We start from the raw sequence: 135054 nt of genomic DNA, 5'->3' as shown, positions 1-135054 counted from the left end.
CCCCCTTTTCAGCTTCCATACAGAACCTTGTACTAGATGTGGTTATAAAAAGAGAACTGTTGAATCACTTTTCTTTCATTGTATGACAACATATCAGAGAGATGTGATGGGAGAAGTAGAAGATACAACATACTGAGCTATCCTGTTGGCTAACAGGAATGTAACAAAAATTAGATGCATTTTCTCTTGGGGAAAGGTGTGAATAGAAGTGAAAGTGTTTAATTCATAAAATCAGAGTCATAGGGTTGGGACTTTGGAAGTCTTATAGTTCACCCCACTACCAAGACAGGAGTCCTCATACATCTTATACAAATTGTCCAATCTTTTCTTGAAAACCTCCAGCGATGAAGCACCCACAATTCTGAGAGACAAGCTGTTTCACTGCTTAAAATTTCTCTCTGGCAGGAAATTTCTCATTTCCAGGTTGGATTGCCTTCTGATAAGCTTCCACCCATTGCCTTTTCTCCTATTCTCAGGTACTATTCTCAGGTACAATCCCCATCCCAGACACACCAACAGCCAAGCCTCTTACAACTGACCCCATCCCATTGGTCCCACTACCTCTGGTGATTACAGAAAATGAGGTGCAAGGTCTATTTCACAGACAAAAGCCAGGAAAAGCACCAGGCCCTGACAAAATAACTCCGTCTTGCTTAAAAGCTTGTGCTGATCAACTGGCCCCCATCTTCACCTGCATCTTTAATAAATCATAGAGATGTGCTATTTTCCTTCTTGCTTCTAATGTTCTACTATCATCCCAGTACCAAAGAAACCCTCTATCAAGGAACTGAATGACTTCACATTGGTTGCGCTAACATCTGTAGTTATGAAAACCTTTGAAAGGCTAGTGCTGGCCCACCTGAAAACCATCATGGATCCACTGTTAGACTCCTTGCAATTTGCCTAACAAGCAAATAGATCGACAGATTCTGTTAATATGGCTCTGCACTACATCCTATAACACCTTGAATCTCCAAAGACCTATGCAAGGGTCCTCTTTCTAGACTTCAGCATTCAATACCATCATTCCAGATATTTTTCTAAATCAACTAGCTGAACCTGACCACACTTGTAAATGGATCATAAGCTTTCTAACAGACAGGAAGCAGCAGGTGAAGCAAGGCAAAATCAAATCAGATACCTGTACAATTAGCACAGCCCATGCTCTCTCCACTTTTCTCTATGTACCAATGATTGCCTCTCAAAAGATCCCTCTATTAAAGTACTGAAGTTTGCAGATGATACAACAGTGATTGGTCGAGACAACAACGAATTTGCATACAGACGGGAGGTTGAACAACTAGCCTTGCGACCGGAACAATCTTGAACTAAATGCACTCAAAACTGTAGAAATAGTAGTAGATTTTAGGAGAAACCCTCCTATACTACCACCTCTTACAATACTAGACAACACAGTATCAACAATAGAGGCCTTCACGTTTCTAGGTTTTATCATGTCTCAAGGCTTAAAATTGACACCTAACATCAAAAACATCAAAAAAGTACAACAAAGAATGTTCTTTCTGTGCCAACTGAGAAAGCTCAAGCTGCCCAAGGAGCTGCTGATTCAGTTCTATAGAGGAATTATTGAGTCTGTCATCTGCACCTCTACAACTGTCAGGTTTGGCTCTGTAACCAAACAAGACAGAAACAGACTTCAATGGATAATTAGAACTGCAGAAAAAACAATTGCTACCAACCTGCCTTCTATTGAGGACCTATATACTGCATGAGTCAACAAGAGGGCTGTGAAAGTATCTACAGACCCCTCACATCCTGGACATAAATTGTTTCAACTTCTACCCTCAAAACAATGCTATAGGGCACTGCACACCAGAACAATAGACACAAAGACAGTTTTCCCTGAATCCCATCACTCTGCTAAGCAACTAATTCCCACAATCACTGTCAAACTATTTATTAAGACTGTATTACTATTATTATTCTCATCCTTTCTGTTACCTATCTCCTCCCACTTATGACTATAACCTTGTTGCTTGGATCTTTACGATTTATATTGTTTTATTTAGTTTTATTTAGTTTCCTCAGTTGCCAGTTCTACTCCAGTAGAAAGTTGATGCTGCAGTGAAGCTTGGATCGATTCCTCCTTGGGAGGCAGTGGCAGCAGCCCAAGCTGACCCCGGGGCACAGATGATGGTGACCTGATCCAAAGTGAGGGCGGAGAAAATGGAGCAGTTGCTGGTGCCTGAGGAAGGGGTTGTGGCCAGATCTATTTCCCTTGACCCAAAGACACGATGACTGAGCCGAGTGGGGAAGGCAACTGAGTTAGGTGTCTATGGAGATTCTCAGTCATCCAGGTCATGGTTGTCACAAAGGTGCTTTTCTAAAGAGGCAACTGGACGTTCTGGTTTTTCTTTGAAGATGTTTCGCTTCTCATCCAAGAAGCTTCTTCATCTCTGACTGGATGGTTGGGAATGGAAAGATTATACTCCTTGCAGGCAGCTGGATACTTGCATTCTTTTAGCAGGTCATTAAGGTCACCTGGAGATTTATCTGTGTCATCAGGGTCACCTGAGTGGTGCAAATGGGTGTGGAGCCTTCTTGGAACTGTTGAAAAGACTGTCGTATCCCTCCCCCTCTGTTGAGAGAGGGCTGTTCAATTTTGACATAGACGGCCTCTTTAAACCCCTCTTTCAAACTACTGATCCAATCTGTCTAAAATATGGACTTTGTTATCTTCAAAAGAGTGGCCTGTGTCTTTTAAATGCAGATGGACTGCTGAATCTAGTCCTAATGTGTTTGTTCTCCTATGTTGTGCTCTGCATTTATGAAGTAGTTGTTTTGTTTCCCCAACATACAGATCTGCACATGGCTCACTGCATTGTACTGCATATGCCACATTGTTCAGTTTCTGTCTGGGTGTTTTATCCTTGGGGTAGACAAGCTTCTGCCTTAAGTGTATTCTTGGGTTTGAAATGCGCATGTATGTTATGTTGGCTGAAGATCCTCCTGAGCTTTTCCAATATGCCTGTAACATACGGAATGACAAAATTGCTTTATTTATTGTTCCCATCATTGTCTGTTACAGAGGAGCTCCTTTAGAGTCTTTTCTGAGATTTGATAACGACCCACTAGGGATAGCGGCATGTTCTGAGGGCTTCCTTGATGTGTTTATGTTCCTTTTCTTTCCCATTTTTGCTGGTAGACAGGCCTTCAGCTGGTGATGTAAGGTTCTGATGATTCCCATTTTATGCTCCAGTGGGCGGTAGGGATCAAAATGTAAATATTGATCTGTGTGAGTGAGTTTTCTTAAACTTCAGTGTTAAGGCTTCTGTCTTCCTTAATGTGTGCTGCACAGTCCAGGAAAGCTAGACTATTTTCCTTAACATCTTCCTGTGTGAATTTGATGTATTTGTCCACAGAGTTGATATATTTGGTGAATGCTTCCAATTCCTGTGTTTTGATCTTGACCCAAGTATTGTCCACATACCATGTTTCTCCAACAATACGCCCCCCCCAATAGGAAGACCCAGCATGTTTTTTAGGCATAAAATGAAATTAAGCCCCTCCCCCCAAATTTAGGTCTATTTTAAAACATGCGAAATGGAGCGCTGCTTCCGCATTTGTAGCACCGCCGTCATTTGGAGCACGTTTGGAGTGCCGCTGCAGTTTGGAGCGCTGCTTCTGCATTTGGAGCGCCAGTGCCATTTGGAGCATGTTTGGAGTGGTGGCGGCGCTCCAAATGGCAGCAGCTCCAAATGCCGCGGTGGCACTCCAAATGCGGAAGCGGCCGCTCTAAACGTGGCAGCAGCATGGACAAAGGGAAAGCAACGGCAGTGGAGAAAGCAGCAGCGGCAGGCACTGATGGTCTCAGGTCTGCAGCAAAGGTGCTTGGCGGGAGTAGGGAGCTCTCCATGCTCCACCATGATCGCCCATTAGGAGCGGCTGGTGGCGAGGCATGGCTGCCCGCAGGGCGCTCTAGGCAAGGATGCGAGTGGGGGGGATTAAGTCACCTCTGAAAAGACAGCCTAGCCATTTTTTCGGGGCTCAAAAATAAATAAGACCCGGCCTTTTTTTATGAGAAACATGGTACCTATACCAGTGAGTGGGTGGAATTCATGTGAATTCTAGGGCTTTGGTTTCTACCTCTTCCTTGTAAATATTGGCTACAATGGGGGACACTGGTGAACCATGGTGCAACCATTTTTTTTGTCTATAGAAACCTTCATTGTTTTTAAAATATGTAGTGGTCAAGCAGAGGTCCAGCATGGCACATATGTATTCTGGGCTGAGGTTGGTCCTGTCACCTAAGGTACTGTCTTATAGCAGTTGTTTCACTACCATAACTTCGGTAATTGGAATGCATGTGAAGAGAGAAGTCACATCATAGGAAAACATGGTCTCATCTGGGTCCAGTTTTAATTTCCAAAACTTGCTGGCAAAGTCCTGTGAATTGTTGTGTCATCATTCCAAATGAACTCAGGGAAGTCGGGACTCTGACACTTCATTCAGGTTCAAGTAACCCTTCCATTGAACTAAGTACAACACCACGCCCATCAACCACACCCACAGAACTGGTAGTAAAAATTTTTGAATCCCACCACTGCTTCTGGTGCTTTGGAAAATAGGTTGATCCCTCAAATATTGGGACACTGTTATCATGTCACTCCTAATCCTTCATTTCACTAGACACACCCAATTCCTGCAACCATTCTTTATATATTTTGGCCTCCAGCCCCCTTATCATCTTTGTTCTTTTTCTCTATATTCTTTCCAGAGTCTCAAAAAAAATTATATTGTAGTGACCAAAACTGGATGCAATATTTCAAGTGTGGTCTTACCAATGGATTATAAAGCGGTACTAGAACTTCATGCGATCTGGATTCTATCCCTCTATTAATGCAACCTAGGATTGCACTGGCTTTTTTGGCAGCTGCAGCTGCCATTGCAATATTGCATTTGTGCTACAGTGACCCCTGTTACATGAAATACTCCCCACTGTAAGTAACTCCTATAAGTTGTTTCTTCAGACATAACTGGTGACAGTTGCAATTTGTTCTTCCACCAAGCCAGTGTGGAATGAGAAAAGAAAGGAGTTGCATTTAGCAGGAATTTATTTTCTATCTGTGCATATTTCTCCCCTCATTTACTATTATTAGTGACTATTTTGTCAGGATTTTTATAGCACCTCAAGATGTACTTGTTAAAGTCTGAAATAAGGTCTTGGGAAGTAATTCCAGTGTTGTTTATGTGAAGTGTGTTGCTTTGTAACAGTACTATCATAGACAGTAATTCAAAAGTATTTGTGACTACATCAGAACTGACAAATATGAGATGAGAATGAAGCAAAGATTTAAACACTGTACACTTAAAGTGATATAAAAGTTAATATTTCTGAATGAGAGAGATACTCAGTTCATACAGTAATGTTTCTTTCAAGCAGCAAAATTGGGATCCAGATAGGAGAGTGATTTGCAATAGATAAACAGGAATTTCTCACTCTGTCTTGTTTATTTAAATAAATACACTGCAACTGATTTTCAAGGCAGATTTTCAAAAGAACCAGTAAAACAATTCTGCTGCTGCTCTCTATCATCATACCTTCATCCTCTTCCTACCCCCCAAATAATAGAATCATAAGGCTGGAAGAGACCTAGGAGGATTTCTAGTACAAACCTCTGGCAAGGCAGAAGTCCTTGCACCATCCCCAATCAATGGTTACCCAATATTTTATTTTTTAATACATAAAATCAAAATACAAACTCAAAGGGGGGAAATGAAAATTTTACAAAAACAAAACAACTAAAAGAGAATTGTTATCAGAGATGGATAAAACCTTTTGGGTTCATACAGGCTATATAAGGAGGAATAGACTCCCCAGAGAAGTACACATTAGGTTCCTGAAAAAAACAACCAGAATGGAAATACTTCAAAAAGCTAAAGAAAAGCCAATGGTGTATAAAGAAAAAAATGATTCTAAAACAGATACCTAGAAGAGTATGAGACATAAGAAGAGAATACCAATTCTTTGCAAGAAAACTGATCATATATGATGTACATTTTAGGTGGCTGATACCTAAAGGCCTACTGGTGACTTGGTATGAAAAAATGATATAGGTTAGATTCAATAGATAAGTTGATTGATGAACAACACTTTGGCATGGAGGAAGAGAATGAGAAAAGAGAGAAAACAGATGATAAGAGGCAAGAAGTATCAGTCAAAGAAGAACCATTATAGTTAAAAGGGAATGAAAGAGATCAAAAAAGAAAGAGCAGAATGGGAAGAAGCTAGAGCAAAAAAACAGAGAAATAAGAACCACTAGAACTACTAGATCGATCTACAAGTAAAAAGATGGAAGAAGAAATTACTTTAATGTCAGTCAATGTTAACGGATTGAACTCTGCAGTGAAAAGGAATTTTTTTTTTAATAAATTTTAAAAAATGAATTTAGATTTGATCTGTCTCCAGGAAGTACATATAAAAAGGACCACTATAAACTATTGGAAAACTCTAAAATAGGGAAACAATATACTTCATTAGCACAGCAGAAAAAAAGAGGGGTGGCCCTCTTCATCAAAGAATTCATAGAATCAAATCAAAACAAATTTATAAAGAAGGACAGGGGAGAATTTTGATAGTGGAAGTAATGATGAATTATAAACGGACACTATTAACAGTAATATATGCACCAAATACTAACCAAAAAGTTTTTAATGAACAATTACATTAAAAAATTACAGAAACAGAATATGATAACATCTGTGTTGTGGGAGACTTTAATGAAAAAGTTGATGTAAAATTAGACTATAAAAGTAGCAAAACAATTAAAAAAGCTAGGAGAACTTTACCAAAGACCTTTTTAAAAAAATGATGGAGGAATTAGGAATTAAAGATGCTTGGAGGGAATTCAAATAAGAGAAAAAAACAATGTACTTTCTATGCAAATCTGCATAAATCATAGTCAAGAATTGATATGTCATGGATGTCACTGGAATTGCAAGAGAATATACAAGAAGTAAATGTAGAGTGAAGTATTTGGGCAGACCATAACCCAATAAAAGTTAAATAGAAAGGATAAACAAGAAAACCAATATGGACATTAAAGCAGTCAGCATTGGAAGATAAAGAGTTTATACAAAGAATGGAAAAGGAAATGAAGTTCTTTTTAAAAAAGAATAAACACTTAGAACAAGTTGATGGGTCACTAATTTGGGGAGCCCCTGCCACCTTTATCACCTAGCTCATGTGGGTCATAACTGGGAGCTCATCCAGTTCGTGGTAGCATCAAAAATAAATGAGACAATCATACTGGGTTTGGCCTGGTTGGACAAATGGAGGCCCACCATCTCCTGGGAAGATGGCTACCAGAAAATAAAACTGGCACTAAGCTCCCTCCCCGCCCCACAGGGAGAGGACCAACCAATGAGCCAGAGGACCAAAGAGTAGTGGCCACCTCAGAGCCACGGCCAGGAAGCCCCCAAATTCCCAGAAAGTACCAGGATTTGGCAGAGGCCTTTTAGTGAAGAGGAAAGTAATGCTCTACCACCTTACCATCCCACAGACTGTGCCATGGAGTTCATGCCAGGAGCCAAACTGACCAAGGCAAAAATGTACTCCATGACCCCAAGAGAGATGACAGAATTAAAGGACTACATTGACACTAACAGCTCGAGGATCCATACAAGTGGCTAAATCCAGAGTAGTCGCCCCAGTCCTCTTCAAAGAGAAAAAAGATGGGTTGACGAGATTAAGCATTGATTTTGGAGGAATTAATGTAGTATGGATAGAACACCTACCCAGTGCCCCTGATGGACATGTGAGCCCACCTAGTAAAGGGGAAGGTTTTCATCAAACTAGACTTGTCAGAGGCATACTACTGAGTGAGAATAAAAGAGGGTGATGTGGAGAACTGCCTTTAATTGTCCTTTAGGCAGCTCTCAATTCAAAGTGATGCCTTTTGGGTTACAGGGGGACCCAACAGTCTTCATGCAATTAATAAACAAGGTGCTACATGAGCACCTGTACAAAAAGGTCCTTGTGTACCTGAATGATATTCTCATTTTCACTGAGACCCTAAAAGAACATATTAAACTGGTGTGCCACATTCTGAAAAAAACTCGTGGCTAAGCTATATGCAAAACTGTCAAAATGCTAATTCCACAAGACCAGCCTAGATTAGCTGGGCTACTGAGTGTCAAATGAGGGGATAGAAATGGATCCTGCTAAAGTTAAAATTGTCTTAGACCAGTAACCCCCTCCCGTGTGAAAACAACTTCAGAGCTTCTTGAGGTTTGCTAACTTCTACAGGTAATTCATCCCCTTCTTTGCCAAGATTGCCTTGCCTATCACTGAGCTATTAAAAACAGAAGTGGGGGGGGGGCGTCTGCAGTGGCCATGCCCTAGCCAACCTCTAAACTGGACTTTAGAATATCAACAGGCTTTCGAGGCAATGAAAGCCTTGTTTGCCAAAGAACCAGTTCTCTGACACCCTGATCCAGAAAAACCCTTTGTTGTCTAAGCAGACACCAGCAATGTGGCCATCGCAGCAGTTCTCCTTCAAAAAAACCTGATGGGAACTTGCAGTCCTGCACTTACACCTTCCAAAAATTGATGGAGACCGAAAGGAGGTAGGCCATCTGGGAGAAGGAAGCCTACACTATTCGGTGGGCCCTATTGAACTGGGGACACTTCCTTGAGAGCAGTCAGATCCCGTTTGAGGTGTGGATCGGCCAAAAGAACCTAGAAGCACTCAAGATCCCACAAGGGTTTCCTCAAAGCAAGTTTACTGGGCACAGTATTTCAAATGGTTCAACTTCGAACTAAAGTACATCCCTGGGGGTGAAAAGCTCCCTGCAGATATCCTGTCATGGAAGCTACAACATGACAGCAAACATGAGTAAGTGGTCCATGCCATGATTCCACCCTCCCAGTCTGCCGTGCAAGCCACAACTCAAAGGCAAGCTAGATGGCAGGGAGCTACAATTTTAAAAAGTGGCTTCATGCAAGCCCTGCGAGAGTAATTTAAGGACCCCATGGTAACCAGGCATGCAGAAGCTTGCATCCATTCCCTGAAGCGACCAGTGTCAGAGTAGATCTCTATCACCTGGCCAGTAACTTGGGAGTGCTATGCAATCTGCAGGCATGATACTGTGTGGTCACTGAGGTAGAAATTGATCTGATGGAGTTCCACAAGCACATGGGGCAAGAGGATCATTCCCGACACCCAGCAGAGAAGTGAATGGCTTCTAGAGAAGGAAAGGGGGCTGCACCTCCAACCAGGAGGGAGAGATCTTGCCTGAACCTTGGTGGTTGCTTATCCTGTGGAAAGGGGCCATCTGTCAGGGTAGTGATGCCATGATGCAATGATGTAATGATGGTGATGAGTCAGTGTTGAGGTATTCCCTGTTAGGAGAATGAGTGCACTCGAAAACATTCTGAGAGTGGTGATGAATAACACACAACCAGCATACAGATACACTGAATACAGTGATGGCATTCGACCTGTTCTGCCCAGTTCTGGAGAGCCGGTAGTGGCAACGAGCAGCAGAGACTGAACCAGTTCTCTCCGCTGCTCTGTGTTTGGCCCACCCGCCTGCCTGGCCTCCCATACTCTTATGGCCAGAATTCAAAGTGCAGCTGCTTTGCGCGACGCAGAATAGAGCCACGTGGCAGCTGCTGCAGCGACCGGCATTGTGCAGGCTTGCAGGAGGTGAGTTAGAATGCCTCTGTGCCTGCGCAAAGTGCACATTTGGCATGCATGTGCACGCAAAGTGTGTGCAAAGTGCACCCACCAAGCCACGCCTACTGAAGCAGTAGCAACTCTATTTGAATACCACCACTGACTGAATAGTAAAATGTAAGTTTTACTTCCTGTAAACAGGTAAACAAAGTCCAACAAACAGTCCAAATCATACGCAGTTAAAGCAGTTAGTATTCAAAATAATCAGTCCAGGGATAATCCAAAAACAAAGTCCTTTTCTTTACCAGTATCATAAACAATGTTCAGTAAATGGAGTTTGTGAAGAGTTGCAAGACTCACAGCAATTCAAGCAGAATGATGATCAGGCAAAAGGAAATCAAAGGAAATACAAAAAAGTACAAACCAGGTTTCTGGCTCCATCTTATAGCCACTGGAGGAAACTCAGCCAATCACCATTACAACATTCTCTTAAAGATACAACAGTATTAAATGACTATCCTGGTTTATATATTGCCAACCCAACTGTTAGGTGACTATCATTCCTAATATTCTTCCCTTTGGGTACGACAATATATAAAACCTTACAGTTTAAGTTCATATTCTTCACAGCAAGCCTTATGCTTTACAGTGCCTTGGGCTTTCGTAAAATGATCTGCAATGTTATTCTCTGACATGCAGTACTCCAGTTTAATCATTTTATTTTGAACACATTGTCTCACATTCAGATATCTTAGATTGGTGTTTTGATCTTGTCTTTACAGCGAGATTGGAAGCCATCTGAATTGCTGATTGGTTTTCTTCATATACAACAATAGGTTCCTTTACATTACTTCCCATGTCTATCATTAGTTGTTTATAACATACTAAGTCCATACATAATAGAGTCAAACATGAGAATTCAGCCTCCATTGTTGATAAGCTTAGATATTTTTGTTGAATAGACCGCCATCCAATTAACACCTTTCCTAATAACACTACAGTACCTGACGTTGATTTACATGTAGGTATGTCTGTAGTGAAACTTACATCTGCATATGCAGTTAAACTTAGTTCATCCTTAGGCTCCAAATATAATGCATAATGCATTGTTTGTTTAAGATATCTCAACACACTCTAAGCAGCTTGCCAGTGCCTTTTAATAGGCTCAGTGTTAAACCTGGCTAATTGGTTGACACTATATGCTATATCTGGCCTAGACCAATTACTAAGATAGGATAAACTACCAGTTAATGATTGATAAATGTCTTTATCAAAAATAGGGCTTGGCACATCACTGTGGCTAAACTCCTGGCTCGTTGGTGTCTTAGCCAGTTTACAAAGTTCCATTCATAGCCTGATTGCTTCAAGCCATAAAGACTCTTTTTTAATCTCCAGCAATCAGTTTTGTTATCAGTTTTTATCCCCAAAGGCTTCTTTAAATATATAGTATGTTGCAATGATGCATGTAGATATGCTGTCTCAACATCTAAATAGTTTATTGTGTATTTTTTCTTAGCTGCCCACACTAATGCTGCTCGTAATGTGGTAGCCTTCAGATTGTTAGAAGAGGCAAGAAGAAGGCAGGATAGAGACCAACTGAGAGAGAAACAACCACAACTACCTATACTGTTAGGAAATGTTTTTCTTGTGGGGCTAGGGGACATATGAGGTAGATCCTTGTGGAATTATTGGCTATTAGATGTTATTTTTTCAAGACACTGTAGGAAGAAAAATCCATCTGGTTCAATTCCAAGCCTGGGAGACAGGCACTAGAAATAAAATGGAGGCTGGTTGGAAAGAATGATTGTTTATTGATGAGCAGAACCACAGTATGCAGTTCTGGGACAGCTGACAAATTAGCTTGATAAATACAAGGATTTTTATACAGTTTGCAGCATTTTATTATTTTGAGGTTTGCTTTGTGTGCTTTTATTATTTGATTTGTTTTACTTGTTTCATAAAGGCTCATGATGGGTCTTAATTATCAGTTTCCTTGGTCCTAATCCTGTCAGGCATGTGTAATTGATTTAGTCCCGTTATCTATTGCCTCTACCTGCCTTTCTTAATGGACTGGAATTGTTTCCACTTTTCTCAATGAATGGGGTTAAGGTCATATCCTGTTCTTAGAATTTGGGTGGCGGATGTAAAGTTTAATCCTATCGCTGGAGGTGAAGGTATTTTTATTTGTGAATAGGCTGGCCCAGTCTTTCTTAATGGGCACAAGATATCCATCTCTAAAGACTTCAGGCATCTGCTGGAGGCTATTAAGAAAGATTGCTTTCTGCCTCTAAGAACATGCTTCTCCATTTCTCTTTTGGGGAAATATAATATTCTACCTTTTTTAATATTCCCAAAAATATTTCATTATTACCTGGGGGGGCGGGGCTTCCCACAATAATTTTTTTGGTTTGTATTTTTTGTATTGTTTTCTTCTATATGATGCCCAGAATCATGGCTTACAAATATAATAAATATATATATTTAAATTAGCATATTCACATATTTAAATTTGGAAATTTAAACAATCACATTCAATCAAGATCCAAACAAATGCCTAACTCTTTGGTGGACTCAAAGGTATCAGCTACAGGCCTGCTAGTCAACATAAATGGGATCTTACCATCATAACAATGTTCAGAATTCTATTGGGCTTTTATTTGTATTAGTCATTCCTAATATTCAAGTTTTTAGAATACTTTATTGGCCAAGTGTGATTGGACACACAAGGAATTTGTCTTGGTGTAAATATTCTCAGTATACATAAAAAAAAGATACATTCATCAAGAGTTGAGAATCATAAGGTACGACACTTAATGATAGTCATAGCGTATAATAAGCAATCAAATCATACAAGGAATCAGTCAATATAAACCGTAAGGATATAAGTGACCAAGTTACAGTCATACAGTCACAATTGGGAGGGGATGGGTGATAAGGAGCGATGAGAAGATTCACAGTAATAGTAGTGCAGACTTTGTAATAGTCGAACAGAATTGGGGGAATTATTTAAGAAACAGAAAATATTTCTAATATTTATCATAACTTTGTAGGATGTGTGTTGTTAACATGTAGAATGATCTGTAAGAACATATTGCAAATATAGCTCAACAAATGGTTCTGTAAAAACATTATCATTGCAAGCAGAGGGAAAAGGGGAAAAATAAATGTTTCACCAAACCACCCAAGGGTTAATATTAAAAGATGGGTTGCTAAGCAACCAGGTAGTCTTTCTGAATTGCCTTTGTGGTAATTATAAGCAGAAAATAAAATGTTTATCTGATTGTTTAGGGTTTTTTGGAGGCGGAGTAAAAACTGTCCAGGATGAATGTAATGCCCTGGAAAATATGAAAATTATTAATTCTTACATTGCATATCAATATACACAGGTGCAGGCCATTAGATTTGAGTCAAGGAGCAACTGAAATTGGACTCTTTAGCTATAATTCTATAAATGGCAACATTTTGGTGAGCTTTTAGATACTATTAGGGAGGATATGTTTCAAAATTATTTTGAGGACTTTGGATCTTGTATAAGTAAAGTAGATGTCTGTTATTTTCTAAGCAGAACTTGAAGAAATGCAATTGTTTTAAGAGTAATATAAAGATTTTCTGTTTTAATTACTCCCTTAAAAAAGCAGCATTTTCAAAACCTTGCAAGAGCCTGAAAAATGGCAGCTTCCTTAAGAAAAGACATGACATTTGAAACAATAACCATTTCAAACAATGCATTGTCTCTTTCTCCTGTAGGAAGAAAAATCTAGTCCGATTCCAATCCAGAAGAAAGGTGCTAGAAATAAAATGGAGGCTGACCGGCTGCAAGGAAAGGTTTATTTGGTTTCCAGAAACTTCAGTCACAGAAGCAAATGTTTCTGGGATGGCTGACCAAAATAGCTGAGTAAGTCGATGGATCTTTATAGAGTTCTGATTGAGATGCTCCATGCGTTTGTGCAATATAGTGAGACTTGTGCTTTTTGCGATTTTAATGGTGGTGGGTTAAACCTATTACGTCTTAGAGGTTCTGTCTTGAGAATTTGGGTGGAAAATATAGATTTTAGGGGTCTTTGATTTTCTATTTCTGGAGGAGCTGGGGTGAAGGTGTGTTTATTAGGAATAGGCTAGTCTGGATTTTTTAATGGACACAAAATATCCATCACTAAAATCTTCAGGCATCTCCAGAAGCTGGAGGCTTTTTCCTATAGCAAGAAGGCTGGGACTGCTTTCTGTCTTTAAGACCATGTTTCTCCATTTCTCCTTTGGGGAAGTATAGCAATAGCAATAACACTTAGACTTATATACCACTTCACAGTGCTTTAGGTCTGTGCCACTTTAGCTTGCGCTTTCTTGATGTTTTCCCATGCCGCCTTTATTGCTGACAGCCAATCAGTCAAACTGACTGAGGAGGGGGTTCCCTTGGGTATTCTGGTTTGGGTGAGGGGAATGATAGTGTCTACTACCACCTTCTACCCACATTTGTATTGGAGCATGCAGGAGAGGGCACCAGCTAGGAAATTCCTCCTCCCTGGGATGTGTTTTAGCACAAAGTTGAATCTGTTGAAGTACTGAGCCCAGTGGACTTCTTTGGGCAATAGTTTCCATGGGGTCCTAAGGGCCTCCAGATTCTTTTAGTCAGTCCAGACTTCAAACTGTTTCTCCTCCCTTCCAAAAGGTGGCACCAAGTTAGTAGTGCCCATCTTACTGTGAAAGCCTCCTTTTCCCACACTGCCTGTCATCTTTCCGTGTCAGTAAGTTTACGAGAGGTATAGGCACAAGGTTGTACCGTGTTTCTCCAACAATACGCCTTCCAATAGGAAGACCCAGCATGTTTTCTAGGCATAAAATGAAATTAAGCCCCACCCCCCAAATTTAGACCTAGTTTAAAACATGCGAAATTGGGGGGGGGGAAGGCGGGGGGGGAACTTGCCATTAGGAGTGCCCCGCGGGCAGCTACACCTCACCATCAGCCGCTCCTAACAGCCAATCATGGTGGAGCACAGAGGGCTCCCTTACCTCTCCCTTACCCAGGTCAGCAGGCGGGCGGCATCTGCGTGGATGTCTGGCAGTGTTTCAGTCACTTCTCAGGCCTCTGTAGCTTCCATGGTTCCCACTGGTGCTGGCGCCTCTCACCGATGCTGTTGTTGGAGACGGCACTAGTGCGTGGGGGGGAAAGAAATTAATTCACCCCCGAAAAAACATCCTAGCCATTTTTGCGGGGCTCAAAAAAAAAAAAGGCCCGGCCTTATTATGTGAGAAAGTTTTCCCTGGCATCTGCTTGGATGACAAAGGGGAGTTCGGGGTCGGGATGTTTCAGTATAGTTCAGTGATGGATAGCCTTTTTGTCATCATGTGCTGAAAGGGTGCCTGCGCCTGCACCCATAATGCATGTGTGACCCCACCACTCCTGCACATGCGTGTGATCCCATGTGCACCCCATGTGCCTCTGCCCATGTGTGTGTGACCCCCCTCCCCCCTGCACATGCACACGTGACCCTGTGTGTACCCCTCTCCCTGTGCATGCATGCATGTCTCCCACGTGCACATCTCCCCCCATGCATGTGTGGCAGATACCCAACAATCAACTGGCTGGCCGGGCGCAGGTGTGCATATGCAGTGATGTCTTGAGTACCAGCAGAAATGGCTCTGCATGCCACTTCCAGCATGCAGCCATAGGTTCACCATCACAGGTATAAGTTCTTTTGCAAAGAGCTTTTTTAGTGTTTCAAGTGCTTCTTGGCAAGTTAGGTCCCACTGTAGGGGTTGCCCCAGGCGGGGCTTCATCCCTGGGCTCCCTGTTTTAGAAGGTCTGTCATGGGTTTGGCAATTTTCTCAAAGGAGGGAATGAACTGCCTGTAAAAATTTGTGAATCCCAAGAAACTTTGGGGGTACCATATTTATCTGCATAAATAGCTTAGGTCTAAATCGAGATTATATTTGTATATATATATATTTGTTTTCTTATGTTTTTGCAGGTATTTATATGTATGGTATTTAGGTTTATTCGGGTATTTTCCCATGTCTTAATATTTGTGCTTTTATTATAGCGACGTTTCGGCAGAATCTCATCTGCCATCCTCAGGCAGATTGGGTTCTTTTTATTTTATACATACATACATACATACATACATACATACATACATACATACATAGTATGTATGCATATATTGGAATTCTTTAATCTGAGCTTCCAAAATTATTATCTTCAATAATAATGAAGATATTAACTTCAACTTCACGTAGAGAATTTGTGCTCCGTAACATCCACTCTATCTTTCACCTGCTTCATATCTCCATTCAAATGTTGGACTTCCTCCTGGAGTTCCCTTGCTAGGGCATCGAACTTGGCTTCAAGCTTTATTCCAATGGATTGAATTAACTCATGTATTTTAGCAGTATATTCATCCATAAGGGGCCTTAGAAGTTCTATATTTCCTGATAATCTTTCCAGCTTTTCTGTTTTCTTGCAGGTGGCCATCTGGGTAGGGTATTACTGAAGTTTAAGTTTTTAGATTTAAGATTTAAAATTTTGAAGTTAAAAGTTTTAGAGTTTTAGATTTGTAGCATAAACTCCACTGGGTTTAGTAATACTAGTGAAACATTAGGGAGAATTAGCAGTACTACAGTTATTTGGCTGCCTCTTGTGGTAAATCAACATAATTTCATAAAAAAAGCCAAAAAACTTAGGCTCTGCCTCCTTTACACCCCTAATCCAGTCAGAAGCAGTTAAATAAAACTGTTTCACCCCTCCTCACAAGCACTAAACACCATTCAGACAGTTTTTAATTTAAACTCAAAGATAACCTTCTGTAGAGTTGGGTAATAAAAAAAAACCTCTGGAGAATTTAAGGCAAAAAATTTTAAAAATAGGAATAGTTTCCACAATGCTTTAGTTTCTAGTAGTTTCCAGCTTCTTTATTTTGGCTCTGATAGCCTGGTTCTCCCTCCTCACCATCTTAAAGTCATGAAGTCTCAAAAATGATGATAGTTCTACAAAAAAGGAAATGGCAGACTGCAACTAGAGAAAGCCACTTTCAGCATGTAATGTAAATATGTAGAAAAAAGTAGTGCCTTATTGTCTGTTAGAAATGGCTGATTCTTCCACAGGGGCTCATCAATTTCTCTTTCTTCCTCCTTTCCTCTTCTTCCTCCCCCCCTTCCTCTTCCCAGCTGCCTAAGGAAGCAAAGGGGCTGATTTCCAAAGCCTCATCTACAACTGTAGAGGGTCTGTAGTGGTCTAAAAGTCTGCTACATTCAAGGGTGGGAGGTTCCACCAGTAGTGGAGTTTCCTAAAATCAGTTCTTTTAAAGTTTAAGATAGTGCTTAAATTATATTCTATTGCTTGTGTTTGCATTATATTGAATGCCATATGATCATTTTTACCCAAGATTCCAGCAAATTCAACTTCCTCTATCATGTCTTCTATATTAGTAAGAATTAGGTCCAGTATAGTTTTCCTTCTAGTTCCCTCCTCTAATTTTTGGATGGCAAAGATATCAGCTAGGTTGGTTAGGAATCTGTTTGGTCTTCCACTTGCTGTAGAGTTTGATGATGATATCAGTTCTCTGTTGATATCAGAGTAGTTAAAGTCACCCATTACTACTGTGATATGCTTCCTACATACATTTGTTAACTGGTTGGCAAAAGTTCTATTTTTTCTGATTGGTTGGGTGGCCTGTAATACACACCTATGGCAATGTCACTCTTTTTTCCACTTATATTGACCCATATACATTCTAGAGGGTTTTTATCTTTGATCATGTGCATTTCTATAGATATGTAGTGATCTCTTTAATATAGTGCAACTCCACCTTCTCTCTTTGTACACCTGTAGAACATTTGTATCCATCCATCAGTACATTCCAGTCGTGGATTTCATCTCACTAGGTTTCTGTAATTGGGAACTACTGTATGTCATACCTACCCTCATGTACTATTGCTTCTAATTCACCCTGTTTGTTCCCCAAGTCTTGAGCATTTGTATATAAACATTTAAGACTTTTATGCCTGTCCATGGGTATATTTCCTGCATCTCCTAGTTGTTATTTTTTTTTTCTTTTCTTTTCATCACTCTGCACTTCATTGTTTGATTTGTTTTCTTGGGATTTATGATTGGTTTTATGTTCTAGAGATTGGTCACCCTCCCCCTCAATTTTAGCTTAAAGCCCTTCTGATGAGTTGGGCCAGTGTTTTCCAAGTACATTTTTCCATTTTTGTGAGGTGCAGCACATCCCTTGCCAAGAGTCCTTTTTGTAGGTAATGCAGCCCATGGTCCAGGAAAACAAAGCTTTCTTGGCGACACCAACCCTTTAATCAGTGGTTTATTTCTAGCTAAGTTTTATTAATGAGATACTTTTGTATCTATTGAAAAAACTGAAGTATTCCATTCAGTATCCATTTACAGAAATCCAGACCAGTTATTCATAAACAAAGTGCCTTCAGCCACAGCTCCCGCAGGCTGGAGCTGATGGGATTTTTTAAAAAGTAGAAAAACAAGACTCCCAAAATCTACATTCCCCACACAACTCTAAGGACAGGATGTGACCTTTTAGACATAATAGGATTAACCTAACACCATTGAAATAGTAAACACAAGGCTCACAACCCTCTGGAGCATCTCAATCACAAAACCCCAGAACCCTATAAAAATCCATCCACCCACCCAGCCAATTGGTCAGCCACCCCATAAACATGCTGCTGTCACTGAAGTTTCTGGAAACCGAATAAACCAAGGCCTTCTTTCCTTGTAGCCGCCCTCCATTTTATTTCCAGCATTTTTCTCCTGGTTTGGAACCAGACTGGATTTTGCTTCCCATACTCTGTTGCTGGCTGCCTCTGACTCAGCATGCAGCTGTTCATTCGCTGCACCGCTGTTTTGCTGTTTTACTCCTTACCCCAAATTTCTTCTTTTCCTTTTTCCTTTCTATTTTCCTCATCTAACTCCCTGTTCTTTTTCTCCCGTTTCTCCCCTTATACCTTCCTACTTTAGTAATTTCATTCCCTGCAACCCAATTGACTTCCTCCACTGCCGCCATCTTGGACTCATTTTTATATACAGTTTTCCTATTAAGGTAGGTATTTCCTCTTACAGTAATTTTGCAATTTGTACTCTTCCATTTCCCACTCTGAAGACCCAGCTAATTTTTGCCTACATGTGTTATCTTACATCCTCCCTTTATGCTATCATTTCCACTGTAGCTTCTTTGGCAGGCTTGTTTTTCTATTCAGTAAGTTTCCACTGCATGGGCAGATTCCCTTCGGTCTGTGCCTGAAAATTCATCATATTGGTGCCTTATCAATCTACATTAGCAGCTCATTTGCATGAGTAATTCTCCTTTCAATTTGTGGGAAGCACCCCCCCCCCCAAAGAAGAATGAAATGTTTTGGGAAATATTAAAAAAGGCAGAATATTATATTTCGCTAAAGGAGAAATGGAGAAACATGTGTTTAGAATCAGGTAGCAGCCCCCAAGTCTTTCTTAATAAGAGCACAGCAGAAGCCAGCACTTAAGAGAGAAAGAGCTTATTGAAAGAGGAAGTCAACCATCCAGATAGCTCTATTCATAAGCAAACACGGCAGGCAGAAATCTATTCAAGACAGGGTATTTTGAAACTGCTTGCAGCAAAGTTTGACAGCTAACAAAAGCAGAGTGATAGGATTAGAAGCAGCCCCTCATCCAAGATCCAACACAGGATGAAAGCCATTAGTCACAATAGGAATTTCCCAACACTCTTTCAGAACACAAGCCCCCTTCATTGTGCCACCCCCAGTACAGTCCAAACTTCAAAGTCACACAGAACCTTTAAAAATCCATCCACTCATTCAACCGGTTGGTCAGCCCAGAACTGTCTTTGTGGTTCTATTCAATAAACCATCTTTGCAATCAGCCTCCATGTTGTTTCCAGTGCCTTTCTCCAGTCTTGGGATTGAACCAGATGGATTTTCCTTCAATAAATGTTTCTCTTCCCGTGCAGGTAAATTGGCTGAAAATATTAGTGAGTTTGGAAGGCTGGGTGAGGATCAGACTCGTTAGCCTTGGAGAAACTGAGGGTGGATGTGAGCCGACCAAAAACATCCAGACAGTATGGGAGCTGGAGAAAATGTCTATCTTACAGGAACGAGGCAGCCTAAGTGTTTTTGGGCCCTCCTGCTTCAGAGACCCACGATGGTATCTTTTACAATCAGACCAAGGAAACGTCATGCACTCACCTATAAATCATCGCCCTTTCCGGCGCCTAAAGCAGTGAGTGTACTGTTTCCGATCAGATTGTACATGGGATTTCATACTCCTGTTTGTTCTTTTGAACACACTGGTATTTTACAGGCAGAATTGTATTTCTATATACGATATGGAATATTAGAAAATATGACTTCCCCCGTAGTCAAAAATGGTACGGTCCAGACGCAGGCGACCCCTTTCCAAACAAAACCAAGCAATGATTTTCGTTGAATTTGGCACCTGGTAAAGAAGTTATCCAAAGACCAATTTACCAAAGACCAAATTAAAGGAAGCAGTGATTGATCGAGCGATCGATTGATCGAGGGGTGGAAAAACAAGGGCGGGGGACTCGAAAAAAGAACGTTTCTCCCTTCCCCCCTATGGTACACCATAGCCCTTTTAAAGCTCCTCCCTTCCTCCTCCTCTGCTCGCTTCTCAGGGCTTTGATGGATTGAGCTGCAGTTGCTACGTTGGAAGCTTTTGGGGGAGGTCCTATTGGGGCTTCCTCCCAGGCAGATCGTAGGGAAAGGCGGGGGGGGGTCTCTCTCGCCAGAAGGTGGGCCTAAGAGGAGGGCGCCACTTCCTGCCTGAAAATGAATGAGTCCGCGGGGAAGGAGGCAGTTCCCCTCTTGATCAATTCGTCTGAATAGTTGATCCAGGAGAAAACCCAGCTCTTTTTCTAGCCAGGCGAAAAATATCAACGATTTGCACGGAGAACCACCTTTGTTCTGCGGTTCTGAACAATCTGCCACACCTTTGCTGCTCGGTCCTCATTCCAGGCGGCGCGATCACGGCGATCGTGGGCTGCTTTGAGCCGATCTCCATTGCTTCCCCACCCCCTCCTCTGCCTCGCGCTTTCTGTCTTGCAAGATCCGGATTGTTGCTGATCTCCACGGCATATCTGGAATGGTTTCGGTGGGTGAGTGTGCATTTTAAAATCGCAACCTAATCAGGATCTAATACCGACTAACAAGGAAAAAGGGCTTAAACGGACTCAGCAAAGATTTTTCTGCTGCTGAGTCACCCATCGACACCATGGGAAACATTTCATCCAATATTTCTGCCTTTCAGTCTCTGCACATTGTGATGCTGGGTCTGGATTCTGCAGGCAAAACCACGGTCCTCTACAGGCTTAAATTCAACGAATTTGTCAACACGGTGCCTACCATTGGCTTCAACACTGAAAAAATCAAGCTAAGCAATGGAACTGCAAAGGGCATCAGCTGCCATTTTTGGGATGTAGGTGGGCAAGAGAAACTGAGGCCCCTGTGGAAATCCTATAGTCGTTGTACTGATGGTATCATTTATGTAGTGGACTCTGTTGATGTGGACAGGCTAGAAGAAGCCAAAACAGAGCTGCACAAAGTTACCAAGTTTGCAGAGAATCAAGGCACTCCCTTGTTAGTGATTGCCAACAAGCAAGACCTGCCAAAATCTTTGCCTGTGGCAGAAATAGAAAAACAGTTGGCTCTGCATGAGCTAACTCCATCCACCACTTACCATATACAACCAGCCTGTGCGATCATTGGTGAGGGGCTCACAGAAGGTATGGACAAACTCTACGAGATGATTCTCAAGCGTAGAAAATCCTTAAAGCAGAAAAGGAAACGATAAGACAAGAAGGAACTGAATTCCATTAGACCATGGAGTCAAGTTAGTCTGACTTGCTAGCTTGAAGTATTAGTTAAAAGTAGCAGTCAGATGCCGTTTTTTGTATTATTTTCCATAGTATCTCAGAATCCTTCAAATATGCTGATTTTTTTACAAGTTCAGATGATAACATTGTGCTGACTACCATTTGGGATGCTGGTCAGATCTATGCATGGCAGCCTATCAATTCCATCCTGCTCTCAGGCCTCATAAGCCAGTGGGAGAAGAGAAGGCCTCTTCATAATATTCTAGCAGGACTAGAAGGCAGGCAAGCAGAAACTTGCCCTATCGGTTGCTTCTGACCTTGTGAACTACAAATATGCAAGAGGCTTCCCTCATTCTTTGGACAATTCCTGGTTTTTTTTTTAAAATATATATATATAACAGAAACTACACTGGGAGAGAAAAATCATAAAGCTTGATATGTCAGGGCAGGTCCCTGTTCCATTCAGATTAAGATTTGTGCTGCCATCTCAGGATGTTACAACATGGTGATGTGTGTGCATGAAGATCTAGACATTGCTCGATGGGAAAAATGCTGTGATTAAGGGGAAATGTGCATTAAAATACAGCTTTGATATATATTGCTTATGGATGGCTCTTTGAACCACTTGTGGAAATTATTTCTCAGACTTACAACAAACTTACCAAGGTGTTTATGATCTGTTGTTGTGTGTGGCTATTACCAAGATCAGCAAATATGTAATTGCTGAACCAATGAGACTGGGCTACTTCCTGGAGTAATTTTTATGTGTTTAGAGGGAAGTAACCTGTGTTCCCTGTCATTCAGTTGAGTGTAAGGATATACATAGTGGGTGGACTGTTCTTTTTCTTTTTTTTCCTGTATTGTCTTTTGGATGGGTTCTTAAAATTGGGTAAAGAGGGCTATGTGTTATCATGTATTCCTATATTGAAAAACTAAGTTGGTGGTGTGCACTTGAATTAAAAACAGTGAGCAGCTTGGATCATTTGTGACCAGTAGCTGCCTCTTGGTGCTGCTTTATAAGCATTACATTAGAAAATGTTATCTTTTCATAAGTCTACACACTGTAGCAATAACCACTAAATAACTTTTTTTTAAAATACCATGTCCTTGTAATGTTGAACTGTGGCCATATTGTGTTTCCAATATTTAATCAGACAATCTGACCCATAATTCAATTTATTACTTTATAATAAGGTGGCTTTCATAATGCAAAGGATTGCAACTGTGAAAAGCAGTGATTCAGATTTGGCTTATTTGGTATAGAAAATCAAAGATGATGTAGGACCAAAAGGACAATCTGAACTTTCTGCTGAGAAAAATCTAACAAATTAACCTTCCTTCTTGTTTGAATCCATGGTTCACTGTTGTGGTTGTCAAGAATATAATAAGAGGCAGACATTAACACAACACGTTAATATTATTTTTAAAAGTACAGGAAAATTGGCATTTTTTATGAATGCTTGCAGTAATAATGCAATCTGTACAAGTCTACCCAGTTGAATTATATCCAACTACTTATGTATATTGGGAATTAACCTTTTATATAGTAAAAGCAAACCTCATTTATAGTATTTGTGAATAAGGATACATAGATCAAGCTCTAAGGCTAAAGTCTTACGTGGGCTTATTTGGGAGCAAGACCTATTGGACTTAGTTTTAATTGAGTCAATAATAATGACCTCCTTGGAAGAAAACCCATATCTAAATCAAGGATATAGAATTGTACAGAGATATGATATCCCAAAAGTTAAAAAAAAAGAGCTTGACAATTTCCATTCTTCTGCTAATTTTAAAGTCTTTTGTGACAGAAAGGTTCAATCTTTTATTTTAGAGTTATATCCATGATTCAGTTTCTAGGACATGGATTAAGCCACTTTCTGATGAAATCATGTGAGTTCTAGAAAGAGCAACAGAAAAATGTAAGCTTACATTTGACAACAAATTCCAATTAGTTGATTTTTTTTTCATTAGCAGGGGAGATTTTCTATTAGTTCTTTTAGGCAACCCCTTTTTAAGAATGCAAGGACCTCTCTCTTCCAGCTGTATTATTCCAGATTATTATCAAACCAGAGCTGCTGCTACTTTTTTCTCTGCATTTTTATGTTTAAGAGAGCTTTACTTATTGAATATTTGTCATGCAGCTGTGAAAAGTACAGGAGTCCTGCCATGATACTGGCATCTGCTGCAATTCAATTCCTTTACATGCTTGAGGAATTTATTTACATGAATGGAGACTTGTTCACTAATCCCCAGAGTGGGCTGGTCCCATTGTTTAAAGCATTGCTTTTAAAATGGCTATTTTCTTCCACTTACAACTCTCTTGGGCATGTTTGTTACCTCATACCTGAAAAAGAAAAAGAATATATTTAATCCAATTTTAAAGCCAAATGCTGTCATTTTTACAATATGGTTTAGGAATTAATTGCTGTTCATAATCAAATTGTATCAGAAGGCAGATTTTGGATTCTTTTTCATTCACAAAATGTATTTCTTGCAAATATTAAAAAACTAAATTTATTCTGCTTTGTCAGATCAAGTTGTACATGTGTTAAATTACTGCAGTTAGGCCTTGCCAGCCATACTAGGTATTAAATATGCCAGTCTCTTTAATGGATTAATTTTGGTAGCACAGAAATATTGATCACTTTGAGTTACACACAGTTAGAAACACTGCCATGCATATTATTTTTAAAGTCAGACTTACTTGTACTGTTCAAAAATAATCCTGGCTTGTATCTTTATGAATTATCTGAGCAAAAGAGAATATCTGAAGATATATGATGGTTTTTAAAATGTTGATTTTAAGGTATTGCATAAGCCTCACTTCTGAGGCAGTTTTGTCCTAGTTTAAATATTTTGTTCTCTTCAATAATATTTGTGGAGAATATTATCAAATACTACAAGACACTAGTCTCATTTTCTTCATGATACACCAATTAAAGTATTCTAGCAAAAAAATCTGGATAGTGTTTTCATTCCACTGTATTTTGTCTGGTCTTATGATCTTGTTTTTTTAACGCATACAAGAATCTGCAAACCCCAAATAATTTAATGAACTAAAACCATTGAGCTATAACAGAGAAAGATTTTTTTAACATGAATAGCTTTTTGGTCTAGCCTTGTCCCTCCCTCAAGGTTTCTGAAGATAAACCTCAGTTCTGGGGTTTGTATACAAAGCTAAGCCAAATCAAACCACACTCGTATGCAGTGTGAATACTGTCAAAGAAAAATATTCACTGTGAATTATTTATGAAATGTTTTGACTATTCAGCTTTTGAAATCCTGAAACACTGTTTCAGGACTTTTACACAAAACTAACTACATTTCAGTTGCCCAAGCATTAATTTAAAATGACTAGTATTGAAGATTTAATAACACTTTCCATATGAATAATGTTATTTTCAAAGAAGGAACGGGTATTTTGAATAGTTAGGAAATAGAACTTAGTTTTACTCTTTTTCAAATTATATCACCAAATAGTTCAAAATACTTGCTTCCTACATTTATATTTTACAGATACAACTATTTACTGGGACTGATTTTTGATTTCCTAGTCTAATTTGCAATCTTGGGATTTCCTGCTGCATCCTATTCAAATAATATCCCAGTCTTGAGTTTAACCAAGATTGGTTTTCCCTTCTGATGCATAAGTGTATCGTCTAGTACAAGAATCTTCAAACTTGGCAAGTTTAAGACTTGTGGGCCAACTCCCAGAATTCCTGAGCTAACATGACTGGAGGAGGAATTCTGGGAATTGAAGTCCACAAGTCAAAGCTGTCAAGATTGAAGACCTCTGATCTAGTATCTAGATTCCTATAGGGAAATTTGCACAGATGCAGTCTGCAGATTCATGCACATACATGTACAGGTGTATATATATTGGGTCCTTCAAGCTCTTTGAGCTTGTTTTCTTGCAGATATTTCATTATCGAACTAGGTAATCAGTGCTAGAAGGGTATGGGATTTGCTCTTAATTTATATACTTGTGGTTTGCCTTATTAGTGTTGGTAGGAGTGTTCTTTGTGGTTCCTTGATTAGGCTGCTGTTTACTGTCAGCTTGTTTGGCTGAGTTGATAGTTCTTTGGGGTATTGTTTACTATGTGATTATTGGTATAGAATTAATCTTGATGTTAATCTACTCATCTGGTTCTTGATTGCTGGTAAAATAGTCTTCTGGTCTTTTTGGGTTTTTTGACTTTTTTTTTCTCTTTCTTGAGTGATATATAGATGCTTTTTATCTCTATGTGCCTGTTGATGGCTCATTTATGTGACTGCTAGGCTTCTTCTACTGTTTTTGGATTTAGCATTCTTCTAATGCTAGGAGTTATTTAGTGTTTTTAGATTTGCCTTGATCAAAAATACTCAGTTTCTCAGTTGACTGAGAATTCCTGGAAGCCTGGCTTGATGTTATCTTGTTGGGTAATGAAATGTCTGCAAGAAAACATCCAAACTCAGGAGAGCACAAGGAGCCCAAATGCCCCTAATCTACAAACAATATCTTCCATTGGGGGTGTGTGTGTGTGTTTTGTGTGTGTGTGTGTGTGTGTGTGTGTGTGTGTGTGTGTCTCAACGGATGCCTATTTCTGCATACAGTACATTGTTCTAACATAGAATTTTAGACAAATATAATTAGAAATAAAATTCATGTTAGAACTAATTTAATTTATAATTATTTTATTAGATAATACATTTTCTTACCAATTACTTTCTATTGCAGCAATAAACCAGATTCAACATACTTTAAGAATTTTGCCCATCCTAATTTCAGATGTTTTTAATGTTATATAACTCCTTCAGGCCATATATTTATTTTTGAAATGAATTCAAGAGAAAAGTAAATATTGAAATTTGTATTTGTGATCAATGTTCTTTATCAATATATTTTACTGCTAGAAAGAATTCTTCCAAGCCAGGAATAAAACAACACAGGTAGTTGCTTGAATCAACTGGGTGAAGTTTATTCTGAGAGCATAATATATATGAGTTGTCAAAGGTGGCCATGATTTGAATTTCTCTCAATAGTCCCTCATACCGTATAATAATGTAATGCCTTTGCTCCATGAAAGTATACCCTCTAGGAATTTTGAGAAAACTTACTTAGGTAGTTTTCCAGGAAGTGGTAAGTTCGCATTCTGTACTCTACTGAGCTATGGTTCCTGCTTGTTTATAGTTGTTGTTTAGAAATGGTGAACTCTTCAAGTGAAAAATATTTTTTCTTATTTGATCAAAGAGATCTCAAAATAGGTCTCAGGCAGGTAAGAATGTTCACCTGATTACATTTTAGCAGTTTCCTGTTGTACTTTGCCTAAAGTCTATTTTAATTTATGATTTTAAAGATTTTATCTTTTTATTTTGTTGGAAAAGAGGTGTAGTGCTTTCTGCAGTATCCTCATAGGAGTCTTGGGATTCTTCCTATTCTTGCCCATAGGAAGAAACATACATCTGCGAACTTTTCTCAACTGCGGGTACTTTTATATTGACAAAACCACTTTTGTTGAGTCAGCAGTGGTTCAGAAGACAAAGACTTCAAGGTCCGAGATAAGCTTGGATTAATAATGGAAATGAGCAATTAAATGATTATAAAATAACTTCCATAGGAGTGGAGAACAGGTTTAAGCTTTTATTTTTCAATTGAGAATATTATGCATCTCGCTCTTCCTTAAGAAAAATTTAGGGGAACTTAGTTCTTAGGCCAAAATCTGCTGTGCTTTGGTAATAGACTGGGATGATAGTTAACATCCTGTTTCCTAGAAGTTCCTTAGGCTCTATTGCTATGTTTATGTTAATATATTCCACTTTTCACTTCTCCTTTTCTCCTAGTTAAACCATACTAACCTGCTCCTCAAAATTAACAGGATTTAGTATTTTTGATGCCGAATTTCAGCTTCTTCCTTTGAAAATGGAAAAAGGAAAACTGAGCCCCGATCTGTAAAAGTACTTTGCCATGCTCCCATTCTACTCCAGAGCTAGGAAGAAATCATGCCTCATTACACTTGCTTATTCACACCCCACCCTTAACTCATTTCTAACAGGTACTTCTTTTTTTCAAAATTTTTATTGATTTTTAAAAAACAAACATAAACAAAACACAAAACATGAAAACATAAAACATATTTTTTGAAAGCACCTTGATCCCGGGTTACATCTCTTCGTACAGACATAAATTCAAGTTCATGCTCACTTTTATATTCCATTCCATATCTTATTACCATTCTACATTTTCTATATAGCTTCTCCCCTCTTTTAACTCTCTTAATTCTATTTTATTTATTTCATCTCAATTTAAATCATTATACTTATATCCTTTGTCTGTCCTGTTTCAACTGTCTATTATCTTTTCTCATTAACACCAAATTTCTCCTGTAATCACTGATTGGAGTATGACGCCTTTATATCTTTCCCCTAAATTTATAGCACTTAATATAATATATAACTTTCATTTGAATTCTGCTTGGTACATTCTAAAGCTACACACTATATTTTAAGAAAAGAAGAAATTATAAATATATAATATAATTAAAACAACAATCCATACCAATTGAACTCTTATTGTTAAAATTAATATTCATTTAAATCTTAAACATTTTACACATTACTTTTCAAATAGGTATCATGCTTCTATGGGAACACTTATAAATTTTGCATAGTAACTTCCCTCCCATTTCACTTTATATTTTAAAACATTGTGTAATTAAAATGTTCCCATTCTTTCCTAATTCAATTCTCTCATTTATTTCATTTCATTTATTTTACTCAAAAAAGTTTCACTGGATTACACTGAGTATTTTTTCCCATTTTATAATCATATGTTGTTCCAATTTTCTAACATTATTTCTAATACAAGTATAACAATACAATCTTATGTACCTTTGCAGAATCTCTTTTTCAGTTATATTTTTACCCATTATCTCTAAATAAGTCCTGTTTCTTTACATCTTGTTCCAAAACTTTGTAGCTTCTCTTCCCTTCCTTCCTCCCTTGCTTCTTCGCTCTGCCCTTTTTACCCCCTTGTCTCTTCACCTCTATTTCCCTCTTCTGTGTTCCCTTTTTCTGTTGCTTTCTGACATTATATCCACTTTTCACCTTATTTTTCGGTTGTTTTTTTAGGTCTTAAATTCTCCATTCTCTTTCCCCCTTTTCTTCCCCAAATAAAGTTACTTGTTCATTAAAGATGGCTTCTTCTTTGTCCCAGTCTTCTTGTTGTGCAGTTTCTTGTAGCTTCTCATAGGTACAGATCGCCATTTGTAAGAAATGAAAAACGGAGCCAAAAGAGCCCTTCCCTTCCTGTTCCTCTTCTTTATATTTTTTAAATTCCATTTTCAGTTCATCCACAAGTGATGCCATTGTAAAAAAAAATTTAAACAACCACCCAAGTGTTTTTAATCATTCAAATATAATTTCCAAAAGTCCCAAAGTCATCAAGTAATCCAAATATACATAAGCTGTTCACTTTCTTCTTTTTTCGCTTTCTCTTCCTGGGGTTACAGTTTAGTAACAAAGTTCCAGTTAGAATGTATCTTTTAGAAGTCTTGTTACAATTTAACTTTTGATTCTTTCAAATTCCAAGCAGCCTCCTCCAGCCAAATCTTGCTCTTATTCTTTTCCTCTCCCTTCGCACTTACAGCAAAAAAAAAGTTTTTTAGGTGTTCAGAAATCTTTATTGTCCCCTTGGCATTTAAATTTCCAGTTTAACTACCTGCTGCTGCCAAAGCGGGTTTTTCCGATTTCTCATTCATCTGCTGTCAATGTAAGGAAGGAGAGTGAGAAAAAAAAAACTTTCTCTTTTCACTTTCATTCGCTGCTTCCGAATCTTCTTTTGGAGCAATGTATCTTTTTTAAAGTTTAAATTCCAGGATACCTTAGTTGTTGCTTCTTATCCCGGTCAGCCAAAACTTTCACTTCTTAACTTCCTCCTGCACTTTCTTTTCCGGATGAGTGCTTCTTTGAGGTGGCCATTTCTGACCGCCGCTCTTACCGCCTTTGCAAAAGGGAGTTTAGCCAGCTGAGGAGGAGAGGTGCAGCTGCCCTCGACCCTGCCGGGATCTCCCCTATCTTCACCACCTCTATGGGGTGGCTTAGCCCCGAAGCCGGCTGGCTCGGGGCACTCCAGTGGCGAGCCCAGGCAAAAACCGCACATGATCGCGGCTGGCTCGGGGCACTCCAGTGGCAAGCCCAGGCAAAAACCGCACATGATCGCGGATTCCTGCCTGCCGCCGAAGCGCTGCAAACCGGAACTCCCTAACAGGTACTTCTGACGTACAGTTTTAAGGGGCAACATTCTAGAGGTTGTTACTGACGGTGTCTTTGGCTGAAATTCTAGTATCCAATATCAACAAATACATGAAAAACCACCTCCAACTTGCAAGCACAACATTGATTACAGGTAGTCCTTGACTTACAACCGCAATTGAACCAAAATTTCTGTTCCTAAGCAAGGCAGTTAAGTGAGTTTTGCCCCATTTATGACCTTTCTTACCATAGTTGCTAAGTCATTGCAGTTGTTAGATTAGTAACATGGTTGTTAATCTGAATCTGGTTTCCCCACTGACTTTGCTTGCCAGATGGTCACAAAAGGTGATCACATATCCCCACGATACTGCATATCATAGATACATGGCATTTGCCAAGCACCCAAATTTTGATTATGGGGATGCTACAACAGTTGTGAGTGTGAAAAGAGGACATGTCCTTTTTTTAGTGCTGTTGTAATTTTGAAATGGTTAAACAGTTGTAAATCAAGAACTATCTGTACTCAATGTGATATAGGTTTTTTCTATGTATACTATTGATATTATTTCCATAGGGCTTCTTGATTCCATCAGTTTTTACAATTTTTCCCATTTCATGGCAAGTATGGCACATTTGTCCAGTCCAAATTCCATTGCAATATCTTGGCTATTTATATGGACAGTTTTGAGCAGCGATTCTATTTTGGATGGTGTTTTTCCATATAGCTTTAGTCATCCATGTAAAGGAGGTGGGATACAGTGGTAGATTTTTTGATGTTTGACAGCCATGGCCTAAATTATTCAGTATTGTTAACAGAGGAGTCAGTGGGATGACATACTGTAGCCGCAGCTAGCATTAAAAAGGGCCATTGAGGTCTTCCTACTGATTCTAAGAACTATCGCTATGGCCAAAATTACACCAGGCAAGAAAACTATAAAATGTATTCTCAATCAACAGCCATACCTAGCATTAAAAAGGTAATTGAAGCCGCCTTTCTGGTTTTAAGAACCATCTCCATTGCCAAAATTATGCCAGGCAAGAAAACTATAAACTCGTTTCTCAATCAACAGCCACACCTAGCATTAAAAACGGCCATTGGGTTTTTTCTGGTTCTAGGAACTATTGCCATAACCAAAATTATGCCAGGCCAGAACACTATAAAATATATTAGAAACCAGTAACCACACCTAGCATTAAAATGGTCTGTTGAGGTTTTCTCTCTGGTTCTAAGAACCATTGCCATTGCTAAAATTAACCTGGTATAATTCTGGCATGGTGATGTTTCTTAGAACGAGAAAGAAACCCTCAAACCATAGGTTTTTCGTGTTCCCTAAGATATGACATCCAACCCTAGGAGTTTCTCTTATTTCCAAGAACAGGAACGCATCAGGCCCTGAGCATTTACTTTCCTGCAATAATGTCAGGTCAGCTCCTGGACCTGAAGCAATTTGAATTATTTTTTGTCTTTAGTTCCTTGAAATAACTAGTCCTCTACATGATTTACTTCTTTTAAGGACTTGAGCCTTGGCTAGAATTACCTCAGGTCTGAAGAATTGACTTTATTCCTGAGAGCAAGATCAGCTACTGGACTTGAAATAATTGTAGCTAACTTTTGCCTTAGCTGAAGTAACCAGGCCTCTACATGTTTTGCTTCTTTACTTTAGAGAGGAGTAGACAATTTAAGGTTAGGGGAGTAGAGTAGAATAGGGAGAGGGAGAGAGTGAATAGAAGAGTGGAGTGGAATAGAATAGTAGAATAAGTACAGAGTAGAGTAAAATAGCTTTATTTGGCCAAGGAATTTAAGGACTTGAGCCTTGGCTAAAATTACCTTAGATCACAAGAATTTGCTTTATTCCTGAGAGCAAGTTAGCCCCTGAGATAATTTTACCTTTACCTTTAAGCTATTTTTATTTCTGACTCACATGTGGAAACTGCTGAGATTACCTCAGGTTTCACCAGAATTTTTAAGAAATTAAGCTTTGGCTAAAATTACCTCAGGCCTCAAGAACTGACTTTATTTCAAGAAAGTAAGGTCAAATCCTGGAACTGAAGTTATTTTAGTTAACTTTTGCCTTTACATCTGGCGATGGTGGCCCCGGTGACCGACCCAGATTGGAAACCCTAATCTTTTGGAAATTGCACTACTATAGACTTCAGTACTCCTTGCCAGTGGATATGTTGGCAGGGTCCTGATCCAGCAACATCTGGAAGCACAGCCTGTTCCTGTACATGATGAAATGTTACATGTAAGTATTTTTTTCTCCTTCTTAATTTCATAATTCCTCTGGTGCTGCATAAAAGGGGTCTCACAATCTGATAACCCTAGTAAAACCTTCCTTCAGGTTCTGGACATCATTTTCTGGTTTGCTTGTTTTTGCAGAAAAAAATAGAATACCTAGAAAATAACTTGGAACAGATGAACAAGGAGATAGAAGACTTGCAAAACAAACAGTCTGATTTGCTAGACAAAACAGTCTTGCCCCTCCTTTTATTGTGCACACCCCAAACTTCTCTTGCACTTGTTTTTCCTTGCACTGTGAAGTTCTTTGCAAAATTGCTGGGGGTGGGGGGGGTGGGGTAGAGGCAGAAAGCTGCCTTGAAAATAAGAGGTGAAGGATGAGGTGGTGTGTCTCCATCCCAGCTGAGGGTAGATATACCCTCTTCCAATCCTGATATCACCCATTTTTTTTCCTCCTTGCCCCCCCACTGATGAGTTGCCCCCAGGTCAGCAAAACTTCCCAAGATAAGCATGAAAATCTGAATGCATCATTATGTAAAGAAACAGCAAAGGCATCCAGAAGGAGACCCATAGATCTTGGGAAGATGCACGCAGAGCATTTCCATGATCATTTGACACTGCCCTGGTGGAAGAAGAAGAAAAAGGAAAATGTTTTTGAGAAGTCATCTGCAAATTTCTATCTAAATTATTTATGATGATATTGGAGAGCACTCAGCCTGAGACAGACTCAGCCTGAACAGAATCGTTGCTTACTTCCCTCCATGTAGATATAGTTCCATTAAGGACTACACATTGAATGTGATCTGTCAGCCAGTTATGAAACCATGTAGTGGTGATGCTATTTAACCCATATTTTTCCAAATGTCTATGGAGATTTTCAGTCATCCAGGTCATGGCTGTCACAAAGGTAGACTTTGCAGCAATGAAATCCCTTGCTTCAAGCCTCCCATCAGCTTGCAAACACCATTCACACTGTTGCAGTCCTGGCGCAAAGAATGGTTGCAAGTCCATGAGACTTTGGGGCAGCGAAATCGTCTTGCTTGAAACCTCCCACTGGCTTGTAAATGCTTCGTGCTCAGACAGGAATAGTGTAAAGGCATTTTCAAGCGAATGGGAGACTTCAGGTAAGGCGATTAGGTTGCCCTAAAATATCTCTGTCTTGCAAACGCTCTTCAGCTGGATCTGGTACAAGCCTCAGTTCGCAGAGAAGAGAGGCCTAAATTACTGTAGTGCAAGATCTCGCTACTGATCTTTTGTGATCTTGCACAACAGTACTGCATGAACTGCAGGGCATTGGTGCTTATGAATGGCTGAGGGTGCGGGGGGGGTGGGGGTTGAACAGTACTGCACAAACTGCAATGGGAGTGGGTGGGATGAAAATGGGAAGCCGCCATGGACAATGGGCAGGCAGCATTGGGCAGTGGCTTCCCATTTTGTCCTCTCCCCTCTCCCATTGCCTCTGCACCTGGACTCCAGCCTACAACTGAACAGGCAGTGCAGCTGCCCCCTCACTGTGCCCCAACATTATTTGACTCCCTAGGCATTCTCACCAGCTGTGCGCAAGCACCGATGCTCAGCTGTCCCGCCAGGCTTTGGTGCTCACCCTGGATCACCCTTCCTAGCCTTGTCTGGCCCATCACAGGTGCTGCTCGATGTGAGCAATGTTGAGTTGGTCATACCAACCCAATCATTTCACTACCCAGCGATACCCACCTGGCCTTTTGAGATAATGTTGATCCAGCCCTCAATGAAATTGAGTTTGACACCCCTGATATACTGTAACAAAATAACCATAAGGAATATTGAGATAATATTTCTCACAATAAAGAAGGATGGAAAAAAAGAAAATATCTGTGCAGTTAAAACCCAGGTGTGCTTAAGGAAAAAAACAAACTGCTGAGGGGAAAGATAAGAGACCCGACTCTCTGACCATTCCCACCAGGAATTGCTATCCTTGAGATTCCTCTTCCCAGGAGGATCCACAGTCATCTTGGATTGTTCCTAACTGTCCCCATTCAGATCTAGGGAGCTGGCTGCCAAAGAATCCACTGTGGTGGCAAAATCCACTGTTCATCAGCAAGAGAAGCAGAGTATCCTGCCACTCAGCACACCATCATGGGGGAAGTGGGAATGGGAGTTTTGACTGATAAAGTTTCTTGGGTTTCTACATTAAACCCAATTTTCTTGACGCTAATTTAAATCTAATAAGACCTTTCATCCATCCATCTTTCTGGGTTGTATTCTTCTGTTACAGGCTAACTAACCAATGAATTAATTTCCAACTTTTCCTTGCAAAGTCAAACATCTTAAACATTGTTGATCTTATCATTTTATTAATGTGGAACTCTCTTTTCAACTAGTGGTTAGTTAGAATGGTTCAAAATTTAATGTCTTCATTAATCCAGTTACTTATAGTAATGACAAAAAGCTGTTGTTAATTCCGATCTATCTTATTATTTTTTAAATATACATAACAGTTGCAACTATCAAGCAAACAAATTGATAAAACATCTTTACAGACACACAACATTGGAAGTGATATTTACATACATTTGAGGATATTTTTTAAGCAAATGGTTTATATCCCACCTTTCAGGAGCCTCAGTATTACATAGTAGGGTTCCTATTTATTATATTTATTTTAGTACAATTTATATGCTAAGACTTTATTATGTCCCATGATTAACAAACACAGAAAAATTAAAGCTTTCAAGAATGAATCAAGTCATAATTAAATCTGAATTATAATATAGTAAATTAAAAACAATATGTATGTCTGTTCTGTCTGTCTGTCTGTCTGTCTGATATGGAAACATCAATAAAGAATTTCCAGGATTATCATGAAAGCATGAGATATAAATAACGATAAGCTTGCTCAGATATCAGAAGGCAACATCAACAGCCAAGTTTAGAAAATATTAGTATTCCCACATTACATGATACTGAAAGATTGTACTAAAATATAAAATAGCGAATTACCTTAAAAACAATTTTCTTACAAAATAAATACAAGAGTGTAAAGAAGTGTCAGATTTAAGCCATGAGCTCTTGTTTCATCTTGTTTCCTCTTGGATGCAATTTTCATCTTAATTTGCTAGCAATATCTTTCAGAAGAAACTTCAAATCATTCATCTTAAAAAAATAATTTTGTAAGAATGCAAGAAATTAATTGGAAATTACATTATTACATTTCAGAAACAAGACTAATCTTAACTATTATACTGAATCATAGAACATTTAATCCTTAAGCAAATCCATTAACAATTCAGTTCTAAATGCGTTTACTCAAAGGCAAAGCTCAAAAAGTTCAACTGAATTTATTCACAAGGAAGGGTATATTATTTTGTAGTATTAATCAAAATCTTATATATTTCAGTTGCTCTCCACAGCTTGTAATTAAATTAACCAATATTTGCTGGTTGTGAATTTTGAATGCGTCTAAATTTAGCTTTAGCTTCTATAAACTGTCTTCAAAATTCAAAAAATGAAAAATAAGCATAAAAAGAATAGGAGATTGCCAAAGATCCAGCATGATTCTTGTAAAACGTTTTAATAACTCTTAAGTATCTAAGTATCTTATACTAACAAAGATTATAATTATATATTTATAATAATTACAATAAGCAATTTATAAAGTCAAAACAACAGACTATGTTATATTGTAATTATTCACTGAAATAACTTAGGAACGGATTTTTTCCATGAATGAATTATAAAAGCACCTATCATAAATCAAAAAGAAATTTTATTACACAAATCTAATAAAAAAGTAAATTATATGATAAAATAAATGAAAGAAGGCCTAAGTAAGTTTTTACAAGATATTGTTTATTTTTGTATATTTTAAAAGTACACTGAGGCCACAAGTTACAAGTTGTGCATGCTAAAATGATAAATTAATCCAGGAGCATAAAAATTGTCGTAACCAGAAAATATAAAATGTAATTAAGATAATAAATTCTTAAATGCAATGCTCCAGAGATGGGTGCCACTAAATGTAAATACTGTACATTTTTTCTTAAAAGAATATTTATTCCAATTATATAACTGGAGTAAAACTTCCTGATTCTTTGAAGCAGATTCAAGTTTTTTAACAAATCTTAAATAATTACATTTCTCTGGATTAATCAGAGTTCATTCTTAAAATATCCAATTAGAAGAATATTGAATATTATATATTATGCTAAATATATCAAAACCTAGCTATCTTAAATGTTTTAAAAAAGAATTTATCACTGAATGTAATGCATCTTTTTTGTTGTGCCAGTGGTAGGATTTTGCTTTGGCTGAAAAATTATTGAAACAAGGGTTTTGAAAATTTAATATGACAATGTTATGCTTCATTTAGCAATTATATTAATGGTTTTTCTGATAAAGTTTTCCATGCTTCCACAAATGTGAGAACAATCAACCAATGGAACAGATTGCCCTCGGAAGTTGTGGGAGCATCATCATTGGAAACTTTCAAGAAGAGATTGGATTGCCATTTGTCAGAAATGGTGTAGGGTCTCCCACTTGGGTGGGGGGGGGTTGGACTAGATGACCTACAAGGTCCCTTCCAACTCTGATTATCTGTTATCTGTTATATCATTTTGGATAGAAACCAGCAGACCATGACATTTACTTAAGCATGAAAGCTGGCTGGGTAACTTTGGCCAGTCACTCACTCTCAGCCCAGTTCACCTCACAAGGTTATTGTTGTGGGAACAATAGATGGAGGAAGGAGTATGCACTGAGTTATTTATAAAATAATAGAGGCAGGATAAAAAAAACCCTCCTCAACATCACATATATTCCCAATTAGGTTTCCCTCTATATTTTTGTGGTTGTGTCTTGAGTTACTTTTCATTTTTATATACTCTCAATATAGCCACTCAATGTACCCCACAGTGAGTTGGATGGTATATACAGAGAAATAAAAATATATAGAATAGAATAGAATTCTTTATTGGCCAAGTGTAATTGGACACACAAGGAATTTGTCTTGGTGCCAATACTCTCAGTATATTTAACATTTATTCAAATTACACAGTAATGATTTTTAAATCAAAACATAAAATGAATAATAAAATATTCAAATGTAATATAAATTTAAAAATTTAAAAATATGTCACTATTCATTTCAGCAATAAGCACTCAATAAAAACTACATTTACTCATAAAGGAATAAATCTGAAAGCAAAAATATTCTGATATTTTTTATTGTTGTGTTCTTGGAAATACTTTTGCAGTGCTTATGAGTATTTCAAAATTCAAGTATAAACAGTGTTTCTGCCTACCCAACTCCCCAAAACATACCTTAGTTTCCAGTTGTCTAAATTGTTGCGCCATTCTGCAGAAAGAAATAAAGCATTGATGAAGGTAATTTTGATTTTAATTCTGAGCACAAAGTGATTTCTAAAAATAAGCATAACTGGAGATTAATAAAGATCTTTCTATTTAGCACAGTCATCAGATTACAGTAGGTAGCTTCTCTAAATGCAATACTTTGGAAAACAGAATTCATACAATTATGGGAACTAAATAGTAATGCTATTAATTCATTGGAATCATAAGTGAATTTGATGTACTTTTATGTAGATCATAAACTACTGAAAAGTTTTACATTCTCATCCAAAAAGCTTCTTCAGTTCTGACCTAATGGTGGAGAATGGAAGGATTTATACTCTTTGCGGACAGCTGGTCATTTACATTCTTTTTAGAGAGTCATTGAGGCCACTTGGAGGTTTATCTGTGTCCTCAGGATCACTTGAGTAGTGCAAATGGGTGTGGAATTGCTGAAAGGACTGTGTTGTAGACTGGAGATAGATGATATTGTATCTCTCCCCCTCTGTTGAGAGAGGGCCGTTTAATTTTGACATAGATAGCCTCTTTGACCCCTCTTTCAAATCAGTAGTCCTCTCTGTCCAAAATGTGGACTTTGCTGTGTTCAAAAAAGTGGCCTTTGTTTTTTAAATGCAGATGGACTGCTGAATCTTGTCCTGATGGGCTTGTTCTCCTATGTTGTGTCATTCATAAATGCACGGATAAACCTCCCAATGGCCTCAATGACTCTCTAAAAGAATGCAAATGACTAGCTGTTTGCAAGGAGTATAATCCCTTTCATTCCCACTATCCAATCAGAGCTGAAGAAAATTCTTGGATGAGAAATGAAAACATCTTCATCGAAAAACAACAAAGTCCAATTGCCTCTTGAAAAAGCACCTTTGGGACAACCACCTTATTCTTAAGTGACTCTGGACAGCTTACAATACTGAGAAATTTTAAATTTCATTTAGAGAAACAATTGTTGGCATTTATAGTAATGAACCTTATTTATTTATTTAATTCGTATGCCACCCATCTCACTATCAAGTGACTTTGGATAGCTTACAGTCAGGGGTGGGATTCTACCAGTTCACACCTATTTGGTAGAACCGGTTGTTAACATTCTAAGCAGTTCGGAGAACTGGTTGTTAGAAGAAATTACTGGCCTAATCCTGTAAGGAAGGCAGGAAGGAAACATTCTGGTGTTGCTTACAGAAACTGCCTCTCTGTTAACCCTTATTACGTTCTTGGCAGGACTAGAGTTCCTGTCTCTGGAACTTCTCTGGAGTTTTTTTTCTCCTCCTTTGCTGGTACTTTGCTTGTATGGAGTGACCATTCAAAGTTACAATGGCACTGAAAAAAGTGACTTATGACCATTTTTCACACTTAGACTGTTGCAGCATCCCTACAGTCATGAGAGGCCAGGCGAGGAGATGCGTGCCTCGATGTGAGTGATATTGAGTTGGCCACGCCCAGCCAATAACATGACCACCAAGCCATGCCCACCAACTAAGCCACACCCACAGAACCGGTTGTTTAAAAATTTGAATCCCACCCCTGCTTACAATGCTGTAAAAACAAGTACAAAATATTAATCAATAAAATACTAAATATTCAAATAAACAGAGATTACATGTTAAAAAAACAAAATACAATAGGTTGGGATGGGATTCTTTCTATTCCACCACTAGCATGGAATACCCCATCAGGGCTTCAGGCCAAATGGCAGAGTCAGGTTTTGAGGGCTTTTTGGAAGGTCAAGAGGATGGGGCAGATCTCACCTTGAGGGGTGCAATGTTCCAGAGCGTGGGAGCCACAATAGAAAAGGCTTTTCTCCTGGACCCCACCAGCTGAAATTCCTTGGACAATGGGATCTGCAGCATGCCCCTTCTGGAATCTGGGTCAGGCAAATGCCATTGGGGTGAGATAGCCTGGATCAGATAGCCTGAACTCATGCCATAAATGGGTTTAAAGGTCTTAATCAACACCTAGGACCAAGAAGCACACTAGCAACCAGTGCAGCTCATGTAACAAGGGTGTTACATGGGCCATCTTAGGCTGTTAGGCATGGTTCTATTCTGTACCAGCTGTAACCTGGATATTTTTCAACGATAGACTACATTGCAGAAATCCAGATGTGAGATGACTATGGTACAGTATTAGTGACTGAGTGCAGGGTCTCACAATTCAGGAAAAAGTGCAACTGGTGTACAACAAAGGCTCTTAGAGCAGGAGTTGTGTCTCCAGGAGAACCACAAGTTGTGCCTAGGATTTGTCTGGGGTGGTGCAATCCCATCCAGAAGAGTGGTGGGATTCAATTTTTTTTACTACCGGTTCTGTGGGCGTGGCTTGGTGGGCATGGCAGAGGAAGGATACTGCAAAATCTCCAGTCAGAGGTAGTATTTGCCAGTTTTCCAAACTACTCAAAATTTCTGCTACTGGTTCTCCAGAACTGGTCAGAACCTGCTGAATACCACCTTTGATCCAGAACTAATAAAAACTTTGCACAAAACGTAATTACTGAACCGGTAGTAACACTGGTTGAATCCCACCTCTGCACGTGACCCTGAACAGCGTCATCAGGTGACACTCTGTGAACACAATAAGAGTGAAGAAACTGTTTCGTCACCCTTAACCAATACAAGGTAGGCCATCATAGCAGCTCTGACTCATGACTGGTCAGATTCATCTCTTGTTTTCCTCCAGCAGCAGCCTGTGTCTCTTGGCCCTTTTCAACACCCTCAACTCCTCCATAAAACACAGGGAGCTGAGTCAAGAGATGCCACACAGGTGCAATCCTGTCCAAAGCCTTAAATGCCCTCTTGATTACAGATTGTGGTCAGAGAGTTGGCAGGACCATGCAGGAAAAACTGCAGGATATTCCTTAGTTCCCTTTGAAACCCACTCAGGTCCATCAGTTGCTGGGGGCGGATTACCTAAGTGGATCCAGTCTCTCTGCAAAGGGAGGCAGCATAAAAGAACTTCAAGGACACCAGGGGGTGAACTGACCATTACGGGTTATAAGAATAGATTCCCCATCATATCACATTGCCATTGCTCCAAGAAGAATATCATGTGTGGGGTGTGAGTACTGTATTGAGTCAGGCTGTGAACTGCCAAGATGCTTCTCAAGCTAACTGTCAGGTCCCATAGTTCTCTATAGGGACACTGTCATTCCGGGGAGGCTTTAGGGGGATTCTTTGCATGGGGTTTCTTTGCCTTCATTTGCTTTGCTTTGCTGTACCTTGTGGGAAATAGGGAGGGGGGAAGGAATGTTCTTTGAGCCGTCTGCTTTATCTCACCACTGGAGAAAGCGAAACCGAAGCACCTGGGAGGTGACAGTTATCATTTTCTCTGCCCAAGGTTCTCAAAACATCTTTGCACCTTGGGATTGGCTCAATGTTGAACTGGACTTTGGAAGGGGCTTTGCTTGCAGTGGTTTAACCTAATGCTTTGAGTGGGAAACCTCAGATCCTGCCTTCATTTCCTTTGCTGTCACTTTCTTTCAATAAAAGTTCCTTTTGAAATGAGACTTGTTTCAAGAGTTCTGCTTTCTTGAGAAGACTGGTGAAACAGGACCTTAGGAATGGCAAGTTGAAGTCTGGGGAACTTCATCACCAATCCTGAGATGGCCTCCAGCAGCTCAGGCAGGTAGGTTGCTACAGAGCAAGAAGACTGTAGGGTATCAACAGTCCCAGCTGATCCCATGAAGCTAGCTTCAGGAAGAGGGTCTCACAACAAGAAACCTGCGAAGCATAGTTACTGAAGGCCAGAAGAAATTCCCAGATAACAACTGCTACCCCTTCCCTACCCTGGGGTTTTGTCTGGTGCCAAACTTTAAACCAGCTGGATACATCTCCAAGAGGAGGATTCTCCCTTCCAAGAGTCAGCCTGATCTCTTTGATGCATGCCAAATAGGTAATCTTGTCATGTTGTTACTCTTCAATCCCATGAAAAAAGTTCAAGAGAATACAGATTTTTAAAGGAGAGGATGTCTTTTCTTTCTATAATTATTTTTAGTGTTAAACAAAAGTCTTGCAGTTGTCCTGAATTCCAGGGATGTAAAGATTCAGCAGGAGTCTTCATTTACTACAGTAGTTTCTATAAGTCCCATTCCACAGACCCACTGCATATGTACTAGTGAATCATAAAGAAAGGGCTCAGATGCAAAGCTTTTGTCATCATTTATTGGCTTCTTTAATTTCCCTTTTATGCTTACACTGCTAGATCACAAATGGCACTTTTTAAAACATCAGGTAGAAATCCAGCAGGGGTATGTGCAATAATGTATGAATAAAAAGCATGATCATCATCTTCATATTTAGATTCTCTTCGTTCCACTGTTGTTAAGTAAAATTAATCATTTTTTTTACTAAGCTGCCCAGAGTCACTGAGAGTGAGTGGGTGGCCATATAAATTTAAATTTATAAATTTATATAAATTTTCTAAATAAATATTATTTTTTAAAATGTTTAAACATTCAAGATAGCATTTTGGCATACAAGGCTTAAAAAAATTCCCATGTATTACCCTACAAGATTATCCATCATTCTTCAAAGCAGAATCAATAAATGGCATTTTAATCAACTGATTTATGTTTTTATAACGATTACAATCTATCAATAAACACACTATATATTCTTAACTTTTGATTTCAAAGCAAACTGGAAACTGAATAGACAAACAGAAAAGAAAGTTGACATACTCTTCAGATGAAGAGTCACTGGGCTTGGTTTTGATTTTCACAAGGTAATTTTCTTTCATGACAGCTTCCCATGCCAAAGTTTCATTATCTTCATTTCTTGAACCTTCAACATACAAAATCCATACCACAATGTATAGTAGTATTTTACTGACAAAAGGAACACAGATGGTAGAGAGACAATCTAAAAGGGTAATCCAGATTTGTTTCAGATTTGTACATATGTGCACACACACATACCGTGTTTCTCATATAATAAGGCCGGGTCTTATTTTTTTTTGAGCCCCCCCAAAATGGCTAGGCTGTCTTTTCGGGGGTGACTTAATTCCCCCCCCCTTGCATCTTTGGGCAGTGATGGCTTTGATGTTGACCTCAGCGTTGGTGGGGCACTTCGGGATCAATGCAGGCAGCACCTTATCCAGATGTGCAACAAAAGTACTTCCTAATGGCAAGCCCCCCCCCCACCACCACCCCCATTTCACATGTTTTAATATAGGCCTTAATTTGGGGGGAGGGGCTTAATTTCATTTCATGCCTACAAAACATGCTGGGACTTCCTATTGGGGGAAGCCGTATTGTTGGAGAAACAGGGTACATACAGCTATGCATGTTTATTCAACATTTCTAAATATCCAAAAGTAAACACAGCTTTACCCACATACAAATACAGCCCTCCCCATACAGCTCCTTTATATTTTTCTGTTTTCATTATGGACAGTACGCTAGATACACTGAGATATCGATAACTTTTGTTAATCTTAAATTTTCATATTCCTGTTTCTTTAATGATACAATCCATTTTGTTTAGCCAAACTTCAATTTGTAAAAAAAATGATTATTTTACATTTTTCATTAGCACACATATTTTCATTGGCTAGCTTCCATCTGTTCCAGTTTTGAAAAAACATTTTCCATAAATAAATAGTAGGTGTGGCTATTTCTTTTTTGAAATTGTGTAATTCAGTGGGTGTGATTGTATGATTGCACTGTTGCTGAGCTTCCATTAGTCTTACTGTTTTGCTGACTAGTAGTTCAGATTATAATCCATGAATTTTAAATATAATATGCATGGTAAACATGAAAAAGCATGGCAAACCACCTCTATAAAATTGTCATGAAAACTGTATGGTCATGTATACAAGTCATACTCAATTTGATGGCATCTTTACATTTTACATTCAGGAAAATAAGCATATGCATAAGGAGCCCTGTGGCACAGTAGTTAGAATGCAGTATTGCAGGCAAACTCTACCACAGCCTGGAGTTTGATCCTGATGGGGCTCAAGGTTGATTAGCAATAGCAATAGCACTTAGACTTATATACAGCTTTATAGTATTTACAGCCCTCTCTAAGGGCTGTATATTAGTTGTATAATAGAGTCAGCATATTGCCCCCAACAATTTGGGTCCTCATTTTACCCACCTCGGAAGGATGGAAAGTGGAGTCAACCTTGAGCCTGGTGGGATTTGAATTGCCAAATTGCAGGCAGCTGATAGCCAGCAGAAGTGTCCTGCAGTATAGCACTCTAACCACTGCACCACCGAAGTTGATTTCAGTCTTCCATCCTTTCAAGGTCAGTAAAATGAAGACCCAGATTGTTGAGGTCAATATGCTGACATTGTAAGGCCCAGAGACTGTGGGCTTCTGTAAGCCTGATGACGGCAGATGAGATTCTGCCGAAACGTTGCTACAACTTTAAAAGCACAACTACAATGACGTGGGAAAATACCCGAACAAAGCTGAATGCCATATATGTAAGTACCTGTGAAAACTTTAGGATATATATATATATATATATATATATATATATATATATATATATATATACACACATACATATACATATACATATACATATATATAAATAATATTGTTTTCAAATGTATTATAACAAAAGTATAGCAACATAGCAACAACCATCTGAGAAATCTTTTTCTTTTTCTTTAATAAAATAAATCTTATTTTGCTTGCCCTTCTACCATTAAGTATCTGATGAAAATAACTTACAGCAAATGGATGATTCTCTATATTCATTTTTACAACAGAATTTAAAAAGTTTCCTCATCACCATGTAGATATAGGCAAAGATGACAAATGGAAATGGTATAGCTAAACGGCTGCAGTACTCTTGAACCAAGAAGTAGCGCTGGAATTTCCATACTTGGTCATTATTCTCCTGAACTGATCCAACAGTATATCTAAAGGAAAGATTAACACACGAGATTAGACCCATAATCCTTTTTTTAAATTACTGCTTTAATGTTCTAATTTTCACCTAGGTCTTTGGCAAAGGCAAATGAGACCACTTGCCATACTTTGTTGATATTATTTAATTTCTTTGTTTGATATGAGTCACTCAGAGTTATTGGGAGTTGGGCAGCATACAAGTTTAATAAATTATTGTTTTAGTAATAAAAATAGAAATAAGAAAATATTTCATGTATTTTATATACAATTCATATCAAAACCCCTTTTCCATATATTTTATTGTATTAGTATAGATATATATTGTAGTTCACATTTAATTTGCATAGAAATACTCCACTTACTAACAATACATTTTCTATTATATCAAATGTGAGCATTAATAATATTTCATCAGGACTGTAATATTTCCTTGCATTTGTTCCAGTAATATTGTTCTTTCCAGGGAAACATCAAAAGCTAAAAGTAAGTTGTCCTGATTATATTAACTTTCTAGGACTTTTAAAAATGTAATTATATTATGTTTCTTCTTTAATTTGGTACTTCTGTGAAAAGTGCAGAAGAGATGCAACTAAATACTGTATTTTAAAGTGGAGTGAGATTTATTTTGAAATTTGATACTTTTGATACTTTACTAATTAAAATTACCGTATAGCTCTTGATCCATTTATGTATTACTAAGCAGCAAAAAGATGAATATAATAACATGATTTGAAATTATGCTTCCCATATCAGCCAAAACTTGCAGCTGATTAGAATGAATCTAGTTTATTCACTTACAAATAAACAAACAAATAAATAAAAGAGCAATGGAACTCAGTTTGAGGAAGTCTTTAAAAGCCAGCAATGCTGCCTTTTGGAAGTGGAAAGCACTCCAACTTGATACATACCCAAACATAGCTATTAATAAATTAACTAAGAGGATATTGGTGGACAGCATATAGATGCACACTAATGGAATAGTAATCCACTCAGGGAAACGGGGGAGGTTATTGGAATCCACTTCTACACACAGAGGCTTCGATTCATTTCCAAGAAAGGTACAGCTATCAAAATCGTATGTGGTACCTATTATAAAAGGAAGAAATAGAAAATAATATTAAATTATCAGAAGAACTGATATATTTTGCTACAAAGTTATTAATGTGTTGGTGTGGTACATGTCTTTAGTATCAGCAACAGCAATAATAATAATTTTATATTAAATTTGTATTGTACCAAATCATTCTGATTCCTGAGGGTTACAACAAAATGCAATGCTATTAAAAACATACAGGAAAAACTGCAAATATAATAAAACAATCAAGATAAGAAAAGTGAAAAAAATAAACAATTAAGAATTTAATTCAGAAACCAGGAGACAATGAATTCTAAGACTGCCTTGCGCATGAAAGTTGGCTGGTGGCTGGCATGAAAGAGCCAGTCACTTTCTCTTAACTCAATCCACTTCACAGAGTTGCTGTTTTGAGGAAAATAAGAGGGAGGGAGAAACATTAGGCATGTTCACTGACTTGAGTTACTTCTAAAGTAATAAAGGCAAGATTAAAATATAATAAATAAATCTCCATATGCAACAGCATCTGTAAGGGTGGTTAAAAGAGTTAGCATGCTACCAGCCCTTTTGTACACGAACACCACTTTCAAAAGAAATGGAGTTTGCAGCAAAGTGGTATAACAGTTTATGTTGGGATCCTTATTTCTGCAAGAAACTGTCAGATTTGTCATCTTTGGCTGGCAACTTGCTGGCATCCTGCCATCAAAGGCTACGGAGGGGGGGATTGGGGTGAACAAATGGACAATAAACATTTATGGTGATGCGATGAGAAGTAGGGAAGGGGGGTGACAGTGTGATGAAGATCAGAGATGCATGGAATTGGTTTGTGCCTTCACTCAAGACCATACACCCTGAGAGTGGAATGCGAACAACTCCAAATATTTCAGTGCTTCTCAAAACACTTATGTGGCACTTCATTGGCTGAAGATGATGGGAAGAGAGCTGGGATGAGGGGAACAATTTGTAACTTCTTCATGTGGGAAAACTTAGTTCTAGACTGACTTGGCTGCAACTAGTATCCTTTAGTAAAATAACATATCATTCAACCAAATGGATTTGAGGGTCTTTCTTTCCTAAGGGACCTACCTGGGGTAGGTCTAACAGAAACATTATCACTCAGAAGAGAATTTGGGTTTTTTGGATAAATTTTATTTATCCTCTACCTTAACCACTATTACGTTAATCTCTTGTTAATTTTCCAAGAAGAAAATTATGGAGTACCTGCCAACATAGCTCTTTCTTAATCATGTCTATACTAACTAGGTATAAGCTTTAGGAAACCAAGATCAAGGGTCCACGCCCTTGCAGGTGTTCTGGTTTAGAGGTGTTTCAGCTGCTGTCATCAGAGGGGAAGGCAGAAGACGATGAAACTCCTTTGTGCAGAGTATCCTTTTCTCAATCCTGTATCATTTGCAGTTCCATGATCTAGTCTAGGTCCAAGATTATTCTCCAGCATTCCTTTTCCCTCTTGAGCACATCTGTCACAACCATCTGAGCAACTTTGCTTTGGCTACTCCATAGTTTTCCTATGGTGGAAATGACAAGGTAGCTGAATCTCTTCACTCAGAACAAAGAAAAGTATTTGTGCAGGACAAAAACAGAACAGCAGCATTCTGAGCACTAACTTGGCATGGAGAATTTTTCCTTCCTCTTTCTATTTCACTATGTAGCAGAGTATTTATTTATTTTTTATTTTATTTATTTTATTTGGTTTGTCAATTGCTTACGAGATAATAGGTATAAGTAAAAACATAGTTATGAATACATGGATACATACAAGAAAAATAAAAGAAACAATAGGACAGGGACTGTAGGCACGTTGGTGCACTTATGTACGCCCCCTACAGACCTCTTAGGAAAGGGGTGAGGTCAAAAGTCTAAGGTTAAAGTTTTTGGAGTTTGGGGAAGAAACCACAGAGTCAGGTAGAGTATTTCAGATATTGACTACTCTGTTGCTGAAATCGTATTTCCTGCAATCAAGTTTGGTGCGATTAACCTTGAGTTTGTATCTATTGTTTGCTCTTGTATTGTTATGGTTGAAGCTGAAGTATTCATTGACAATATAGAAGAGGAGCAACACATTCATTAGCAACAATAGATATACTGACCATAAGTTAAAAAAACTTTTTTTCAGTCAAAAAGAATAAAAATTGAGTAGAAGTCCTAATGTCCCATAAAAAGGAAAGACAAACAGTCCAATAGTGTCATTTGGCATTTTTTCTGTCAGTAACACAAGCATATAAATCCATCATATAAAGCCTTTCTGAATTATACATTTATTAACATCATTTTCATTCTAGCTTTCCATAATTCAAAACAAACACCAAACATAATTAGAATTTTTCAGAGAGAAATAAAATGAACCTTCAGTTCTATCCTTCCCCCATCAAGCAAACCACAATCACAAAAGGAAATATATATGTATCTGTTTCCCAACTACACCAATCCCTTACTGATTAGTACTATATTTCAATAGATACCATCAATATCAGAAGGATAATGGCCAAACATTGCAAGGTAAGGCTCATAGATGACTGATCGGAATATCCATTCCCAACGCTGTTCATTTTTTCGTAGGATCCCTTGTCTGGCTACACCAAAAGCCACCATCCACACCGCAAAGAGGAACAAGAAGAAAAAGACATCTATCAGCTGCAAAAGGAAATATTTAAAATATAAACAGAAATATCATCAGGTCTTTGCTAAAAGTCTCAAAATTGTTTTTAGGCTAAGGGATAAAGTATCAAAAGCGGACAAGAACATTATTGTTTACAAAGTCAATATTTATACTCTGGAATCAATTTTGAAATGGACTAGTCCTTGACTTATGACCACAATTGGAACCAGAACTTTTCTCACTAAGTGATGTGGTTATTGGATGAGCTATGCCCAATTTTATGATCTTTTTGCTGCAGTTGTTAAGCAAATCATATATTCATTATGCAAATCTGGCTTCCCCCATTGACTTTACTTGTTGGAAGCCCCCTGAAGCAGTGGTGGGATTCAAATTTTTTTACTACCAGTTCTATGGGCATGGCTTGGTGGGCGTGGCAGGGGAAGGATATTGTAAAATCTCCAATTAGAGGTGGTATTTGCCAATCCTCCGAACTACTCAAGATTTTCACTACTGGTTCTCCAGAACTGGTAAGAACCTGCTGAATACCGCCTCCGCCCTGAAGGTTGCAAATGCAATCAAATGACCCTGAAATGCTGCAAAAATCAGGAAAAAAAGGTAGTTGCAGTACCCAATTTTGATCATGTGGCCATGGGGATACTATGATGGTAAGTGCAAGAACCAGTCATAAACCACTTTTTTTCAGTACCGTCATTAACTGAACAATGAACTGAACAATTGTTAAACTAAAGGTTCAAAGTTGGGGACTACCTATCAGCTATATAACAAGAATGTGTTTTAAAATAATTTGAACTTTCTAATCGACACAATGTAGAGCATTTTTGATAAGACAAGATGTTTCAGATTTATGCAATTTATTAGCAGCCAGGCCTTCTCCCAAGAAGGTTATTACTTCTCTCAAGAAGAATACCACAGACTTCACATTAAAATTGGGTCAAATTTAGTAAGATCCATTCTTACATTTCTGGAAGATGAAGAAAAGTTGTTATGGGAAGGCATAATGCAAAATGATCTGAAACTTGAAATTTTATTCAGAATGTATAAATACCGAAACCAGAACACATCAGAAAAATTCCCTATAACTTTCTTTTAGACAAGATGGGATAGATGGTTCTAATTTCCCCTGCTCTCGATTCAAAATCCTTCAGGAACTCTATTTTTCATACATATAATTAGAAATATCATTTTCAATTAGTGGATATAATTGTCTTATTTTCTTCTATGCCGATAAGACCTACACTTGAATATTGCATCTCCTTCTGGTACAACATTTAAAGAAAGACTCAGAAAACATGAAGCATGATCTGAAGAGCACAACCTAAAATGGGAATGTTTAGTTTTGAGAAAAGACCAAAGAGGGAATATCAAGCACTCTTCAAAAAGGAGGTTAAAAGAAAAAAATTCTCCATCATTCACTGACTGCACAAAGTCATGATTATGATTAATGATTAATTAAATATTAATGAAGATTTTCTAACAGTAAGAAAATGGAACCAAGCATCTAGAGAAGGGTGTCAAACTCGCGGCTCATGGGCCAGATGCCAAGCCCACCCCCATTTTAGCGAAGGGAAAAGTCACGATAAATCATGTGACAAAATGTGATGCTGCAAGTTTGACAACCCTGATCTAGAGGGATGGTGATGTGAATAAATTGGATGTATTTAAAATGGGAGGTTGGGATGTTTTAATTTGCATTCATGCACTGAGCAGGACTCAAATTAGCTTAAATTATTACCTCCAACTCTATTATTTGCTGCATATTAATATCAACACTGAAAACATTCAAATATTTTTTCTTATTGTTCTTATAGAAAGAACACTCTACAATAGACAGAGAAAAGAGGTGGAGTGCTCTGCCTTCAAATGAAATAATACCATTATTATACAGTGCATTCAGAAAGTATTCAGACACTTCACTTTTGTCAATTTTTTTTTATGCTGCAGCCTGTTTCTACAGTTGTGGAAAGTAACTTTTTCTCATTAATCTACACTCAGTATCCCATAATAACAAAGTAAAAACAGATATTTTAGAAATATCTGTAAATTTATTAAAAAGAAAAAACTGGAATACTGTATCATATTGGCATAAGTATTCAGATCCTTCACACAGTACTTTGTTGAAGCACTTTTGACAGCAATTACAGCCTTGAGCCATTTTGGGTTATGACACTTGGATTGGAGGATTTTCTGCCATTCTTTGCACTCTAGGACATTCACAGAGTTGTCCTTAAGCCACTCCTATGTTGTCTTGGCGGTGTGCTTAGGATCATTGTCATATTGGAAAATGAATCTTCAGCCCAGTCTGAGGTCCTGAGCAAGGGTGGGATTCAAAAATCCCAGCAAACAGTTTGTTGCCCAGTTGCTGGGTGGGCATGGTGGCCATGGCCTACTTGTACTTCTGGGAGGGCCATTATTCGCCTTCCCAAGGGTCCAGAGGCTTCCCTCAGGCCTCTGGGAGGGCGAAAATGACCTCCGCAGGCTCTGGAGGCACTCCAGAAGCCAGAAATAGGCCTGTTTCGTGACGTCCGGTACTTCTGGTAGGGCTGTTTTTCGCCTTTCCAAGGGTCCAGTGGCTTCCCTTGGGCCTCTGGGAGGGTGAAAACAGCCTCCCCCGGGCTCTGGAGGCCCTCCAGAAGCCGGAAATTGGTCAGTTTCATGACTTCCAGTAGGGCTGTTTTTTTCCTTCCCAAGGGCCCGGAGGCCCCTCCCAGGGATAACATCAGAACTCTGTCCAAAGGAGTACAGTGCTAGGAACAGTTAGGATACTGTGCAGAACCTTCAAAATCCTAGACCTCTGGTTGAAGACCCAAGTTTGACGCACAAGTGAGAAAGGATTTTTTTTTAATGGTTTAACTAGCATCACATGCTACATATATATAGTATGTGCCTGGTAAAAGGACTGAACCTTAACTGTGTTTCTAAAGGCCTGTAGGATTTAGATGTTTCTTAAACATATTGAATTTGTTTGAGTTACACACACGCACACCCCCCATCTTGAATAAAACGTATGCCTTACCATCCTCTGAAGCATAATTATCTTGGGGCCAAGGTTTCTGCTTACTGTGAAAATATGGATTAATCTTAGAGTAAAAATAATGTAATCCAGACAAAAAATTACTCTGCCAGAATACCAAGATGTTTCATTTGAAGAATGCAGCCTGTAAAAAGAACAGATACACATTAGTAGAAAACTCTTATTTTCAAACTACCAAGTTACCACAGTTCTCTTTCAAACACTATATTTATAGTTACTGTCGCTAAATAGCCCAGATCCTCAAATTGTAAATATTTTTATTCTCACGATAGGTTAAATTGTGAGATAAAATAGTCTCATAGTGCTTCCATACGTTACATTTTCAATTATTCATTATCAATTTTATTTGGTATTGTCTATATTTCCATGATCGTTTTCTTTGTACAAAGATTGTAGTTTTATTCTGGGCACCATCATTTTTAGCATTGTAATTATACTCTGTAAAAGAAGACTGAGCAGTTTGAAGACAGATAACTTAATTTTTGAAGAGAGATTTACAAATAATGGAGTGCTTCAAATTGAATGAGAATGCAATACAAACTAGGGACAGAGGGCATTATTTTGTCCTCAGGTTTTGAGAATTGAATTTTTGTTTTTTAGTTACATTAATTTGATTTTAGGACTTACTTTAGTAAGTAATAATAATACTTTATTTGTGGTCGTAGATCAAAACACAAGTACAATAAAAGAAGAACATGGGAAAATTAATCATGAACAATTGGTCACCAAAAACTTGACTAAGGGGAATTACAGCATTCTCCTCTGATGGTTACACCTCTTAAAATTTTTTTGGAAACCTGAGAAGTGATGTATGAGGAGCCATCCCCTAGACAATATAAGAACAAATTATTAACATTGGGTCTAGAAGGGTCTGTTTCAAGGAGAGATAGTAACTTAGATCTGCCTGCGTTATACACAGGACAATATAAAAGGACATGCTCCACAGTTTCAACCTCAGTTCTGTCACAGGGGCATAGCCACTCATTAATCGGGAGCCTCTTAAATCGCCCATCCAGTAGTGCTGAGGTCAAGACATTAAAGTGAGCTAGGGAGAAAGGGGACTTACTTTATATATTCATGCATTTCTCCCCCATAATGGTGAAAAATAGTGCTTTGGATGTATTAGAGGACTGGAGCTCCAAAAAAAGCTGTTAGGGGAGTACAAATTGCTCACTATTCCTTCAAAAATCATTGTTTACAAGAATCTGTCTTCCAATTTGTCAAAATATTTGTTTCTTATTTTATCAGATTTAAATGGTGTTCATTCTTGGTGTGCCTAGATAAACATGGATCCCATAGAAAGCTACTCTCAGACATTTAAGAAGAGCCAGGGAATGCCTTAGAAATCAGTGGTGGCTAAGAGCCAGAGTTCAAGGCTGTCAAGATCCTTTTGCTTCTTTTATTTTTCTTATATGTATCCATGTATTCATAACTATGTTTATACTTATACCTATTATCTTGTAAGCAATTGACAAATCAAATAAAATTAATAAAAAAAATAAAAAATAGATCAATTTAACCATTACTGTTTTATCTTCCTTGCTGTTGAAATAATATGTATTTCTATTTGCACATATAAATGTTGATAGTTTATAAAGATTATTATTAACATAATTCATTGTATTCTTTCAGATTCTTTAACCTTAAAGGGAAAATATGTTTTCATACATTTTAAAACAATAAGCTTTTCTGTAAAATCATTTCTTAAATCAAAACATTATAATGCTGGACTGCCATCTGTCAGAGATGGCATAGAGCAGGGGTGTCAAACTTGCGGCCTGCAGTCCAGATACATCAGGCACTGGCCAACCCCAACCCCAATTTATTCAAGGGGACAATATAACGTAGTTACTGTATAAGTTTCTCTTTTTCTCAAGGATTTCTCAATGAGGAAAAAGTCACAAACTTGTCCTTTTAAAAGTTGCAAATTTTCTTGGAGCTCTTCTTTCAATTGTGTTGCGTGGCTTCTATTTAAACCATTATAATAAAAATTAGTGCCAGGTTTATATTCCAAAATTAGAATTGACTCCTCTGAATCAGCAGCTCCTTGTGAAGTTACCTCAGTGGTTTGGTAACTTTCTACACATATTTCCATCTCTGAAGTAGTTTGGAGCTATCCTTGGAACATAGCTGTTCTATAAACTGATGGATTTTATTGAAAGATTTTCCAAATACATATCTAATAATTTGCTCCTCCATCTTCTTAACTTACTCTTTAGTCAAAGAGTAGCTGTTTTGTAAGTCTCTTAAGAATTGCTGACCAACCAGGAATCTTAAAAATCAGAAAGTTTTACTTTTAGCCACCCACAGCAAAGCAGACCAAGTTACAAATTATGAAAAATAATAAACTAGAACTACAACTTTCTGCCCTTATATTTCACCATCAATTTGCCTACTTTAAGAATTACCTAAGCATTATACATGTATCTGTATATGTATGTACACAGTATATATAAAATATATTTTCAAATATTGGATTAAGCCTTTCTTTCAGTTACACATATCAAACAAAAAAGATTCATCCTAATTCCAGTTAACTGAGTTTAAGTCACTCCTTCCAGCTTATCTTCATGGAATAAAATATTTTTCTTCACTGGAAATTTTATCAAGCAATTATAAACATCTCTTTTTATCACAAAATCCTCAACCTTGTTAATATTCTTAAAGAAAAAGTCCCAACTTTGTCTAAATTTCTTGACACTCTTCTTTTAGTTGTGTTAAGAGATTTATATTTAAACCATAATAGTGAAAGTTAGTTCAGGTAACATTCTCCACATGTTTGCATCTCAAAAGTAATTTGAGAGGATTTTTTTATACCATCCTTGGAGGATAGCTGATCAATATACTGGCGTATTTTATTTAGAGACCTTTCAAATATATATATCTCTAATATTTTGCTACACCATCTTGGCTTCCTCTTTTGATCAGGATCAGAAATTTTTAGCCACCCACAGCAAAGAAGACCAAGCTACGAGTTACTACAATAATAAACTAAAATCACAACTATCAGTCTTTATATTTCTCCATCAGCTTTCTTTTTCTCCACACTTCCTTATTTGGCTTGTCTTAGCAACCTTTACCTTGTTATTTAAAAAAAAAGAATCCCTAAAATGGTGCAAGTCTTCAAAAAGGTGTAGCAAGCTGTGACTAAATAGAGCCTCTTTTTGACTTAGAAAGATTGATAATTAAGAAGAGAAAGGCACAACTCTGTTTGAAAGGTGAATTTCAAAATGGCAACTTCTGGAACCCCAAACTGATTGCAGCCCTTCCCCCAGCTTTTGGCACGCAGATAGCTTCGGAGTCAAGCTCCAGAAGACCCTTGCCAGCTTTCAGCTGTATTTAGAAGGTTCTGAAGGGAAGTTCTTCAACTCACCCTGATTGGGTGGGTGATAAAAACTGAAGGAACATCAGTCCCTTCAGTTGAAAGCTGGAGAGCTACAACCCAGGATCTCTCCCCAGCTATGTAGTTGGCCATCTTCCCAGAAATGCTGTAATTTACTATTTCTGAGACTGTGGTAGCTTTGAATTATTGCTAAACTAACAGTCGTAAGTCAAGGACTACCTGCATTTTGCATGCAGATAAAAAATGTTGTTCTCTGTTATATTTCTTTCTATCACTCTGTTGTGATGTAAATATCTTGATGTTTGAATCTGAAAAATCTTTTGTAAGAAATACTCCTGAGGTATCTTTCCAGGGTATCTAATTAAAAGAATCACAGAGTTGGAAGGGACTTTGGAGGTTTTCTAATCCAACCCCCCTCAAGCAGGAGAAAATGGGTGAAACTGAAATGAAAATAAAATGAGACAAATGGCCGTCCAATCATTTCTTAAAAACCTCCAGTGATGGAACATCACAACTTCTAAAGGCAAGCCCTTCCACTGGTTTATTGTTCTGTCAGGATTTTTTTCCTTAGTTCTAGGTTGCGTCTCTCCTTAATTTGTTTCCATCCATTGCTTCTTGTCCTGCCTCCTGGTGCTTTGGAAAATAGGTCCCCCCCCGCGGTCTTCTTTGTGGCAGCGGCTTAAATATTGGTACACTTATCATGTCACCCTTAGTCCTTTCTTTTCACTAGACTAGACTAGATATACCCAATTTCTGCAACAATTCTTCATATGATTTAGCCTCCAGCCCTCCAGACAAGTACTAGCACTTCATGTGGTCTTGATTCTATCCCTCTATTAATGCAACTAGGAATAAGCATAAAAAATAGAAAGAGTGACACATAATTAATGCAGAATACCAGCATATAGCCTGAATCTGCAAATATGAAGTTAGGAAAGTTAAGGCTTGAAATGAATTAAGATCTGAATAATAATTTTTAAAACTTTCAATGTGAAAAAAAGTCAAGAAAATGGTTCATCCACTAATGGGAGAAGAAGGCAAGGAAGTGACGAGCAGCAGAGAGAAATCAGAGCTGCTTAATTCAGGGCTATGGTGGTGCAGTGGTTAGAATGCAGTACTGAAGAATGACTCTGCTCACTGCTGGGAGCTTAATCCTGACTGGTTTAAGATTGATTCAGCCTTCCATCTTTCCAAGGTGAGATTAAGCCCAGATTATTGGGGGCAATGTGTTGACTCTGCACATTGCCCCCAACAATGTGCTATGAAGAGAGTGCTATGAAGCTGCTATGAGAGTGCTATGAGAGAGAGTGCTATGAAGCACTATGAAGTATTATATAATTATAAGAATTGCAATTGCTATGCTTTGCATCTGTCATTATGGAAAATAAATAAATAGCCCAACCTACCAAAAACAGACAGTAAAAGACAGACTAGGAATACAAATTAAAACAGGCAAAGAAAATGGTAAAAGAACACCTGTCCACCCTAAACAAGTTCAAATCACCATGACCAGGTGCTTTACATCCTAGATTTCTGAAGGAGGTAGCATATGTGATCTTGGTATAAAGTGAACAATATCTTTCAAACATCTTGGGGCACCAGGGAGCTACTAGAGGACTGGAAAAGAGCTGACATAGTTTCCATCTTTTAAAAAAGGGAAAAAACAGATCCAGGAAACTGCAGACCAATCACCTTGACATCAATACCTGAGAAATCTTATTTCATTCTTTGACATAGTGATTAAATCAGTGGACCAGCATAAGCTGAGGATGTAGTATACTTGGATTTCAGTAAGGCATTTGGCAAAGTAGACCAAAAACTAACTTAGTAAGTTAGAAAAATAGGAATAGGCAGCATCACCACCAGATGTAACTGGCTGACAAATCACACTCAATGTATAGTCCTCAATGGGACTACATCTACATGGAAGGAAGGAAGCAGTGAGGTACCCCAAGGTTCTGTTTTAGGCCCAGTATTCTTCAATACCTTCATAAACAATGTAGATGAGGGGTGTAAATGGGAGATCGAACAGGTTCCTAACCAACTTAGCTGACAACTATGTCATTGAAAAGGTAGAGGAGGGAACTAGAGGAAAAGCTATACTGAACCCAATTCTTACTAAGAGAGAAGTGAGAGAGGGAGATGAAATTGCCAAAACCTTGGGCGAGAGGGACCACATCATATTGGAATTCAATATAATGCAAATACAAACAATAGAATATAATCTAACCAGTGTCTTAATCTTTAAAAGAGTTGATTTTAACAAACTCAGAGAGAGCCTAAGCAAAATTTAATGGATAAAAATCCTAAAGGGGAAAACAAGAAATGTGGGAAACACTGAAAAAAAGATCATAAAAGCCCAGTCCAGCTCAATACCACTGAAAAAGAAAAAAGACATCCAAGAAGAAGAAGAAACCAGCATGGTTACACAAAGATCTATCTGATAGTGAAAGACAAAAAGGATAAGTATAAAAAATGAAAAGAAGGACACTTAACTAAGGCAGAACATCAGCAGATAGCCCAAATCTGCAAAGATGAAGTCAGGAAAGCAAAGGCTCAGAATGAACAAAGACTTACAACAAAAGTCAAAGATAATTTTTAAAAAGTTTCTTTCAACATATAAGTAATAAGAAAAAAATCAAAGAAATAGTCAGTCCATTAAAGAGAGAAGATGGCAAAGAAGCTACCTTGAAGGGAATAAACCTGGTGCTGCTATGCACTGAATATATGACTTCTGCAAATGGTAAAAGGTCAGTCCAATTATCTTGTTAATAATTAATATAGCATTTGATGTTCTAGTACTGAGTTTGTGCTTTCACACACCCCATTAATTTGGGGGTGATGTGAGGAGCTTGAGCCTTGGGTGGTCCCCATGAGTTTAAAAAAAATGTGTCAAAAGTACAAAGTAACTTGCACCTTTCTGTCTGAGATAATTTGATCATGAATGACATGAAGCCTGAAAATATGTTGTACAAATAGCTTAGCCAAAGTGCAGGATGATGGAATTTTTGAACATGGAATAAAGTGGAGTTGTTTTGAGAACAAGTTAGCGATCAGCCAAATTATTCTCAGCACTTTCAGGCAGCTCCACTATGAAGTTCATAGAACTTTCTTTCCAAGGGGTTAGGGACTTGCTACTGCTTGCAGTTGTCCCTTGGGCTTCCCTGATCATCTTTTGGCTGATGCACACACTGGATAGCTGAACATATAGCTTTCAATGTCCTTTTTGAGAGACGACCACCAGAATTGTCATTTGACCAGATGGTTTTACAAAACCAAAGTGCCCTGCAGCTTTTGAGTCATGGCAAATTTGTAAAACCAGTTGTTGCAAGGGGGGCAGGAACATATAATTTTGCTTCTGCTCAGGCCAGTCCATCCCTAAAAGTGCATTGTTCTTTATGGGCCATTTATCATCTTTTAAAGCAGCTTTTAGTTTATTTAGCACTTTGCAGGTAATGTCTGGTTTGACTTTTTCTTGGCTCCTTGTGGTTACTACTGCCACTAATTGGCTAGAGGGGATGACTGGTTCAATGATTTTGGGTCTAGCACTGTTGTATTGTAGCAGTTGGGATAGGGCCATGATGGTGAATCTATGGCACGCATGCCGGAAGTGGCACACAGAGCCATTTCTGCCAACATGCGAGCTGTTGCCCCAGATCAGGTACACTGCGCATGCGCTCACGCCTCCCACCAGCCAGCTGATTGTTGGGTATCTGCCACGCATGCACAGGGATGGGGGTGCATGGGAGATCCATGCGCACATGCAGAGATGCATGGCACATGTGAGGGGGCTGCGCATGCATGCGCAGGGCAATGGGGGGATCGCGTATGCATTGCATTATGGGTGCATGCATGTGTACAGGTGCACACACATGCACACGCACACTTTAGGCACGCGAGGATGAAAAGGTTAGCCATCACTGGGATAGGGCATTCACTAGGAAGTTTTTGCCCCCGGGATGTAGCACAAAATAAAGTTGAAGCAATTGAAATATTGTACCCAATGGGCTTGTTTGGGGGATAGCTTCCATTGGGGTCTTTTACAGCTTCTAGGTTTTTATGATCTTCACGCTTCAAATGGGTGTTTAGATCCTTTCAGGAAGTTCCACCAAGTTAACAATGCCCATTGAACCACATAGGCTTCCTTTTCCCAGACACCTCCATTCTGTGTCCATTAATTTTTTGGATTGTAAACACAGGTTTGAAGGATTCTCTGGGGGTTTCCTTGTAGCAGTACAGCCCCTATGGCCACATTGCTAGCATCAGCCTAGATTACAAAGAGGGCATCTGGGACTTCTTAGCCCATACAGCAAAGATGGGGGCAGGGTGATACGATCTCTGGACCAGTCCTCCAAGCAGCAGGCAGAGGAAGAGATACGGGGGGGGGACGACATGTGATTCAGCCCACCGGACACAACTTTCAGCCACCTAATAAAATACCAGTATCCCATGCCCATGTATTTCTCCCATATATTCTTTCCCTTGGAAATGAATTTCAAAAGCATTAACTTTTTTATCTGATTTAAAATTAATGAGAAAAACTGCAGAATTTTCAGTGCGTCACTTGTTTTTTACATAATTATTATAGCATATTTTTGTTCCTCTAGCTCAGAAATCTCAAACTTGGCAACTTTAAGACTTTTGGACTGCAACTTCCAGAATTCTACAGCCATCTGGGAGTTGAAGACCACAAGTCAAAGTTGCCAATTTGGGGACCCCTGCTCTAGCTCTAAATTCAAGGCAATAGAAGTATCACTGTTGGTCAACTGAAACATACCTGAACGCAATTCCTGATATGAAGTAGAAAATTCCAAGGGTGTCCATAACATTCCATAAATCAGAAAAGTATTTACTCCCATTCATATACCACTAATAAAAAACAGAAACAGAGAATTATATACTCAATAAAGATAAGTAAACAATACCTTGAATTCAAACATTTATGTGTACCTAAGAGGAAACTAATATATTTACTATTTATCAAGCTATTTAACTTAAGGAAGTTGGCAAGACTCAAAGAAAAAAAACATGAGATAAGGACAGTTTGACTTATTGGGTGTTTTGCTATGGGATCTACACAGTGGTGGGATTCAGCCAGTTCGTACCAGTTTGGGAGAACCGGTTGCTAACTTTTTGAGTTTGGTGAACTGGTTGCTGGAAGAAATCATTAGGGCAGAGAACCGGTTATTAAGTTATTTGACTCCCACCACTGGGTCTACACTCTTGTGTATCACTGATTTCATTAATTTTGATGGATGAGGGAAAGTGGAAAATTTGAAATTGCTCTTGGCTTTCTTGCCTACTAGGACAAAGATACATCATTGTGGCATTATAGCTTCAAATGTGCTATAAATGATTGCATTTTCTTTTAATTATGTCTTTAAATGTTAAACCATGTTATTACAAAAGCCTAATCAAAGAAGCACTTTGTTTATAGAATGTATACTTGTCCAATTAATCCTGTACAATTCTCTAATCAACTGCCATGTTAAAGTTTTCAGATTCAATAGCTCTTTTAATTTAATCTTAGTCAGATTTTTATCTTATTCCCCATATTATTTTACATCTATATAAAAATATTGCAAGACATTAACAGAAAATTTCGAGTACACCCATGTAATTTATGGTTAGATACTTTCTTCAAGATCAAAGGAAACAATGATTTGAATAGTCTGGGACTGCAATGGATTATGTAAAAACTACTAATTGAAGATTCAATGAAGACAAAAATAAAAGTTAAAACTTAGGCCATAAAAACTGCCTTTTTATAAGGTTTTTACAAACCCAAAGTGTCCCGCTGGCTTCATGTAGTGACTCCTTTGTAGGATCAGAGTTCTCTGGCTGACTAGGACATATTTATTCCCCTCCCATATTAAATCTTGCTTTAGCATTAAGCCGTCTTTATGCTTTTGAAACCACTCATCCCCCCACAGGGTTTCTTTCAGTTGCTGAGTCAATGTGTCTTCTCCTGACCAAGGAGGCTCTTTTTGGGGTTGCCACACGTGCTCTGGCGCTGCATGTTGTTTGGATAGAATTAACTATCTCTTCTCTTGGGCTTTTATATTGAGGCAGATGCAAGAGAGCATCTGCTAGGAAATCCCTTCCCCACCTCCCAGTAAATAGCACATGGTGAAATTGAACTTGCTAAAGTACTGAGCCCACCAGAGCTGCTTAGGGGACAGTTTCTTGGTTTTTAAAGTGCGTCTAGATTTTTGTGATTGGTCCAAACTTTGAAGGGGATTTTGCTGCCTTCTAAGAACTGCCTCCAGATGAGGAAAGTCTAGTGGACAGCACAAGCCTCCTTCTCCAGATTGCCCATCATCACTTGGGCTCCTTTTGTTTCTCTGCAATAAAACCACCTCCATGGCCAGTCACTAGCATCTGCCTAAATCACAAATGGCTTCTCTGGGTTTAGATGTTTCAAGATTGGCTCAGCAGCCAAAAGTCTCTTTAGTGTTTTGAAAGCTGCTTGACACTTGACCATCCAATTCAAGGCTTGACTTGGTCTAGGCTTCACCCCCTTTCCTCTATTTTAACAGGTTCATGATGGGCAGTGTTATTTGTGCAACTATAGGAATGAATTGTCTGTAGAAGTTTGCAAAACCTAAGAAACTCTGCAGTTGTCTCCTGCCTCTTGGGGCTTTCCATTCTAGGATTATTTTCACCTTCCCGAGGTCCATCTCTTCCCCCTCTCTGGAAATGCAGTGCCCTAGGTAGTCTAAGCTGGCCTTGTGGAAGTTACACTTGGACACCTTCATATATAGGTGGACTTTTAGCAGCTTTCTTAGCACAGTTCTCACTAGCTTTGCATGCTCTTCCATGATCTTGGTATAGTAAAATATCATCTAGCTACACCAGCATAGGTGCTCATGTAGGATTTCATTTATCAGCTATATAAATATGTCTGATACCTCCTGTAATCCAGATGGCATCATCTGGAATTGATGGCATCCCAAGGGGCAGTTGAACACATTCTTCCATTCATCTCCTTCCCTGATCCTCACTCAGTAGTACACTTCTCTTAAGTCCAGCTTGGTAAAGATCCTCCCGTTTGACTGGTATCCCAACATGTCTTTCATCAGGGGGAGGAAGTGCACGTCCTCCATGCAAATATCCCCCTATAATCCATGCACGTTCTCAGGGACCCATCTTTGTTTTCTTTGACAAGCATGGGAGCTGCCACCCTTGATTTGGCCAGCTGGATGAAGCCCCTGGTTAGGCTCTTGTCTATAAAGTTCCTAAGTTCTTCCATCTTCCTGGGTGTCATGGAATACATCTTTGGCTTTGGTAGGTTTTCCCCCAGCATAATCTCAATAGCAGTCCATAGGATGGTGGAGTGGCAAGCACATCTGACCCCTTCTCACTAAATACTACAGTGAGACCGCAGTACTCCTTTGGAATAAGCAGCTGTGACACTTTGCCCTCTGTCAGGATCTTAACCAGCTCTGTTTTGCTTTTCCACCTGCCGTCTCATGGCTGGTATTTGGCATTGTCCCTGGTTCCTGCTGCTTAGCTATTTTCTTTCTCATGCATCACTTCCAGTGCACTGCCAGTCTCCACTTCTTTAACCAGGCTAGCCTTAGGATCATGGTCTCAGTCATTCCAGGGCCCACAATAAAGCAGATTGTCTCTATGTGGTTCCTGAGACTTAGGCATACTGGCTCTGTCAGGTTGCTGGCATAACCCCCCCACCCCACCTCAAAAAAGGAAACCATCTAGCTATTCAAATCCCACAGGCTGCCTTAGTTTGCTAAGACTTAGTCCCAACTTCTCCATTGTTTGCAAGCTGATCAGGCACTGGGTGCAACCCAAGTGTAGTAGAGCCATGATGGTGCCCTTTGCTCCTGAATAGGGCCCCAGTATCTCTACCCTGGCAGTCATTGGGATGATGGTGCCACTTACCATCAGGTCATCTTTCCCCTTGCTGTCGCTCTCATAGAAGACTTCATCAGGCTTGTTGGGGGTCAGGATTCCCTCCCCTTTGCTGGAGTGGGGAGAGACCTCCATGACCTGTTGTGCAGCCCATGTGTTCTCCTTAGGTTTTGCCAGCAGCTTTTTTGTCTTCAGCCTGTTCAGGCTGGGCTTCAGGCCAGGATCATGACACAGATGCTGAATATGGGGCAGGGAACTAGTCTGTTTGGTGGTATTCCTTCCCACATCTGAAGCAGACTCCTGAGGCTTCTCCTTGGGGGCCTGGGAAACAATTCCTTTCTCTTGTGGGTTCTGGGGTGTCTCTTGGTAGCCCGGAAGGGGTGACCTTCATGCACAGTGTGCTGCTGGTAGTCCATCAGGTATAGCTCCACATTGGTTGCCAGTTGGTACCAAGCCTGAAGGTTGTTGGGCAGCCCTCAGGGCAAGCAGTATAGTTCTCTGTTCAGACCATTCCAGAACTGGTAGATCAGCAGTTGCCGCCAGGCTCTGTGGTAGTACACCAAGATCAAGAGCCTCCCCCTTGAAGGCAACATTTGATGGCCAGCTCAAAAATCTAGCATATTTCCTTATGCAGGTGTGGAATTATTTGAAGCAGTACAGAGAGATGCACCCTAATGAGCCCTCCTGTGTAAATGCTGTCAATTGACCCTGGAAGGGGACACTGCAGTGTGACTGGAGTCACTTCACTATGAGAATGCCTCAGAGCTGATGAACATGAACAGCCTCATGCAAGAGATATGGTACAGATTTGAGGACTCCATGGAAACCTAGCAGGCAGAGGCCAGGATCTGCTCCATCCAACAAGGGAAGTGATTGATTGAAAATACATATAAGAATTTCATAGCTTTGTGGCCCACCTGAGAGGGTGGCTTTAGCCCCTGCTGGTCTACCAGTTCTGGGATGGTCTGAACCAAGAACTGTACCATAATGGTGGGGCTGCCTGTGTGAGGGGGTGGCTGGGCTTGCTCCAGACCTGTTGGAGGAGGGGCTGCCACTGTTCCTTGCTGCCCAGTTCCCATCACTCCAGATAAGTTCAACATTGCTGGCTACAATGGAGGGGAGGATGAGGTAACTCATAGCTTGGCCGTTCCCATCCCAACTTTCATCACCACCAACCTGGAGGTGGAGCCCTGGCTCTCCAGCCTGTCAAATTTCTCTGAACTCTTCCATTGACAGGCTATGGGTCATGGTCAAGAATCTCCATTCCGTCAGCTCTTCCCACTCAGCAAGTCTCCTGGCTTTTCACTTGCTTCTTCGGTTCATCATAACTCCAGGAGGGACGAGTAGATATTATGCCTCCGCTGCCTTCCCCACACCACCAGCCGCACAGTGCCTTTTTCTTAGGGTAGAGAGCTTCTGAAGCTGCCTGTCCTCCATGAACAGGTGACTGCTCCAGCTTTTCAGGTTCCTGTTTAGGGCACAACCTGATCATTTGGCCCCAACCCCCCTTGGGCTGCTGTCAGTGCCTCCCAGAGGGGGGCTTCTCCCAATTTCATCTCACCATCCATCTTCATGTTGGTTGCCAACATCTCAGTATCACAGCTCTCCTGGAAGAGTAAGCTGCAAATAGATTGCAGAGCTGGGTTAATGTCAGCTGTCCAGCTAGTGAATCCAAAAAGAGAACTCCTGAGACATTTTCCTTGATTATCTTTTCCAAGATCTTCCCAGGTATTGATGTTAGACTGATTGGTCTGTAGTTTTCTGGGTCGGTCCCCCCCCCACTTTATTTTTTGAAGATGGGATTCACATTATTTTTTTCCAGTCTTCTGATAGTTCCCTAGTGCTCCAAGATTTTTTAAAAGATATGATACAATGGTTCTTATATAACATCTGTCAGCTCCTGACACTTCCGGCTTGTCGGCTTCGGTGACAGCAGGGATTCGCCTTCTGCGATCCCTGCTGTGCTAGTCGCTTGGTGCCTCCGATCCTGACGGATTTGAGGCTAAGGCTGCCCTGTTGGGGCAGCTGAAGAAAGGGGATCCGGACGGGGTGAGGGGGCGCAACCCCCAGCCGGCAATAACCCCTTCTTTCAAGACGGTGCAGCGGTGGTCTTTTATGTCCACCATAAAGAAGCTGGCAACTGGATAAAGAATGCGCAGGAGGAGGAAGGAGTTTTTTTTTTAAAGAAAGTTTTTTCTTGGTCGAACTGGGACCTTAAGGACATATTTAACACCTGGGAAAGTAATGACTTGGAAGCTATAATGTTCCCGATTGATGTTTTCAGCTGCGAAGAAAAGTGACGAAAAGGGGAAGTCACTCTCCCTCCCTTATGGAATTAACAAATGGACAAGGGAAACTAGCCTTTTGGTAGAAGGTAAAACCTAAACTCCTTTGTTATAAGTGGGAAGGGAGAGGCTTGGGAAAACAAATCTTTACTCTAAGATTTTGCTGGAGGAGATGCCTTGAAGATAAAGAGAATAGAAATTAATTCTAAGAAAGATTTAAAGCACAGATTGGACGTTTCTTCTTTCCCTAATTTGACTTCACTCCTAGAAGAGAAACTGTAAAAAAGAAGAAGCTTGTACTCTGCCTGGACTGTTTGATGACTGTGGGACTTTGGGACTTTTGGGTTTTAAGTTTGGAAATAATTGATTGGCTTAATAATAAGAAGAGGATACAGAAAGAGAAGAAGAAACAGTTCAAAATGGCTCTATCTCTTGATGAATTAAAAAACAATATTTAAAAATAAAGAAAGAGGGCAAAGATGTTATGGGAGAAGCCCTTTGTTTTCTAGATATGGCGCTTGTCATGTGTCAGCAAATTAAACAACAGCTGGAAGAAGCCGAGGAAGAAGCCATTTTTAATGAACTAAACGGTGTGACTAAGAAAGAAAGGAGAAAGAGAGGAGCGAAAAGGAAGGACTTAAGAAATAAAAAAATGTTTATGAAAGAGAAAAAGAAGATGCAAAAACAACAGAATGCTAGAAAGCAAAAGGAAAGAGGAATGCAACAGAAAGGGAAATCAAAAGGCAGAGGTTTGGAGAGGAGGGGGTAAAAAGTTTAGGCGGGCTAAGAAGGAAAGGGAAAAGGGGGAAAAAGTTACAAAGACATAAGACAAGATGGAGAAAAGGAAATTTTTTTAGGGATAATGGGTAATATATGGGATTTTTTTTTAAAAAAAGGAGGATTCTGCAAAGTACACATGAGTATTGTAATAGTGGTATTTGTATTATAAGTAGATAATCAGAACTTTTAAGATCTAATAAAAGACTAAAATATCAAGACATAACTTTAAAAGGTTTAATAATGAATGATAATAAGTTTTAATAAAATACTAAAGGGAATGTTTAAAATATTAGTTTGAATATAGAGTTTAATGGATTAATGTGTTGATTGTTATGGATTTATTATTGTAGTATTGGTTTCTGAAATAGTAGAATGTACTAAGCAGAATCTGATTGGGATTTAGGTGTTATTTTAAATTTTAATTTAGGGGAATGATAGAAAGGCATCATACTCTGATTAGTGATTCCAGGGGAAACTATTCTTTCTTATATTGGAAATGAGACAGATGTAAATGGAGAAATGGACAAAAGATATAAAAATATTTTTCTTTAAAGCAAGATTAAATATATAAAACAGAATTAAGATGAGGCAAAAGTGGAGAGGAGTTACATAATAGATATAGAATGGTAAATAAGATGGGTAATGGTATATAAGAAGAGCATGAATTCAATTGAAGTCCATACAAAAAGAGGTAACCTGGGGCCAAGTTACTTTCTAGAAGAAAGTTTTATGTTTTTATGTCTATGTCTTATGTGTGTGTGTTTAATTAAGAATTAAATAATAAAATCTCGGAGGAAGACTAGATGAGAATAATTATAAACAAGCCAGAGGAAAATATAAATTTGATGACTGAATAGCAGATAAAACAGAAAGGAAATATGATTGAGTAATGATTAAAGAGAAACAATGTGGAATTTGGTAAAGGGAATTTACATGTTTATATGGAAATGGGATAAATTATAAGTACGTGATATAAAGCAATATGTTACCTGCTTTGTAAAGATCTACAATGGAAAGAGGTTTTATGTTTTTAATGTTTAATGATGTTTTGTTTTGTTTGTTTGTTTGTAAAATCAATAAAACTTGTTTAAAAAAAAACATCTGTCAGCTCCTTTAGAGCTCTGGAATGTAATCCATCAGGTCCCACTGATTTATATTCATCAAGGTCAGACAGGTGTTCCCTTACCATTTTCTTGCTTATTTTAATTTTTATTTCTAATCTGTCTTTTATAATTATGTTTTTAGTAGGTTGGGCTATAGTTTCTTTTTGCGTGAAGACTGATGGAAAAAATGCATGGAAAAGCAGCTGTGATTTCTCTTGCTGCCTGTAACTTCCTTGCCATCTTCTCTCTTTAGTGGACCATTTCCTTGACTTTTTTCTTGTTTTTTATATGTTGAAAGAAACTTTTCTTTTACTATCTTTGACTTTGTTGAAAGTGTTTGTTCATTCTGAGCCTTTGCTTTCCTGACTTCATCTTTGCAGATTCGGGCTATCTTCTGATATTCTGCCTTAGTTATGTGTCCCTCTTTTATTTTATTTTTAACTTATTCTTTTTGTCTCTGCTGGTCCCTTCTTTGATTTTTTTTTTCTTTTTCAGCAATATTGAGCTGCACCAGAATTTTCTGATCAAAATTTTCAGTGTTTCTCACAATTCTATTTTTGTTTTCCCTTTTAGGACTTTTATCCATGATATTTTGCTTAGTTTCTCTCTGAGTTAGTTAAAATAATTTCTTTTAAAGTTTAAGATACTGATTAGATTACATTCTATTGCTTGTGTTTGCGATATATTGAATTCCAGTATGACATGGTCACTCTTACCTAAGGTTCCGGCAACTTCAATTTGTTAGTTGGAAAAAATTCTACCATAAACTGATGGGGAAAAATGGAATTTTGTTTACTATACATATTGATGGCAGCAAGAATCATATGCTCAAAAAAGGAATGAAACTCCCACAATGGAAGAATGGACTGGAAAGATAATGGAATTGGCAGACGTAGCAAAGTTAACTGCATTAATTGGGGTAAAGAATGTAAATAGTTTTTTGTTTCTATTTGGAAACTCCTTCTGGACTTTCTGCTCAAAAAGGGAAAAATGAAACTATGATTTTGAGTTTTTAAAATTAAGTCATGGTTGTAAAAATGGCTAGATTTACAATTTTAGATGGGTAAATGTTGATATTATAACTACATCATGTATCTTACTGCACCGAAAGAAGTTTGAAGTCATTGCTTTTGGTTTCCTTTTTCCTCCTCACTTTAGCAACTCTTCCCTTTTCCTTCCCCCCTTTTTTTCTTTTTTCTTTATTTCTAAACGAAAAATGCTACCAAATCTGATTTTAGCCAACTCAACTTCATCTTATAGTGCCTACAGTAACAAGCACCTCTTTATTCCTCATTAAAATCACACATCTTCATAGTGCCATTTACTTTAATTGCATCTACAGTGGCTTTTCAATATTTTTCAGAAATCTCAACTGATCTAGAATGTAGCAATGGTGAACAGTACAGGAGAACTATATCATATCTGTCTCTGATACAATGCAAAATGCTGGTGATAAGGCTAGAATTTTTCAAGACTAGCTCTATGTAATAGGGCAAACCCATTTCTGTCATTTAACACCCACTACTATAGAAGCTTGTATTAGTTGATTAATTTAGTTCCAAGAACAATTCTTTGGTTGCTAACTTATAAAGTTCAATATGATTGGAACTAGGCAGGACCAAGTAAAATCAGCTTGATTAGAATATATAGGTTGTGTTCATTAGGAGTCTTCTCATATTGGTAAATCTGATGGGAGGGATGCAAAGGTAGGCACTTGGGGGAATGCTCCCCTTATAGAGGACATATATACCAAGGGGCAAAAATAACCACTTCCTTAATGGCATTCTGAAGGCTTATAAAAACATGGTTATTCCAAAAGGATTTAAGAAATCATACTTACCAGCATGATCTTCATCTTATGCAAGCTGTAACTACAGTATGTTTAAGAATTTTTCCCTAGTTTTATTAGTTTAATACTAGCTAGAATTGTGAGTTCTCAGTTACAAACAAAGCATAAAAAACCTGGGTAAGTTTATGAACTAGGAAACTATGGAAAATATGGCAAATCACAGTCTCACTAAAGATATCAATTAAACTACATATGGAGTCTATGACTTAATGATCTATACAGCATTTCAAAGAAGCGACCTTTATTATGTGTCTGGTCAAACAATTGGCAACTCCAAATCTTGACCAACAAATGCTCTGTCCTACACATTGGTAAAAAAAATCAGTACATCAAATACAAATTAGGCGGATGTGATCTCGTTGATGATCCTTACTCTGTCAAGAATCTTGGAGTTCTCATATCAAATGACTAAGCGCCAGAGCTCACTGTAATAGCATTGCCAAAAAGGCATTAAGAGTTATAAATCTAATCTTATGAAGCTTCTCTTCTGGAAATATCGAATTGCTAACTAGAGCATACAAAACTTTTGCTAGACCAATACTCGAATACAGCTCATCAGTCTGGAATCTGCATTGTATATCGGACATTAATACAATTGAGCAAGTCCAGAAGTATTTCACTAGAAGAGTACTACAGTCCTCTGTTCGCAACAGAATACTCTATATCACCAGGCTTGAGATTTTGGGCTTGGACAACCTTTAACTACACTACCTACGGTTAGACTTAGGTGTAACACACAAAATTATCTGCTACAATGTTCTACCATTCAATGACTACTTCAGCTTCAACCACAACAATACAAGAGCACACAACAGATACTAACTCAATGTAAACTGCTTCAAACCCAATTGCAGAAGGTACGGCTTCAGCAACAGAGTGGTCAATGCCTGGAATGCACTACCTGACTCTGTTGTTACATCCTCTAACCCCCACTCCTTTAACCTCAAGCTATCCACTATTGACCTCACCCCATTCCTAAGAGGCCTGTAAGGGGTGTGCATAAGTGCACCATCGTGCCTACCATCCCTGTCTTGATAATACAGATAATACAGATAATCAGAGTTGGAAGGGACCTTGTAGGTCATCTAGTCCAACCCCCCCGCCCAAGCGTGAGACCCTGTACCATTTCTGACAAATGGCAGTCATATCTCTTCTTGAAAGTCTCAACTGATGGCGCTCCCACAACTTCAAAGGGCAAGCTGTTCCATTGGTTGATTGTTCTCACTATTGTCCTATTGTCCCCATTTATTCGTACCTATTTCCTGTATTCTTACTCATGTTTATACTTATGCCTTTTATCTTGTAAGCGATTGACAAATCAAATAAATAAATAACATAAAATAAGATGCAAAGGGGAGAAAGCCATTAGATGTGAATGTCAAATAGTATTTTTGAACTTGAAAAATCATCCTGCAAATAAAACATGTTTGATTTCTAAGCACTCCCTACTTGTCTCACTTCATCACAAAGCAGGATGAAAACCAGCACGTAGACAATCAGTTCCAGCATGGTAGGCTCTTTTTGGAAATCCATCAGCAGGACATAGGCAAATAGAAGGAGAAAGGCAATGTAGAATATGACGGTCCAAGCGAAGACCACAAATGGTGAAGTGAAGAACCACGCATAGTAAAAGACCAGCTTTTTGCTCCTTTCTATTGGCTTTTTCCTGAATAAAGGAAGCAAATATTGTACAATAAATTAACTATTCCTAAAAGAATTAAATTGGAAAGACTGGCTTGAAAAACAAATTTAAACATTAAACATAACCACTTACATCTGCATATGTTATCAAATTATTCTGAATTGATTTTTCAACCAGAACGTCAATTGCTCAAACAGATACGTGATACAGCTTAGTTTCAAACTACTTGATGATTTAGGCAATGGTTTATACAGCTAGAGTCCTCTAGAGGGGAATTCTCTACACCGAATTTATATCAATATTAATTATTATGAAAATCAGTGGGGATGGGGAATGGAGAGACTCAGGTTCTAGTCTTCTCTCAACAACAGAAGCTCACTGGATGACTTAAAAATCACAGAATCATAGTGTCTATGAGAACAGCGAAAATAATAAACCAGTGGAATGACTCGCCTTTAGAGGTTTTGAAGGCTTTTAAAAAGAGACTGGAAGCCATTTATCTGAAATGGTATAGGGTCTCCTGCTTGAACAGGGGATTAGACTAGAACAGTGGTCCCCAACAGTGGCCTGGCTCGGGGGGGGGCGCATGAATGGCAGGCACACATGCGCAAAGAGCTCCATTTGTGTGAGTAGTGTGCATGTGCATGCCCTCTAATCACACAAATGGAGCAGGAGCAGAGGGTGCTTGCACTCGCACCTGAAACTCCACTTGTACTCATGCACAAAACTCCATTCGCATGAGCAGAAGACACTAGTGCTCACACGCAAAGCTTTACTCCTGTGAGCAAAGGACAGTTGTGTGCAAAATTCCATTCACGCAAATGGAGCTTCACACATGAGTTCAAGTACCCTCCATTCCAGTGGTGGGATTCAATTTTTTTTACTACCAGTTCTGTGGGCGTGGCTTGGTGGGCGTGGCAGGGGAAGGATACTGTAAAGCCTCCAGTCGGAGGTGGTATTTGCTGGTTCTCTGAACTACTCAAAATTTCCACTACCGGTTCTCTAGAACTGGTCAGAACCTGCTGAATACCACCTCTGCTCCGTTCACACAGGTGGAGCTTCACACACAAGTGCAACCATCCTCTGCTTATGAAAGTGGAGCTTCGTGCGCAAGTGCAAGCATCTTTGACTCGTATAAGTGGAGCTTTGTGCACGACACAAGCATCCTCCACTCAAGCGCCCTCCACCCACATGAGGGAGTGTTGCTTGCATGCTTGCCCATTTCTCTTGCAGCCTGGTTTCGAACAGGCCACAAGCCAGTAGTGAGCTGCGGCCTGGGGGCTGGGGACACAAGGACTAGAAGGCTCCCAAGGACCCTTCCAACTCTGTTATTCTGTTATTAATTATACACCTGGAAGGGACCTTGGAGATCTTCTAGTCCAACCCCCTGCTCAAGGCAGGAGTCCTTATACCATCCTGAACAAATGGTTGTCAAATATTTTCTTAAAATCCTCCAGCAATGGTGAATCCACAACTCTGGGAGGCAAGCTGTTCCATTGTTTAATCATTCTTACTTTAGGCCAGTCATTCTGTTTTACCAAACAATCTACTTTACAAGATTGTCTATTTTAGGGGACCAATAGGAATCTTTGAGTTCCTGACTGAAAGGCAGATATTCATAGAATATAGAATAATAGAGTTGGAAGGGACCTCAGAGGTCTTTTAGTCCAACTTCTTATACTATTTCAGACAAATGGTTGTCCAGTTTCTTTTTGAAAGCCTTCGGTGATAGAGTACCCACCACTTGTGAAGGTAAGCTTTTCCATTGGTTGATTGCTCTCATCGTTAAGTAATTGCTCTCACTGTTAAGTAGTTTCTTGTTAATTCTAAGTTGCTTTTCTCCTTGGTTACTTTCCAACCATTGCTTCTTGTCTTGCCTTTTGATGCTTTGGAAAATAGTTTGACTCCCCTTGTCTTTGTAGGAGCCCATCAATATTGGTACAGTGCTATCATGTCACCCCTAGACTTTATTTTCATTAGACTAGACATAGCTAATTCCTGTAATTAGTCTTTGTATATTTTAGTCTCCAGACCCCTAATAATTTTTGTTTCTCTTCTTTTTTATATTGTGGTGACCTGAACTGGATTCCAGCTGTGATCTTACTAAGCGGTACTAGAAATTCACATGATTTTGATTCTATCCCTCTCTTAATGCAGCCTGGATTACATTGGCTTTTGGGGCAGCTGCCGCAAACTGTTGGCTCATATTTAAGCAATTGTCCACTAGGACTCCAAGCTCCCTCTCACAGTTACTGACATTAAGTTTCACCTATTCTATACCTATACAATTGATTTTTCTTGCCTAGGTGTAAAACCCTTCTTTTATCTATACTGAATTTCATTCTGTTAGATAAGGCCCAGTGTTCAAATCTGCCAAGATCTTTTTGGATCTTGAGCTTATCTTCTGGGATGATAGCTATTCCTGCTAGGTTAGTGCAATCTGCAAATTTGATGAGTTTCCCTTCAATTCCCTCATCTAGATCCTTTATGAAGCATCTGAATTTTGATCACATGATCATGGGAATGCTGCAAAGGTTGTAAGTGTGAAAAATGGTAATAAGTCAGATTGTTCAATGCTACATTCACTCACATATGTACATGCACTTCATAATAAAAGGCATTTTTTTTACCTGAAGGAAATGAAGCCACATCCTATTAAAGGGAAAAGGAAAAGGCACAGAATGATCTTCCAATTTTTGGTGTCTCTGGAAATTTCCCCATACCATTGTTTGGAAAGAAAATTCTGAAAGATAGAATTATGAAATAATTGGGGCTTAATATGTCTGGCCAAGTCAAATGCCCGAATTCTGCAATAGTAGTACAGTGGTATGTATATAATGCTCTGAATAGTTTCTGTAGAATTCTACTATTGAAATTAAGCAGATTTAACAGCCAAATATATCGCTTGTGTGTGCACATTTTGAATGATAAATTGCAAGAATAGTTAAGGGGAAAGATTGATCTTATATTGGGAACTTTTGCCCTGGCATAAACAAGAGACATGAACTCTGAACAGGATCAAGGAGCAGTAAGACAAATCTTCATCCACCAATGCCACATGGAGAAATACAGTGATTACAACTTAAGTTTTTAAACATCAGTTTAAAAATATACATTTTAACTAATGTAGCTTATATACTGTACAATTTAAATTATATACAATTAGACCTACATAGATTTGCACATAAAATTATTCTTAACATTTTTCTCATTTAGAAAATGCATATATATGCAATGGAAAGCATCGTGTTAGAAGCAATACTTTTTTCAAGGCAATTTCAGGGGAGAATTTCTAGAGACTCATTGATTCAAATGAACTGGAGTTTGTTGAGGGAAATCAAAAGGAAAGGTTTTTTTTTTCTCTTTGTCTGAGCAACATGGAAAATAAAACTATTCTCATTATTTTGAGAGGATGTGCCATTATTTATCTCCAAGGATAACAAGAACTACATGCACTACAAGTTTTTTAAAAATGTATTTAAATTTTAAAATGAACATAATATAAATATTTCTGTCTTTTTCATGTGTGTTCTGACCCTTTCAGGTTCTTTGCAATTGTAGCAGGAAGGGAGGGGATCATTCTTGGACTTTTGATATTTTTAAATGATTTGTAGAAGAATTCATATCAAATAAACAATTGATAAGAGCTGAAAATGTTGAGTTAGGTCCTTAGGAAATGAGCAACACTTAACACGCCATTTTCAGCCAAGATAAGACACACTCCCACACACACATATTGCAAATGAAAGCAGTCTGCCTTCCTGGAAGAGAAGATTAAGAGACTAGAGATGAAGCAATTAAGAAATTTCTATCTAGGTATCAGGAAAGCTGAGGAACTCTTGAATTAGCTATTGGAAACGCTTGCAGAAGACAACAATTTCAAGAAGCCTTTGAGAAAAGAAGAAAACCTGAAGAGGGGATAGACACACAAAGGAACGTAATAAAAGGAATCTGTTTAACAAGAGTTCTTTTTCCTTAAAGCTTCAAAATAGATTTCTGAGTCTGAATTTCAAAATAATTTCCTCATTGATGATGTTTCTAGACTTCTGAACAAAGAGCAGCTGCAGCTATAACAGCACTCCCCAACTTTCCCGCCTCCACTGACTGGCAATTGCAGCAGGAAGGGAGGAGATAGTTTCGTGCATACAACCTAATCCCACGCATGAGCTTTGCATGTTTTCCTACCCACCTCTTGCATGACCTGGTTTCCAACAGACCACAGACCAGTAGCAGACTGGGGATTGGGGAGACCTAAACTGTAGGACTTGAAGAAGACATTTCTGATTCTCTCCTAAGAGATAGATGGTAATGAATCAAGAACTAGAATTTTTAGGAATTCAGATCTGACAAAAACATAAAAAACTTATGAGTTAAATTAGCTGTACAAGAACATATACTGAAGTTATTTGCATTTGAAATCATACTAATAATTGCTCAGTTTAGAATCTCTTCAACTGTGTTGATAGAACATATACAACAGTTTGGTTTTGTGTCAGACTGTCAAATCAATAAAGAAAAAACTCAGATGCTGATGTGGAAGTTAAGGATGAAAAGCCATTTTCACCCAGATTCTCTCAGAGAGTGAGATGGTTGGTCTCTAATTTGATAAATACATAAATAAATAAATCTGTATTCTCACTAGCAAGGTTTAAAATCATTGCTAAAAAGGGCAAATATTTAGCAATAGCAGTAGCACTTAGACTTATATTTGGGAATGTTTAAAATAAAAGCAACAAAGGTATATTCCTGAATAATTATTTATAAACTTGGAGATCTATAACAGATGTTTCTAAATGGAAGAAACTAAATTTGTCTTGGTTAGGAAGAATTATGACCGCCTCAACTAGTCCCTGCAGTTTTCTTGACAAGGTTTTCAAAAATGGTTTGCCATTGCCTCCTTCATAGATCTGAAAGAAAGTGCCTGACCCACAGTCACCTAGCTGACTTCATAAATAAGATGGAACCAGGGCTCACAGTCTCCTGGTGTCTAGCCTGATGCCTTAACCACTACACTAAACTGCCTAAGGCACCAGGATAGAAACCAGGAGACAGTGAGTTTTAGTCCTACCTTAGGCACATCGCCAGCTGGATGACCTTAAGACAGTCTTTCAGCCCTAGGAAGCAGGCAGTGGCAAACCAGTTCCAAAATCTTGCCAAGGAAGCTGCAGGGACTAGTTCAGGCAGTTGCCAGTAGTCAAGATTTGAAAGCATTGAAAAAAGAAACAAAAAAAGAAGAAGAATTACAATAGTAAATAGGTATATTTTACCAAGACTAAATGTTGCATTTTAAATCACTGAGTATGATGTTAACAAAGATGAGCTTGTCAGCTGGAAAGTGAACAGTCCAGATTCAAAATCCTGAGCTCCTGTTTCTTACCCCCAGCTTACTGCAGGGGGCCTAGCAGTTCGAAAGCATGCAAATGCAAGTAGATAAATAGGTATCACTTCAGTGGGAAGGTAACAGCATTCCATGCACCTCAGAGTATAATAATTCTGGCCACATGACTACTGAAATATCTTTGGACAACACTGCCTCCCTCAGCTAAGAAACAGAGCTGAGTACCGGCCCCAGAGTTGGACATGACTATACAGGGGAAACCTTTACCTTTACACTATTCAGTTTTTTTTTCTTGATAATGAAGTTATTTTATTATTTATTTGTTTGATTGTTAATCCCACTCTTACTACTTTATAAATAACTCAAGGTGGCAAACAAACATATAATTCTTTCCTCCTCCTGTTTTCCTCACAACAACCTTGTGAAGTGGGTTGAGCTGAGAGAGGGTGACTGGCCCAAAGTCACACAGCAACTTTTCATGCTTAAAGTGGGACTAGAAATCACAATCTCCTAGTCTAGTTCCTTAACAAGTTGACCAAACCAGATCCATCTCTCTGTCTCTCTCTGTCTCTTAAATTATTGACCCAGATAAGTAACAAATTATATAAAATCTAATAAAAGGCCCAGGATTAAATTCAGTATTTATAGGGTTCAGAAGAACAAGGCAGTCTAGCAGCTTTGAACTTCGGTTTCAGCTCTTTAAAATGAATTTCAGAATGAATTATGTCTAGTCTAACAAAGAGAAAGATTAGCAGTCTTCCAATACTTGAGGGGCTCTCACAAAAAAGAGGGGGTCTACTTATTCTCCAAGCATCAGAGGGCAACACAAGAAGTAATAAATGGAAGATCATTAGAAAGATCCAATGTAGAACTTAGGAGAAGTTTCCTGAGTGAAAACAATTCATCAGTGGAATGGCTTGCCTCCAAAACTTGTGAGTGCTCCATCACTGGATGTTTTCAAGAAAAGATTGCACAACTATTTGTCCAGAATGGTATATGTAAAGCTCCTATGTATCTCTATTGGGACTCGCGAAGCTTTCCTAATCTGCTCCTGAGTTGCCGAGTTATTTATTTATTTATTTACTTACTTACTTACTTATTTATTTTGTCAAGCGATTATAAGATAACAGGTATAAGTATAAACATAATGAATACATGAAATGGATACATATAAGAAAAATAAAAAAAGACACAAAGGACAGGGACAGTAGGCACGTTGGTGCGCTTATGCACACCCTCTAAAGACCTCTTAGGAAAGGGGTGAGGGGAATCGTAGACAGTCTAAGGTTAAAGTTTTTGGGGTTTGGGGAAGAAACCACAGAATCAGGTGGAGTAGTCCAGACATTGAACACTCTGTTGCTGAAGTCGTATTTCCTGCAATCAAGTTTCGTGTGGTTTACCTTGAGTTTGTATCTGTTGTGTGCTCTTGTATTGTTATGGTTGAAGCTGAAGTATTCATTGACAGGTAGGACATTGCAATGTATGATTTTATATACCATACTTAGATTGGACCGAAGGCGGCGTAGTTCTAGGTTTTCTAGGTCTAGAATTTCAAGTCTGGTGGCATAAGGTATTCTGCAATGAGTAAAGGAGTAGAAAACTCTTCTTGTGAAATATTTCTGGACTTTCTCAACTGTGTTAATATCAGATACGTAAGCCATGTTCCAGACTGATGAGCTGTATTCAAGTATTGGTCTAGCAAATGTTTTGTATGCTCTAGGTAGTAGTGTGATATTACCAGAGAAAAAGCTACATAGGATTAGGTTAGCAACTCTTAATGCCTTTTTGGCTATGTAGTTACAGTGGGCTCTAGCACTTAAATAAATAGAGATGAGTACTCCAAGGTCCTTGACAGAGTTTGGATCATCAACAAGGTCTTGACTATTCAGCTTGTATTTTATTTTCTGATTTTTTTTGCCAATATGTAAGATAGAGCATTTATTTGTTGAGATTTGAAGTTGCCATTTGTTTGACCATTCTGATACATAGTCAAGGACTTTTTGAAGGGTTATCTGTGGTGTTGAATAGTTTTACATCAGCAGCGAAGAGAACGCAGTTGCTCTTAATATGATCACAGAGGTCATTTATGTAGAGTATGAAGAGAGTTGGTCCTAGAACACTGCCCTGGGGACACCACTGTTGACAGATACAGAATTTGATAGGACGCTTCCAATTTTGACCATTTGTTGTCTGTTTGACAGGAATGCTTCTATCCAGTTATGCAGGTGTCCAGAGATGCAGGTGTCCAGAAGCCTTGCAGCTTCACTGAGGAATTCATACCTCAGCCAAAACAAAACACACCGTAGCTGGCCAAAGTCAAGGTCATCTCCACAGAGAGCTACAATGGCCAGAGGTAGTGACTTCTACAACACACAAAATTGCTTTGTTGAGGAATGTGACTGGTGACACACCTTGGGGGGAGGGGGCAACACGGTCAGAGGCAAGGCATGAACTGGGTGAAGTCAGAACTGGCTTCATTTAGGTCATGCCAGCATGGCGCTCCTAATAAACAACTGGATTTATTTTTTTTTGAAAAATGGCTTGAGGCTCCTGATTTCATTAGGGCATTGGTTGGAACCCTGACATGCTGCCATTCTGGTGGGAGGGGGCCTGGATGACATTTTATGATCTTTGTTTTGCCTCAACCTTTGTAGATTGGTTTGCCTTGGACTGGACAGAGGGGAAGGGGTTTCTAAAACTTTTAATCTAAGGTTTTCAGCAGGAAACTTCAGGTCCTGCATACTCTTCTTGATATCACTATCTCTCAATCAAAGTTCCTTTTGAAATGCTGCCTGTTTCAGGAATTCTGCTTTATGAGGGGATAGGAGAGGCAAGTCCTTATATTAGGCAAGGTCTGCAAAGTGGTCAGTCCGGAGCTTTGTTCTAACGAAGGGACCTTGCAAAGAATGTATGACCAGGGCAGCAAGCATGGAGAAGCTGAGTGCCCGGGGGAAACCTCCACCATGGCCCAGGCCAACGTAGCCACCAGAGGCTGGATGGATCAACCGGCTACCCTGGAAGACTCTGCAAAGTCGAGATCATCCATCAGTATGGAGAAGGAGAACTGGGAAGGGAGGACCAAGGGAGTCACTCTAACCTGACGCCGTTGGCAGCATGGTTGAAGATGCAAGCTGGAAACCCTGTCTGACATGACAACCTGGATAAGGAGCTGGACTGAGGAAATTGCCTCATGAAGCATGCCATGCATTTCATACTGGAGGCTTTGCAAAACCTAAAACTCTGAGATGCCATGGGTCACATGGATGGGGCCAATGAAAGGCACCTTGGCTCTGGAGGGAGCTGCTTCCATATAGATGGTGACCCTCTACAATGCCAATGCCCCAGAGCTTCAGAACTTTGATCACTTTATGACAGCCCTGAGACAGAGGTTTGAAGACCTCTTGGCAAACCAGGGATCATATTAAAACTGTGAGAGAGGGTCGGCGCCTGATAGCTGAGTACACAGAGGAGTTCCAAGATCTGGCTTGCCATGTGGACTGGCCAAAAGACATCCTTGTGAGCTGCTTTAAGGATGGGCTGAATGATAACCTCTACCATGCTTGTGTCACTTGGGGAGCCTCAAATCACCTCCATGACTGGTACATCCTCGCAGAGGAGGCAGAGATTGACCAAGCAAGGAACTAGTATGAGTCTGGCTGGGTCTGGAAACAGTCCACACCCAATGGGAAGCAAGATGCCACTAACGGGGAGACAAGCCAAATAACGAGGCAGCCGCAGCCTCAAAGGGCAAGCCACTGCAGCCCAAGAGTATTGAGACCTAGATGAGGTGTTCAGCGAAGTGGGCTTGGATGAACTCCCTCCCCATCACCCCCATCCGCTACTAGTTCTCCAGAACTGGTCAGAACCTGCTGAATACCACTTCTGCCTGGGATGCTTCCAGTTTAATGTACTCTTCTTTGGACTGCAGGGTGGCCCTGCCGTATTCATGCAGTTGATAAACAAGGTGCTCCATGAACACCATTATAAAAGGGTTTTGGCATACCTTGATGACATATTAACTTACACCAAAACAAAAATGGAGCATGTGAAACATTTTGGGCACTCCTAAACAAACTCTGTGTGGCTAAACTCTATGCCAAACTCGCCAAATGGGAGTTCCATAAGGACAAGATAGACTATTTAAGCTATTGCATTTACCAATGGACTGGAGAAAGTGCGGGCAGTGGTTGAATGGGCACCTCCCCGCAAAAGAAAGCAACTACAGAGCTTCCTTGGCATTGCCAATTTCTATAGGCAGGTCATTCCCGCTTTCACTCAAATTGCACTGCCTATCACTAACTAAAAACAAGAGGGAGGACAGAAACTTAGCCAGCCTCTAAACTGGACCATGGAATGCCAAGCTGCATTCAAAAAACTAACAGCACTTTTCCCCACTGAGCCGATGTTAAAACACCTGGATGCGGGAAGCCTTTTGTCATCCAAGTGGATGCCAGTAGCATAGCAAGAGAACAAGTAGGGCCAGCTGCAGCCCTGTGCATACACCTCAAAAAAAATTACAGACATGCAGCAATGGTGGGCAGTGTTGGAGAAAGAAGCCTACGCTGTCCGTTGAACTCTCCTCACCTGACGCCATTTCCTGGAGGGGAGCAATTCCAGGTGTAGACCGACCATAAGAACCTGGAAGCCCTCAAGACCCAGAGGAAACTAAGCAAGTGTGCTGGGCCCAATACTTCCAATGTTGCGACTTCACCTTCTGCTATCTCCTGGGGGGGAGGGAACTTCCTGGCTGACACCTTGTTGAGACTGCCGCAGTACAATACCAGCAAGCCAGATATTGTCAAAGCCCTATTCCCAGTTTCACAATTAGCAGCACGAGTGATCACTAATGTGCAAGTGAAAGGGGACCCCTGTCTGGACAATGCCATCACTGTAGCTTTTAAACAAGCTTTAGTCAATGACGAGTGGACCACAAAGTCTCCTGCACAATGGAGGATGACTTGCACTGCGTGGGAGGAAAACTGTACATCAAAGATTAAAAATCATGCAAATCTGCCATGACTCCAAAGTGGCAGGGCACTCCACTTACTGAAAAGACAATTCTGGTGGCTGTCCCTCAAGAAGGACATTGAGAGCTATGTCACCAGCTGCCTTGTTTGTTGTGCTTTTGCTAAAAGACAACAAGGGAAAATGCCTGGCCCATTGCAAACAGTAGCTGAACCTTCAGCACCCTGGAGAGAGATCTCCATGGACTTCATTGTAGAGCCCAAAAGTGCAGGAAACACTGTCATTTGGGTAGTGACGGACCTGTATTCAAAATAGGTTCACTTCCTTTCATGCCAGAAAATTCCTACAACTAAAGCACTAGCCAAACTGTTTCTAAACCATATATATCTCTTACATGTTGCCCCGCAGAGGATAATTTCAGATCACCTGGTCCAGTTCACCTCAAAGTTCTAGAGGGCATTCCTGGCCCTCAGGAACTGGGTTTGAGTCATCATCCACAAACAAATGGTGGATTGGAATGCACAATCTTGGTCCTGTAACAGTACTTGAGATGCTTCATAAACTACCAACAAGATGATTGGACCGACCACATGCCCTTCGTGGAAGTCACCTATGCAGTCCATACCAGCACCGGGTTCACCCCTTTCTGGGTAGCCACTGGTCAAGTCTTTAACCCAATTCCAGAGCTTCCAGCTGAAGAACCCACCATACCCACCCTGAAGAAGTGGATAGAGCAGCTACAAAACACATGGCCAGTAGTATGTAAAGTCTTAGATGAAGAGAGATTAGCTTGCAAAGCGCAGGCAGACAAAAAATGAATAGAGCCAAAACCATTCCAGGTTGGGGATAGGGTGTACCTTTCCACTTGATTTCTACAGTCCCTGCAACTCTCAAAAAAGCTAAGGTCAAAATTCATAGGACCTTTCCCCATCACATTAGTCATAAACCCAGTTACAGTAGAGCTCCATTACCAAAAACACTGAGACAAGTACATCCAGTGTTCCACTGCAGCCTCCTAAAACCTGAAATATCCTCCCCCACCCCCAAGACCCAAGGCTGTCACACCATCACAACCGATTATGGTTGAGGATGAGCAGCGTTTTGAAATCAAGAAAATACTGGTGGCTTCAAAAAATCTCCCTTCATCTGAAAATAAATAGGTACACAAGAAACATATTAGAGCTCCTAGGCTACTTAAGCGACTTCATGCCTGATACTCACATAAGCCTAATTAACTTCTTGTGTTTCTTTCCTCCAACTCCTTGTTTCTTTTCTTCCAGTGGATCTCTCCTTCTCCTAGGGGGGTGGGTGGCATGTCAGATTTATATATGAGGTAACAAAAATCAAAGGCAAGAATATTGGATAGGAGAGACCAGGTGGTAGTGCATGCAGAAAGTTCTGAGTTATCTTAGAAGATCACAACTATGAGTCACTAGTGTGATGTACCTGCAAAATAAGCTAATGAAATCGAACATTGCATCTTGACACTGAGCCTTGTTCCAAGAGCCTTGTTGGTGCAGTGGTTAGATTGCCGTAATTGCAGGCTACTTCTGCTTACAGCCAGCTGCCTGCTATTTGGCAGATTGAATCTCACCAGGCTCAAGGTTGATTCAGCCTTCCAGCCTTCCGAGGTGGGTAAAATGAGGACCCAGATTGTGGGGGCAATATGATGACTCTGTAAACTGCTTATAGAAGGCTGTAAAAGCACTATAAAGTGGAATATAAATCTAAGTGGCATTGCTATTGCTTTTTATTCAGTAATTTTCAAAATTGCACACAGCCTAGACAATGAATGCATTTTAAGAAGAATACTGACAAATTGAGTGGGACCAGAAGACAGCAGTCAAAATGATAAGGGGGCTGAGAAGAAAAGTTATTAGCTAAAGACACTGGGAGGAAAGAAGAGTTCAGGGAAATTTGATAGCTGCTTTCTTGCAATTGAATTAGATGTTTTTACTGTTATTCTAGAAGATAAAATAAGAAACAGCGGATTTAAATTGCAAGCAGGTAGACATTGGGAAGAATTTTCTGAATGTAATGGAATGGGCAGGAGGTGATAGACTCTCTAGTTGAAGCAGCCTGGAAGGTCAAAAACAAAATATGCATTTACCAGAAATTCTCTGACCCCTTACCTTGCTTCTTATAGAAATATTGTGCAAAATCACGAAATTGCTGAACTGGAAGTAAGCATGTTTCAGTGAATAAGGATGGGTCTGGAAAAATAACAGAAATGTACTTCTCCTTTTTGGTATAGTTTAACATAAGAAACGCCCCGGGCTAGGCTGAGGTTATGAAATGTATAAAAGTGATGCCTCAGGAAGAGCCAGGGGTTCAGAATTTGCCATGCTAATGCTCTGAACCTTGTGCACAAATAAACCTGTACTCTCCAACCTTTCGTGGTCTTGTGTCCTGATTTGGAAACAGGATCTGCTGCAACATAGTAATATTTATGTAGAAGCACACTGGGCATGCTGTGGTAGTGGATTAATGAACAGAGCAGGAGGTTGTACTAGATAATCTCTAAAGTCCCTTCCAATATTTATATTCTGTAACTCTAAAATGAAAATTTTTCAAAATACTTTCCAAATAATTATGGACATATTTTACTAGATGCAAAGCTTCTTTTATTGACTAAATCTATTTCAATAATGAGATATTAATGTTGCACATTTTCTGCAGATGAAGTAAACGATTTGAAAAAGCTGATTTTGTGAGTGAATAGAAGCAGGGAGATATAATGGGTACTTCACTTAACCTGTTTCCTGATTATTGTTTTCCTGTTCCAAATCTCAGACATGCAGTTTTTTCAAACACATGGCTCCTCTGCATTTAAATTTGAGAAGAAAGAGAAATAAGTTTCTGAATTCCTAATTATTCTAATAGAAATCATTTTTTTCTATCATCAAAGAGCTATTTCAGATAAAAATATTTTCCATGAATGAAATTAATATTGACATGAGCAAGGTACATGATATTTACCATGCAACCCTATATTTAATATGTTCATAACTGAATCTCACTCAAAAGTTGTAATCGCAAGATTTATGGATATAGGATTGCAGTCTATTCTATTTCAGCAAATAAGACATGTAAATTGGTTATATGTTCTTATCTTTGCTATTTTACCTGGACTCCTGGCTGAGCAATGAATTGTTGATCCTTAGCTTCTACTGCAAGTTCTAGACAACTCTTTCCACCCCATGCTTCACAGGAATAAATAAGTAGCTGTTCTGCCAGTTCTTCATCACTGCTGTAACATTCTGTGAATAATTCTAGAACAATTAAAATTCAGAGTAGTTAAAAAGCTATTCTTCATTTTTAAAATTTGCCTGTTAAACTCTATATTGTAAATTTTCATGGCTTCTAAAATCATTGGTGGTTATCAACCCCTATCCCAAGGCTTCAGTGATACGGAGAGCTGACACCTTGCAATCCTGGCCACTGTTTATAATCATGCCCTGATCTTAGAGGAAAAAACTAAACTCAATTCTAGACCAATTATTTTGCCTGAAAAAACTCCCAAGTTCAGTTTCATAACATCCACATAAGTACATAGATTGAGATTTTCTGCTATCATAGCTGATTGAGACAAATATTGTTAAATCTCTGAACACTGTTCTCCATGCCATGGGCAGCTATAAATTAACCTTACCTTAAATATAAAAAACATTGTTATCTCTAAAATCTTACTACTTCTCTAAAGAAACTCAGCATATATTTGCATTGATTCTCTTCTTCTCAGCTAAGATACAAGCTCATCTCCTTTTTGGAGTTCAGCTGGGCCCCTATAGGTCATTTCTTTCTCTAGAGTTCAGCCCAGGTTTTTGAGATCTATTTTTCAAATACCTAGCTGTCTGTGTTCAGAAGATGGCAGTTCATTGTGAAACTGGCCTACTCAAAATTGAAACTTCTGCCTGGATTTTCATTTTTTCCTATTGGCTTAGCTCACTTTTTTTCAGCAAGCTTGATCTCTTTAACTATGACCAATAGTTTTCAGTCTTCCTGGTGCCAGACAAATTGCACTTCTATGGCTTTTCAGAGCCAGCCATCACCCTGATGGACTACTGAACATGCACTGATCTTAAACAATATGGCGTTGATTTAGAGCTGCAAGCAGACATATCAATTTCTATCTAGAAACTTCTTTTTTGAATCACTCTACACACTTTCTCCAACCAGCCAGATACTTTAGTCACATAACATTTCTGAAATTTAAAAGGACTTTCTCTCTGGCTAAAATTCAGTGTCTTCCGAATAGCACTCACTGAAGGGAGATACTGAAAGATCTCTTTTGTACATATTATCACTAATATTACTAGTAGATAGAGCCCATGTCCATTTAAATGATGATACTCTTACGACTCAAAAATGCTGAGAACAAATAATGAAACTTTGCCATGTCTGTGCAGGACAAATGCCTCCTTGCATTTCACACAAAAGTGAAATGGGAAAAGCAGGAAAAAAAGACTGGCCCTTTGCAGACTCATCTAGCTTAAAAAAAACAGATTAACTAATAGAATTCTTCTGAACTTCATTCAACTACATGGCATTTAATTTACTTTTATTTTTATAAACACACAAAGAAAAATGAATTTGCATATAAATATATAATGTAAATATCAAACTTCAACAATATAATTTCTTTGCTCCCTAAAGCATCAGTATCTTAATAAATATTAATATTTGTTATGCCTTTCTGCCAGTTTTAAATCTGGGTTATTCTTAAGTCTATGTCAATCATAAGTCTAATAATGTGTTTTGGTTATGTTCCTACAAGCTCTAGGAAGCTCTCCTCCCCAGATTAAAATATTATTTATTCTTAAGAAGACGCTAAATTGGGTGGGGGCAGGGCCAGCACATGACACATCTGGCCCATGGGCAGCAAGTTTGACACCCCTGGTTTAAATCTATTGCAAACTCTGCTAATGTTAAAAGAAGCTAATATAGTCAACAATGTAGTAAATGTCTCATAATTGAGCATATTAAGTTAATATAAGAATCTCTGATACCAGAAACCCAGTGTTCCTGCATCTATTCAATGCTCCAACAGTCTCATTATTCAAGTTTGTATATTACTTGAATACTCCTATTTTTAGCTTTGAAGAATATTTTAGTCCTGAGAATTATATGTGAAAAAGTGATATATTTAATCAAAAATGTTTTACTTTTTCATCACACTTATGTGTACTGCACTTAAATATGATGAGATAGTCTTCACTTTCTGTTGATTCTGGTCTTTCTTCCCTTACTGCAAACTATATATATTTAATCTCTTAATTTCCTTCTGATATTGAACTTACCTACAGCTCTTGTTTCATATTCATTTGCCAACTCTTCTGATTCTCCAGCAGCATTAATATCATTCTTTACCTTAGCTAAGCTTTTCAGAAGCTTGCTGGCCCCCAGTGCTGCTAATGTACAGCCTCTTGTCTGCAAAGACAATTGTTAGATAACCTCTCACAACATTCTAATACTGAAATGACATTCATATTACCAAACAGCAATGTAGCAGCATAGTATGAAAGAGTTCTGTACTCTGGAACCAGATTTGAAAACTCTAATTTGCACAATAAAATGATTAAAAGTGATGAGCAATTTGTCCTATGCAATTTCCCAGCTATCTATTGACAACGACCCTCTTGAAATAGAACATGCCATTAAACAAATCCACGGAATAGGACATTTTTCTGCAATTATATTATTAAACTGGTTTAGAATTCAATTAAACCAACATTTCAAATATATTTGCATTTTCATTTACCTTCAATATAGCTTCTATTGATGTTATTCTAAATACACATTTCATATTATTATCACATTCATGTAAAAATATATATAAAAGGGAGTAATAATAATAAAAACTCATTTAGGAAGAAGGGCCCACAAATTTCACAAATTATAGTATCTATAATTAAACAGAAAAGAAACATCTCTTTTGCTCTATGCATACATAATAATCCAACCAAGCTATGTATATGCTGAAGTAATTCCTATTGATTTTAATATTTGCATGCACGGGAACCTAGCCTAGGGGAATACTTTTTGTCTCAAAAGGTTACTAATCTAATTGTTAGTGATGCAGAAGTGTGAAGTACCTGCTCCCAAATTACGGTGGATAGTTCCTTTTTGTTTTGAAGGATAGCCCAAATAAAGAGAGCTTGCAAGGGGTGCCTCGTAATAAGAGATCCATCCTGTAAGGACATAATTACAACAAAAATCCCAACATTAACAAATATGGCAATTCAGTCCTAATGCCTGTTTTGTTTTACATAGAAAAATCGACTTAGAAATGAGTCCCATTTAGTTATGTGGATTTAAATCGGTACAGATGGGTATACAATTTCAGTTTAAAAGCTATACTTGACATACCAGCAGCTGTATCTCTATGTCATCTTGGCCATTTTTGTCTTCTTTTTTAATGCCTTTTCTGAAATTCTCTACCATCTTCCATACAAAAGTAAGAAGATCATCACTGTAGGAGTTCTTAGCAATTTGTAGGTTTTTAAACACCAGATTGCTGAAGTTGTTTGTGTAGAGCTCTGTTAAAACTTCATGAGTGAGGAACTTCCTTAGATTCAGCCCATTTTCAAGAAAGAGACGAACAAATTTTGGTCTGTCCTTTACCAGGGCTATAAACATGACATCCTGAAGATCAGCAGACTGGAAACAAACAAGAAACAACAAAATATTTACAAAGCTTGTGGTGGGAAGGGAGATACACTTTGGGAACAGCATTCTATTTCCATCTGCACTAGCTGTGACTTTTTATGGTTAACCAAATGAGTAGAACATGCCAACTGATAACCAACATGTTGATAGCTTTTTATCACTTGCACACATATCAAAGCTTTCATATAGAGGTTCAGAAAATGTTGAAGAGATATTATTGGAGAAGATGATTGCATAGCAGCTTCTGAGAATCCTGTATGAAACACTTGGATTTCAGAATTGGACATGGGATTGAAACAGCATTGGAAGACCTGCACTTTTGGAAGACCTCTGGAGAGAGCAGAATGGAATTAGTTTATCCATCCTACTTGATCTCTTGGTGGTGTTCATTATCATCAACCATGGTAACTTTCTGGAGGTTGGGAGGGGCAGCACTGTATTGTGCTGGTTCTCATCCTTCCTCTGCCCTTGCTTCCAGTAAGTATTGGCTGACGGTATGAAGTCCTGCCCTTGCTCTCTTTCCCCACAGAATTTGGTTCTCTCTTCACTCCCATTTAATCTGTATATAAAGCAGTTGGTTGAAGCAACATATTGCCATGAAGTGAGGTACTATCAGTTTTCTGATGATACCCAGCTGTTCATCTCCCCTGGCAAATTAAGTGATGCCATTGAGGTCCTGTCTTGGTGTTTGGAGGTTGTGGGAGGTTTGGAGGCTGTATGGAGGCTGTGAACAGGTTTCAGCTCAACCTTGGCAAGACTATATGGCTTTTGGTTTTGAGGCCCCTTGGATCTTGGAATTTACAATGTTCGGCGCTGGATGGCATGCCCCAAACAGACCTTGTCTACAATCTGGAGTTCTTCTACACTCATAACTCTTGCTTCAGGTGCAGTTCATAGTTGTCACCAGGAAAGCCATTGTGCAACTTCAGGTTCTGCATCAGTTCTATCTATTCCTGGATCAGGGGCTCTACTGTCATTCAAGTACCTCCTGGATGGATTAATGTAATGCACTCTACATGGGGCTGCCTTTGAAGAGAATCCAGAAGCTAGAGCTGGTGCAAAATGTAGTAGCGCAGGCAATTAGGTGCACCCCAAGATTGGTGCATATTATAGAGCTGTAATGAGCTGCATTTGTTGCAAGTTTGCTTCAAGGTTTAATTCAAGGTGCTAGTTATGACATCTAAAATTCTCCATGGCATAAGGCTTGATTATTTTGAGGAGTCGCCTCTACACGATTACATCTTCATGTCCTATGTGGCTTTCTTGCCTTTCTTTTTGAAAGAAAAAGTGATGGTAAAAACATTGATCTGCTTCAGTACTCAATGTTATGTGCCTTGTATTCATGCTGCAAGATCCTATTTTTGTTATGGTACAACCATGCCCCTTTGAGATTTTGATAAATTGACCTAATGCTACAAACCCTGCTTAAACAAAGTTCTTTTTTTGTTACTTCCTAATTCACTTTTATATAATCTCACTTATACAATCTAGGTAAAACTGGATTGAATCTTTTTAACAGAATAACAACATTGGAAGGGGCCTTGGAGGTCTTCAAGTCCAACTCCCTGCTTATACTATTTTAGGCTGTCTAGTCCAGGGGTGTCAAACTCACATTGTCGTGGTGGCATCACTTGATGTATCACAACCTTTTTCCCCTTCACTAAACTGGGCATGGGAGTGGCCACATACATCTGGCCTGTGGACCGCGACTTTGACAGCCCTGGTGTAGTCTCTTCTTAAAAGCTTCCATTTGGGTGATGGAGCACTCAAAAGTTCTGAAGGCAACCCTTTTCACTGGCTAATGTTCTCACTGTTAGGAAATTTCTCCTAAGTTCTAGGTTGCATCTCTCCCTCGTTAGTTTCCATCCATTATTTCTTGTCTTGCTTTCTGGTGCTTTGAGAAATACTATGACCTCCTCTTGTTTATGTAACCCTACATTCCAGGGGGAAAGAACCTGCTTGCTGATGCTTTGTCCAAAAAGCCACAATTCAACAGTCGCCTAGAAGAGATCATCCATGTCACCATCCCCACCTCCCGCTGGCAGCCCAAGTCACCACCCAAGGCCAAGCCCAATGACAACCACCCACTGGAGGTGACCAAATGACAGTGGCATTAAAAACAGCCTGCTCCACAGACCCTTGGTTCAATGTCAACAAAGAAGCCCTGCCTCTCAAGGATGGACTGGCATGGAAAGGGACCAAACTGTATGTCCCTACCACCCTGAGACTCCAGATCCTACAGCGCAGCCACAATGTTAAATTGGCTGGGCATTTTGGCTATCTAAAAACTCTGCACCTAGCCAGGCAACAATTCTAGTGGCCAAAACTGAAGAAGGACCCGGAAGATTATGTAAAGAGTTGCACTACCTGCACAGAGAAACCAGAGACCAGAGAAACCCCTTGAGCTCCTTCAACAAGTTGCAGAACCAACTCATCCATAGGAAGAAATTGCCATGGATTTCATAGTCAAGCTCCTGGAGAGTGGTGAGAACAAGGTCATTTGGACCATGATTGACTTATTCTCAAAGCAAGCCCATTTCACTGCCTGCATGAGTCTCCCTTCTGACAGGAAGTTGGCCAGGATGTTTATAAAACAAGTCTAGAGGCTGCATGGGGTCTCACACAGGATTATCTCCGATTGGGGAGATCTAATTTACAGCAAAGTTCTGGAGGGAGCTCCTGAGGGCCATCGGGTCCACCCAGGGCCTCAGATCAGCTTTTCATCCAAGCAAAAATGGGGCGGCGGAACAAGCAAACACCGTCGTGGAACAGTACTTGAGGTGCTATGTGGACTATCAGCAGTCCAACTGGGCAGACTTGCTGCCTTTCGCAGAGGTAAGCCTACAACAGGGGTCCTTAAACTTTTTAAACAGGGGGCCTATTCACGGTCCCTTAGACTGTTTGGGGAGGGTGGATCAGCTGGGTGGGCGTGGCTAGGTGGTCATGTGACTGGGTGGGTGTGGCTAGGTGGTCATGTGTCTGGGTGGCCGTGGCCAATTTAGGAGTCCATTTTGCCAATTTAGCAATCCATTAACAATACACATGAATTAAACTTTCATTTGTTTTGCTCCTGGGAGTGTTTTATTTGCTTTTGTTTGTATGTTGCTCTTTTGGTTGACTTTTCTTTTTACTAGATAGTTTTCTAAATTGTTTAGTGGTCCACTTCAGGATACTCACTTTTGCAGCAATTTTTCACATTCCCATTCCCACTTCCACTCCCACTACATCCTATTGCTATTGCTATTCCATCCCATTCCGTCAAGCTTGCAGGAGCCTCTTTCGGGCCGGGCTGGGAGCTCCAGGGCTGCCACAGCTGCTTGCCTGCTTGGAGCACACTGGTTGATCCCCGCCCCAAGTCCAGGCAGCACACTGGTTGATCCCCACCCCAAGTCCAGGGATGGATGGTCAGAAGAAGCCTCAGCTAAGAAGGGATACCACAGCTGCCCAACACACGAGGCAGAGGGACACCCTGGCTGCCCAACATGTGATTCCCCATGCAGCCACTCCCCTGCCTCCAGAAGCACTCTGCTGGCCTTACTTTCCAGTTCCGGCCCGTGGGGCTCGCGAAGGTAAGTCCTGTGCCCAGCCAAAGTGTTGGGGCAGGTTGATGTGGGCTGGGCAGCAGATTAATGGCTCAGCGGGCCATATCCATCCCGCAGGCTGTAGTTTGAGGACCCCTGGCCTACAACAGTGCAGTGCATAGCAGCACCTGTAGCTGGTGGTAGGCTCCCAGCTAAGGCCAGTTGACTGGGCAGCCCCAAAGCCTATTATAGTGCAAGGAGAGATCCACTATGAGGTGAAAAGAATTTTGATTTTGTGCCTGCATTGGGGTCAGCTTCAGTACTTAGTCCATTGGAAAGGCTACCCCTTGTCTGAGGCCACCTGGGTTAAATGGGGATGTGAAAGCTGACAGATTAGTCAAGCAATTTCATGACAAGTATCTGGGAAAGCCCAAAGAGCCACCTGGGGGAGGTCGGGGAGACTGAACTGAGGGTAATTTTATTCTCTATGCTCTTTCTTTCCTTTTTCAGGATGACCTTTTCACTTGAGGAAGGCAAGCATGGAGGGGCATGGAGGGAAGTCACCTGGAAGCGGGAGTATGGCCTGATTGGGGCTTGTGGTGGTTGTGTGTAATGGGGGGAAGAACTTTGGACTTTGAATTGGGTAAGGAAAACACGGGGAACTTCAATCGGATTTTCACCAGCTGTGCCAATATGACATGCCTAATAAATCTATACTGTGGGGAAGCCTTGGAGTTTTTATTCTGTTTGGGCCATTACTTGGAACCCTGACACTCAACACATTTTTATGAGAAAATGTTGTCCTGATACTTGTAGTTTCCTTGGTGTTCAGTGCACTGCAAAAGGAAGAGGGGGATGGCCGCAGAGAGAGAGGACAGGAAGTTGCCCAGATTGGGAAGGTCACTGCCATAGAAAAAAAAATTTTTTTTTCTGGTCAAAACAAAAGATGACATGGTAAGTCACCTGATTTATTTGACACATAGTTTTTAGTGCCCATTGTGCCCCCCAGAACCAGTACCAAGGTACCACTGTATAAAAATTATTTTTTTTAAAGGAAAAAGATAAACAAGAAAGAACTATTGGATTTCTAAATCCCTCCTTTTTGTACAGCTGCTAATTCACAAAATTATAGATTTTAAGAAACCTTAGGGGCCAGGCTGTAAGTTTTTATACTTATCATGTTGGGGACTATTCTTGTTTAAATTTTTATTGTGAATGTGTACTGTAAACTATTGTATATATGGGAACTATTTTTATTTAAACTTCCTTTGTCCATGTAGACTGTGAGTTTTGCTATTGCTGCATATTCCCAATTGGATATGCTTAAAATGACATATTTTCCAATGCTGAGCAAAATTTATTTTTGCTATATAAGCCTACATTTCATTCAATTATCACATATTTTGTTGATTTTTCCCCCCTGAAATTATATCTAATAAAAAGTTGTGATTTCATTTCAACTTGAAATTCCAAAATTTTCTGCACTGGACTTGTGTATTTGTTATAAAACATTTCTTCTGTTTCACAGCAATTTTAACATTTATTATTTTATGATTTGTCAATGTTGGATATTAGTGATGGAATTTTATGCTATATATAGATCAATCTGTACCAATTTCAGTCACATAAAATCTTTCTAATTTTTGCTTTTTCAATCTGCACTACCTACCTCCCAGTGTCGATCATTGGTAAAAATCTCTTCACTGGCTAAGTCCAATTGATTCCATTCCAAAAGCAATTTCAGTTGACTGTTCCAGTCATCTTTATCTTCTTCACTTTTGCTGAAAGCTGTAATTGGAGAAGGAACTGTGGTTAATATTAAAATCACATTCTGTAAAGTACAGTGTTCAATTCTCATTTTTCACTCATCTTGTTTGAACTCCTTTTGTTTTCTCTAGACTTTCTATGAAGAATTAATGCTGCTATTTATAAAATTATGAATACAAGAATTTTGCCTGATTATTGAGGTGTTAGTAGAGTATCCAGCTCCCAAAATGCAATACTTTCATACTTTTGTTTTTTCTCATTTTATCTTAAGTAGGAATTCCTATTAATAGTTATAATCCTTATTTTAACAAATACAGCATATTTTAATAGAATGGTCAATTACATTTTTTATATTACTTTTGTCAGACTTGCGCCAGTCCTATCCCTTAAAAAAGGAAGACGCTTGATTCCATTTAGGTGAAGTGATATGTTCTTTTACTAAAAGATGCTGGTTGCAGTAAAGTCAGGCTAGAACTAAATTTCCCACACAAAATCATACAAGCTTTTTCCTTCACTCCGTCCCTCTCCCCTTGATCAGCCCAATTCCAGCCAAAAAGTGGATGTCTAAGTGTTTTGGGAATATTCAGTGTTAGGAGCAATCGACATTCCATCCCCAAGCATCTCCAGTGTTTTGGTGTCCTTGAAGATTGGCACAAACTGATTCAAAGCATCACTGGTCTTCCTCAACTGTCATTCCCCTTTCCTGGTTTCCTAGCGTTATCCTAATACATGTTTATTGCCCATTTGTTTCCTCGCACTACCCTCCCACCAGCTATTGATGGCAGGATGCTGATGAGCTATGAAGCTGAAGATGACAGAACTGACATACTGCCCCCTTGACAGTAATGTTAGTCTTGCAGAGGAAATGAGAGAGAGAGAAGGGGAAGGATGGAGAGAGAAAACAAACATATTTAGACATCATTCAATGAAGTTTCTCTGAGTATTAGTTGTGGAAACTCTTAAGCAATTTAGACCTTTGACGTCCTTTGAATCCACCTATTCAGTTTTGGAGAGTGGAAAGTACTTCCATGCTATTAGATATTGGGTTTTCACTGTGACAGAGTCCAAAATTGCTTTGACTTCAAAGTGTTGTTTCCCATCGATCATAATCAGGTCAGGAGGTGGTTTCATTGTTGGGCATAGGGAGGAGGTGATTTCTGTTTTCTATAGGCTGCAATGGAATACATTTGCCTGAGTGTTTTTGACAGCTCAAGCTCGACGATGACTGGGTTGATAACTTTTTTAATGGGACACTGAATACTTCAGTCCCAGTTTTTTGGAAGGTTGTCTTGATTGTAAGTACTTGGTGGATAAATAGACTCTTTCCACAATTTTATTTTGGTATTGCACATCATTTATCAACTTGTTTTTTATACGCTTCCCTCACTTCCACCAATGCTTTCCTTACTACTGGCCAGATGTTTTGCAGTTGGGTGATCTACTCCTTCAAGGAAGCAGTCAGTGGGGTGGCCTGAGGCAATTCTGGAATAGATACAAAGTCTTGCCCTGTGGCCACTTCAAAGGGGGTGTGAATCCAGTGCTACTGTGTACTGAGTTGTTGTAAGCAATCTCAGCGAAAGGAAGATCTACCCAATTGTCCTGTTGATAGTCAATGTAACACCTGAGATACTGTTCCAGGAGACCATTCATACATTTACAGCCTCCATTCATTTCTTGTTGATGTGAAGAGCTAAGCACTTGAGTGGTCCTAAAAAGTTTTAAGAACTCTTGCCAAAACCATGAAGTGAATCTCTGTGGTCTGAGATGATTCTCTCTGGGACTCCAGGTAATCTATATATGTGCTCTACAAACAATTTGGCCAAGGTGTGGGCAGATGGAATTTTTGACAGGGCATATTTTGGAACACCAAGGCCATCTCATTAAGAAATCCTCTCATTCCTACAGCTGTTCCTTCAATTCCAGTCATTATAGTGATAAAAGTAGGACAAGCAATCATGCCTCAATCAAATTCAGAGCGTCCAAAATTCTAGCAATGTAGGTTAATAAGTAAAGCTCTCCTCTCAAATTTCCATACTTCCTTTTTCCTTTTTCATTTCACTCAGTCTCTATTTCTTTCAAAACACAATCAATTGTTTAAATGGGTCAGTTCTAACATTTACTCAGCACTCTGATAGTCCAAGATATTTTCCCAGTTCTTTAAATCTGCTCTGTGGTTTTAGTCTTTTATTCTAGCTTTCCAGAATCTCTTTTTCTTTTTACTTCTGGTGAGCATAAGACAATAAACAAGTAATAAACAATTTAAAGCCACATCCATCCTCCTTTATAAGTTTCCAGGAGTCTAGGAGTCACTTTTCCTTCTATCAGTAGATTCCACTCTCAACTTACTTTTCAGCATAGTTCTCTTTAAAAACATTTTTTTCCACCACTTGGATAATTATTTTTTTAGAGTCCCTTCTCTAGGATTTTTTAATCCTTGGGAAAATTTGTAAAGAAATAAAATCATCTCATCCAGCAACACAGTCTCTGTTCACTGCTCCCTTTGCTCCTGCACTGTCTTGGGTATTCTGGCTGTTCCCAGCTTCATGGCTGCCATGTTGACTACTGCTATTCTGCGTCTTCGGATGAGGGGGAATTTCCAAGTCAGGGAGATGTGGCTCTCCTTGACCTGCAAGGCACCCCCCCCTTTACTTCACCACTCCTACAGGGTGGCTATGGCTCCTTTTGGAGCCCTCTGCTGAGAAAGTTCGGGGCAGAGCCAGAGAGCTTGCGGTCCTTGCCTCTGACGGTGTTGGAAGTGCAGCCGGAAGTCCGCATTCTAACTCTTGACAATTTAATATATCCTAACAACTCTTTATAAATTTATTAAAGACTTATTGTTTGTATGTGCCATATGTATTTACTAGTACTAGACGGAGTCATGAAATTTTTGGCTGCTAAAAGTGTTTTGTTCCGAATGGTACTACTTTGCACTTTTTTGGTAAATAATATTTATGTAGCAAACCCCTCTAAACAAAAAAAACATCATATAATATTTTGACCTTTTGGTTTTTGGCTGGCAGAGTGCTGCAGGAGACCATGGAAGCCAAAAATGAAGTGTGGGGGTGCCACATGCCGTCCCACACACCCCATTTTGCCTGGCAAAGAACTGCAGGAGGCCATTCAGGCTAAAAATGTGGCAGAGGGGGCATCCTCCCCTGATCCCCGAGCACAGAGAACAGAGAGGAGGTGGGATCAGCACAGGGTCACCTGACAACTTGGGAAAAGGGCACTCCACCTCTTTTCACAAGGCTCACCTGATGAATAAGAAGAGTTGAACAGATGCCATTGGGAGGGGCACTTGTCAGCATTCCAAGTCATACAACCAAAGCAGAACTCCAAGGCAGGTTGATTCCGGAAAGAAGATTTTTTATTGGAGATGTCATCTTGGCACAAACTAGTGGAAAGCCAGTTCTAAATATTCCTGCACTTTTCAAGATCTTGAAAGAACACATTTTTGGTCTTCTCAAAACAATAAATCACATTGTCCAATCTGGATACTAGCTGGTTGCCTGGTTACGTCTCTCCTCCTCCTCTGGCCAGCCAGCTCTTGGAATGTCTTTGACTCACCAGACAGCTATTCTGTTTTGTCTACCAAACCCTCTCTATCACTACCCCCCTTCAGCTGTGTCAGCCTGAAACCCTGAGAAAAGAAATTGCCGCATCTAGTTCAGCTTCGGGCTTGACAGTTGCCTTTTTCCAGTCTCATGTGCTGTTACAGAAATCTGGATCCTTTGCTTGTCCTGCTGCCTTGCCCTGCTTGCCTTGCCTACCTGGCCTGGCTATGTGCAAGTTCACAGTGACACAGAAGTGCTCCGGGTTGTGCTGCAGTCCCAGTGAACTCTTCCTGTGATGAGGACTCCTTGGAACCAATTCCTTGAATTGTGGCTTTTCTCAAAACTCTGCTGCTGCTCTGGCCTAATAGCAGTCAGGAACTATTGGAGGTGTGTGTTTAGAGTTTGCTCCTGGACTTAAAGTGAATGGTGTGATCTTTGGGGTAAAGTTGGAACAATAAAAGGGAATTAAGCCTTCATTCCAGCTGTATTGCTTCCATGCCTGTGTCATCACAATGCCCAGAGAACAAGTTGCTCCATTCACACATGTGGTGCTACAAAGGAACAGAGGAAACTGGGGTGTCCTTGCAAAGGAATTTGGGAATTGACATTATTGGCATGCTGGGGTGTTGTTTGCACACGACAGGATTTCTCTCCAAATGGGCTGAATTGCAGCCCCTGGGGGAGGCAATCTGGCATCACATTTCTGCTACCACCACCATTGTCCCTTGCATGAGCCGCAAAATGTCACCAACCTGGCACAGGAGAGCTTGAGGGTCTGGAGGAGGCAGCATCGTGGGAAGTGAAGATGGGCAGCATGTTTCAGGGCTTGTGCAAAGTGCAGCAGTGGCAGTGGCAAAAGCATGGTGCCAGACCACCCCACAGGCCTTTCCAAATCTGCCACTCTGTCCCCTCGTCCCCCCCCCCAGTGCCTGAGGCAGTCCAATGGGAAGGCAGAGGCCCATCCATCAGTGCCTGGATTGACCAGCACTCCAGAGCTGTGAATCAGGCAGAGATAAGTGCCTCTGGGAAAATTACCTGTGGCCAGGCAAAGCGGGGGAAGGATGGGGGCCCAGTGGCAGGACAGAGTGCTGACAGAGGGCCAACCAAAAATGAATGCCCATGATAGATCTGCTATGATAGGGTGCCCAGGGTGAAGTGAGCATGACAATATTGCCACAGTAATTGTCCCATTTTTGTATCTGACATGGTAGGATGTGTACATATCTTTAGAGAAAGTGGACTTGGAGGTAACCGGATCCTATTCTATATAGAACTTTAAAGGTAATGATGAGTACCTTGAATTGCACCTGGAAAGAAACTGGAAGATAGTGTATCTTATGCAACATAGGTGTTATCTAGATTTGTTAGGCATATCTAGAGCTGCCCGTTACTGTACACACTGCTGCATTCCAGACCAGCTGAAGTTTCTAGGTTGCCTTCAAGGACAGCCCCATATAGAGTGCACTGCAGTAATCCAAACAGAAGAAATCCAAGGCATCAGTGACCTTTTTTACCAGAGTAAAAAATAAAGAATCATCTGTTCCTGGGACAGGGGCATGTTGTAGAAATGTGTAGCATATAAGTTGAATGAATGAGAAAATAAGAATGTCAAACATACCTTTAAAAAGAGCATATGAAATGGCGTTGCTCACAATTTCATCTCCAGCATCTTCAGTTCTGATGACAGTTAGCAGATGAGGATTTTCAAATATTTCTTTGATCTAAACAAGGCAAGTAAAGATTTCTTCTATCTCCAAGATCTTTCTAAATCAAGAAACATTTCTTATACTTAAAAATTTCCTGACACTTAAAAAGATACAACATATAGGTTCGTACTTAGTAGCTATTATGCTGCATAAAACATACTATGAGGGGTCTTGGTACTCTTTGAGCTCGGTTGTTTCAGTGCGTTGATAATGTTACCTAGTTTGGGTAATGGATAATGATATCCATGCAATTTCATCAAAAAGTGCCTGACCACTCAACCAATATAGTACAACAAACACAAGCTGTAAAAAGGATAACACAGGCATACATCAAAAGCATCTCAGAAACCACAGACAATTACAACCACATGGAATCAGCATAGCACACAAACCAATTAAACCCCACAAAACATCCTAAGTAAACCAAAAGACTCAGCAGTGGTAGAAGGAAAAACAGGAGTCATCTAAGACATACAGTGTAAAGATTGGAATAGCCACTACATAGGACAAACAGGCAGAATACTAGCAGAAGGCCAACTAGTAGTCAGAAGACTTGATAAAAACTCTTTAATTTTACAACATATGGACAGATTTAACCATAGCTTCAGTTGAGAAACTGTGACCATCCTAGATGAAGCCATGTCCAAAAATGCCAGGGAATTCCTTAAAAGTTGGCACTTTGACAAATTGGCCAACAATTTATATGTAGACATAAACAATATCTACATACTGTGCAAAAGAGACAATCAACAAGCCAAAAAGGGAACTGTAGGAAATGACCAGTGACTTCCTCTTCACCAAAATTTTAATGAGCTCTGGAATATCCAAGCCATGGCTTCAGATCCCAGAACTGCAGCAATAATGGATGAGACAGATGTATGCTCTATCAGCAGATGCCAAAATGCCATAGCAATAGTACTTAGACTTATATACTGCTTTACAGCTCTCTCTAAGTGGTTTACAGAGTCAGCATATTGCCCCCCAAAACATGGGTCCTCATTTTACCAATCTCGGAAGGATGGAAGGCGGAGTCAACTTTGAACTCCACAAAATTTAACTCCTAGAGTGAGCAGTGAGATTGTCTGAAGTACTACATTCTAACTACTGCACCACCATAGCTCTTAGACCGGTTATTAGACCGGTTATCCCATCCTAGCAATTGACAGCTTCAGTCACCATGAGAGAACAAGCACAGGTAGCTTTGAATGGCACCCTGAAAATGGCTCTGGAGGAGGATCAGTAGTTCCAAATCCATAAGGGTGACTGCACAATGCAAGATTGTTTAGCATGGGGCTTCTGGTTTGAGCTTCTTCGGTGACAGACCGAAATCTGCAATTGTGAGCAGTTTCAATCTGTGCTCACCACTGGAGCGCCCTAAGCTGGCTGGATTCGGGGCTAAGCCACCCCGTAGAGGTGGTGAAGACGGGTGAGACTGCCAACAAGGTCGAGGAGAGTCGCATCTCTCCTTCCCAGCTGGCCATTACTCCCTTTCCCGAAGGTGGTTGCAGCAGTAGTCAGAAATGGCCACCTCAAAGAAGAACTCAACCAGAAAAGAATGTGCAGGAGGAAGATAAGAAGAGAAAGTTTTGGCTGACTGGGTCGAACTGAAAAAGCAACAATATAAGGTACCCTGGAATTTGAATTATAAAGAACAACATTGTTCCCAAAGAAGATTTTGAAGCGGTGAATGAGAGAGGGAAGGGAAAGGATTTGGTTTTTTTTCCTTTTCTTCCCAATATTGAGAACTAAGAGATTTAAGCAAAAAACCCCAGAAAAAATCCACTTTGACATTAACAGGTATTTAAGCTGAAAATAAAATGTCAAAGGGATAATAAAGATTTCTGGATTCTCAAAAACTTTTAAAAGAAGGAAAAAAAACAAAAAGATGGGATCTGGAAAAATGGAGGAGACCACCTGGAAGTGAAAGGAATTAACAGTGAAACTTTAACAAGATTCCTAAAAGATACATTTTAACTGAAACTTTGTAACAAGATAAGAGAACCCCAGGAAGAGAAAGTGGAAAAAAGAAGCAAGAAGAAACAGTTTTGGATTATTTGGATTACTTGGTGATTTTTGGATTTTTGGCTATCGGATCTAAAGAACTAAAATTAATCAGGTGGTTGTTTAAAAGTTTTTAAAATGGTATCACTCTTGGAAGAATTGAGAATGGAACTTAAAAAACAGAAAGAAGATGCACAAGAAGGAAGAAGTTCTTTGGGCTTTGTATTTCAATTTTTAGAAATGGAGATCCTGAACTATGAGAAACAACAAGAAATGCCTGTGGAACAAGAAGGGCGGGACAAAGAAGAAGCCATCTTCAATGACCAAGTATTTCTATGTGGGGAAAAGAAAGGAAAGGGGGGAAAGAGAGTGAAAAATTTAAGATTTGAAAAAACAACCCCCAAAAAGAATAGTTTGAAAAGTAATTACAACATTAGGAAGAAACAGAAGAGAGGATTACAGAAGAGAGAATCAGAATTAGAGAGAGAAGGGGTCAAAAAGGGAAGGAGAAGAAGAGGGGGAAGAGGGAAAGGAAAAGAAATTATAAAGGACAGAAACAGGACATAGAGAGACAAGGAAAACATACAAGGATTAAGGGTATAAGCCTATTTAGAAGACACAGAGATAATGGGTGAAAACTTAATTGAAAGGGGGATTCTGCAAGGGTACATAAGATAGTATTGTTATATTAGAAATAGAAATGAACTTTGAAAATATGAAACAAGTGTGATTAAAATGATAGATAAAATACTCATTGTAATGTAATGGAATGTTTAATAAATAAATGAAATAAAGAGAATGAGAGAATGAAATTAGGAAAGGAGGGGAACATTTTAATTATTATCAATGTGTTATAAAAAATTAAGTGAAGAGGAATATAAAATAAACACGAAATATTATAAGTGTTCCTAGAAGTATGATACCCTATTGAAAAGAAATGTTAAAGATGTCAAAGATTGTAACTAACATTAATGATAAAGCTGAATTGGAATAGAATATATATATATGTTATATGTTATATGTTATATTGAATGTTATAATTGTAAAGGCATAAATTGAAGTTTAAATAAGAGTTGGATGGATAAAAATTAGATACAAAGGTGTCATACTCCAATGAGTAACTACAGGGAAAAATTTTGTTTAATGAGAAAAGAAAATATGAAATTGAAACAGGACAGACAAAAGTATAAATATAATGACTAGAAAGGTATTGAAACTTAGAAAAAGATATACATCACTCAAAAAAATAAAGGGAACACAAAAATAAGATATCCTAGATCTGAATGAATGAAATCTTCTTATTAAATACTTTGTTCATTACATAGTTGAATGTGCTGACAACAAAATCACACAAAAATTATCAATGGATATCAAATTTAGCAACCCATGGAGGTCTGGATTTGGAGTTACACTCAAAATTAAAGTGGAAAAAAACACTACAGGCTGATCCAACTTTGATGTAATGTCCTTAAAACAAGTCAAAATGAGGCTCAGTAGTGTGTGTGGCCTCCACGTGCCTGTATGACCTCCCTACAATGCCTGGGCATGCTCCTGATGAGGTGGCGGATGGTCTCCTGAGGGATCTCCTCCCACACCTGGACTAAAGCATCCCACAACTCCTGGACAGTCTGTAGTGCAACATGGCGTTGGTGGATGGAGCGAGACATGATGTCCCAGATGTGCTCAATTGGATTCAGGTCTGGGGAACGGGCGGGCCAGTCCATAGCATCAGTGCCTTCATCTTGCAGGAACTGCTGACACACTCTAGCCACATGAGGTCTAGCATTGTCGTGCATTAGGAGGAACCCAGGGCCAACCGCACCAGCATATGGTCTCACAAGGGGTCTGAGGATCTCATCTCGGTACCTAATGGCAGTCAGGCTACCTCTGGCGAGCACATGGAGGGATGTGCGGCCCCCTAAAGAAATGCCACCCTACACCATTACTGACCCACTGCCAAGCTGGTCATGCTGGAGGATGTTGCAGGCAGCAGAACGTTCTCCATGGTGTCTCCAGACCCTGTCACATCTGTCACATGTGCTCAGTGTGAACCTGCTTTCATTTGTGAAGAGCACAGGGCACCAATGGCGAATTTGCCAATCTTGGTGTTCTCTGGCAAATGCCAAACGTCCTGCACAGTGTTGGGCTGTAAGCACAACCCCCACCTGTGGAAGTCAGGCCCTCATACCACCCTCATGGAGTCTGTTTCTGACCGTTTGAGCAGCCACATGCTCATTTGTGGCCTGCTGGAGGTCATTTTACAGGGCTCTGGCAGTGCTCTTCCTGTCCCACCTTGCACAAAGGCGGAGGTCACGGTCCTGATGCTGGGTTGTTGCCCTCCTACGGCCTCCTCCACGTCTCCTGATGTACTGGCCTGTCTCCTGGTAGTGCCTCCATGCTCTGGACACTACGCTGACAGACACAGTAAACCTTCTTGCCACAGCTTGCATTGATGTGTCATCCTGGATGAGCTGCACTACCTGAGTCACTTGTGTGGGTTGTAGACTCCGTCTCATGCTACCACTAGAGTGAAAGCACTGCCAGCGTTCAAAAGTGATGAACCATCAGCCAGAAAACATAGGAACTGGGAAGTGGTCTGTGGTCACCACCTGCAGAACCACTCCTTTTTTGGGGATGTCTTGCTAACTGCCTATGCTTTCCACCTGTTGTCTATTCCATTTGCACAATAGCATGTGAAATTGATTGTCAGTGTTGCTACCTAAGTGGACAGTTTGATTTCACAGAAGTGTGATTGACTTGGAGTTACATTGTGTTGTTTAAGTGTTCCCTTTATTTTTTTGAGCAGTGTATAAATAATTGAATTTAGAAAGAAATGAGATAATTAAAAGTAAGATTGAGAAAACTAAGGGAAGGGAAAAATTATTGAGAAAATGTTAAAATAGTAATAAGATATGGAAAAGAACACAAAGATGAATATGAAATTGAATTCGTGTCTGTATGGAGAAGTGATAACCCGGGACCATGCTATTCTCAAAAAAAGAAATTTTACTTGTATTATGTTTTGTGAAAACCCAAATAAAATTATTTTTTTAAAAAAGATTGTTTAGCATGGGTGGGAGCCAAATTGTACATCCTGGAAAGCCAATGCCTGATAGTTTTACAGAAAAGCCATGATTTAAAGATTGCAGGACACTTTGACTTTCTTAAAATGTTGCACATAGTTCAGTGCCAGTTTTGATGGTGGTCACTAAAGAAGGACATAGAGAGCTATGTGCCTCTGCCAAGAGGACACAAGGGAAAACAGAAGGACTCCTCCAGCCAGTAACAAAGCCTAAAGCTCCATTGAAAGAAATTTCAATGGACTTTAAAGTGCAACTGCCTGAAAGCTCGAGAAACACAGTGATTTGAATGACACCTGATTTATTTTCCAAACAAATTGTCAGGTCCCATATATTTCTGTTGGAATGCTGGCATTCTAGTGGGAGGGGGTAGGATTGGAGAGCTCTCTATATGAAGTTTCTATTTCATGCATTGCTTTACTGTGGGAGGGCTGTTTTTTTGCACTGCTTTAAATTTCTGTTTTTAAGTGGGAAAATTTAGTTTTTGCCTAGATCTCTTGCTATCATAAGCCTTTCAATAAAAGCTCCTTTTGGAACAACTTCAGCTTCAAGTGTCCTGCTTTCCTGGGAAGATTGGAGAAGCAAGATCTTATACAAGTGCATGTTGTGGCAAACCAAAAAATCCCCTCCACTTGCACTTTGGCTAAATTCAGGGTTGGGATTCTACCAGTTCAGGCGAACTGGTAGTTCCGGTGATCATTTGGCTCCACCCACCTGCCCCTGCCCCTTTTCTGTGCTTTATTTCCTTGTTTTTGAATACAGCTGATTTGCGTGACAGAGTGGTTTGCCGTGCATCAGATGTTTTACTCACCAGGGCTGCAGCAAAAGGTAAGTATTATTGCTAAAAATGGTCTTTTCTAAATGCTGGGCATGCGCGCACTCACTGAACCAGTTGTTATAGTGGTTGAATCACACCACTGGCTCAATTGCTTGCACAGCATGTTTACAGGCTACCTGGTGTGCCAGAAAGAATAATAGATCACAGAGTTCAATTCACTTCGGCAAGGGTTTTTAAAACTTTTGGGGACTACCCAGGGGTTCAACTCCTTGCATCATCTGGAAATGAATGTTGAACATGCAAATGGGGCTTGGAGCGGTATCTCAGGTATTACATTAATTACCAACAAGACAATTAATTACCTTTTGCTGAGGTTCCTTATAACAACTCAATGAATAGTAGCACCAATTTCATTCCTTTTAAAGTGGCCATGGGAATTAAAGCAATCTAAATGTTACAGAATGCAAAAATTGTCATAAATGGTGATTTAACTAATTCATGTAAAATTCAAAAGGGTACAAGACAAGGGTACCTTTTGTCCCCTCTGCTGTTTATTTTGGTTTTGGAAGTCTTGAATAGAGATATCAGGATGAAAAAAAATAAGAGGTATAAATATTAAGAAAGAAGTTTATAAATTGAGAGCCTTCACTGATGTCTTGATTATATTTCTATAGGATCCAAAAAATAATATAGAATATTTGATGAGGAAACTAAATGAGTTTGGGGCTTTGGCAGGTTTCAAAATAAATAAAGAGAAAACAACAATGCTGATTAATAATATGTCTTCTCAGGATACTGATGTATTGAATGAAAACTTGAGTTTTAGGGTTGAGAAAAAAGTGAAATATTTAGGGGTTATGTTGACAAATACAAATATAAAACTGTTTGAAAATAACTACGTTCCCCTTTGGAGGGATATTAAACAGGATTTACAAAGATGGGATAAATTGGGAAGAATCTCTGTAATTAAGACGAACATTTTACCAAAGATGCTTTTTTTTATTTCAGATGTGACCAATAGTCATAACTGACAACCCATTTAAACAATGGCAGAAGGATATCTCTAAGATTATATGGAAATCATTTAAATACAGTATGAGCCAGCAGTATGCTGCAGTTGCCAAAAAAGTCAACACAGTTCTAGGCTGCATAAACAGAGAAATAGAATCAAGATCATGTGAAGTGTCAATACCACTTTATAATGCCATAGTGCACTTGGAATACTGCATCCAGTTTTGGTCCAATTTTGGTTGCCACAATGTAAAAAAATGTTGAGACTCTAGAAAGAGTGCAGAGAAGAGCAACAAAGATGATTAGGGGACTGGAGGCTAAAACATATAAAGAACAGTTGCTGGAATTGGGTATGTCTAGTTTAATGAAAAGAAGGACTAGAGGTGACATGATAGCAGTGTTCCAATATTTCAGGGGCTGCCACAAAGAAGTGGGAGTCAAGCTTTTTTCCAAGGCACCTTAGGGTAGGACAAGAAGCAATGAATGGAAACTAATAAAGGAGAGAAACAATTTAGAACTAAGGAGAAATTTCCTGACAGAACAATTAATCAGTGGAACAACTTGTCTCCAGAAGTTGAAAATCACATTGGAAGTTTTTAAGAAGAGATTGGATAAGCATTTATCTAAAATGGTATAGGTTTCCTATAGGTTGCATTTTGATGCATGCTGTTTGACCTGGGCAAAAGAATGGGTGAGTCTCCGGAACAAGAGGCTACTCAAATTAGAGGGCCACGAATTAAGGTTTGGATGGCATGGCTACTTATGGTATGACAAAAGTAAAGTTAATGTTGATTTTAATAACCATTTTGTTAGACATATCATACTAAGAATTTGGAACAGTGGTGAGATTCAACCGGTTCACATCTATTTGCAAGAACCAGTTGTTAACTTTTTAAGCAGTTCAGAGAACCAGCTGTTGGAAGAAATCTTGTTTGTTTTCTACTTTACAGAGCTAATCCTATAAGGAAAGCAGGAAGGAAACATTCTGGTGTTGTTTCTACCCTAATCTTTATTGCCCTGCTTACAGAAGCCGCCTCTCAGTTAACCCTTATAAAAACTAACAGTTCTTGGCAGTACACCCAAACTTACTGTCACCTGAGAGCCTGAGTTTTTTCTTCTTTGCTAGTACTTTGCTGGGGCTTGACTTTCTTAAAGGGGAAGGGTTGTTTAAATCTTTTTACACTGCTATTGGGAGGAAATACTCCCCTGTTGGAGTTCCTCCAGCCGGGATGCAATGATCAGCACTTTGAAGAAATAATTGAATAATAAAGCAGAGCTGCTGGAAAGAAGCTTTTAATGACAAGGAACCAAGATGATTGACATTCAGCAAGGCTTCTTGGCTAGCTAAAAAGATTGACATTCAAACGTGAGTTTACATACTCTTTTGGAGTTTTGGTCTAAAACTGGTTTTTGGTGAGGTTTAATTCTGTGCTTGGTGATGTTTAATCCTGTGTTTATTGATAGGATAATTTTTCCTATTCAGCTTTGTTTGGGAGGAAAAAGGTTAATCTTTGTTCCTGAAAAGAAACAGTGTTCACAAATCTGGCTAGTTCCTATGTCTATTTGTTCTGATAATTGGTTTAACAAGCAATAGCTAGTGTGTTTGCTCTTTTGCTACATTCAGGGCTAATTGCTTTCTTTGTAGTTTGGCTTGCCTGGGGTGTGGGCTCTGGCAATGAGCCAGACAAAGGTTCTATTTTAGTTTTTAAAGGATTTAAACTGTTGTGATTTAATTATATTGTATTGTCTTTGAATTTTTTCCTACCTCATCGTTTCTTTTTCTATCCGGGGAGGCGGTCTTCCTTCACTGCTTTAGTGGTGTCCTTTTGGGCTGTGACCATTCAAAGATACAATGGCGCTGAAAAAAATGACTTATGACTGTTTTTCACACTTATGACCATTGTAGCATCCCCATGGTCATGAGAGGTTGGGAGAGGCGAGTTGGCCATGCCCACCCAGCGATGTGTACCCAGCTGGTAATTAGGGAAGAGAACCGGTTGTTAAATTAGTTGAATCCCAGCATTGGTTCGGAATAAAACAAGGCTCCCTACAAAGCTGCAACTTTGGGTGTCACCGACAGGAAGCTTTTTTTAGAAAAGAAATTGTGGCAAAGCCAGATTGGCTGAGGTATTGGTAACATTTTAACTCTTAATTCTGGCGACTCAATACTAAAACCAAGGGAAGAACTTGAAACAGAAGGTTACGCTTACTATTATCAGCAACTGAAAGAAAGGTTCAAATTGGATAAAAAGTGCTATGGATTTGACTTTGTTAAAAATGAATGAGAACTTTCATTATGTGGCAACATATTATTGCCAAGATTTATAAAATGTTATTGAAATTGAATTTGGAAAATGAACATGTAAAACATTGTATGATTCGGTGGGCATGGAATTTTGGATATAATGTGATGATTGAACAATGAGAAAATATGTGGATGAAGGGTTTACAATGTACATTAAATTATAATCTAAAAGAGAATTTCTATAAGAAGATGTATTGCTGGTATTTGACACCATATAAGTTATCCAAGATGTATAAAGGCATGTCAAATGAAGGTTGGAAGTGAAAAAATAAAGAAGGGAATTTTTATCATCTATGGTGGACATGTGATAAAGCAAAAAAAAAATTCAAGTATGATTCATATTTTAATACAGAAAATACTGAAAACGGAGATAAAAATTAAACCAGAACTTTTCCTTTTCAGTCTAATGGAAAAAGACCTGGAGAAAAATTTTGGAACTTTGTTCTATTTATGTTGACAGCCGCAAGACTAATGTATGCGCAAAAATAAAAGGACACTTTGATTCCTACCGTGGAAGAATGGTTGCAGAAGCTAATGACTTCTTACTTCTTACAAGAGCAACATGCTGCCCAGCAATTTGAAACAACTGCTTAACCAATTGAAACAGGCTTATAAAGGTAGCAGATGCCCATTGGCAGGAGGGCCCACCCATAGCAGTAGGAGACAAAATTTGGCTCTCTTCCAAGTTCTTAGCTACTTCAAGATCTTTCAAAAAGCTAGGCGCTAAATTTGTGGGACCAAAGTTCTCCAACAAATCAAGTAGCTTTCTACCTCCAATTATCCCCTTCAATAAAAGTGCACCCACTATTTTACCAAGCATTACATCCCACAGATCTCTTCCCAAGCATAATACGATTGCAGCGCCTCTCTCCACCACCTGTCATAGTAGAGAGAGAACCAGAATATGAAGTGGAAGAAATCCTACCCTCTAAGAAAAGAGGCAAAGCCATTCAGTACATGATACATTGGAAGGGCTATCCTATTTCAGATCACTCGTGGGAAAACACATGGTATGTTCATCCACCTGTTCATCACTTTCACCAGTATTTCCTTAAGGGTGACCAAGCTACCAGCCCCTTACCTGGCTTTGCCTGAAGAATCTATTGAGGAGGACATTAACCAGTCCTTCTGCATTCCTTGGGGGAGGGGGGAGACTTGCCTACAATGGCACCTCTACATCTAGCCTTCAATTCCCAGGAAGGGGAGGGGATGGAACCTATAATTATGTTTGTGTGTTACAACCACCTCCACCTGACTCACCAGTTCCTGAAGAGAAGCGGAAGAAGGATTCCTTTGAGATTGCTTCCCCTCCCACCCTTGCCAAGTTCCCATGAGAAGTCAGACTTTGAAGACACAACACAGGAAGGGGAAAGCAGCATAGAAGAACCTGGGGGGGGGGGGGCAAGGTGGAGGTATGTGTGATGTAGGAGATGACCAGGCTGAGGCCGAGGGGGAGGTCAAATCATGAATCCATCAATCATCAATCTGTTCATGCCCACAAGAGATCTAAGTCCAGTCCACCTTGAATTCCTCTGACCCTTACATACTGCCAATTTGTTTTGCCTGTTAACAGATCAGATTCTTGTAGAGAACTTGCAACAAATCTTTATACTCATTTGAAGTGCCTGGATTTTCTGATTTCCCTGGAGCTTGACAGGAATAAAAGTACCAAAACATCTCATCAACATTTTAATGTAATTAAACTGGGACTCTATTTGCTGTGAATTTGAATTTGTGCTGAAACAAACACACGCATCACTGAACCAAATTGGCCACATTATAGAGCCGTGTTGGCACAGTGGTGAGAATGCAATATTGCAGGCTAATTTTGCCAACTGACAGCAGTTCGATTCTCACCGGCTCAGAGTTGACTCAGCCTTCCATCCTTCCAAGGTTGGTAAAATGAGAACCCAGATTGTTGGGGGCAATATGTTGATTCTGTAATCCACTTAGAGCGGGCTGTAAAGCACTGTGAAACAGTATATAAATCTAAAGCTATTGTTATCATATTTCAAATGGAAAAAAATGAGTGGTGGAATCTGGAGGCAGAATTAAAAGAATGATCAGACTAGAATCCCTACATAGGCATAAATGAATTAAATCCCATCTCCCTTGAATTCTGCTGACCCTTATCTAACCCCAAATAGGTGTTAACTGTTAGTTGAGAAGATTCCTGTACATAAGTGTGATTAGCAATAAATGGGTTTAGTTGGACTTTCATGTGTGGACCTAATCTTTTGCACCTGACTGGGAAGATAAACTGAATTTTTTGAGTGAACATAATTTTGTCATCTTGGTTTTTTTCTTGCCAATACTGTATTTATTTTGGCTCTGTTTGTACAATACAATATATTAGATGAGGTTAAAATGGTGTGGGATTTTTTTCAATTTGGCATATTGTAAGGAACCAGGCATTACTTTACTAACCAAGCCATATGGTTTATTTGTTTGGGCACAATATGTTCTATGAACACAATAATCATTCATTATTAATCCAGTCTTATGTTTAAAATTTTGTGTGAACCTAACTGCTATGTATAAATCTAGTTTATAATAGCAGCTCTGATGAAAGTTTTTCCTGATTCTCTCCAATAATTCTGTCCTCACTTAGCTAATTGAACGAAAGCCCATTTTTTGTCATAAACTGAGTGTTAGAAATTTTCAGGTGGGAAAAAAGGCAGATGCTAAGAAAAAAAGCAGAAGGCAAAAGAAAAGGACATTAAAAAGGAACAAAAGCCCCAACAAGCACAACTCAGATATTGAGCATTTGTCTAGCAGCATTCAATGTACAATGCAATTTTGCTGCCAATTAACAAAAAAGAAAGCTTTTTATAAACATATTCTTTTAGAGTGATACAACAACTTATATAGATATAAATCTGACTGTTTCACAATAGGTCAGTTCATGTATTACACTGAATCAACTTACAGATTCTCAAACCTGGTAATATCACACACACCTTAAAATGTTTAGAGTAGATGTTTTCCCAGATAACCTTTTTTAATTTTAAAAATAAATTTTATTAATCATATTTTCATCATAAAAACACATTTCCATGCATCATAGCGTTTCAATATCGGTGTTCACTCACATTGACACACTATCTAATTATGTAGGTTGCTACCATATATTACTTTTTTTTTTTTTACATTCAACATAAACCAAATATTTACAGGCTTACAAACAGTATTTATCTCAACTTACTATAGCTCCTACATACCCTTCATCTATCAGCTTTGAGTCTACCTTCCAACCAATTATACCATAAATTCCAAATCTCAGAGTACTCCATTTCTTCTCTGTCCTTTAATTCCATCGATAACCTATCCATTTCTGCACATTCTAAAACCTTTTTTATTATCCCAGATAACCTTAATGACTTCATTTGAGCTAGGCAAGAAATAAATACAGTACTTTTAATAACTACATTTTATCATAGGGTTCTTGGACTTTGAATACCAAAATCACCAAGCTGGCAGAGGCAAAGCCTATGGTCAGTTTTAACAGCAGATATACAGTACTACCTGAAGAAGCCTTTTCATGTTTTTTTAAGTGGTAACTGGGTCTCTTGCGCTAGGTGCTTGGAAAATCTTAGAGAAGGGGTCTTCAAACTTGACAGCTTTAAGACTTGTGGACTTCAACTCCCAGAATTCCTCCTCCAGTCATGGTAGCTCAGGAATTCTGGGAGTTGAAGACCACAAGTCTTAAACTTTCCAAGTTTGAAGACCCTTGCCTTAGAGAGTCACAGCCCACATTTTCAGGACTCTTGGATTAACTCATATTATGAGTTCATGAGATATACATTAAATAACCAGCAGCATCTGTGGAACTAATGTAGGTATAATGGAGCAGGGCTGCAAAAATCTGGACAATATAGAAATAAAAAAAACTCCAACCCCTTTCTGACACCTAGGGCCAGGTTTTTCCTGCCCAGATTTGAAAGTGTTAATCTGATTTCTAATAAACAGGAGTTAGATGTTATGCCTACTTGCCTCCTTACCTATGTATCTTGGAAAATTGTAAATAATTGTAAATAATTATTACAAATAATCTATAAAATCTCAAAACAGTTTCTTGGTGCTACACTGTCACTGCTATAAAAAAGGAACAAGAAAAAATATGTGGGAAAATAGTCACATTCTTATAAAATAAACAAAGCGCAGCAGTAGAAAATATACTCTTTCTCAAGGCATGCTCATATTACTCTAAGAAATATCATTCTAGGTGTCTTCAATGAATTTTGCTTTAGTTTTTGCTTCAATTCATCACAGTCTAGCTGGAAAAAAATATTTCCAGTTTTACAAGTTTTATCATTTGAAAAAATTCTTTTTTAAAAATGTAATTTTAATGCATTTTTATCATTTATCTCATTTTATAATTGTAGTGTTTAAAATATTTTTGTCTTATATGTTCTTTTAAAGTGAAGAGCAGGATAGAAATTGCAATGAAAATCTTGTTAATAATAAATTTAAAAATTAGAATTGTCTTAATTTTTTTAAGTTAAGATCAGGGTAGAAACTGCATTAGAAACTTATTAATAATAAATTTAGAAATTAGAAAAATATTAAAATATTCCATTCCTAGTTACTAACATTTTTAAATCTGAGCTCTCAAAATGGCCAGTGGAAGTTGACACTTGATTAGCACTTTACCCAGGCTGTTTCCCACTTTCTATTTACATGTCTAAGTCCTGAACTATCTGAAGCAGAATACATTTCCCCCTTCTCTCTTAGGTTAGCATTCATTAAGTTCTCCATCACAGTCTAGCAAATTAATTATACAATATACACAACTGATAAATGTCCCAGTTACATGGAGGAAGAATGTACATACTTACACATTTGATCCAATTCTCAATCTCCTCTTCATTGAGTCTAGAAAGTGTGCGAGGCAAGTATCTGAGCAATCTCTCTTTAATGGAAGAGGAAGTAAGTGTGCCTTCTGCCTCTGTCAAGCTTGCAATCACATCTGCTATCTGACCAGAACCTTCCACCACCACACAGGGAATTTTGTTCTTGATGGCAGTGTTAATTGCCTATGAAAGAGACTACTGACATAATTAATGTTCATAGTACAGTTTTGTAGCTCTGTATATGGGATATATATGATTCCAGCTGTGTGTATAGCTGCTTTCAGTAGTCATATAGTGTTTCTGGTATGTAACTAAACACCCACAAAATCATCAGTCTTGGCAATCCTTATTTCTGACATTCCTATCAGTCCAGCCAGCCATGTGGTATATGCCAGATTAGGTAGCTCAGCTAGGGGTACATGATGCATGATGACAGACTTGCTGTTCCAGGGCCTGATTTAATTTATTCGAAAAACAGCACATGTTCTGCTGAGTGTTCTGCAGAATACTGATTGCAATCTAATTTTCATTGCCTCAAGTATGGTCTTCCCTTTTAAAAAAGTATTGTTTACTATGAAAGCAAACTGCACATTACCTGAAAATATCCAAACACAACAGCCAGACCACAAAGATCTACTGCACCAGAACACAAGCAACACTCACTGCTCTTCTGAAGGGTTATCCTGGTTTGTGCATTACCAGTTTACACTACAGTGGTTAGACAAACTATTGTCTACAAGCGCATTTGATAGGACATAACAAAACTTATTAAGTCTGCTTTCACTAAAAATGGCTCAAGTCTTCAACCACAGGGCCTAAGTACAGGGGATAGCCAGAAAAACCAAATTCTTAAAGGTTTCTTAACCTCTGTGGGTTATCTAACCTGTTTAGATCAGTTGTTCAATGTTATGTTTGGAAAAACAGGAATGGAAGATGACTAGGTCTGTCCATCTCTCTCACATGGTTTTCTCACTCATCAGTCATTCATTGCCTTTTGCTGCTCTGCTCCCTGTCTTCAGCAAGGTGAGCAAGCCAATTCTCTGAGGCAACACCCAGTTCTCTAGCTCAACTGACCTGCAGCAATCCTGCCACTCCTGAGGTCTCTTTGACTGCCAGTGGCACCCTGGGAAATATAGTGTAGAGGCAGTTGGGCTTGGAAATACAATGCAACTTTCCTCCTCTGAATATGGTTTATTTGTTTAAACTTTCCACCAATACCATCATGGACAAACCAACCGTTTTTTAGGAAGAACAGGAAGAAAAATACTTTGGTGAAAGTTAGTGAATAAAAAATCCAACACCACAACTCCAGGTAGCCCTCAACTTACGATCACAGTTGAGCCCAGAATTTATGTTGCTAAGTGAGATATTTGCTCTACTTGATTACTTTCTTGCCACATTTATTAAATCAATCACTGCAGTTATTAAACTAGTAAACACAGCTGTTAAGTGAATCTGCTTTCCCCAATGACTTAGCTTGGCAGAAAGTCACAAAAATGGGATGACATGACCCCAGGGCACTGCAACTGTCATAAATATGAACCAGTTGTCAAGCATCCCAATGTAAATCACATGGCTATGGAGATGCTGCAAAGGTCATAAGTGTGAAAAATAGTCATAAGTCACTTTTTTCAGTGCTGTTGTAACTTCAAGTGGTCACTAAATGAACTGTTTTAAGTCGAGGACTATCTTTACTCATATTTGGGAATGACACGTGCAAGTAAATGGAAATGTATATCTTTTAAATAATCTTCCTTAAAATTGGTGATGAACATTAGGATGATGAAAATTAAAAAGTATACACAGTGTACAAATTATTCAAGTTTTTGATAGGTTCCTAATTTCTGATGGAAAATTGCTGTAATATCCAGTTATGTTTGCACCAGCACTTTCCCAGTCAATTCCTATATCCAGATCAGAGCAAGGACCCATGTCACTCAGTTCAGTTACCAGAAATATTGAGCTTGGTATTTATTAACAGTTATTAACTGTTTATTAACAATCCCAATTCTTTTCTATCCCTGAGGAAAAAATCCTGCGCACTGGCTTGCTAGGTGCAACTTTGCAATACTTTGTTTCTTTCCACATCCAACTCCCCCACGTAAAAGAATATGTTCTGATGGTCAGATTGTCTTCAGTCCCATCTGAATTTGTATATCCAAAAGTTCTGGATCACTAGGGCAGTTTTAAATTAAAGTCCATAGTTCCTTTTAAGTATCTGTATAATCGTTTTACTGAAATCCAGCTAAATTGGAGAAGAGTTGAAGTGTAGCGTAGTTATGTTTCAGCAATCCTATATACAGTAGCTTATTATTACCAACTTCATTTGATCTCTTTGTTCAGTTATCTGGCAAAACTAATAACATTTGATTGATTTACACTACTAAAGAACTTAATAATAATAATACTTCATTTGCGGTCACAGACCAAAACACAAGTACAACAAAAGAAGAACATGGGAAAATTAATCACAAACAACTGGTCACCAAAAACTTGACTAAGGGGAATTACAGCATTCTCCTCTGATGGTTGCAGCTCTTTCAAAAAATTTGGAAACCTGAGAAGTGATGTATGAGAAGCCCTCCCCTAGACAATATAAGAACAAATTACTAACATTGGATCTAGAAGGGTCTGTTTCAAGGAGAGACAGTAACTTAAATCTGCCTGCATTATACACAGGGCAATATAAAAGGACATGCTCCACAGTTTCAACCTCAGCTCTGTCACAGGGGCATAGCTGCTCATTAATCGGAAGCCTCTTAAATCGCCCATCCAGTAGGGCTGAGGGCAAGACATTAAAGCGAGCTAGGGAGAAAGCTCTTCTATACTTGGGAATGGTCAGAGTGTAAAAATAGGAAGCCATCCTCAGTCTGTAATTATTAAATTGGCTGAAGATCAGAGGGCAGCAAGTTTTGTTAGCTCTGGCTCATAGATATTGCAAGTCAATGTCCACAAGTCGTTGGACTACCCTAAATTGGGCATCCTTAAGGCCATAATCTCCCAGGGCATCCCCCGTAAAACCTAGCAGGTGTAATTTCAGCTCCCTCTCCCAACGAGAAATATGAGAGTCAGCAAATGCCAGGGAGAGGTAGCTACCAGGACCTGCCAGAAAGAGCACCCGAAACCACCATTTAAAGGTGGTTTAAGTTTCACTACTGTCCGACTCTGCTGCCAGCTCTACCAGCCAGTGGCAGGCCACAACAGTTATCTGATCAGGGAACATAATCAGTGCTAGAGGGTATGGGCTTTGCTGCCTGTTCATATACAATGGGTTTTTCTTTGTTAGTGTCTTGATTAAAGCACAGGTCTTGTTTTATTCTGATTGCTAGTTGATGTTCATGGACTGCTTCTGCCTGCCTGTCCTATATAATGGCTGTTATATCCTTTTCATAGCTTGTATTAATTGTGCTGTATTAGATTGCGAGGTAAGGCACTTTTTGATAAGTGTGAGTATCCATTTTGTTGGGAGAAGTTGTCCAAGTCTGTTTCCTTTTTTTGGTGTTCTAAGTTATTGTAGTGCATTTGTATTTGCTGGAATAATCTTGGTACATAGATCCTCTTGTGGAAGATTATTACTTTGGTAGTGGAGCATTTGGTTAATATAGGTTGTTTTACAAAAGATGTTTCTAATTTATTCATTTCTTCTTCTGCTGATGAAAATATTCAGGAATGATAGTATATTATTGTTTTCTTCTTATCTTGTTTTCTTCTTTTGAAGATGTTGTTTCATGTGCCTTCTCTAATTGTCCAATTTTTTAGATGTCTACATATCAGTACTGGATCCATACTTTTGCTTGTGTGGGGGTGACTGCCTTCCAAAACCTCTTAGGTAAACCAAAAGATCCAATAGCCCAACATACAGTGTAAGGACAACCATTATGTAGGACAGACAGGGAGAAGACTAGCAGAGCAGCTCCATGAATACCAACCAGCAGTCAGAAGACATGATGAAAACCCCTTAATTGAAAATGAAAACTTTCACGGATAGATTCATTCATAGTTTCCACTGAGAAACTGTGAGCATTCTAGTCTGAGTTATATCCAAAAATGCCAGGAAATTTATGGAAGCTTGGCATTCAGACAAGTTGGCTATCAATAGGCATATAGTAAAAGTAAACCCATTTAGGCACCATTCAAAAGAGACAATAAAAAAGTTAAGAAAAAAATAAAAAGAACAGGACATAACATCTCCAGCAGCCAACACCAGACTAGCAATCAAATAGAAAGCAATATTTTAATCAAGGAACACCCCACCCTCCCCAATCAACACTGTCAGGACAAGCTAAGAATAAAAACAGGGAGCAAATCCTCTGTCAGTTGCCACCTTAATGCTTACTTGTGCTTCACTATTATGTGGTGACAGACTGCCATGAATTACGGGGAGGAGGGAAGGAAATGCTGCTTTAAGGTCACCCGGCATAGCAGTTGCATACCATTCTGTGGCTTGAACAAAAATTACAAAAATATCCTGTCTGAACCTGACTGGCTGCGAGGGAGGGGGCAGATTGGGACTGGGAAATGGGAGGTAGCTAAGGGAGGGAAAAGTTGAACTTGGGATTTTGGTGTGTGATTCTCAGTTCTGGCTATGCATTACTGCAACATACTTGACTTCTAATAAAACTATATAATTTTCAACCAATGAGGGCAAGGATCATTTCTATTTAATAATGATGGCAGATCTGACACACTCCCTCCTAGCAATGTAGATGTTACTTCACTGATGTTAGTCAGGTAATGAAATGTCTGTAAGCAAACAACTAAGCTCAGAGAATAGTAAGGATGCCACATGGGCATACCGCCTTCCTTTGTGTAGAATTTTGTCCCCTGAGCACTCCTGATAGCAAACAAATACAGGATTATAGAGTGAGTCAGAGAAATCTGGTTAACTTGTAAAATTTGAGAGGCAGAAAAACACCAGTCTCAGGTAGCACACAAGTCTGTAATATTAACATTGCTTATTCTTTCATAGAAACCTAGCTTTGGAAACAGATCTTTAGAAGTCTTTTAGTCCATGGTTATTATAGTAATTATAGTTATAGTTACAGATTTAGTTTAGATTATATGTATTTCAGGGTATGATCTGAAATCTTTGCTCTAAGTACATCGCTTTTCTTAGTGCAAGCCAGTCTGTTCTCAGAGATCAGTTACTTTGTGTATTGCATCTTAAGGCACATTCCCTTAGCAGAACACTAGAGGGTCTCAGTAACAAGGAAACTACTTTTGCTGTATGGCTGTGGAGTGTTAGATTCAGTTTCAAAAGATGCACAGATGCAGCAGTTGTCAGTTATTTGTTAAAGTGTTGTGCTCAGTAGTGGGATTCAAATTTTTTTACTGCCAGTTCTGTGGGCGTGGCTTGGTGGATGTGGCTGGAGAAGGATACTGTAAAATCTCCAGTCAGAGGTGGAATTTGCCGGTTCTCTGAGCTACTCAAAATTTCCACTACTGGTTCTCCAGAACTGGTCAGAACCTGCTGAATACCACCTCTGGTTGTGCTGTTTGCAGGTTCACACGTTATGAGACAACAACCGGTGCTGCATTCCTGCTTGTTTTTTGGTCCCTCTATTTATGAAATGCATGGTAGAGAGTTGATTTCCAGACTAATTAAAATGCAATTTATAAAACAAACAAATGTACTTAAAAGGATGGAAACCACATTCAAAATATTAAAAAGCTATATTATTTTATGGGGGAAAATCATCTAAAAGGTTACAAATGCATAAAGATTGTCTTTTTCTATAAATGCCTCTGGGGCCTAGGAAATATCTTACTTTCAGAGTTTCTTTTCCTCCTCCTTGAGAAAAGCACACAATTGGAATCTTTCCACCATAATTAGAATCTGAAAAACAAGCATATGACACATGAACAGATGGTTTTTAGCAATATTATAAATTTCCCTTATTTTGATTAACAGTGTATCAAAATCTGTCTTCCAGTTTACAAATTTATTTCCACTGAAATAAGCCTCAATATCCACATGTGATGTTTCCTGGGAATGATGGCTCATCCATGTCTTCCTCAGAGGCCTAGAGGGAAAATGAGAGCATTCCTGGCATGTTCGGAATTGCATACTCTGAGCTGCTGTCAGAACATGCCTTGACTGGAGAAAGCTCACAGGCCAATGAGGAAGACGGGGAGGAGCTGCCGGCCTTGGTGGATGCTACAGTGTGCAGGGCAGAGAAGTGGAGATCTGCCAGATTGATGGGGAAAAGGCCCCACCCCTCTTAATGGGCTGCACCGGGAATGGACTATTTAGCACTGTAGGCAGAGAGAGGCATTGCTGGAAGCAATGTGTGAGTCGTGGCCGGATGATTGTTTGTTTTTGTGGAACTCTTCAGCTCATGGATTTAATTCAGTTCCGGAGAGAGTTTGTGTTTGTAGCAGCTGCTTATCTTTTGGGTGGATTAATTGGCCGTTGCCTGGAAAGTTAGTCTGGAGCTTGTTCATGGCTGGCTTCGCTGAAAGCGACCCCCTGAATTCCTGGCTTGGACAATTCCTGTGACTTCTCCTTGCAAGCCCTGAAATCGGACCACCGGATTTGTTGACAAACCTCAGTGGAGGCCCGGGACCTTGGAGGGAATTTGGGGTGTTTATTTTTGGAGCTTATCCAAGCAGAACCTTTATTTCCAAGAGTGTTTTAGGTTTGGCTGTAAGTTCGTTTTGCTTTTGGTTATCTACTTGGCCATGAACCAATTACTGCGCTAAGCTGGCAGCTAGGGGTTAACTGAAAACCTGAAATAGAACATTTGGGGGAACAGACTGAATAAAGCTCTCTACACTAACCCTCATGTGTGGGTGAGTGCGGGCAGCACACCATATCAGATTGGCTAGAAGGAATAAATTGAATACAGCATTTATTGTCACCTCGTGGTTTATTTCCTGGTTTCAGCTAATTAACCAATTTAGATATCTCAGATATTTAATGTGCAAGGGAACCAACATGTGACTCATCTGCCAAATGTAACTCATAGAAATACCTCCCCCCCCCCTTTTTATTGGGTATAATTGTCTATGAAACAGAGTGTGCCTGGAGTCTTCAGAAATTTATCCGCACAAGATGGCAGAATAATTAGTTCTGGCAACTATCAACAAGTTGCTATCCTACCTTTTGAGTGTACAGAATTTGGCTACCTTACAGACTTTTCAGTCTTGGTTATTAAAGAAGGAAAGGACCACATTTTTACTTGCGGGGGGCTAGTTTAGATAATTTGAGATTAGATGTGAGATCAATTCTAACCTCAAAGGATAGGAGTTTTTAAAATGACATTGATGACCACACTAAATTCAGTGTCTGAATGTACTCTGGATAGGAGATGTTTCTTGAATCTCTGAGTCAGTATCATGGAATATATTTAAGCATGCCAGTCTGAGTTCCCTCCTGCATGCGGACAGGAACTATAAAGTAAGAATATTTGGGAATGGTGAAATTAGCTTGTAATAAGCAGTGGTGCAAAGTGATTGAAATTCTGTGCTCATTCCAAGTTTTTTTATTTTTACAATCCAATATAGATAGGGATTTGGGAGCGAGTCCACAATAGACTAGGTTGAAGGTTATTTTCTTCTTCCATGGCAAATTATCAGTTTATCTATATAACTGAACTAAGGATTCATTTTAAAGATGTGTTTAAGCTAGTACTTTGATTGGTAGAAAATCAGATGGGCCTCAGCAAAGCTCTAACTGGAGAAGTACAACTGTGATAAAATTAGGAATTTGGAGCAGAGAGCTCATGTGAATTTAATTGCTTCTGGTGCAAGGATATCTTTTTAAAGAGAACACTTTGCACCAAACGTCTGTTTGATGAGATAAATATTTGATGAAGGACATGAATAATTGTCTCAAAATAATAGAATTATTGGCCTAAGTTCAAATAATACATGAAAAATAGTGAAATTGCAAACATTTTAGCATTTCAGAGGCAGATTTACCCATTTAATCGGTTCATTTTAGATGAGAACATCCAAAATTAGCCATTAAACAAGGCTGAAGCAGGAACTTAACAAATAGATAATAAAGTAAGGATTATATAACCATTGGGAAATGATCACTTTTACAATCTAAAAGTTGACCTGGAATGTAGCAGGTTATGAGTTATTTTCAGGTCTATACTTTCGGATTATTTCATTTGAAATGCAGATCTAATTTTGGAAAGCTATAGCAAAATCCTGCATGATTATAATTTTAGAATAATCTGTAGAATAATCTTAGCCAGGAGATACCAGTACTGTCTTCCTACCAGGAAAAGATTGGTAGCATTTTGCATGTAAAACCAAAACATTTTATCCTAATTTTGAAATGAAATCACTGCTTCACATAAATTTGGGAGTACAGCTAGTTTTATTATGATCATTTGTTCAGTGACTGTTCAAAGTTATCATGCCACTGAAGGATGTATATTTATTTATTCAAATTATATGCAGTCTATCTCACTTTCAGCAACTCTGGGTAATTTATGACCATTGAAGCATCCCTGCAATCACATGATCACAATTTGGGCATTTGCCAACTGGCTTATAATTACAACTGTTGTAGCATCCCACAGTCATGTGATTGCCATTTGCAATCTTTCTTGACAGCTCTCCACAAACAATGGAGAAACCTACAGGCGATTGCAAATCATTCCCGCAAGTTGCTCCTAATCCCAACACTTTTCCACCTGCCAGGGTTCCACAGCACCCATCCACTCATACTTTATGCAGGTGCCCATGCATCTGCTTACCTTCCTGCACTCTGTAGCACCTTCCTGCAGCATCCATCCACCCACATGGTAATAGTACCATCTGCAGTGCTTGCTTCCCCATATAACATAGTACCTGCCTGCCCATCCATACTGTTTAGTACTTGGCATTAACCTTTCTTCCTGGAGCACTTGTCCACTATGGCCTGGCCACCTATTTCTATGTTATGGTCATGCAAAATCCTCGCTTAACAATCCATACAGTCCTGTGATTATAGCAACAATTGGGAGTTCTGGAATTGCAGTCACTAACCAATGCAATCACATGGGATTATGCTTCATAACTGCATTGCTTAGTGATGGAAATTCTTCTCCCAATTGTTGTTGTAACCCAAGGACTATCTGTATTCAGCATATTCTAATTTCTTTAAGAATGTATATGCAAAGGATATAATCTGCCTGCAATGAATAATTGCTTGAATGTTAGCAGCATAGCAATAGCAAGCTTATCAGAAGGGACTAACTTTACATATGAAGTTGAAAACTTGATGGAAATTAGCATTCATCCCTCCATTAGACTTTTGTTTCCCTACACTACCTTCCCAATTGTACTAAAAAACAGAATAACAGAGTTGGAAGGGACCCTGAAGGTCTTCTAGTCCAAATCCACTGCTGAAGCAGGAGACCCTATACCCATGATGGCGAACTTATGCCACGTGTGCCAGAAGTGGCATGCAGAGCCATCTCTCTGGGCACTTTTTTTCAGTGCCATTGTAACTTTGAATGGTCACTCCACACAAGCAAAGTACCAGCAAAGGAGGGAAAAATAACTCCAGAGAAGTTCCTGAGTCAGGAACTTGCCAAGATAGTCTTGCCAAGATTGTAATAAGGGTTAATGGAGAGGCAACACCAGAATATTTCTTTCCTGCCTTCCTTACAGGATTAGGCCAGAAATTTCTTCTAACAACCAGTTCTCCAAACTGCTTAGAATATTAACAACTGGTTATAGCGAAAAGGTGTGAACTGGTAGAATCCCACCCCTGCTTGGAGGTCTTCTAGTCCAGTCCCCTCCTCTAGCAGGGTAACCTATACCAGGGGTGTCAAACTGGATTTCTTGGAGGGCTGGATCAACATTGCATTTGTCCTCCGCAGGCTGGCTGGAGGTCGGGGAGGAGACAGGATGCATTTTTTGGCTCCTTAATATTTTATCTTAAACATATTTATTGATTCACTCACTTGTTACATCAATATAGTTGCCTTTTAAATATAACACGCCCTAATTTTTAAAAACTCTCAACAATGTGTGAGTCAAATGAATGTATTCTTCCTCAAAAATAACTATAACATTTGATGTTAATCGATACTTAATTCAAAAATAATAATCCTTATTAGAAACTCACCTGGAATAATGCATTCTGAAATATATTTTTCTAACTGGGTGCGTAGCTTTGTCTCTATGCCTTGATAACCATGAGTTCCATTATCCACCAAAATTAGATGAGTATGGTTATTATCTAAGCAGTATAAAAGGTCCTTCTTGAGATCATCCATGATGTAGTGTGCTGAATAATATGTCTGGGAATTAGATAAAATATTTAGATATAAAGTTCCTTTCAACATCATTTTTTTTTGCATTACATATTATCCTTAGCAACCCTTTTTCAAATTTTGAGAAATGAAGGTTAATAACACAATAAACACATATTCATTTTCAAGGAGCATAGTGATCAAACCAATATTTGCTGTTTGCTTTGATATGATATGCTGCTAGAAATCATTTATTAGGAATTAAGCTTTGTTATTGGTTTCTACTTTACAGTAGAAATTGTATATTGTCAGAAATTAGTTGTTAGAAATTAATTCTAGCTTAGTAAATTGTAGCCTTGATACTGGTTAGCATTAGTACAAAGTTTGTTATCTTGCTTCTGTGTCTCGCTTCTGTTCTTGGCTTCAAATCTAGGCACATCCTTGAAAATATAGAAGAAACTGTTATCCAGGAATATCAGGCCCCATAGATAAAGGAACTAGAGTAGGGAGTTTCCTGCCTCATAGATTCTGAATCCTGAAAACATTCTGCTGAATAAACAACTTGGCAGGGAGGGAAACTGCCCACACACAAGGCTATAGGAATGGTCCATAGATAAGGTAGACAGAGACAGGGGTCTGAGCAAAGAACGCTTTAAAGACCATGTTGGTAACAAACCTTTGTTGTGTGTTTACAAATATTTTTAACCTGTCTCTTACACAAGCCATTGTTCCATTTTGTCTCAAAACTTCCATTATTATTCCAGTTTCCCAAAAGCCCTCTCCTGATACTTTAAATGACTATAGACCAGTAGCTCTCACACCCATAATTATAAAGTGCTTTGAAAGACTGATCTTAAAATATACACAGGATTGCCTCCCATCAAACCTTGACCCATACCAGCTTGCCTATCGGAATAATAGATCCACAGACAATGCTATTGCCATGGCTCTCCACGTTGCACTGAAACATCTGGAGCATAGTGGGAGCTATGTAAAGATGCTTTTAATTGATTACAGCTCAGCTTTTAATACCATCATTCCAGATATACTGATTAAGAAGTTGCTAGAAATGGGCCTCTCCTCTCACATCTGCTGTTGGATAAAGGGCTTTCTTACTAACAGACCCCAAACTGTTAGGATTGGCAGCTGTTTTTCTTCCACTCTTGCTCTCAGCACTGGCTCTCCACAGGGTTGTGTGCTGAGACCCCTTTTGTATTCACTCTACACCTACAACTGCACTCCCTCTTGTCCCACGAACTCTATAATAAAATTTGCAGACGACATCACGTTGGTGGGACTCATATCAGGAGAAGACAAGACGGCCTATAGGTCAGAGGTTCTCAGACTGGTCTTGTGGTGCAAGAGTCATAACCTTGCCCTGAACATCAAAAAGACCAAAGAATTGGTTATAGACTTCAGAAGATGCAAAGCAGAACCTCTCCCACTATATATCAATGGAGACTGTGTGGAAAGAGTTCATAGTTTTAAATTTCTAGGAACTCATATTTCTGACAACCTTACTTGGTCAGTCCACACTATGGCCACTGCAAAGAAGGCCCAACAGCGCCTGCACTTTCTGAGGCTGCTGAAAAAGAGTGGTCTGGGTGAGAAGTTGCTGGTTACTTTTTACCACACTATCATTGAGAGCATTTTGGCATACTGTGCAATGGTGTGGTATGCTGGATACTCTGCAGTGGATAAGATGATGCTCCAGAGAGTTATAAACACACCACAAAAAAATCATCAGTTGCTCTTTTTCTTCTTTGGAAGAGATTGCGAAGACCAGACTCCTCTCTAGAGCACTAAAAATCTCCACAGACGATTCTCATCCTGGACATTCATATTTTGAACTGTTACCATCAGGGAAGCATTATAGGTGTCTTAAAATGAGGACTAATAGACTGAGAAACAGTTTCTTTTCCAAGGCAATAATTGTCTTGAATCAAACAATGCATATGTGATTTAGCCCTATGTATATAGTGGCATTTTAAAACTATCTAACTTACTATATGTTTAAATAGGTTTTAGACTAGGTTTTTAATTATTATTTTAATTATTTTATTTTTTAAATACGCTGTAGTGTGATTGTGATGTGGTGTTTGGGACACTGTGCTGGAGTAGCTTTCAAATTTCGTTGTATTTGTAGAATGCAATGACAATAAAGGTATTCTATTCTATTCTATTCTGTTCTGTTCTGTTCTGTTCTATTCTATTATCACTGATTGGGTAAACTTTGTTTCTAATGAGGTAAAATATACATAATATTCTGGGTCACTCTTGCAGGGGTGTGGATATTTCTTACATGCTTTTGTCTATGTTTTAGAAACAGTATTTACCCAGCTTTTGCTTTGGCCAAAAAAATAAAATAAATAAAAGCTGTTGTTTTTTGCAAGCCTCATCTTGAGTCTCATTCTCTTTGGTATCTCAGTGGCTTGGGGAAACTTCTGGGACCTTACAATTTGGACAAGAAATCACACTAAACTGACTTCATGAACTTTTGGAATCTCAAGCCCTGACCAAAGCTGCATTGGCTTTAATATCTGCAACATGGCACTCTTGAGCTTGCCCATGCATGCTGCCACCAGATATGTTAGGCATCAGCCCTTTTGCATTGGCAAAAACAATTTCTCCATGAAGAAATGGATGGGGACGGTAGATGACATGATTTGGAGAATGTAGAAGTGGACCTCTTGTTTACATTTCACTCACTGATTCTACTCTTGTAAGCAGCCATTTGGAAATAGTGTACCAATTTTGATATGCAAAAGTTTCCCTTCATTTTTAAAAAACTTTTTTGCTAAATTATAACTTAGCCCATCTTCATGTGAATATAATCTTTTTTATATTCTATCCTTATTCTGTCAATTTATATAATTCATTTCTAAGACTGATTGGACTTTCCACATGGGTTGCAGCTCAATTGATTGTTTTGTAAATGATACATTATTTGCAATATTCTTTCAGTCGTTTCATTAATAATTAATCAAGATCTATAATTGTTCAAGCTTCAAGAACTATAGACTATATAATGTTAAGATCTTGTTTCAAATCAGAATAGACATGAAGCAATAGAATAGATTTAAATGAGTAACTTTCCCCCTATATGTAATGTTGGGACTGAAATAATCCTGAATGTAAATTGTTAATCAAATTCAGTACCTCAGTATCACAGTTTCTGATAAGATTCTCACGATTGGATACCATGCCCCAAGCAGCTATGCCGATAGCAACCACATTCTCTTCCAAGCTCCTGCTGATAGTATTATCTCGAACTACTTCTCCAATATACTTCATCAGTCCATAATGGGTTCCACTGGTGAATATCCAGGCTCCTGCACATAGTTTCAAGTCAAACATATTATTTGTTTATTCACTTATGAATGTGTCACTCAATCTAGCAAGGATTCACAGCAATTTAAAACTAATAAAGCATCCACAAAATTTAGTTTGCTCTGTGTAATTTCAAGCAGAAAGGAGAGCTTTGGTACTCTATATCCTAAGATGCAGACTAGGTTCATTTTATTTTCTACTTTGCAACAAGTAATAAGCCTGGATTATGACTGAATTATTTGAAATAGGTGGCAGTAAAAGCTCAAATCTACTTTCAGCAAGATTTGTGATGAAATTATTGAAATTCCTATATATTACAACAGTGGTGTCAAACAGGCAGCCATCAGGCTGGATGTGTTACGCGCAGGCCAGGCCGACCCCAGCTCCATGAAAGGAAAAAGGTCACAAAACATCATGTGACATCAACGTGACAACGCTGCATTGCAAACACATTATTTTTCCAAGAAAATATATAAATAATATACTTAATCACATAACCTACTGTTCCTATGTAATACTTTTAATTGAATCATACCACAAATATACTTCCAATCAAATATATAAAGTATCTTAATTTCACTGTGTATTTTATATTATTGTCCATTATTTCCACCATTAATATTCTTCCATCTTCATCAGCGTAAATCAATTTTGCTGGGGTGGCCTCTTTAATATATAAAACCACTCCTCTTTTCTTACATTGAGTCAGAGAAGTAAATATTTTCCCTAATTTTGGCTGTACTAACAATTGTTCATGTTGCTTTTTAATGTGTACTTCTTGTAAACAAATTATGTCAAACTTTAATTTCCCTAATTTATGAAAAATCTTCCTTCTCTTAGCAGCCGAATTCAGTCCATTTATATTCATTGTAATCAGTTTTTTCTCTTCCATGATTAAATTTTATATTTAGGTTTAACCGCTCTCGTAGATCTTGGTTCACGTTGGTATTTGATATCCACCTGTCCACCTACTGCGCCTTCTTCTTTTTCAATCTCCATTTGTTCCTCTTGGAATTCAATTAATGAGACCTCTTTTTCTGCCTCTTCCTCTCTCCTTCCAAAAAATTCTGCGTAAAAAAGTTCTGCTTTCTTGATTGAATCAATTCTATGTCTTTGTTCTTGCCATGTAAACATCAGTCCTTCTGGGATCAGCCATCTGTAATTCACCTCCTTTTTCAATAGCACTTTGGTCAAAAATCGATATTCTCTTCTCATCTCTCTCACTCTTCTGGGTATTTGTTTTAAGACCAGGATTTCTTTGCCTTTATATTTCAGCGTCTTCTCTCTTGCCGCTTGTAAAATTTGTGTTTTGATGGATTTTTTGGTAAATCTGATGTGAACTTCTCTGGGTAGATTATTTCTCAACGCATATCTTGTAAAAAACAAAGTTTCTTAATTCTCACTTTCCCCCCTCCTCCCAGAAAAGCGTAATTAAAGTTAAAAAAAAAACGGTATATATATATATATATACACACACACACACACACACACACACACACACATTCATACAAAAAGGAAAATAACCAAAGGGAGCCTCTAGCCTAAAGAAAAAATTAAGAAAACCAAAGGGAGAATAAGAAAAACATGTATATAAAAAAAGAATTCAGTCCGGTTATCTACTAAGTAACAATGAAGTCCAGTAGCAAAAAAATAAAATAAAAATAAAGCCTCGCTTTGACGTCTCCCTTAAAAAACGCCACTTATTCAGTTATGTCAAAAATCTCACAGATTTCTTCTTATATTCAAAGTGTCCTTTCAAGCCTCAAAATATTGAAAAAAAAAAAAAAAAGTTTCTCACCCAGCTGACACACTTTCTCTTTCAGCCTCTTCCTTTCTGGAGCTGCCCCGACTTCAGCAGCTTGGGGGCTGCCTCTCCGCCGCCGGCAAAAGGGACTTCTCCTGGGTCAACCAGGGACTTTGCGGTGTCCCTGGGATCCACAGGGTATACCCCTCGCAATAACCATCCCTACGGGACGGTTTAGGTCCATTTGGACCGGCCAGGGGCGAAGATATCGGCTGCAATCTTAGAGCTCGATTGCAAGCCGTACCATCACGGCGCCAGCTCCTCCCCTCTCCCCTTAATTTCACTGTGTATTTTAGAAAGTGGTTTAAAGTAGTATTTAAACTAAATTATATTAAGTTCTATTTAATATCAGATAGGATGCAAAACTTTGCACTGTAAAATAGTAAAGAGCAATCAGTACAAACAGAATGAAAAACTAAGCGACAAGTGAACAAGATATGGCTACATTATGGGGAACACAAATAAAGGAAAAATTATCTAGATGATATTAAAAAAATAAATATGAAAACATGTTTGCCATCTCCTAATTACCCCTCAAGTTTTATCAGCAAAACCATTCAGAAATATTTTTCTAGTAAAACATGTTCCATTTAACAGACACAGACAGACACAGATATATTGATAAAACTTTCCTCTTCAAATATTTCCCTCTGTGGCTTGGACAGGCAGTGTACATTCAGCTACTACTTCTGGATGTCACAACTCAACATAGACAAATAACATATTTAAAACAGTAACTTGTATCCTACCAAATTCTATTTATTTTGATAACAAATAAAAGTCTAGGTAAAGAACCTCAGCATGCTTAATCAGAAATAGTTTTTAATGAAATAAAATCAGTTTATTTTTAAAGGCTGGAGTATTTACTTCATATATGACCTGCCTTACCTCCTTTTCTGGTCCATATTTAATCCATTAAAACCTATTTGTTTTTTGCTAGGCCAAGCTTAAGAAAAAAAAGGCCTACTTTACCTTTTGACTGTGCAACATAAATCAACCGGCTGACAATTTTACGAACGCGTGGCTTTAAAGCAAAATTTTTTGTTCCACCTGTGACCGAGATGATGAGGTTGGGTGTTTTTAGATGCCAGTATTGTGTCATTAGGTCATAGAGGGTTTCAGAGTCTGTGTCACATGACAGGCGAATGTACTAAGAAAGAAAAACAATTGTTACAATGGGAAAAGTCCTCAATTCATTCAAAATAGATATGTCTTATTTTGTCAGTGGCTTCCCATTTACACTATCCTTTACTTCTATTATGAAAATCCTTTTGTTATGCAGATTTTATATAACAAAACATTTTCTTTTATAAATTCTTAATCCATGCATAAGTTTCCTTGTGCTCCTTTACAACATCTTAATAGGAAGGAAAAATAAATGTTTAACAGCTCTTCTAATTTTGATTTTTTTCATGCTACCATATTTTGAATGGACATTCCAATATTCTTTTTTTTAAATTATACAGTCTGTCCTCATTTAGCACCCACTTGATTCCAGCAAAATGGTTGCTAAATGAACCATGTGGCTGAGAGAGATTCAAAAAGAATGAGAAAAAAGAAATCTCCAAGAATCTTGGTAATTTTTGCAAGAGAGTATTTTAATTGTATTTTGTAATTTTACTGAGAGTTTCTATGTGTCCAAGCTGATCCAATAGATTTGGCATGCTGCATATCCTGTCAGCCAAAGAATGTTGACTGGTGGGAAGTAGCTTCTGTAGCCCCGTCTTATGGATTATTTGCCCTTTGTTTATGTGATTGATTGATTGATTGATTGATTGATTGATTTGATTTGATTTGATTTGATTTGGACTTTGGACCCTGCTGGCTTTCTGCAAAGGATTGAAACTTGGCTTGAAACTTAAAACCCAGGTTTGGGGCTCAGAATGTATTAAGGGCCCCGCTACTTGGCTTTGGGTGACTATAGAAAATAAATAAATCAATTAATAAATGAAATGCTGCTTATGTTTTCAGTGTGTACATACAGTCTTAATCCAATATCTCTTACAATTGTGTCATTCACAGGCTGATATAAAAAGAAAACACAAAAGAAAAAAGCAGGTGATTAACTTACCTTTCCTGTCTTACCCAAATTTTCAAATGTAATGTCTCCAAAAGCATCAGTTGGGAATTCTTTAGTATGTTTTTTATAATTCCATTTCTCATTATGGTTAATCTGCATCTCTTCTACATGTTGTGATTTCAAATATCCACATTTACATTGGTTGTCACTATAAAGATACACATATGTAAAAACTTTTAGTCCGAAGGAATTTCTTTTTTACAAGGATATAATAAACTAGTAAACATTTTGATTAGCTTTCGAACACTTAGGGGAAAATTGCAATATTTTAACATTAAACTTCTCCAACTTTCCAAGATGGCAGTAACAGAAGAAGCATACATCTCAGGGAATTAAAAGAAGAGAAAAGTTGCTATCAAACTAAGATAAACGATAGGAGGAGAGGTGGAGAGAGAAAGATAAATCATAGAATAAATCATGGAGAAAGAAAAAAAAGTGGAGAAAGGAAAAGGAGAGGAAAGATTGGACCTCACCCCATTCCTAAGAGGTCTGTAAAGGGCATGCATAAGTGCACCATCACGCCTCCTGTCCCTGCCCTATTGTCCCCATTTAATCGTACCTATTTTCTGTATTCTTACTCTTGTTTATACTTATACTATTATTTTGTAAGTGATTGACAAATCAAATAATAAATAAATAAATAAATAAATAGGAGGAAAACGATCCACAGCGAACTTGGCCTGCACCCTAGTGGCCTACCCAAGAGACCAGAGGTCCATTGAAGTGAGGTGAGTGGAGAAGCAAAATGAACCAGCAGAGAACAACGAGGAGAACTGGTGAGCGAGTGGGGTCCAGCTATGGAGCAGGGAGGAAAATCATCCGTGGGGCATGGAGGCAAGCCAACTAAGGACAAAGCAGTGACTGGCGGAGAGCAAAAGAGTGAGCTGGTAAGAGCAGCAGGGAGGAGGAGGAGAACCAGCTGTAGAGAGGAGACAAGAGATGAGCTCACTGTAGGCCATCCAGGCATCCTGTTTGCTGTGAGAAGCAGTACAAATGGGAGCCACGTGGCTGGGGAGCCAGGAGCAGCGGCAGCATGGCAGAGGGGAGAGCCGGCATAGAATACCCAAACTATATTTGTACCAGATGTAAACTAATCAAGTTATTAGAAGAAAAAGTAAAGGATCTAGAGGAAACTCTAACCACTCTGAAACTCAACCTACAAAATGAGAAACCCCAAACCTTGCAAAAAGAGTATGCCCAAATTGAATATAAACAACTTCTAAAACAAGGGTCTTCAAACTTGGCAAGTTTAAGACTTGTGGACTTCAACTCCCAGAATTCCTGAGCTAACATGACTGGAAAAGGAATTCTCGGAGTTGAAGTCCACAAGTCTTAAAGCTATCAAGTTTGAAGACCCCTGTTCTAAAAGAATTGACCCCTTAGAGGAAGAAGAAGATAGATGGAAACATGTCACTTATAGAAAAAAACACAAACCTAGTACAAAACCCCCTCCAAACCAATCCACTCTGATGCAGCCCCACTGGTACTAAGCAATCAATTTCATGAACTCTCACGAGAAGAAAACATGCAGACGCATAGAAAAGAAGCACCATCAAATGCTTAGATAGAAAAACACCCCAAACCTCCCTAGGAAAAAAAGAGGCAAGTGTTGGTGATAGGAGATTCAATTCTCAAGGGAACAGAACCAGCTGTCTGTAGATCAGACAGTCTATCCAGAAAGATATTTTGTCTCCTTAGAGCTAAAATCAACGATGTGGCTGAAAACCTAAGCAAAATAGTGATTATGAGCAGCTAGGCAAGAAAGTCAAGGACTTAGGTGCATAAGTAATTTTTTTTAACTGTACTGCCAATGAAAGGACATCTCGTAAGAGAACAAAGAACTCTAGTAGTGAACCACTGGCTAAAGGATGTTGCCAAAAAAAAACCATTTGGATTCCTGGATGGACTTCTGGCAAGATATAGGTTGCACCTCACAAAGATTGGGAAGAATGTTTTTGGAAAACAACTGGCTCAACTTATCAGGAGGGCATTAAACTAAAATTGAGGGGAGAGGTTTAGGATCTCCAGGACCTAATTCTAAGCAAAAACCCCTAGGAAGCAAGTCAAATAATGAAGTAAGGAGGGATGGCAAGGAAGAAAATTCAAACACCAAATAGAAGACATAGGACATATCCAGTATCAGACTAAAGTTCTCAAGTGCCCATATACAAATGCACAAAGTTTGGGGAACAAACAGGATGAACTTGAACTGTTAATACATGAAGGTAGATATGATATATTTGGAATAACAGAAACTTGGTGGGGTGACTGGAATATATCAACAGAAGGATACAAACTGTTCAAAAAAAAACAGACCCCATAAAAGAGGAGGTGGAGTTGCACTGTATGTAAAGGACCACTATATTGCTACAGAAATGCATGAAACCAAAGACAAAAATCTCCTAAAATGTATATGGGTCAATATAAAAGAAACAAACAATGACATGGCCACCCAACCAAGCAGAAAAAATTGATGTCCTTTTTGGCAACCAGCAAACAAATATATGTACACTACAATAGTAACAAGGACTTCAATTACCCTGAATAAAGTAGGAATGAATGAATGAATGAATGAATGAATGAATGAATGAATGAATGAATGAATATAACTTTACTATGGTCTTAGACCAGCAATAGACTTCAATTACCCTGATATCAATTGGAAAACTAATTCTGCACCAATCAAATCTCCAATCCTCTACTCGTTGCAGAATAACTATGCCACCAGATTTGACATTCTAGACCTAGAAAACCTAGACTACGCTGCCTTCAGTCTGATCTAAGTATAGTATATAAAATCATACATTGCAATGTCCTACCTGTCAATGAATACTTCAGCTTCAACCATAACAATACAAGAGCAAACAATAGATAGATACAAACTCAAGGTTAATCGCACCAAACTTGATTGCAGGAAATACGACTTCAGCAACAGAGTGGTCAATGTCTGGAATACTCTACCTGACTCTGTGGTTTCTTCCCCAAACCCCAAAAACTTTAACCTTAGACTTTCTACTATTGACCTCACCCCTTTCCTAGGAGGTCTGTAGGGGGCGTACATCAGCGCACCAACGTGCCTACCGTCCCTGTCCTATTGTTTCTTTTATTTTTCTTATATGTATCCATGTATTCATAACTATGTTTTTACTTATACCTATTATCTTGTAAGCAATTGACAAACCAATTAAAATAAAATAAAATAAAACAAATAGGTTCCTAACCAACCTAGCTGACAACTTTGTAGTCCAAAAGGTAGAGGATGGAACTAGAGGGACAGGCATACTGGATATAATTCTTACAAACAGAGAAGAAGTGATAGAGTTGAAATTACAGGAACCTTGAGTGAGAGTGACCATGTCATACTAGAATTCAACATAATGCAAACACAAGCAATAGAACATAATGATACCAGAATTTTAGATTTTTAAAAAGCTGGTTTCAATAAACTCAGAGAGAACTTGGGAAAGATTCCTTGGATGAAAATCCTAAAGGGATTCAACTCAAGAATCTTGGGAAACTCTAAAAAATACAATCATAAAAGCCCAAACCAGCACAATATCACTGAGAAAGAAAAACAAGAAATCCAAAAAGAAACCAGCATGGCTGCACAAAATCTCTCTGACAAATTAAAAGACAAAAGGGGCAAGTACCTTTATCTATATGACATAAATATTTACTTACTTGGACTTGGCATCTTTAATAAAACACACACACTCTCTCTTCTTAAAGTTCTCTTGAATAAAGTGTGCCAAATCCTTTGGAAGTAAGATTGAAAAGCCTTAGTGAAACCCAGATATAGACAAGTAAAAAATAATTAGTAGCTTAATAATCTTCCTTTAGAAGTATAATGCTTCCTTTAGATGTATAATGCTAAACTATTAATAAAGAATATGTTTTACTTTTAAAACGCTTTCAACAATCATTACTGTATATGATTGCATAACAAGCCTCAATGTAATAAAATCTTGTATACCCCACTCCACCACCACCCCATTTCTGTTCAGTCTTGTCTGCTTCTTCTAGACTGCCTGGATAAGTCCCTGTGATTTTCTTGGCAATTTTTTTTTAGAAGTGATGGACCACTGCCTCCTTCCTAGGGCTGAGACAAATGACTAGCTAGCCCAAGATAATCTAGCTGGCTTTGTATCTAAGGCAAGACTAGAAATCACAGCATCCTGGTTTCTAGAAGTCTTAACCAACTACACCAAACATGCTTTCCTATTTATTTAAACTTAGAGGATTACCATTTTCAAACTAATATTGTATAAATTGAATTGATGAGGACCAGTTTGTTTGCTGTGGTTTTCCTGCCTTTTAGTACTTGAGCGAAACCCATCATTCTTCTTTCTACCCTTTCTTGGACTGCTTAGAGAACTAGTATACCATAGAGTTCATCTAACAATGTTGAAGCAGTAGACTCAGTCCCGTTCTTAATTACAGGAAGATATTTTACTGCAGCATTCTAAGAGTTTAAAGCTCTTAATATTGATTTGATTTGGATTTCTCTTCTGTTCATTTACTTTCCATTTTATTGATAAAAATAAACTATTAACACTTCTATTTCTGAAAGCATTCTTAATTTATAGCATTTTTGCACAACTGTTTAAAACATTTGCACAGTACTGTATATATATTTTCTCTTCACGTGATAATTATATTTAACATCGGCCAATATGTCTGGAAGGATTTTGTAGATATTATTTGTATAGAACTAGTTTTATTGATTGATCACTTACACTTTCACTGTATGATAGATCTATGCTCCGAGAGATACTGGAATAAAGGCTTCTTGAGCTCTCCAGAATACCATTGTTTCTGCCTTTCATGATGTCTGTGAAATCCAGAGTAATGATATCTCCTAAGAAGAAAAGTAGATTTATACTTTATACTTTTCTTGTGGCTCCGAAATAAGCACTAGGGCTTATCTCTAGGAGAAGTCTTATTTCTTTTTGAGTGATGCCACCATGTGGCGGGATGGTGGTGGAGCTACCCCACGTACCTTGCACTAGCTTATCTCAGGGCCCCTGCAGCCAGGCCATTCATGCCCCAACACCTGCCTTGCCTCATGGCACTGGCCCACTACTTCTGGCACTGGCACGGCTCTGGAGCAGGAGGCTGAGTGATGTGCTAATGCAGTGGCCATAAAGCAAAGCAGTTGTTGGGGTATGGATGGCCTGGCTGTGGGTTTCTGACGTAAATGGTGCAGGACATGTGGGGCATCTCCACCACTACCCCACCTCACCTCATGACTACAGCATCAGCATGTCTCCTGCTCCAGTGCTGCATCGGTGCCAGAAGAAATAATGGGCTGGCTGCCATGTGGGCTCCTGATACCAAAAAAGCATATCAATTGTTCAGTTGAAAGTTTTATATTAAATATGGATTTGAGAGTGACTTCTGTTTCATATTCACCCCTTATTATCAATATTTCAATATCTCTGATACACATCCAAAAACAAGTCTGAAATCTCTTATTTAATATTGTTCTGCACCATGTTTACAACCTACTTGCTAGTGTAAGTGGATACTATCAATATGAATTATCCACTTATGTTTATTAGCAACACTATTGGAAGATTTATCATAATTATGTGGCAGCTTGCAGAAGTGTTCCACATCTGTGGCATATCAACGTGTACTTGCTTAGCAACCATTTCCAATAAAGCTGCAATTTTAAAATCTTGACACATCTGGAAAAATTACTCTAGGGAACAAGTATCACCTGCAGTGAAGTTAATATTTCACTTACTATAAATGTAAAAGGATTTCTAATCAATATTTCCAGAAAATACTAATTTTTTTCTAGAAAAACTGAAGCAGGAAAGAAATACCTTTTCTGTCCCAGCATTTTATAAGTTATAGATTTAGTAGCTTTTTCTGTAGCTGGGTAATATATTAGTGTTTTTGGAATACTTGAAAGTGATTGCACTGTCTCCAGTTTGTGACTAATATAAAATCATACACTGCCTGTATTTCACTTCTATCATTGGAGCTTTACAGACTTACACCATTAGGGTAATAAAACTACTTTTACAAGCTACTTGTAACTCATTTAAATCCAATGTACAGTTTCTCATTTTAAGAAGTGTTCTGTTGGTTTCTAGCAAAACCTAATCTTAATTGGCTAGCCTTTGTTAAAAAGCCAACAAACATAGCCAGAATAGTTTTTGAAAACTATTTCTTAAACAATGAATACATTTTAACTGGATTTTAACATACAGCAGGAAGGGGAGAAGAGGGAATTAAGACAAGCTTGTATGTTTCTGAAAGAGCAAAATATATTTGTGTAGACATTTCAACAGAACAATTGCATTTCAAAAGACAGA

General features: G+C 38.9%; 2 protein-coding genes across 3 annotated transcripts; one reads left to right on the top strand and one right to left on the bottom strand.

The window, feature by feature from the left end:
* Positions 1-20287: 20287 nt before the first annotated feature.
* Positions 20288-22081, top strand: ARL4C (ARF like GTPase 4C). Its single transcript, XM_026707736.2, has one exon. It carries the CDS (start codon positions 20887-20889, stop codon positions 21463-21465), a length of 579 nt encoding a protein of 192 aa, XP_026563521.1. The 5' UTR covers positions 20288-20886; the 3' UTR covers positions 21466-22081.
* A 12318-nt stretch (positions 22082-34399) lies between these two features.
* On the bottom strand, positions 34400-133585 carry TRPM8 (transient receptor potential cation channel subfamily M member 8). Of its 2 annotated transcripts, none has more exons than XM_026707759.2 (24): positions 133465-133585; positions 132410-132483; positions 128720-128876; positions 127621-127798; positions 124674-124846; positions 121388-121562; positions 117084-117151; positions 111301-111498; positions 97200-97302; positions 91930-92048; positions 86440-86730; positions 86166-86261; positions 85371-85500; positions 83197-83342; positions 72398-72510; positions 69575-69791; positions 59014-59105; positions 50876-51017; positions 47705-47876; positions 45061-45238; positions 43973-44163; positions 41968-42070; positions 37254-37287; positions 34400-35087 (listed from the first exon to the last, which is right to left on the bottom strand). In XM_026707759.2, exons 1-24 carry the CDS (start codon positions 133552-133554, stop codon positions 35037-35039), a joined length of 3291 nt encoding a protein of 1096 aa, XP_026563544.2. In that variant the 5' UTR covers positions 133555-133585; the 3' UTR covers positions 34400-35036. The 2 variants fall into 2 exon arrangements, with proteins under 2 accessions (XP_026563544.2, XP_087775692.1); XM_087919566.1 differs by having other exon boundaries at positions 69584-69791.
* Between the last annotated feature and the right edge of the window lie 1469 nt (positions 133586-135054).

The sequence above is a fragment of the Pseudonaja textilis genome, chromosome 1 (genome assembly GCF_049901715.1).
Source record: "Pseudonaja textilis isolate UNSWEBS1 chromosome 1, rPseTex1.2, whole genome shotgun sequence".
Lineage (NCBI taxonomy): Eukaryota > Metazoa > Chordata > Lepidosauria > Squamata > Elapidae > Pseudonaja > Pseudonaja textilis.
The sequence above is the reverse complement of the archived record's forward strand: the minus strand, read 5'-3'. Positions and strand labels throughout refer to the sequence as shown.

What these genes read in the sequence shown, in the direction of transcription:
- ARL4C (XM_026707736.2), top strand. Translation starts at nt 20,887, where the DNA reads ATGGGAAACATTTCATCCAATATTTCTGCCTTTCAGTCTCTGCACATT.
- TRPM8 (XM_026707759.2), bottom strand. Translation starts at nt 133,554, where the DNA reads ATGAAAGGCAGAAACAATGGTATTCTGGAGAGCTCAAGAAGCCTTTAT. An exon ending in CCAATGATCGACACTGGGAG is followed by an intron (nt 86,731 to 91,929) that starts GTAGGTAGTGCA and finishes GTTTGTTTCCAG; the next exon opens with TCTGCTGATCTTCAGGATGT. An exon ending in TGTGGCTTCATTTCCTTCAG is followed by an intron (nt 69,792 to 72,397) that starts GTAAAAAAAATG and finishes TCCTTTATTCAG; the next exon opens with GAAAAAGCCAATAGAAAGGA.